This window comes from Bos grunniens, chromosome 1 (assembly GCF_055505025.1).
Source record: "Bos grunniens cultivar Pamir isolate PY7600 chromosome 1, Bosgru_T2T1.0, whole genome shotgun sequence".
In the NCBI taxonomy this organism is placed as follows: domain Eukaryota; kingdom Metazoa; phylum Chordata; class Mammalia; order Artiodactyla; family Bovidae; genus Bos; species Bos grunniens.
In genome coordinates, this window is record NC_141165.1 from 77,661,379 (window position 1) to 77,804,985 (window position 143,607).

Genomic DNA, 143,607 nt, shown 5'->3' on the forward strand with positions numbered 1-143,607 from the left:
TATGTTTTAAATAACCCAAATTATCAGAGTTACCAACTAAAACATAATCTTTATTACCACAGGGAATTTTAAACACTATATCTGTGAGATTTGGAGCATGTATATTAAATAACTTGACTGAAATCACAAATTAAGTCATATATCATTGAACAGAAATATTTAAGTCAATAAGAAACCAAAATCTTATTTTTCATAATTTCACCATAATTTTATTTTGTATTTACAGTCTTCAATTTCTAACACGAGGGTCTTATTGAGGATTGGAGGGATTGGGGAGGTGAGAAGGGGTTTGGAGAAGAGGAATCAGAGGTCTTATATGGGCAACAATCATTAATAAAGTTAACAGGATGTGAAAGTCTTCCAGAAGAAATTCTTGCAGCCAGCTTTGCGTTCTCGGGGTGCCATGGCCGGGTTTGAGTTAGCAGATCTCTGCAGCTCCAGCCTCATTTCATCCTGCTCAGCAGCCTGGGACAAATCTTCAGGCTCCAGGGCATCATTCTCTGTCTGGTTGGGTTCAGACAGCAGCTCTGCCAAGAAGTACTTGGCCAGTTCCTGCATGGGGTGGAAGGAAGACAGAAGGAAAGAGGATGAAAATGAGGATGGTGAAGAAGAAAAACCAGAAGAGCTTGGCTTGAAATACAGGTTTAACCACAACCAAACCCCAGTTTTCCCAGCTGTGGACTTTTTGTAACACTTAAAATCATTTAAGGATGTAAAAAAACAAGGGCTGTTGCTACAGCCACAAAATTACACAAAGAAGCTTTAAAAACTCAAATGTTTCTGCAAGTTTTCTGCTTCTGTAGGTTTAAAACACACAAAGAAGGAAATAGATTGTTAGTTTTGCAAAGGTGAAACATAAGCCAATAGATTAGCTCAATGTCCACATCATGAGCTACAAACTAGAATTGTTCTTACCGTTTTTACTAAGCCACCTTTTAGGGAATGAGACCTTTCGCAACCGTAAACATGTTGTGTTCTGGCTGTACAGTGTCCTTTAGCCCCTAGTCCCGCTGCATGGGAGGGAGGTACTGCCTAGCCGCTTCAGAGGTCCGCGCTTTCAGCACCTGGGTCAGCACCTCCCGCGGTCAGTACCCGGGAGAGATGCCATTATCCCTTCGAGCTCAGTTAACCAAGGTCTTGGAATTGTCTTGAATGCCACAGAACTCACCTGAACTGTGACCTACTGCGCTGATCGGGAAAGAGAAAAAAAAAGGTAAAAAGGTATTCTGGACTTTGAAAGTTTTCCCGAGAGCTTTGGTGGCTAAGGGACCCAAAAAGGCACCGGCACTGTGGGAGCACCTCAAATTCACCCAAGGAAGCAGGGGCAAGGCGAGGGAAAGTTAGGGGATTCGGGTGAGGGGAAAGAAGACGTCAAGGGAGTCTCCTTACCTGCTTGCCAGCGGCAGCAGCCAGGGATTTCTGCAGAAACTGACGGAGCCGGGGATCCGAGGGCGCGCCGGTGACACCGCCAAGAGCCAGGACGATGGAGAGCGCGGCCAGCGCGCACTGGAGGCGGCAGGACAGCATCTCGGCGGCGGCGGCGAAGCCGAGCTAGAGTGCGGTTGGTCAAACTCTAGGAGCTGATCGCAGGCAGCAGCGACGGCTCGAACCTTGCCTCTCCTAAAGCAGCTTGTGTGCTCTCCTCCGTCTCCCCCTTTTTAAACTCTCTCTCTGACGTCAGACGAGGAGGCGCCCCCAGATCTCACCAGCGGTTTTACGCACCATTACCCTCGTGAAATCAATCACAGAAGTGAGAGGAGGCTGCACAATCAAAAGTAGCTTATTAAAAAAAAATAAATCCTGTACATGCACAGGCCCACGCGATGCCACATATGTCACTCCATCTACACAATTTTTTATATTCACTCAGTGCTATGCACATACACATTCCATAGTCTCACTCATACATGTGCACATTCAATGACACACACTCAAACACTCAGCCTCTGCAGAAGCAAATGAGCCAGCACACCTAGCTGCATGCCCATAAATATACCAGACTACTCTATCCAGCATCATACTCAAACATTTTAGGAGAGGCAAATGCAAAAGTATGAGAGTGTAACAAGTGGAGACTGTCACGAGCATTCCTCGTGACAATGCATGTCAGAGCATTCCTCTAAGAACAGATTTGAAAATGGAATGTGGATTTCAGAAAGATTGAATCATCTTTCTCCATTATCTCTGTGAAAAGTCTTGTAGATAAGAAGTCATGGGGCTCTGAAAGAACTTCACTTCTTATAATGGAGAAGAAAGTACCTTAAGTTCACCCACCATCCCTCTTTCTCAGCAGCTGAAACACTTTTAGTCTACCTGCCTTTCCACCGTTACCCTCCCCTGCAAAAAATGCTAAAGGAAAAAAAGAAAAATTAATTTAATTTTTGTCCTTGAAACTTGGAACTAGAAAGAAATCTCAGAAACCATCTACTAAACCCCGGAGTTTGAGTCATTGAGCCTAGAAATGGGCAATGAATTACTCTGACTCACATAGTGCACAGCTGGGGCCAGGACCAGTCCTCCACACTTCAAGGCCAGGGTTCTTTTCACTCAACTTTGAGTTTCCTAATAGGTTCCTGACTAGTAGTAGCAGTTCTGGATCAGGGACTCCCAGTCTGGACATACAGAAGTCCAGGAACCCCCTGAACATGTGTGACCATTATTGTATGTTTCTGTGCAAAACAGCATTGACAGTACTCTCCCACTCCTCTCACAAATAAAAAGAAAGTTTGAGAAATGCTGGTCTAATTCTAGCTGTGGTCTGGTTAGATGTCTGCTATCCTGATCAGAGTTCTGGCAGCTTTTTTCCTTTTTTTTTTTTTCCTCCATGAAATAATTCCTTATCAGGGAAGGGCCAGATGAACCCTGCAGGCTCTTATGAGACTTACAGTTTATAAGCTCCAAGCTCATAAAAGCTGAAAAAAATTACTGATTCTCCAGAAACCAAGTGAAGCAGAGAACATGACTAACCCTGTCTCCAGCCAGGCATCACATATGTATTCTCTATACTAGACCAAGACAGCGTTAAGAGGCAGAAGGGACTGGGAGGTGTACCGAATGGCTTGATTAGTTGTCAGCTTTTCCTTTTGTGTCTGCAAGCTAAGAGAAGGAGTGCCAAAGCTTCCAGGGCTTGGTGAGTCCAGACAAGTCCACGCACAAGTGAGGCATTAAAAACTCACTCACAAAAGGAGATAAGCTTTTGAATGCAGTTTTTGGCCTTCTTACAACCCTGAATATTTATTGGAAGGACTGATACTGAAGCTGAAGCTCCAATACTTTGGCTACCTGATTCAAAGAGCTGACTCATTGGAAAAGACCCTGATGCTGGGAAAGATTGAAGGTAAAAGTAAAAGAGGGCCACAGAGGATGAAATCATTGGTTAGCATCACTGACTCAATGGACATGAGTTTGAGCAAACTCCAGGAGAGAGTGAAAGACAGGGAAGCCTGGCGTGCTGCAGTCCATGGAGTCTCAAAGAGTCAGACATTACTCTAATCTCTTCCTCTCTTAAGGTCCTCTTACCATTTTCCCTCTTTCCTTAGCACTTTCTCATAAAAAATGTTCATGATCTTTCGGATCAGTAAGTCTGGGTTACTTTTCTCATATCCTTGCTGAAGTGTTGAGTCTGTAGATAAGATGACTTCTGGGCTTTTTGTTTTGATTAGTTTTATAATCCTTAAATTATCAAGAGTCTGGAAGCCACTTAAGAAAGAAGAAGAACCAAGACAAAAGGAGATGCAAATTCTTCCTTAAGCCCCCCACTCATGACCAAATTTTGCATAAAGCTTAATTTAGCACAAAGACACTTGAAACTTCCCCAACCTGAGCTCTTTGCAGCCAAATTCCCAAAGGCCTCACTCTCAGGTTCCAAAGGCTGGGAGGGGGAGGCTGTTTGTGTTTGTACTGAGGACCCCACTTCCTTGATCACCAGAAATGATTCTTCTCATCCTTATTCAGCCTTCTGTTGTTCACAAAGTACTTTCTCACTCATTTTTCAGGGCATGCTAGCCCCATCTCACAGAGGAGAAAACTGAGTCCCTGGGAGCACAAGTGCCTCGCAAACAGGCACAGAGGCAGGAAGTGGCAAAATCGAGGGAGGCTGTTGATGGCTCTAAGAGATTCCCTCCTCCCCTGACTCAGAAATGCCAGAGTCACTTGGCTGAGCAGTTTGCAGCCAGGATGCAACTACCTTGAGGGAAGCATCCAGGCCTCTTTCATGTGCTTCTTTCCAGCCAGGATCTGATTTCTCACTTCCCTGTGAAATGTACATTAGGGGGGAGACTACCTGTCAATATGAGAAGCAAAACTCATTTTAATAAGAGACAATACAATCTGTGAGCACTCAGATGTTCATTATTAGGCAGTGCAGAAAGGAAGAGAGTAACTGTACTTGGAGTCCAGAGACCTGGGTTCCGGTTCTGCTGCTGTCCAGCTGTGGGTTTTTTCTCTGGGCCTTAGTTTCCTCATTTGCAAAACAGAAGGGTTGCTAGGCAATTTTTGTGAGTCTTTTCAGCCCTGACCATCAACAAGCTTGAGTCTAGAAAAGTAAGAGGCAAACTAGAGCATACTGTAACATGCTGTTTCTTTCTCAAGTTGAGAACTTCATATTGGAAAAGTAGCCGTCTTTTATGTAATATGAGGGGGGAAGCCAGATGCAGTGGGCATTTCACTGCCTATAAGAAGGAAAATTAGCTCTTGCATCTTGCTTCTGCTATTGACCTGCCCCTTCCCACCTGCACCTCAGTTTCTCCATCTGGAAAATTGATTCAGTCCAATTATTTCTACAAATATGTGCCAAGAATCTGCTCTGCTTGAGAGGTTGTATAGTACTATAGTAGTGAACTATATAGACAAAGTCCTAGTGAGAAAAACAAACAGGAAACTTATCAATTAATTAATATATGTTCAAATTGATTAGAATTAAAACAAGACAGACAGGGGTCAGATCATGTAGAGCCTTGAAGATCATGGTAAGAAAACCATTGGAGGATTTTGAGTAAGGGATTGACCTAATTTGAATTTTTTTTAAGTAATTCCTTCTGCTGAAGTAAATAATTAACTATAGAACAGCAGAGTCGAGGAGATGACTTAGGAGTCTAAGAACCATTTAAGAGAAAAGAGGAGCCAAGATGGAAGGGACACATTCTCCCTTAAATACCCAAGCCAGTTATCCTGGCATAAAGTCATTTCATACCTCCAACATGAACCTTCTGTAGCCAACTCCCAGCGCTTCTTTCCACAGAAGGGGAGATGGTTTGTGCTTGTTTGGGGGACCTTACTCCCCAGACTAGTTCAGACAAGAGGAGATGGTTTATGGGTGAGAATGACAGCTATGAAGGAGCTGAGCACTGGTTAGGTTTGAAGTTTATTTTGAAGTAGAGTTGACAAGACATGCTGATGGTTTGTTTGCATCTCCAGTTAAGGAAATGAGAACAATTGGTAACAAGTGATCCAGACATTCCCTAAAATGTTTTCAAGTTCCACAAATTCCTGAGAGTACAGGAAATGGATTTCGGACAGAATCTCCTCTTGGGCATTTTATAAGTGAAAAATCATTTATTTCTGTCAGAAGAGAATGAGAATTACAGGTGGTGGGGAGAAGCAAGATGGACTAGTGGAAAAGTCCTGGCCTGGATGTCTTAGGTCTGAGACTTAAGTCTTCAGTTTTCTCTTGCTTAAAATGGGCCTGATAATCCTTGCTTTTGCTAAAACATGATTTGAGATCCAGGTCAGACAGTGTAAGTGACAGTGCTTAGTTATCCATAAAACACGATGAAAAAATAAAGTCCTGGTTTTTTTGTTGCTGCCCAGAGGGAAGCCGTCAGCCAGCGCCAAGGGGTGATATTCAATAAGTCGACCTCTGAAAGCTGGAGTGTTCTCACTGATGCTCTGACCTGGCTAGACAGTCAAGCCTTCCTCTGGGGACACCCATTTGACAGTCCAGAAAGATCTCTCAAGAAATGCAACAGACTGGTGCTGAAATCCATCTATTAGAATTAGTCTATGAGTATCAGACTCTGAGAAAATAGTCTCTTCTCTCATGTACTTTTCCTTGAATATATAGCACCATAAAACTTCACAGTTATTAACACTTTAATGTGAATTTATATGTTGAATTATTTTCTTGCTTAGAGCTGCCTAAAGGACAGTGTTGACTTAAAGCTGGGAGATCAACTTGGAGTGGGTGATCCATCTTGTAGAGGGCACTTCCCAACACTTATTAGGAAGTGTTGTTGGGGATGCAGGCAGGCTATAGGGACCACAGAGACTCCTTTTGCCCAAAGGCAAGTGTGCTTGGGTGAGAATACCCTAAGGACCTTTCCTTCTAGACCAATCCCACCACCATGGGGCATGAAAATGAGAACTTGTGATTCTCTAAGGACTTCTGTGAAGCTGGATTTCAGCTGGAAGAGTCCCAGCTCATGCCCTTGAAATTGCTGGTGGTAGAAGTGCCAGATTTTTCTGCCAAGTTGGCTTTCACGAACTTCCACAAGGAGCATCCCTGGTAGCTCATAAGGTAAAGAAAGTGTAATGCAGGAAACCTGGGTTCAATCCCTGGGTCAGGAAGATTCCCTGGAGGAGGGAATGACTACCCACTCCAGTATCTTGCCTGGAGAGGAATCTGGCAGGTTACAGTCCAGGGGGTTGCAAAGACTCTGACATGACTGAGCGACTAACACTTTCACCATCTTGCCTAAAGTGATTGCAGTAGACAAGAAGAGTGAAGGGGTCACTAATTGAAGCCCAAGGGTAAATTTTTTCACACAGGGGTGAAAATAATTTCCCCCAGGGGTGGGTGAGTGGTGACTGCTCAGGTCTGTTCTCCTGCAGTACTCTCCTATCTGGTCTCTATCCCATCACTTTCCAGCTCGGAAGCCCTCAGTGATTCCCCAGTGCCAATTAGTTCCAATGCAAACACATCAGCCTTACGGACATGTTTCCTCAGACCCTAACTGTTCCGGTCAGTCTCCCATTGCCCCCAGCTACCTGCTCTTCCCTGTACACCCCCTGCTGTTGCCTCCACCCACTACTGTGCGCATGCTCCTCCACCACTTGGAATACCTTGGATCCATCTCTGACTGTTAACATCGTGTGGCTTAAGACAAGAATGTCTCACTTAGAATCAACATGGCCCCTTCCTGCACCAAAGGGTGTATCTTTTGTGCCTCTCCTCTAGTACAGACCATGCTAGATCACTGTATTTCTGTTCCCTGAGATACTGTATGTCTCATCCATGAGCCTAGAGATTCACCAGGGGCAGAAATCTGGTTTTGGTCATATTTGCATTTTCCTCAGAGACCATAAAAATGTGAAGCACAGAGTAGTTGCTGAAAAATGTTGATTAAGTGGGAGACAGATTTCTTCTTCTTATATGTGAGGTCTCTGTGAATTTTGTAGCTAGAACGAACCTCAGGTGAACCTCAGGTAACTAAAGACTATCTCACTTGACTCCCAGCCCTAGGTAGCTAATACTTTCAGGAACACATAACCATTGATTTCTTAGTCGTCTTTGAGCTTCAGCAAAGAAAAAACCCCAATTGCTGTTCAATGTAACTTTTCCTATCTACTTAGAACTAACTGAAGTTGTCATATGAATGTGCTAATATACTCATTGGAAAAACATAAGACTTCACTAGAAAGCTTAGAGAGGACTCATCCACTAATCACAGAGGAAATAAGTGCCCAGCACACAATAGAAGAGAGTAGCACAGCTGACTCACCTCTGCTTATTGTTAACCTTTGATTGTGTGTTAATATCAACCAAGCAAGGGCATGGAGGCCTCAGGTTACATAGTCAATGCATAGCTGGGCTGATACGGAGCCGTTTCTGCCACCCCAACATTTCCTCTCAGTTTGAGAGAGAGAAAGAAAGAAGGGTACATTGCCCCTAATTATGCTCCCAGATTCCTTTCTCTTTGTGAGTCCCTAGGGTCCCCAGTCAGAGAAGGCAATGGCACCCCACTCCAGTACTCTTGCCTGGAGAATCCCAGGGACAGGGGAGCCTGGTGGGCTGCCATCTATGGGGTCGCACAGAGTCGGACACGACTGAGCGACTCAGCAGCAGTAGCAGCAGCAGTGTCCCCAGAGGCATCCATCTTGCTCATCTATGACTTCTGCGCAAGGCTCCCCAATGAAATGAAACTGGGCTGTGCTCTGCCCCCAGCCGTGCCACCCAGAGGATGTCTCCCAGTTCTCTTCACCTATCTCCCTCCTAAAAACAAGGTGCTAAATTTCAGATCATCCATGAGCATTCCCAGTGTAGTCATCAGGGGAGGATATGTCTTGACAAGCTGGGTCTGAGAAATGAGAGACCAGAAACCAGTTGCCCTGTCCCTGGAACAGTATACAATAGATGGTGAAGTTCTTCTTCAGTGTGATGCTGAGATAACCCCAATCCCCACCTTGAAACGGCATGACACGGGTATATGAACACAGAAATGCCCCCATGGAATGAGAGCATTCCTACAGACTGGTCCAATTTCCCCCACTCAAGCTATGAGTATTCATCTAGACTAGTGGCTAGTATTCATCTTAACCCTGGCTTCATACCAGGATTGCCTGGAAAACATTTTAAAAGCACAGATAGATGCCTAGGATTCAACTGTAAAATTCTGACCCCTAGGCCTTTATCTTTTAAGAGCTGAGTTGTGGTCTGCAACCAGAATGATGGGGAAAATGATGGAGTCACCAACCACTGCCCCCCACTGCTCCCCTCTCATCTCATTCTGTCCTATTCTTTCTTTCTCCTCTTCCCCACCTTTGACCTGGGGACACACAAGCACAATGGGCTTGGCTTGACCACATCAGGAACAACGCACCTATTTCATTGACTTTCCTGACACAGCCCCAAGAATTGAGGGCAACGGCAGGACTGGAGCCAGAAGTGGACCCGTTCACAGACCAGGACTTCAGAAGCATCTGATGCCTCCGCAGTGTTCACACATTGGAAAACTGAAGTCCAGAGAAAGGAAAGGTCTCTCGCAGAACCACATAACTACTATTAGAGTCAGATCCTCTGATTCTCTTAGTTCTGTGGTTTTTTCTGTGAAGTTTTTTGAATCCCTTCCACCCAAGCAGTCAAAATCGTGCTGCACCGGCAGTTCCTGTCTTGTTATCTATGTAGCTTCCCGACAGCCTGAAGCAAAGCCTTATTTCCTGTCAGGAGTATTATCCTAGAGAGGAAGCTTTGTGGATTAATGCGTTGGGCCTTCATGCTTTGTGTCTCCATCCTTTTCTGATTGTGCATTACCTAATCTCATGATATGATCCAACCTGCTCCTCAAAGCCATGGAAGAGTGTGGCTTCAGCTCTGGCACAGGAAGCTGTTGTTAAACTGAGCTCGCCTGCCCTCTGCTGGCTCAACCGGTAGAAGACAACTTTATCTAAAATTTTATATTCATTCCTTCATTTACTTCCTTCACTAACTTTTTAAAGCATCCACGATTCAGAGAACACTCTGCTTGGTGCTAGGATCGTAAAGAAGCACTCAGAGAAGAATCTCTTTGTTTAAACATTTGATTATTGAACACTCTGTGATAGACACTGTGCTACTGATTCAGATGACTAAAACTCATTGTTTGGCTTTGAAAAGAGGTTGCAATCTTGTAAATTATTCAGATTATTGTCTAAGACCTAGAATCAAACAATTAGCATTAGAGGGAACTTCAGACCCTTTACAACCCATTTTAATCCTGTAGGCTTCCCAAATTCAGTCCAGTTCAGTTCAGTTGCTCAGTCATGTCCGACTCTTTGTGACCCCATGGACTGCAGCAGCCAGGCCTCCCTGTCCATCACCAACTCCTGGTGGTTACTCAAACTCGTGTCCATCGAGTCGGTAATGCCATCCAGCCATCTCATCCTCTGTCATCCCCTTATCCTGCCCCCAATCCCTCCCAGCATCAGGGTCTTTTCCAATGAGTCTTCACATGAGGTGGCCAAAGTACTGGAGTTTCAGCTTCAGCATCATTCCTTCCAATGAACACCCAGGACTGACCTCCTTTAAGATGGACTGGGTGGATCTCCTTGCAGTCCAAGGGACTCTCAAGAGTCTTCTCCAATACCACAATTCAAAAGCATCAGTTCTTCGGCACTCAGCTTTCTTCACATCCATACATGACCACTGGAAAAACCATAGCCTTGACTAGACGGACCTTTGTTGGCAAAGTAATGTCTCTGCTTTTGAATATGCTGTCTAGGTTGGTCATAACTTTCCTTCCAAGGAGTAAGCATCAGGGGCAACCGAGAGTGCCAGGCTGTGATGGCGCAGGAATGGCTGAGAGGAGCTATCTCATATCTGAGGTCAGGGGCTGTGGCTGAGAGGAGCTACCCCACATCTGAGGAGTGGCAGCTGTGCGGGCTCAGGAGGGCCGAGAGAAGCTACTCCACGTTCAAGGTCAGGAGGGGCGACTCATTCAAGGTAAGGAGCAGCCATGAAGAGATACCCCACGTCCAAGGTAAGAGAAACCCAAGTAAGACGGTAGGTGTTGCCAGAGGGCATCAGAGGGCAGACACACTGAAACCATAATCACAGAAAACGCCAATCTGATCACAGGGACCACAGCCTTGTCTAACTCAATGAAACTAAGCCATGCCATGTGAGGCCACCCACGACAGGCGGGTCATGGTGGAGAGGTCTAACAGAATGTGGTCCACTGGAGAAGGGAATGGCAAGCCACTTCCCAAAATAGGTACACCTAATTAGGCTCCCCATACACAGGCACAGGGACTCCGGAAGTATTGGGAGAGGGCATGGGGCAGGAATTTTATTTCATTGAACAGCATTCTGCAACAAAGTTTCATAGAAACAGAAAGTTTAAGGCAGAAGCAAAGTTTGATGTGAAGAAAGCTGAGCGCCGAAGAATTGATGCTTTTGAATGTGGTGTTGGAGAAGACTCTTGAGAGTCCCTTAGACTGCAAGGAGATCCAACCAGTCTATCCTAAAGGAGATCAGCCCTGGGTGTTCTTTGGAAGGAATGATGCTAAAGCTGAAACTCCAGTACTTTGGCCACCTCATGCAAAGAGTTGACTCACTAGAAAAGACTCTAATGCTGGGAGGGATTGGGGGCAGGAGGAGAAGGGGACGACAGAGGATGAGATGGCTGGATGGCATCACTGACTCGATGGACGTGAGTCTGAGTGAACTCCGGGAGATGGTGATGGACAGGGAGGCCTGGCGTGCTACAATTCATGGGGTCGCAAAGAGTTGGACACGACGGAGCAACTGAACTGAACTGAAAGTTTGAAAACTGCAGTTTCTAATACAAACTGTCCTCTTAACATATAACTTGAATGTCCTCCAACCTCATGAACCTACACTCATAATTGATGTCAGTTTACAGATGGTCTCAGGCCTTATCACTTTTTGAATCTTCATAGCAGTGAAATCTCACTCCCTTTGCAAGGTGCCTTCAAGGAGGTCTCACTGGCATTGAAAATTCCCTCCTGTTCACGCTGTTGCTGCTGTGTTTGGACAGAGTTCCCTTGTCCCCAGGTCGCTGGCAACGTTGTGCCCAGAACCAAGGACACATGATTCTTGTGTCCACTGCTCTCCCCATGATGCTGTTAAGTGCCAACTGGCATCTCTTACACCATCTCTTTCCAACTTTTGGCTGCATCTTACACAAGAAATGCATTATACATTACAGTGCAGTAGTACGTGTACATACCTGAACACAGGTTTCTCAAAACAGTACTTTTCACTCCGGTATTTTCTGTTCTTTCCTAATTCTTTTTTTTCTTTAATGCCAGTTATCACCCATTAAATTAACTATGTGACCCAGTACTGAGACATAAACCAGTTTGAAAGGCTCTGCCTTGGGCCATGGCCCACTTGCCTGCCCTCTGCATGGACTTGGAATTCCCAGGCTGCATCTCTCCCTCTACTGTGAGACTCTAGTGGGGCACAAGCCACAGGCCCTGCCACTGGGGTGTTGGTGTTCACTTCTCTCCTCTGCTTTCTATAGTTTTAGAAGGTCTCATTGCTGTTTTAAAGCCAGGGGCCTATACTTGTTAAGCAACTTATAACCCTGCTTTTAAAGAAGCAGCAGTGTTTACTAACTGATGGGTTGAATGGTGGCTCCCCAAAAGTATGTCCACGTCTTAACCCCATACCCTGTGACTGTGACTTTATTTGGGGGAGGAGAAGAGGTCTTTGCTGTTATAAATAAATTTGCTGATGTCAAGATGAGATCATCCTGGATTATCTGTGTGGGCCCCAAATCCAAAGAGTATACTTATTATTAAAACATAATAATTTAAAGATCATTTAATATTCATCTAAATCTATATCAGTTATTTATAACTATCTTGTTCTAAGAGGCTTCGCTGATGGCTAAGTGTAAAGAATCTACCTTCCAATGCAGACACAGGTTCAATCCCTGGATCAGGAAGACCTCCTAGAGAAGAAAATGTCAACCCAATCCAGTATCCCACAGACAGAGGAGCCTGGCAGGCTACAGTCCATGAGGTCACAAAAGAGTCGAACACAACTTCCGTACTAAACAACAATCTTGTTCTGATGAATATTCAAAGTAGTTTACAAGAGTAGACTTTTAAAATGCAACTTAGAAAGTAGAAACTTGAGGTTCAAGATGGTGAACTCAGCCCATGCCCCTATTTTGCAAACCTTCCAAACATTCCAAATTCCTCATTGACATAAATAAATGTGAAATAGGGAGAGAATGGGGTTTGGCTTCAAGCTGATACATGGGGAGATACACGAAAACAGTCCAAAGAATCAGAGTAAATGCCTCTGTCTCTCCTATGGACAAAGTTACTACAGGAAACAATAAAATAAACAGAGCAAAATCTCTTTAACTTACAGTCTCTACAAGATTTGTAAGGCTATTGCATCAATTTTTTATATTATATTATCAGATCAGATCAGATCAGATCAGTCACTCAGTTGTATCTGACTCTTTGCGACCCCATGAATCACAGCACGTCAGGCCTCCCTGTCCATCACCAACTCCCGGAGTTCATTCAGACTCACGTCCATCGAGTCAGTGATGCCATCCAGCCATCTCATCCTCTGTCGTCCCCTTCTCCTCCTGCCCCCAATCCCTCCCAGCATCAGAGTCCTTTCCAATGAGTCAACTCTTCGCGTGAGGTGGCCAAAGTACTGGAGTTTCAGCTTTAGCATCATTCCTTCCAAAGAAATCCCAGGGCTGATCTCCTTCAGAATGAACTGGTTGGATCTCCTTGCAGTCCAAGGGACTCTCAAGAGTCTTCTCCAACACCACAGTTCAAAAGCATCAGTTCTTCAGCACTCAGCCTTCTTCACAGTCCAACTCTCACATCCATACATGACCACTGGAAAAACCACAGCCTTGACTAGACAAACCTTTGTTGGCAAAGTAATGTCTCTGCTTTTCAATATGCTATCTAGATTGGTCATAACTTTCCTTCCAAGGAGTAAGTGTCTTTTAATTTCTTGGCTGCAGTCACCATCTGTAGTGATTTTGGAGCACAGAAAAATAAAGTCTGACACTGTTTCCACTGTTTCCCCATCTATTTGCCATGAAGTGATGGGACCTGATGCCATGATCTTCGTTTTCTGAATGTTGAGCTTTAAGCCAACTTTTTCACTCTCCACTTTCACTTTCATCAAGAGGCTTTTGAGTTCCTCTTCACTTTCTGCCATAAGGGTGGTGTCATCTGCATATCTGAGGTTATTGATATTTCTCCCGGCAATCTTGATTCCAGCTTGTGTTTCTTCCAGTCCAGCATTTCTCATGATGTACTCTGCATATAATTTAAATAAACAGGGTGACAATATACAGCCTTGACGAACTCCTTTTCCTATTTAGAACCAGTCTGTTGTTCCATGTCCAGTTCTAACTGTTGCTTCCTGACCTGCATACAAATTTCTCAAGAGGCAGAGCAGGTGGTCTGGTATTCCCATCTCTTGAAGAATTTTCCACAGTTTATTGTGATCCACACAGTCAAAGGCTTTGATATAACGTAAAAGGAAGGAAAATTAGGTTGATAATGGTTTTTTTTCCTATCTCAGTAAATTCCAGAAGACACTGAAAAAATACACACCAAGTTTTGAGAGAAAAAAAGATAAAAGATTGTGATAATAAAAATTAAAACTTGACCTATATATTTAGAGGGGATAAGAGCAGTACAAGGTCAATCACATACTCTTTCTCTCCCTGAAAATATTACCCACAAACATAAGAAAGGAAGAGAATAAATCAGAATAAAGAATTCAAAAGTACAGTGGGCTAGAATAAAGATGGTGAGGAGGAGTAAATCTATAATATTTAAGAGTTCAGTTCAGTGGCTCCGTCATGTCCGACTCTTTGCCACCCCATGGACTACAGCTCACCAGGCCTCCCTGTCTATCACCAACTCCCGGAGTTTACTCAAACTCATGTTCATTGAGTCAGTGATACCATCCAACCACCTCATCCTCTGTCGTCCCCTTCTCCTCCTGCCCTCAATCTTTCCCAGCATCAAGGTCTTGTCAAGTGAGTCAGCTCTTTGCATCAGGTGGCCAAAGTATTGGAGTTTCAGCTTCAATATCGTCCTTCCAATGAACACCCAGGACTGATTTCCTTTAGGATGGACTGGTTGGAGCTCCCTGCAGTCCAAGGGACTCTCAAGAGTCTTCTCCAACACCACAGTTCAAAAGCATCAATTCTTTGACACTCAACTTTCTTTATAGTCCAACTCTCACATCCATACATGACTACTGGAAAAACCATAGCCTTGACTAGATGGACCTTTGTTGACAAAGTAATGTCTCTGCTTTTGAATATGGTATCTAGGTTGGTCATAACTTTTCTTCCAAGGAGTAAGCATCTTTTTATTTCATGGCTGCAGTCACCATCTGCAGTGACTTTGGAGCCCAAAAAACTAAAGTCTGCCACTATTTCCACTGTTTCCCCATCTATTTGCCATGAAGAGATGGGACCAGATGCCATGACCTTTGTTTTTTGAATGTTGAGTTTTAAGCCAACTTTTGCACTCTCCTCTTTCACTTTCATCAAGAGGCTCTTTAGTTCTTCATCACTTTCTGCCATAAGGGTGGTGTCATCTGCATATCTGAGGTTATTGATATTTTTCCCAGCAATCTTGTTTCCAGTTTGTGCTTCATCTAGCCCAGCATTTCTCATGATGTACTCTGCATATATTCCAGAGTAGATTCTTCAGTTAATATTATGAAACATAATGCATTTGTCTGACATAATTCTTGAAAGAAAATGTATGAGCTATAAACTATTTTATTAATTTAGTTATAGAATACTAGACTATTCTAATAAAACTGGAAATCCAAGTTAACAGGAAAGAAGGTATGTGAAATTCTTCCCCACCAACCAAAAGAAATAAGAGCTTATGAATCTTTCTTGAAATAGATATAAGAATGTGGATGAAAATATAGTAATATTTCCTAAAAATATAAATATACTCAGAAGAATAGACATCCGTTGTATAACTTTCTAGGGGAAAATGATTTTTTAAAGTTGAACAGTACTGTAAAATAAGTTTTTAAAGAATTAAGAAGTGGGAGGGAGGCTCAAAAGGAGGGGATATATATGACTTATAGCTGATTCATGTTGTACAGCAGAAACTAACACAACATTGTAAAGCAATTGCTGTTGTTCTTGTTTAGTCACTAAGTCATGTCTGACTCTTTTGCAATCCCATGGACTGTATCCCACCAAGTTCCTCTGTCCATGGGACTTCCTAGGCAACAATACTGGAGTGGGTTGCCATTTCCTCCTCCAGAGGATTTTCCTGACCCAAGAACTTAACCTTCATCTACTGCATTGGCAGGTGGATTCCGTATTGCTGAGCCACAAAGGAAGCCCCTGCAAAACAACTATCCCCCAAATAAGAAAATCTTCTAAATGCCAAAAAAAGAATTAAGAGGTGATAAAACAAATAATTTTATATGTGATGCTTTTCTCCCTAAACTACAAATGCTTTTTGTAGTTTTGCTTTTCTAACTAAACAAGTATATTCTATTTCATTTTTATTCTAAGACTTAGAAACACCCATTTTCAATTTCCAAATTCTTAAATTTTATGTGGTCCACTGGAGAAGGGAATGGCAAACCACTTGAGTATTCTTGCCTTGAGAACCCCATGAACATTATGAAAAGGCAAAAAGAAGACACTGAAAGATGAATTCCCTGAGTCGGTAGGTGCCCAATATGCTACTGGAGATCAGCAGAGAAATAACTCCAGAAAGAATGAGGAGACAAAGCCAAAGCAAAAACAATACCCAGTTGTGGATGTGACTGCTGATGGAAGTAAAGTCCAATGCTGTAAGAGCAATATTGCATAGGAACCTGGAATGCTAGGTCCATAAATCAAGGCAAATTGAAAGTGGTCAAACAGGAGATGGCAAGAGTGAACAATGACATTTTAGGAATCAGCAAACTAAAATGGACTGGAATGGGTGAATTTAACTCAGATACCATTATGTCTACTACTGTGGGCAAGAATCCCTTAGAAGAAATGGAGTAGCCATCATAGTCAACAAAAGAGTCCAGAATGCAGTACTTGGATGCAATCTCAAAAATGACAGAATTAGCTCTGTTCATTTCCAAGGCAAACCATTCAATATCACAGTAATCCAAGTCTATGCCCCAACCAGTAATGCTGAAGCTGAAGTTGAACGGTTCTGTGAAGACCTACAAGACCTTTTAGAACTAACACCCAAAAAAGATGTCCTTTTCATTATAGGGGACTAGAATGCAAAAGTAGGAAGTCAACAAATACCTGGAGTAACAGGCAAATTTGGCCTTGGAGTATAGAATGAAACAGGGCAAAGGCTAATAGAGTTTTGCCAAGAGAACGCACTGGTCATAGCAAACACCCTCTTCCAACAACACAAGAGAAGACTCTACACATGGACATCACCAAATGGCCAACACCAAAATCAGATTGATTATATTCTTTGCAGCCAAAGATGGAGAAGCTCTATACAGTCAGCAAAAACAAGACCAGGAGCTGACTGTGGCTCAAATCATGAACTCCTTATTGCAAAATTCAGACTTAAATTGAAGAAAGTAGGGAAAACCACTAGGTCACTAAGGTAAGACCTAAATCAAATCCCTTATGATTATACAGTGGAAGTAACAAATAGATTCAAGGGATTAGATCTGATAGAGTGCCTGAAGAACTATGGACAGAGGTTCGTGACATTGTACAGGAGGCAGAAATCAAGACCATCCCCAAGAAAAAGATGTGCAAAATGGTTGCAGAGGAGTCCTTACAAACAGCTGTGAAAAGAAGAGAGACAAAAGGCAAAGGAGAAAAGGAAAGATATACCCATTTGAATGCAGAGTTCCAAAGAATAGCAAGGAGAGATAAGAAAGCCTTCCTCAGTGATCACTGCAAAGAAATAGAGGAAAACAATAGAATAAGAAAGACTAGAGATCTCTTCAAGAAAATTAGAGATACCGAGGGAACATTTCATGCAAAGATGGGCTCAATAAAGGACAGAAATGGTATGGACCTAACAGAAGCAGAAGATATTAACATGAGGTAGCAAAAATACACAGAAAAACTATACAAAAAAGATCTTCAAGACCCAGATTATCATGATGGTCACTACCTAGAGCCAGACACCCTGGAATATGAAGTCAAGTGGGCCTTAGAAAGCATCACTACAAACAAAGCTAGTGGAGGTGATGGAATTCCAGTTGAGCTATTTCAAATCCTAAAAGATGATGCTATGAAAGTGTTGTGCTCAATATGCCAGCAAATTTGGAAAACCCAGCAGTGGCCACAGGACTGGAAAAGGTCAGTTTTCATTCCAATCCCAAAGAAAGGCAATGCCAAAGAATGCTCAAATTACCGCATAGTTGCACTCATCTCACATGCTAGTAAAGTAATGCTCAAAATTCTCCAAGCCAGGCTTCAGCAATATGTGAACCGTGAACTTCCAAATGTTCAAGATGGATTTAGAAAATGCAGAGGAACCAGAGATCAAGTTTCCAATATTTGTTGGATCATTGTAAAAGCAGAGAGTTTCAGAAATACATCTACTTCTGTTTTATTGTCTGTGCCAAAGTCTTTGACTGTGTGGATCACAACAAACTGTGGAAAATTCTTCAAGAGATGGGAATATCAGACCACCTGACCTGCCTCCTGAAAAATCTGTATAAAGGTCAAGAGGCAACAGTTAAAACTGGACATGGAACAACAGACTGGTTTCAAATCAGGAAAGGAGTACGTCAAGGCTGTATGTGGTCACCCTGCTTGTTTAACTTATATGCAGAGTACATCATGAGAAATGTTGGACTCGATGAAGCACAAGCTGGAATCAAGATTGCTGGGAGAAATATCAATAACCTCAGATATGTAGATGACACCACCCTTATGGCAGAAAGTGAAGAAGAACTAAAGAGCCTCTTGATGAAAATGAAAGAGGAGAGTGAAAAAATTGGGTTAAAATTCAACATTCAGAAAACTAAGATCATGACATCTGCTTCCATCACCTCATGGCAAATAGATGGGGAAACAGTGGAAATAGTGGCAGACTTTAGTTTTTTGGGCGCCAAAATCACTGCAGATGGCGACTGCAGCCATGAAATTGAAAGACGCTTAGTCCTTGGAAGAAAAGCTATGACCAACCTAGACAGCATATTCAAAAGCAGAGATATTACTTTGCTAACAAAGTCCATCTAGTCAAGGCTATGGTTTTTCCAGTAGTCATGTATGAATGTAAGAGTTGGACTATAAAGAAAGTTGAGTGTCAAAGAATTGATGCTTTTGAACTGTGGTGTTGGAGTGCTAGGAGATCCAACCAGTTCATTCTAAAGGAGATCAGTCCTGAATGTTCATTGGAAAGATTGATGCTGAAGCTGAAACTCCAATACTTTGGCCACCTGATGCGAAGAGCTAACTCATCTGAAAAGACCCTGATGCTGGCAAAGATTGAAGGCAGGAGGAGAATGGGATGACAGAGGATGAGGCAGTTCAATGGCATCACTGACTCAATACACATGAGTTTGAGCAAGCTCTGGGAGTTGGTGATGGCCAGGGAGGCCTGGCGTGCTGTGGTCCATGGGGTCGCAAAAAGTGGGACACCACAGAGAGACTGGACTGACAGAACTGAGCTGTTTAATTTTCTCAGTTAAGTTTCTCACAGGAAAAAATCTTTTTCTGCACATTTTTGTCTTATTTTTTGTTAATTGAGATATCTGTGTACCCCATGGATAAAGAAGAGATATATCATGTCTTTGCTGATGTTCCTCAGCCAAAAGACCATCAGAAACACATGTGTCACTGAACAAAGTTGAATTGCAAAGAGTGAGAATGCCCTTGGCAACCATGAAGCATCTCAGCAAGACGGTTTACAAAGGACACACTCTAGCACTGGGGCTGGAGTCAGGTTGGGGGAGGATCACGTAAAAGACTTTGCTCTGGTTTAGATGTTGGTAGAAAGTGGAGAAAATTTTATGATTAGAAATCTCAATGGTTCCTATCTAGACAGTGAGAAGACAGACAGGAGCAAGGCTGAAGTTGTGACTGGTAAGATAGCAGCCAATATCATATTGGCCAGAATAGGAGGTTGTTAGTCATTTTTGTGTTTTAGACCATGTTTGTGCTCTTATTCATATTCAAATGAGACGACAGAGCGGTCTTCTTTTTTTGTTGTTTTAATTTATTTGACCATGCTGAGTCTTAGTTGTAGCATCTTTATTGTAGAATCTTTGCTGCCATGTTCAGGCTCTTAGTTGTGGCATGCAAGATCTAGTTTTCTGACCAGGGATCGAACCCAGGCTCCCTGCATTGGAAGCATGAAGTCTTGGCCACTGGACCATCAGGGCAGTCCCCTTATGCTTGCCTTGATCTAGCAAGGCATACCAGAGTAGTCTAGTCTGAAACTGCTGCTCTGTGGAGTTATGCTCAACAGGAGAGCACTCGGGCCATCTGTGAATGCCAGGCTGGCTCCCAGGGGTGTTTTTCTCTTTCTCATCTTTTATGCAAACACTTTGATATATGAACACACACATATGCACACATAATCCAAAGTTTTATATATTTTATTTTTTCAGGGACATTTATTTTTATTTAATGAATCTATTAAATGTATATAAAGAATGTGGATATATGCATATTTAAATCATAAGAAGGTAATTCACCTTCAATGTAGAAACAAACAGAAAGGAATAAAAAAGCAAAATGGAAAATCAGCTGTACTCCAATTGTTCGCAACTGAATTGAAAAAACATGAACAATTAGGACCAGAAACAAACTGCTATTTTCACTGATTATTAAATTAGTTAATTGACTTTATTTTCAGCATTGAATAAATAAAGGTTTCTGTGTTGTTTGAGCAAAGTTGTTACTTTTATGACTTGCAGCCCAGATTCTCATGACCTACGGTACACCTGAAGAGATCATTTATTGCTGTATCTAAAGATAAGAAATGAGGCTATTCTAGCTCCTTGAGTGAGAAGAAAACATGGACGGAGAAAGATCAGAATGAGGAGGAAAACTGAATGCTACTTTAATACATAAAGGCACCTAAGATAAAATATGTAGGCATTCAAATGTTTCTAGAAGACACAAGGGTAGGATTACGGTTCAGCACTATTTTTTTTTTTTTATATTTGCTTTTAAAGACAAGTTCTAAAAATGGTCATAAAATGTGTCTTATGCTCCTTGCTCTCACTCCTTACTTGAGCCAAAAGAGCTGTCTTTACCCAACTCCAACCCTCCTTGCTTTTCTGTCTCTTTCTAGCCAGGGTGCCTAGCTTCCTCTTGGGCTCCATCCTGCCCTCTTCTGGTAGCTGGTTGCTTATTCTTCCTGAGCGTAAAATAAGCTCTGTCTTTGCTGCTGCTGCTGCTAAGTCGCTTCATTTGTGTCCAACTCTGTGCGACCTCAGAGATGGCAGCCCACCAGGCTCCCCCGTCCCTGGGATTCTCCAGGCAAGAACACTGGAGTGGGTTGCCATTTCCTTCCCCAATGCATGAAAGTGAAAAGTGAAAGTGAAGCCTCTCAGTCGTGTCTGACTCTTAGCGACCCCATGGACTGCAGCCCACCAGGCTCCTCCATCCATGGGATTTTCCAGGCTAGAGTACTGGAGTGGGTGCCATTGCCTTCTCCAAGCTCTGTCTCTAGGTCTCCCTTTTGCTTTTTCTAATTTATTTACTTATTTTTGGCTGTGCTGGGTCTTTGTTGCTTCGCTCGGGCTTTTCTCTAGCTGCGGCAAGTGGCGGCTACTCTTCAGCTGCAGTGTGCAGGCTTCTCACTGAGGTGGCTTCTCTTGTTAGGGAGCATGAGCTCTACAGCATTTAGGCTTCAGTAGCTGTGGCTCACAGGCTCTAGAGTTCAGGCTTTGTAGTTGTGATGCATGGGCTTAGTTGCCCAAAGGCATGTGGAATCTTCCTGGAGCAGGGATTGAACTTGTGTCCCCTGCATTGGCAGGTGGATTCTCAACCACTGAATAACCAAGGAAGTCCATGGGTGTTCTTTTTTGTTCACTCAGCATGGGATGCCCTTAGCTCCCTCTGAGACCCACCCTTGACTCCCTGACCACTTCTACAAAATATACCCCTGCATGACTGGTCTAAGAAACCATCCCTAACTCCTTATCCCCAGGTATGACTAAAATTGTCCCTTTCCTAGCACTGACTAGCACACGTTGTGAGCCCTCCAAGTTAGCGACTATGTCTAATTATCTTTGTGACCCAAGAACTTAGGACTACCAGGAATGAAACAGACCAGAGCAGACAGATGTTGACTTATGGATGAAAATGGAAGGATAACAGTTGTATAACCATAGGATATACTCCATGTAGTTTTTCCTGGGTTGGTAATGGGTCTGCACTGACTCACTCCACTGTGCTGTTAGACTAGTGCCTAGAGATCCTGAGTCTTAGCACAAATTTTTTTCCACGCCTCACTGTCCTCTTCATCAGATACTCTGCAAACAACTGCCAACCAGCAATTAATGAAAGCCAGGTATACTGACTTCGTGGTGTGAAAATAGCAGAAAGAGACACACAGGGGTTACAGTGCACTGACTTCTTGCAACACCTATAACACAGATGCTGTTACAGGGTATAAAAGAATTAATAAAGAAAACAAGAATAAGAAGACAGCCTCTTTTGACAGGCCACATGGGCTTCATGAGAGATGAGGAACAAATATCCACTCCCCATCACAGGGACAAACGTCTGTGCCCACAGGGTTAATTTCACACCAAGTATCTGAGAAAGTTCTCTCCTAAACCTCTTGTCAGCCAAACTAGCAGGCAATTTTTGCACATTTTTCAGACATTTCTGCTTCCAGGTTTTAGAACTCGGACTCTGACTCCCCACCCACCCTACCCCCGCTCCACCACCTTCAGGTCCAGCTGTCATCTGAATGTTCGTGAGTGCCTCTGCCCTCTGGCAAAGTGCTGTGGTCTTTGTCCAGGATCTGAGCTGAGTCTCAATATATATAATAAATATAATATATTGAGCCCAAATGGGCTTATTTAGCTCTTTATTTCTTGGAATCCTGGGTTCTGTAACAAACTAACCAGCTCACAAACTGGACATCTCACTAAGCCTGTTTTCCCCCTGGAAGTGTGGATAATCATAGTGCCTAGTTCACGGGCTGTTACTAAGGGGAGATTAGAAATACTAGCTGACATGAAGTCTGCATTCCCTTTACTTCCAGCTGGGGTATCACAATACATGAGACGCACAGGATTGCTCTCGGTGGGAACAAAGGTGTGGTAGAGAATACTGCAGCAACAAGACAGGAATTTAGTCAGTCAACCATCCTGATTAAGCAGTGACTTTGTGTCAGGTCCTGGGGATGAAAAGCAAGAGACAGTGGGGGACAGGCACACATGCAAATGGTGACAATATGCAAAATTCAGTAGCAGAGGTGGCTTCAAGGGGTGAGGTCCTGGCCTCTCCCGGGGCTTAGCACAGCACCTCACACACAGAAAATGATTATAACAGCAAGTGTTTCTTGAGTCCTCCTCAGTAAATGATATGTATTATGAGTATCTGGAAATGAGGTGCGGCTGGCTAATGAGAGTTTCATCCATTAGCAGGAAAGAGGGTAAGCAAGAGAATGACTCAACCATGTAGATTATTAGAAAGTTACCCCGGGATAGTGGTAGTGTGGAGGGTGGGCTATGGGCTGTGGGGGAGGCTACAGCCATGATAATAATGAAGGAGACTACAGAGGCAAGGCATACAAATGATGAGTTTAGGTAGCAGTAAACAGGAATAAAAGCAAGAAGATCAACCCTGGAAGTACTTGGGAAGAGCAATCAACAGGGCATGGTGACCAATTTGTCCAGGGTGGGGAAGAGTGGTACAAGAGGTTAGGAGATAAATACCAGATTTCTAAAACAGGAGGAGCAAATTTGGATGGCAGAATGATGAGATCAGCTTTGGTCATGCTGAGGCAACTCCTGGTGGAAAGGTCAATTGATCTGGAGATCTGGATTTCAGTAGAAATTGTTAGAGAATCGGTAAGAGCCAGAAGTTCATATGTAGTGAAAACCTAAAGCATGGGGGGTGTATATAATAGAAAATCAGCAGAGCGAGAGAATCCCGGGGAATGTAAGGGATGCTGAGAGAAAGAATGCCATAGCAGCAGAGAGGAAACAGAGATAGGAGACTAAGGAGCAAATGCTGACCTGGAACCTTCAAGGAGGGAGAGCAAAAGGCAGCAGTGAGACAGAGATGGTTTGGCAATGGGGTGCAGGGTGACAGTTTTAAGGACATGGAAATGAGACTCCCAAGAATTAAGCAGGACAAATATAACCTACTCTTTGAGAAACATGTCTTTGAGGGAATTTTTTAAAATACCTGGTAGTAGTTAGAGGGGATGTGAAGTTGGGGAAGTTTCATTTGAGTTAAATATGAAGAAGATACAGGTGTACTTATAATACTGAAAAGAAGAGATTGCTAAAGGAGAAGACGTTCATCTCAAATTTTCCCCAGATCTCGTCTCATTCCATCTGCTCTATTCCCCTCACCCACTCCATTTTTAGTGGCTCTTCAACCCCCAGGCCCACCTCAGAGGCTCTACCTTTGTTGATCCACCTGAGGCCTGAGTCTCCCCCTGACGCAATCTCAGCAGTCTAGCCCTAACCTCACACACCACACCTCACACACCACAGTTTCAGTAATAGATGCTGCTGGTGCTGCTTTATCGAGCTGGGAACAGTTGGAGACCTCAGGAAACCTCATGATTCCTGGACTGCCATGTTCATCTTCCCAGGAGCCACCTCATGTCTGCGATTGAGCAACACCCCTGAGGCACATGCTCTGCAGAGGCCCAGGCCCAGCTGAGCCTCCTCTGTGACTGGAAGAGGTAAATACAACCCCACATGCCCGCTAGTTTACAAATGCACCAGCCTGAACTTTTCCTGTGCCTCTACTGCACCCAGTCGAAGAAATGTCGATTTCCCCAGACAGCCTAGCTTTCTGCTCCTGCAGGTCCATGGAGGAATCTGGACAAGTCACCGGAAGCCCTCTGCCAAAGCCAGAGAAGGGTAAAGCCAGCCTGCACATAAGTGTACAGGTGACAGCAGTGTCCACAGCAGCCCATCTCTGGAATCACGTCCAGACAAACACACTACCTTGAACTCCCATCTTCAGTTTGCAGGCCCCACTTGGGGCAGAAGCTCTAAAGGTGAGCTATAGAAAGGTGTGAATGTCACGAAACTACTCAGAGTGTGAATGGCAGAGTTTCTTCTCCTATTCCAGATAATAATAAGCAGAGGGTTATCTGATACCAGATCATGAATCAAATCATCCAAGTCACAGCTATGCCTGAGAGGACAGATAAAGCAAATGCGTTCTCTCTCGGGGGCAATCTCGTGGACTGGGCAGGGGGGAGAGGCCGGCAGACAGGCGCTGTCTCCACTGTTCGTGTGTCCCCCTGGTCATTGCCTGCCCTAAACGGAGGTACACAGCCCCACTGTCACCTGGAGGATTCACGTCCCCAGATCTGCCTCACCTGCCCTTTCCCTCAGCATCCCCGGCATTTAGAACAGCTATAGACTCTTCTACAAGGTATTTCCATACAAGATGGCAATATCACACATCATACTGCATCACATGTAAACAGTGGTGCCACAGCTCACATACTTCTACAGAGCACAGGAATACATTCTCCCAAGTCCCAAACCAACACACACACACACAAACACACACACACACATACACACACACAAACACACACACACATACACAGAGCCATCACTTGCGGTGAACGTTTACAAGGCCTCCTTCCCAGGAAATAAATTTAGGTAACACTGGGATTCAAGAATTCCAGTCAACTGACAGAGCACAGAGGATACATATTTATTTGTGTATCTGTACCCCACCACCTGTCCCTGTCCCCAGAAGGCTTCAGACTGCAGATACTTTAAACCTGTACCCACCTCTTATTTTATGAGACCACATACACTGACATGCGAAGTCCAAATTCTAGACAAATACTATTCAGTAGAAGTTTCTGTGAACATGTTCTATATCTGCACAGTACCACTAGCCACTAAGTCCTTGATATTTGGCTGGTACAACTGAGGAACTGAATTTTTCATTTTATTTTAATTAATTTAAACTTAGCCACGTATGGCTAATGACTAACAGTATTGGACAGTGCAGTTCTAAATAATTCCAGCCAAGCAGGCTCTAGCATCAGAGTTAAAAAAAAAAAAAATGGTGTCTTTCAGAATGGTGGGAGCTGGCTCTCCAGGAGAGGGACAGGGTGAAGACACATTGAATATTGATTGAAGATGCCTTGAGTGGAGCCACAGCCCGCCCCAAAGGGAACCATGGTGGGATGCTCAGAAGCAACTGAAGATGACCTTGAGAATCAAGCAGGGACAAGACGACCTAAGGGGGTCCTAAGGGGATATGGCATATGGAAATGAAGCAGAATAAGGGGTAGAGGTGGAGGTGGAGGGAGGGGCTGCCCACTGTGAGATAAGTACTAACACCGACGTGGAGAGAGTTCTAAATCCACCTTAGACCCTTCTCCCCATGCCCCCATCACTGTGAGTTTTAATGGAAGGATTATTAAATACCTCCTGGAGCAACTTTCATTCTGCAGGGTAATAAACTGAGGTCCAGAGAGGTAACTGGGCTGTCCAGCGTCATAAACTGAATCTGTAGCAGAAGCAGGACCAGAACTGCACTCCCTGCATCCCCACTCTCATCCCCACGAGCCCTCCCCCACCCTCAACCAGCTGCACTAAAGGAAGGTCGACCTTCGGAAGGAGAACTGCAGATAGACAATGAGCAGACAGAGGGAGGCCCAGAAGAGGCACCAGCGAAGGGAGAAGAAGTTGTAGCCGGATCCCTCCTGGGCCCTTGACTTGGAGGCACCGGAGAAGGTCGCCTCCTCCTCTAGCAGCTTCTCGCTGGGCTTCCAGTGCACAATGCCCTCCTGGCAGGCCTCGCAGAACTCGCTGCGGTGCGGCCCGCTATCCGGGCGGCTGGCCACGTGGATGCGGTACTGGCCGCCGTCCTCGTCGTAGCACTGCTCGCGCAGGCTGGTGATGAGGTTGTCCACCAGGTTCTCGATATTCTCCTCCAGCATGCTCGACTCGTCCAGCCGCGCCGTGCCGCACTCATAGCACAGCTGCTTGAAGACGCGCATGCGCACCGAGCCCGCCCGCTGGGCGCGGTCCAGGTACATGTGGTAGAGGATAACCACGTTGGCTGACTGCCAGGTATGCCAGCACCAGGTGCAGTGGAACCTGCGGGGAAGAGAGACAGGGATGGACAAGGTGGGCCTCCCTTCCAGACAGCCCTCCTGGAGGAGACTGGAAAGGAAGGGCACTGGGTGCCTGGGCCTGGAAGTCAAGGTGGAGTATTTACTGCCCCCTGGGTACATTAGTGCCTGAGCCTGCGTCTCCGCCTCCTCTTGGAGAACTCCCCTGGGCCTAGGACAGCATCCTCATAAGCCAGACACCGGAGCCATCTGGCCTCCAGCATTGCTCTCCAGCCTACCTCCTGTGTACCCTCCCTTGGTCTGACATGGGTCTGGATGCTGCCCAGGGTCACTCTCGCCAGTGTGGACCTTATTTTTCACCTGTGAAATGCAGGATAATTGTGCCCAATAAGAATCCTCCTGCTCATCCCTCTCATGACTCTGATAAAGGGGATGACCACACATCTCACTCATGCATCCTGTCTGCTCTGGGGCAAAGACTTGCCTCTAGCTGTCTCAAACACAGAACACAGAGAATTCACAGGACAGGCAGGCAGATGGGTGAGATGGGCCAGCAGGCGGAAGACTATAGAGTTTGGTCCATGCACTTTCACAAAGGGCACTCTCCTGTCCCTTGACAGATCATCCTTAGATCCCAATCCAGGGCTGCAGCAGAGGTTGGGAAGGTGTATCCTGGTTTGCAAACCCCTCCACACACATATACACACATGCACATTTATGTACACACAGGCCCTCCACACACATATACACATCACATTTATATACACACTGGCTGCTTTGTCTAACCAGGCCCCTTTGGGTTTTGGCCTCAGGAAATACAAGGGAAGTGGCCTGGGACTCATATGGCTTAGGCTTCATCTCAGCTCTCCCCAGTGCTTGCACATCTTCAATGACAGAGAACTCATTACTGCCAATGGCAATTCCTTCCATCCCTGAGATAGAGCTCTTCCAGGGCCCTGTCCTTGAGGCTGTATGGCAGTATTGGGTCCACTGAGTTGCATCTGCCTTCACTGCTGACCCTCTCCAAGACCCCTGTAAATAGCCCTGAAGGACCTCTGATGAAGAACTCAGTTCAGTCCAACAGGTCCTGCACAGCACCTACTGTGATGCCAAGCACCACGCAGCCCAGACTGTGGAATGGAAATGAAGCCAAGCATGGCCCCAAACCCTAGGGCCCACAGACAGCACAAGCGCAGCACAGGATCCAGTGCAGCCTGAGGCAGGGTTGTCAGGCCAGAGCGTCTTCATTGGCCCTGAGCCAGCAGGGAGTGTCCGCCTCCATCCTGCCTCCCCGTGCTAGGCCAGAGCTGCTTGGCAGCAGGGTTACTGAGTCCCAACACTTATAGGTAGGGCAAGTCTCTGTGCAGAATATGCACAAGGGTGATGCTTCTCCAACACCGCCTGAGGCCAACTGGAAGCCAGGAGTAGGATCAGCTGAGCCCTGAGGCGAGAGGAGCCACGAGCCTGTGGGGCTCAGCCTCCAACCTGCTGGGCCCCTGCACCTGAGTTTCCAGCCCTTCCACCCCTCCCACTTGCCAACTCAGAGCTTCACATTGTCAGTCTCCTCCTTCTGCACCTTTTAAAATCAAGCCAATCCGGAGATCTTTCCCCTCCCTCAAGCCAGACCTCAGGTCTTATATCTTAAAGTACTGGAGCCAGGAGGAGGGAAACTTTGGATCATCTAGTCAGCCTTTCATTTCACGGAAAGAGAGCCCTCTGCACACACGCAGCTAGTCAGAGACGGAGCTGGGGCCCAGCTGATAACAGGTGCCCATCAGATGTGTCTTGCGGGGGTTTAAGCTGAAATGAGCCAATTAACCCCTGCCTCTCTGTCTTTGGTCCTAGTCGGGATCATGCTAACATTTGCAGGTTTGGGGGAAGGAGTTCAAGTGTAAGCTCTCCACCCACAGCCTGCCTCCTTCTGTCCCACCCCCAGTGCCACAAGGAACTCCACAGGCAAGCAAGCATGTGTGAACAGCCCAAGCTGTGTGTCCAGGTTCTGTTTACACCCCCAGAACACAGCCACCACCCAGGGAAGAGTCCCACATCAACCCTGGAGATGAGCTTGAGGCAGTTTGGGCAGGGCATTCTGTTGGCCCCAACCCCAACCGTGATCTAGAAGAGGGAGAGGCAAGTGGACTTCAGATGCATGTGTCCTCTTGACCCAGGGACCCCTTGCTGTATGAAAGACATGGAGCTCCTATACCGTATGCGATGCTGTGCCCTGAGGACCTACTGAAGTGAAGTGAAGTCACTCAGTCGTGTCCAACTCTTTGCGACCCCATGGACTGTAGCCTACCAGGCTCCTCTGTCCATGGGATTTTCCAGGCAATAGTACTGGAGTGGATTGCCATTTCCTTCTCCAGCATATCTTCCCAACCCCGGGATGGAACCTGGGTCTCCCGCATTGTAGACAGACGCTTTACCATCTGAGCCACCAGGGAAGTCACTGAGGATCTACTGAACTCCTGCCCAAAGATCTTTTTGTCACAGACCTGTAGGTAAAAGAGCTGGAAGAGGTTTGATTGATCACTTCAGGCCCACTCTCTGGTTTTGCAAATGTGAAAACGAAAACTACACAGGGAAAAGGATTTGCCCAAATTCACAGTTGTTAGCTTCAAAGCCAGTTTCTAGAGCTTAGCAGGTGAACAATAAATGCTTTTGTATTCAAATCTGATTTCATTGAGTTGACTGCACAGACCTAGGACCAGAAAGAGCTAAGGCTTTCCCCAATGGACCACATGGCTGCCTCCACTTTGTTCCTACCAATCTTTAAGAAATCAGGAACATGTGAAAACATTTAAAATGTCAGAGACTGCAGGAGCATTGAAGAATCACAGCTCTTTACTATGGAAAATGCAGACCTAGAGACAGAATACAACTTGCTAGGAGCATTCAGGGAGTTAGTGGTATAGCTGGGATTAGAATCAAAGCTGGTTCGACCCACCTGGCAGTTCCTTCTCTGGCCTCTAACCTCTAACCTGAGTTGACCCTAGAATTGGGCTCCATGCATCTCTGCCTCCTCTTGGAAGGTGCCCCCGGGCTGTGCCACAGGGCTCCCCACAGCCCTTCACACCCCACCTCTTACCTGCCTGAGGCATGCTGCTCCAGGTACTGCTTCCAGCCAGGAGCCAGCTCGTTGGGCTTGAGGTTGGGGTCTATGATGAGCTCCCAGCTGTCAGCTGGTTTGGCCACCTCCATCTTCTCATAGAAGACTTTCTTCCATTCACAAGTGGTCAGGCTGGTGCACATGGTCCTGTTGGCAGAGCTGGGAGTTTGAGCTCAACCTGAGCGAGAACACAGAAAACAGCCAGGTGGTGCAGAGCAGTGCAATCTCTGAGGCCTGGAAAGCTTCCTTGTCAGGACCAGAAGGAAACAGGACCCAGCAACCTCCTTTGTCACCCTGGTACCTGTTGCCATGGCAGCTGAGGCCGGGGCTGGGGAAGAGGGAAGTCCCAAAGGGGAGTCCCAGGGCCCTGAGCTAGGCTGGGGATGCAGGGCTGGGCAGTGATGCAAGGGCAGTGAGCAGGGTAGGGGCTGAGCCCCGGACCACACTCACCCAGGCTTCCCAGGTCTCCAGGAGGCAAGGATGATTTGGTGATTCTGTTTCACCCAGACCAGTCTTCCAGGCATTCTCCGCTTCATGTAGTATGGTGACTGGGACACCCTAGGGGACCACAGAGAAACGAGGGACTGGGAAATGCAGCGCCTACGGCACCCACATCCCCTGATGTGCTGGAACCATCATTTACCACGTACCAAGCACTAGCTGCTTGACCTGTGCTCTGGCCAAGGCAGGGATTACCCCCGCTGCTTCACCCAGATCAGGAGGCTGAGGTTTATACACCTCCAAGTGTCTCATCCATGAGCCAGATTCAGCTCCACCAAACCCAAACCTATATGTTCATTTTGTTGCTGTTTGGTCACTAAGTCATGTCCGACTCTGTTACCTCGTGAACTGCAGCACACCAGGCTTCCCTGTCCTTAACTGTCTCCCAGAGTTTGCTCAAACTCATGTCCATTGAATCGGTGATGCGATCCAACCATCTGATCCTCTGTTGCCCCCTTCTCCTCCTGCTCTCAATCTTTCTCAGCATCAGGGTCTTTATTGCAGTACTATTGCACTCCTGACACATAAGGGAAGTGACACATTGAGAAAGAGGTGACATGTGGTTCCTTTGCTTGGGGAGTTCACAGACCAGTTGGTGAGATAGAATATAACTTCATATGCTGTGAGAAGCATGGTAATAACATTGTACATTCAGAAATTCATAGAATTGTTGAGCTTGTATTCGGTTCCTAATCCCAGGCAGCTGCTAGGGGAGCAAGCTGGTTCTGTGCTGATGGCTACTGCTGCCTCTGCTGCTGCTGAAAGAGGCAGGCAATAGAGTACCCACAGCTCCCTGATGCCCAATTTAAATACTTTTGAGACTAGCAGGGAACTTGGCCCCATATTTGCATAATCCAAACGAAGGCACCGTCGCTGGAGAGAGGCAGCCTCAGCAGGGAAAAGATAAGGCGACTTGGCAGCTGACTCCAGCTCTGCCCCAAGGTCTGCATGGTCTTAGAATTCTGTCATTTCCCACAGTGGAGCTCAGTCTTCTCACCTCACAGGGCAGGCTGTTATAGAAGGGCTTTTCCAGCTATAGTCTGGGCTTCCCAAGTGGAACTAGTGGTAAAGAACCCACCTGTCAATGCAGGAGACATAAGAGATGCAGGTTCGATCCCTGGGTCAGGAAGATCCCTTGGAGGAGGGCATGGCAACCCACTCCAGTATTCTTGTCTGGAGAATCCCATGGACAGCGGAGCCTGGTGGGCTACAGTTCATAGGGTTGCAAAGAGTGAGACACAACTGAAGCGACTTAGCACACATGTACACTGGCTGTAGTCATCCTTCAGTTCTTCAACCAGGAAATTGGATCACAGAGTGAAGAGCATGCAGAACTAAAAGGAGCCAGAAAGAAAGCTTTCAGTGTTGAACTCCAGACTTGGGTCTTTGCCCTGAGTGCTGTTCACCTCAGGTAGGGTCATGGGAAACACCATTGGAACGCCTCTCAGAGAGGGACGTGTCCTCTACCAGCTGTGTGCTGAAGACCTCAGAAAGACAAAACTGTGACTTAGAGACCTTGACTGAGAGCACTAGAGAGACCCTTTATTTTTTTGTGGGGGGGTAGGGGGTGGGGAGCTACTCTTTATTTTTAAATATCTGATTTCCTCATTGAGCTCCTCATCTCTTACCTGAAATCTTGTGACGCTGAATTAAAACAGCTTCTGCCCAGAAATGGAAATGATTTGGCCAAGGAAATTCCTGGGCTCAGGACTGGGCGGCTCGCTCCTCCAAGGAGGTGCTCTTAACAGTCAGTTACCAGGCAGGCAGGCTGGGAGTTCCCAGGAATCCTGGGCACTGAATGAGTTGAGGAGCCCATGGCCCAGCCCAGAGCCATGTGCCAGGAGTTACTCTCTTGAATATACTATGTCATTGTTCTCAGAACAAATGACAATGAATAAAAAACAAAAAGATAGACGGCAGGATTGTCAGGGTTCACTTGCTTGCTTTTACTCAAATGATGCAATCCCCTGAGACTTAATTTGAGTGGGAGCACTCTAAGCAGAAGTCAATATAAGTCATCCTTCTGTATCACAGTCCTGTTTTCTCTCAAGAAGAAATAGCTTGTGATACAACCAAATTACACCTCACAATTGCAACCTCACTTGTCTGCAAAGAGCACAGGGTTGCAGCCAGTGTAAGAGCTCACTAATGCAGCTGTGGCCACATCACACACTGGCAGTTTCACTCTGCAGGGTGGCCATATTTTAAAAAAAATGTTTATTGGAGTAGAGTTGATCTACAATATTATGTTAGTTTCAGGTGTACAGCAAAGTGAATCTGTTACACATTTACATATATCCACTCTCTTTTAGAGTCCTTTCTCTTCTAGGCCATTACAGAGTATTGAGTAGAGTTCCCTGTGCTACGCCATAGATTCTTACTAGTTGTCATTTTAGACATAGTAGTATGTATATGTCAATCTGATTCTTCCAACTTATCCCTCCTGCCTTACCCACTGTTAATTGTAAGTTTATTTTCTTTTTTTTCACTTTGACTTCAGTTTTATTCCAACTGTAACCTCTAGAGGGGGGAAAATGACAATTTTTAAATTTTCTATCTCTTACATGTAAACTGAACAGCATGAAACACATCAGGATCTTTTGTGGGGGAGGTAAACTTATACTTCCTTATTAACATAACATAACTAATAAAGTTGACAATAGGTTTAGAAAGAAATACCTCTTTTAGTAGCATTTCCAAAGACTGCCATTACTGATCTGAACCAACTATTGAGACTTACAGGGTTCATTAGGTTATTTTTTACATCTGTAACTCTATTTCTTTTTTTAGATTCTGCATATAAGCAATATCATGATATTTCTCTTTCTCTGTATGACTTACTTCATTCAGTATTTAGGTCTTTAGGTCCATCCATGTTGCTGTAAATGGCAAAATTTCATTCTTTTTTATGGCTGAATAGTATTTCATTGTATATACATCTTCTTTATTCATTCCTCTGCCACGATGGACATCTAGACTATTTCCATGTCTTGGTGTGCATGTATCTTTTCAAATTATGGCTTTCTTCTGATATATGCCTAGGAGTGGGATTGCTGGATCATATGGTAGTTCTATTTTTAGTTTTTTAAGGAACCTCTATATTGTTCTCCATAGTGGCTGTATTAGTTTACATTCCCACCAACAGTGTAGGAGGGTTCCCTTCTCTGCACATCCTCTGCACCATTTATTGTTTGTAGAGTTTTTGATGATGGCCATTCTGATCGGTGTGCAGTGATACCTTATTATAGTTCTGATTTGCATTTTCCTAATAATTAGTGATGGTGTACTTTTTAACCATCATATGTTATTTTTGGAGAAATGACATATGATGTCTATTTAGATATTCTGAACATTTTCTGATTGTTCTTTTATATTGAGCTGCATGAGCTGTTTGTGTATTTTGGAGATTAATCCCTTGTTAGTTACTTCATTTGCAAATATTTTCTCTTATTCTGGAGGGTTGTGTTTTCATTTTGTTTATGGTTTCCTTTGCTGTGTGAAAGGTTTTAAGTTTAATTAGGGCCCATTTGTTTTCTTTTTTTTTTTTCATTACTTCAGGAGGTAGATTTAAAAGTCTTATTGCGATTTATGTCAGAGTGCTCTGCCTGTTTTCTTCTAAGAGTTTTACAGTGTTTGGCCTTACATTTGGATCTTTAATCCATTTTGAGCTTATTTTTGTGTGGTGTTAGGGTGTGTGGTCTCAGGACTTTATGAAGCTCAGGTTCTTGATGTCTCATCACAGAAAAAATTCAGTGAGAGACAAAGTGATAGGTAAGGAGTAGATTTATTTAGAAAGAAACACACTCCACAGACACAGTGTGGGCCATGTCAGAAGGAGAGAAATGTCCACTACTTAGTTTTTAAAAGATAATATAGAAGGACAGGAAAGCTTCCCAGGTGGCTCAATGGTAAAAATGCACGTGCCAAAGCAGGAGTCTCAGGAGATGTGGATTTGATTCCTGGATCAGGAAGATCCCCTGGATAAGGAAATGGCAACTCACTCAAGTATTCTTGCTGGGGAAATCCCATGGACAGAAGAGCCTGGTGGGTTACAGTTTTGGGGGTTGCAAAGAATCAGACATGATTGAGCACACATCACGCATAGAAGGACAGGAAAATCTTAATGTGAACTGATGCCAGTAAGGATGGGGAAAAAAGAGTTTGAAAAATAATTTATACTGGAGAGTAAGTTCTGTGATGATAAAGTAGCCAAAGGTGCAAAATACATTATAATTATTTAATCTGTGTTGCTCTCTGCACAATTAAGTCAAATCCAAGAGGGTGAGGGAACTCTAAGCTTCAATCCAGAATGGCTTCAATGTCCAAGGGAACCTATTGATGTAAACTGGTCAGAGTACAACACCAAACTCATGGGTAGCTTCAGTTTTCATATGGGAGTCCAAGTCATTCTTCCAAGAGACTTTATATGATATAAGAAACAGCAGAAGTCATAAACCAGTTCTTGAGACATCAGGAAACAGCTAAGGACACAATGAAACAAGAAAACAAGCAGATTATTTCTTCACCTTAAAATCTAGTTGGAAGGAAAATCCTGATTAGCCTTAATTATAGTAAAAGTTAATAGTGACAGAGTGCTTACTTTGCATCATGAGTTTTTCTTAGTACTTTACATATGTTAATTAATTTAAACACACAAGAATTCTATGAGGTTGATAATCTAATTATTATCCCCATATTACGTATGAGGAAATTGAAGTATCAGAAGTCTAGGTTATATACTGGAAGTCACTTAGTTAATGGGCTTCCCCAGTGGCTCAACTGTAAAGAATCAGCCTGGAATGCAGGAGACGCAGGAGACTCAGGTTCGATCCCTAGGTTAGGAAGATCCCCTGGAGGAGGACATGGCAACCCACTCCAGTATTCTTGCTTGGAGAATCCCATGGGCAGAGGAGCCTGGTGGGCTTTACTCCATAGGCTCACAAGAGCTGGACACGACAGTAGCGACTGAGCTTGCACTCATGCACTTATTTAATCAGTGACAGTTCCAAGATTTGGACCCAAACAATCTGGCTTACCAATATGTACATTTTATCCTTTAAGCTTGTCCCTAGGTCCAGATTTATTAAAAGTAATAACCTCACTATAAAATGTCAAGCAGTACAACAATGTATTAAAGAATAGGCCAAAGTTCTACATTCTCTTGTCCCTACCTCTCCCTGCCCTTCACTATTTTGTCCAGTTATTATTGGTAAAAATTTTACTTTATTTGACTATAAAACGTGTTTAAATTAAAAAGGGAGTGTAACGGTTTTAAGTGTTGTATAGCACTGACATATTTCTAGTTTGGTATATAATGACTGATTAAACACAGAGCCTTATTCCCGAGCCTGTGTTCAGGCACCCCATCTGGCTCCAGCCATCAACCCCTCAGCTGCAGCGTTCCCTTGAGCCTCGCACGTGCTGCTGCCCACACCGTACCTTGTGACATCATTACGATACTGCCTCTGTGTAAAAATAGACTATCAAAAGCTGAAAAAAAGTGGTTAATTTGTGACATGAGGTCAGGCTTTGGCAATCTGTGATTCCAGTAAAAGGCAGTAAGCTTTTGTATACATTTCTTGAGTTTTCGACTTCGGGATTCTTAAAAGTTCAGGCAAATAGTCTCTGGCAATGTGAAGGGTCTACTCTTGGCATAAACCTTTCCATGGGGAGACAGAGACCTGTATACTTATCTCAAATTGGTGATAACCTCAGATCAATCACTTTCATTCTTATCTTCTATTTCCAAATGTCAGAAGTGCTCACCTCCCCCAGCTCTGTTCACTGACGAGATTTTAGTGTCTAGAGGCACCATGAAAAGCAAAGTGCTCTCACAAACCCTAATACAGATGTCCGGTCCTTAATTTTACTGTTCCTACCGACATCTATCTGTGTTTCAGTGTGATTTTGCTTCTAGTAGCGTAGCTTCCTCCAGCTTTGTCTTATGGATTCAAGGGACTATAGATATTGTCCACCGTGAGATCTATTTTTTAATTCATAAATAGACAGTTATTAATTGACTCCTTGTCAATGCAGAGTGAAGCTCTGAGGCTACTGGGGTAAACAAAACACAGTCCCTGCCCTTCCAGACTCAGCCTGAGGCAGCACAGAGTTGCCTTTGTGGTCTGGAAACAATCGTACCTTCACTGCAATGACATTCTATCCATGAACCTGTGGCCCTCTTGCTAGAATAAGCGCCATCTCTTCTTCTCTGCCCCATGAATTGTTTTAGGGTTTTGTTGATTTTTTTTTTTTCCGATAAATGGGATTTTTCCAGTTCTCATTTTGTTATTGATTTTTAACTCAATTGCATTGTTCTGAGAGAATGCAGTCTGTAATGGTACCAAACCTTTGACATTTTCTGAGGCTGCTGTTGCCCTTTCTTTATTGTACTTTTCTGTATTTAGGCTTTTAAATTTTGTATTGAATATATTTTGAGAGATGGTGTAATATTACAGTTAAAACCTCAAATTCTAGAGCCATATCTGTATTTAATTTCAGTTCTGCCTGTTACTGGCAGCATAAAATTGGGTGATTATCTGTTTCCATGTCCATAAAGTAGGGATAGTAATGGACACTTTGCAATGGTATTGAGAGGATCAATGAGTTCATACTTATACAAAGCTAAAAGCACATAGTGAATGCCCCTGGCACATAGTGAATGCTCCACAATTGGCATTTATTATTACTATTTCACTGTATTTTATTACTATTAGTATGTTCCATTTATGAAACATCCTGAAAATGATGAATTTATACAGATGGAGAACAGATAGTAGTTGTCAGGGATTAGGGATGAAGAGAGAAAGAGGATAACTGAAGGAGTAGCACGAGGGAGCTTTGTGGTGATGGCACAGTTGTGTGTCTTGATTGTGGTGGCCATAAATCTATACAGGAGATAAAATTGCACAGGGCTATCCACACACACACACACATGTGCATGCACCAATTCATGTAAAACTGGCAAGATATGAATAAGATCTATGGTTACACCAACTGAATCACCGTCCTGACTTTGATATTAGGCCTGGTGGCTCAGACAGTAAAGAATCTGCCTGCAATTCAGGAGACCCAGATTCAGCCCCTAGGTCAGAAAGATCCCCTGGAGAAGGGAATGGCTACCCACTCCAGTATTCTTGCCCAGAGAATCCCATGGACAGAGGAGGCTGGTGGGCTACAGTCCATGTGGTCACAACACAACTGAGAGACAAACACCTTTATAGAAACATAATACTTTACCACTGGGGGAAACTGGAAGACGGGTACACAGGACCTCTATGTACGACTTTTGTGACTTCCTATGAATCTATAATTATTTAAAAATTAAAAAAAAATTTTTTTTAAAGATCCTAGAAGTGAAAGTGAAAGTCACTCAGTCATGTCCGACTCTGAGACCCCATGGACTGTAGCCCACCAGGCTCCTCTGTCCATGGAGTTCTCCAGGCAAGAATACTGGAGTGGGTAGCCATTCCCTTCTCCAGGGGATCTTCCCAATCCAGGGATCAAACCCAGGTTTTCCAAATTGCAGGCAGATTCTTCACCATTAATCTATAATCATTTAAAAGTAAAAAAAAAAATTTTAATGATCCTAGAACATTGTGAATATTCATTAAATGTTATTTAGTATCATTATTATTGTCATCACTGTTTTCCAAATTTTGCTGCACTTCACTGGTATTAATTTCAAAATTAAACACATAGGAATAAGTTATTTTTAAAAGAAAGATTATGCCTTAGCAATTATGAATTATAATTATGTATGAACTTGAAGCCCCATGGGAACTGTTAAGTAGAGTTTTTGTAAGCCCCTCTTGAACTGTGACAGTAAAAGAAGGCTTGAGCAGGGAAGCCCCAAAGCCTGGGTGTGTAAGTGTTGGTCTCCTGGATGCAGAAAATACTGGGAACAGCAGATGAGAAGGGGCCAGCCTCCAGCAATTAGAACTCTGGGGTCTGGATGCCTGAATTCTAGTCCCAGGTTACCCCCAGCGAGAGAAATTACCCACCGCTGTCTCCCATCTCCCAGTTACATAGGCTGGAAAAGCCAGAGTCATGGTTTCTTGAAGAGGCTTGGGAGACAATCCTGGACTGTCTTTGCATTTAGAGCCAGAACCTGAAGACCAGAAGAAGCTTCCTGACCAAGAACAAAGACCTTGAGTAAAGGCCAAGGATAGCGCTTGTTTGCCTGGGATAGCACTGTGTGAAGTCCACATCAGCAGGGATTGGCTGATGTCACACCCACACCAACACACACACACCCCTACCCGGGGTCACTGAATATGACTAGGAGAGCACAGTTTATGGTGCCTCACCAGGCCCTCCGCATGGAAAGCGAGCAGTAAGGCAGCCAGTCCACCCCTGACGCCAGGCCCTGGAGTTCAGGGCCACACTCTGACATGAGGCTGCTGTTGCCGTGTCATGCCGTGTTCCATGCCATGCCTCTCCGTTTCCTCTCCGTCTTCCTTAAAAATTTTTATTTTAAATGGAAAAGAATTCTAGTTCTGAGATCCTGAACTCTCTTCCGAGCCTGTGTTGTACCGAGAAGCCATGCACTAGGGCACATGAAGATAGCACGATGATGCAGAATGTATCTTTACCTCACCACCCAGCACAAAGGTACTGTCTACGTGAGCAACCACCAACCGCAAGCTGGAAGGCAAAGTTTCCACTCCCAGCCCACCGCTTATTCTTCATGTGTTTTCCTTTCTGAGCCTCAGATTCTTCATCTGCCAAGTGGATTCTTTCTTGACTGGCAAGATGGCATTGAAGATTAAGTGAGCTCTTGGAAATGAGAGCTCCTGGTGATCTCTAAAGTTAGTTATTCTTATTAGTGTCATCTCCTATGACCCGCCCCCCTCCTTTCCAAGAAGAACTGCAAAAGCTAAACTCAAAGGAACGACTTCCTGAGTGGAAATTTACACTCCCAAGTAGGTCTCCGAAGGAGCGATTTGAGGGCCAAAGGACCTCGAGTCACATCCCACAGGCCACCAGCCAATTCTGTTGCATAACTTTGCTGAGGAAGGAGGGTCATAGAAAGGGAAGAAGCACAAAGCATAAGAGGCCAATTAGAAAAACACTGCACAGACTCATTTACATCTTGGGGCTTCCCAGGTAGCACAGTGGTAAAGAATCCACCAGCCAAAGCAGGAGATCCAAGAGACATGGTTGTCTCTGGGAAGATCTCTTGATCTCTGGGAAGATCCCCTGGAGTAGGAAATGGCAACCCGCTCCAGTATTCCTGCCTGAAAAATTCCATGGACACAGGCACCTGGCAGGCTACAGTCCATGAGGTCGCAGAGAGGTGAACAAGACTTGCCACTGAGATACTCATTTACACTGTCTTTCTCTGGAACCAGTGGCCCCTGTGGCCTTCACGGCTTGGTCTACCCTGCCATCTTGTGGCTATTTGCTAGACTGCACTAATAGAACTGCCTCGTAATCTGGGTGCCAGAAGAGCTAAAAAACCAACTGCAACACTTAATCACATACTCACTCTTTCAGTCTGCCATTCAAGAAAGCTATACAGATGCTCACGGTTTTCCAGGCTGAGAAAATTCATGAATGTATGGTCTTTAAAGAGTTCCCAGGGTGAGGGAAAGTAGAAGAAGAAAAAAAGACATGCTAAGCAGAGGCTGTGATATATACAAGGACACTGAAGACTGATATGTTGGGAAAACGATGCATTTCTCCATGAGACTAAAAGATAGGGAGCTCCAGGTAGGAATAGCGGGAGATGAGGTATAGTCCCACTCTCAAGAAATGCTGTGTGTGAACCCCCAAGAAAAAAGGAGGGACACAGGCCACCCCTAGAATGCAGCTCAGTTTAGGGGTACAGAAGCTGTTCATCCTACACAAAATAGCCCCAGACTCATGTGGTCATGCTCTTTTCTCTTTTGAGATTCATAAACAGACCCATGCTCTTGACTTTTTCCGTGATCAGAACCAGTTTCTCAATGGGATGGGATCTTAGAAAAATCTCAAGCTTGAACGGGATCTTAGAGTGATTTAGTTCAACTCTCCACGCAAGTCAAAGTTACTGCCACCTCACTGTGCATTTTCTGCTTCGTCACCTCAGAAGTGAGTCCAGAAGCCACCTCGAAGCCCATCCCATCCTTAAACATCTATGTGAAAATCCTTCATTCAATCCAATTGAGTTCCTCCTCTTTATAAATCTTGGCTCAAGTTTCACTCCCCTCAGGCCACACTGAAGAAGTGATGCCATATAGGAAGACATAGGAAGAAGACAATCATTTAGTGGCTGCACTCAGGTTTAGAAATAGAAAATCATGGCAGTGATTTTACTGAAAAGAATACTGGTGTAGGTACTGGGAAAGGTGTGTCTGAGTCCTCCTAGAATCTTTGCTTAGTGTCACTTGGCGTCCTTCTATGTACGGTGAAGATGCTGGATGAGAGTCGAGATTCTCACCTCTCACCAGGCAGCGGGCAGCAGTATCTTTACATGCTCACTGTGGCAGAGGTCTGGATTAGGTCACCACCAGGGTCAGCACAAACTCTCCAGGACTTTTCAAAATACCACTAACTATAATAGTCTCCTGTTCCTGTTAGGGGACTTTTATCAAACCTGTAACAATCTGAATACATATTCTCAGAGATCCCTATTCTGCAGAGATTCCCGTGACTCCTAGAGCTTTCTCCGCTCTGCATACTGGAAGTGTCCTTACTCACTGAGCTTAGTGACTTTGTTTCCTTGTGCTCTTCTGAGATGAGACACACTTCCTTCCCTCCCCTACAGCCGCCATTGATAAGAGAGACAGGTGGTGAGAAGGAAAAGAGAAGAGGTACTGCCTGACTCCTAACAAGTGAGCTCTTGTCTGGGAGAGGTCAAGTAAACGCCCCTCCCCACCCTCTGCAGTGCTTTGCTGTGACGTGACTGAGGCCACCGTGCAAAGCCCTGTGCCCAGAGTCAAGAAGTCCCTCAAAACCTTAGTTCCCTTCACCTCAGACAGTAAAGAGAAAGTGTAAAGAAGACGTGTGGGGGCTGCCGCTTCTGAGAGCGTCTCACCATCCCCTCCCACAGATAATTCCTGTCATGTGCTGAATTGCTGCCACTGTGCTGTGTTCGCTCAGTCTTGCCTGACACTTGAGACCCCATGCACTGTAGCCCACCAGGCTCTTCTGTCCGTGGGATTTCCCAGGCAAGAATAGTGCTGTGGGTTGCCATTTCCTTCTCCAGGGGATCTTCCCAACCCAGGGATTAAACCCATGTCTCTTGCATCTCCTGCTTTGGCAGATGGGTTCTTTACCACCACCACCACTTGGGAGGCCCATGGACTGAAGTATGCACGCCCATTCTTGTGTTGAAATCCTAACCCCCAGTACCTCAAAATGTGACCTGATTTGGAAATAGGATCTTGGCAGATATAATTAGTGAAGATGAAGTCTGTATGGTGGGTGCTACTCCCATTTGATTGGTGTCTGTATTAAAAAGGGAAATATGGACACAGATACACACACATACACACGGGGAGAATGCCAAGTGAAGATGAAGACAGAGATCAAGGTGACGCTTCTACAAGCCAAGGAGTCACAAGGGTTTCCAGTAAACTAATGGAAGCAGAAGGAGAGGACTGGAATAAGATCCTGCTTCACTGAGCTGCAGGAGACCCTGGTTCCATTTCTGGGTCAGGAAGATCCCCTGGAGAGAGATAGGCTACCCACTGCAGTATTCTTGGGCTTCCCTGGTGGCTCAGCTGGTAAAGAATCTGCCTGCAATGCGGGAGATCTGGGTTCAATCCCTGAGTTGGGAAGATCCCCTGGAGAAGGGAACAGCTACGCACTCCAGTGTCCCAGCCTGGAGAATTCCATGGACCATATAGTCCACAGTGTTGCAAAGAATAGGACACAACTAAGTGACTTTCACTTTCTTTTCACTGAGCTCAAAAGGAAGCAAGCCTGCCAACTCCTCGCTCTCAGAGTTGTAGAACAACCCACTCCTGAGTCCAAGCCACTTAGTTTTTGGTGCTTTATTAAGGCAGCCCTAGGAAACCAACCACCTCCAGAGATGGCTGCTACGGGTGATACCAGGGAGGAGAGATCTTCGCAGACGGAAGGAGGCACTGCAGTCCCACAGAAAAGAGGAGGACTGCACCAGCCCCGGGAGTGCTTCCACCCAGCCCCAGCTCCACAGGCCTGCTACCCTGTGCTGCCCTAAAGAGCAGCTTGCCATTTCTAGCATTTTGGAATCCTCAAAGCCACACCCCTCCCCCCTCCCAATAGTCAGGAACATCATTTTTTTAGCCACAATGGCATGTCTCGTGTTTCTTTGTGATTTTACTTCCATGTTTGTCCATGTTTTGTCTTTCCAAGTGACCGCACACTCCCTGGAGGCTGGGACCATGTTACAAACCACCTGGCTGTCAGGAGACAGACCTCTTTGTTAAAAATTCTGGGTGTGACATTAAGCTTGTTGCCTTTCCCCTGGTTTCGGCACCCATAGACTAAAATCTGGGCTTCCCAGGTGGTGATAGTGGTAAAGAACCTACCTGTCAATGCAGGAGACACAGGTTCAATCCCTGGCCTGAGAAGGTCCCCTGGAGGAGGACATGGCAACCCACTCCAGTATTCTTGCCTGGAACATCCCATGGACAGAGGAGCCTGAAGGGCTTCAGTCAATAGGGTCTCAAAGAGTTGGGCATGACTGAAGTGGCTTAGCATGCACACAGCCCAGAATCCCAAGCTTCCCTGGTGGCTCAGACAGTAGAGAATCTGCCTGCAATGCAGAAGTCCTGGGTTCATTTCCCAGGTTGGAAAGATCCCCTGGAGAAGGGAATGGCAATCCACTCGTGTCCTTGCCTGGAAAATTCCAGACAGAGAAGCCTGGTGGGTTGCAGTCCTTGGGGTCACAAAGAGTCAGACACAACTGAGTGACTAACATTTTTACTTCTTTCTTCAGACTAAGATCCTAATTGCTAAGGCCCGTACAGGCGTGCTATTCTGTGATTCTGATTCTAAGCATGCTTGTTATTTAATCAACCTGCCTGTTGCAAGTACTAAAGGAGGAAGGACCCAGGAAACTCATCTCTTAGAGGTACAGAGAAGTTAGTCCCTTGCGATTACGAGTCAGAATCATTTAATAATGGGGCAAGACTCCAGGGGCTTCAGTTCAGTTCAGTCTCTCAGTCATGTCCAACTCTTTGTGACCCCATGGACTGTAGCAAGCCACGCCTCCCTGTCCATTGCCAACTCCCAGAATTTACTCAAATTCATGCATCCATCGAGTCGATGATGCCATCCAGCCGTCTCATCCTCTGTTGTCCCCTTCTCCTCCTGCCTTCAATCTTTTCCAGCAGCAGGGTCTTTTCCAAGGAGTCAGTTCTTTGTATCAGGTAGCCAAAGTATTGGAGTTTCAGCTTCAGCATCAGTCCTTCCAGTGAATATTCAGGACTGATTTCCTTTAGGATGGACTGGTTGGATCTCCTTGCAGTCCAAGGGACCCTCAAGAGTCTTCTCCAACACCACAGTTCAAAAGCATCAATTCTTTTGTGCTCAGTTTTCTTTATAGTCCAACTCTCATATCCATACATGACTATTGGAAAAACCATAGCCTTGACTAGACGGACCTTTGTTGGCAAAGTAATGTCTCTGCTTTTTAATATGCTATCTAGGTTGGTCATAACTTTCCTTCCAAGGAGCAAGTGTCTTTTAATTTCATGGCTACAGTCACCTTCCACAGTGATTTGGAGTTCATAAAGCCTGTCACTGTTTCCATTGTCCAGGGGCTTAGGGTTAAGATAGTTCTCTGTGGGTTCCAAACCCCATTGAGTGCTCTTCCTAGACTCCAAGACCCTCCTGCTTCAGCTCCTGCCTTTCTAGAAGGCCATTTCCTTAGTGATGCTAAAGCCTTTCCTCCTTCAGTGAAGGTGCCTGACCCTGGAGACTGTGTTGCCGGTACCCACCAGGGCTTGGCAGCTGCATGCCTTTGAGAAGCCTCCTGCCACTGCTTTGAGGGATTGGAGGAACATGGTCTTTCCATGTGTTTACAGTACATTGGGTAGACCATGCTTTGTGTCTTACATGGGAGGGATTACAGCATTCCTTAGCCTCTTATTGAGAACCCTGAACCCAATCTGAGAGTACTGAATGGTCTCCCTGATGGCACACACCTCAAACCTGGGTACATGTGTAAACTGTGCTCTTTTGGTTCCAGGAAACAGGGACTCACTCAAACCAGGCCAAGTGTGATGGGTGATATAGGAGTAAAGGCAGAGACCTTATTATGAAGTGGTTATAAAAGAGATGGAATCTTCTAGAAATCAACCTGGTGGTGGCAGGGCATTCCAGTTAAAATCCTTGTCCAGGGATCTCATTGTGGCGCCATTAATGACACCCAGCTTCTCCCCAGGGGATCAGCTTCTCTCTGCATCGCTTTCCTTTTCTTTCCGTATCCCAATTCTCTTAGAGTTTTCCAAACATACCTCTGATAGAACGTATAGTTTCTAGGACTTCCCTGGTGGCTCAGATGGTAAAGTGTCTGTCTACAATGCAGGAGACCCTGGTTCAAGCCCTGGGTTGGGAAGATCCCCTGGAGAAGGAAATGGCAACCCACTCCAGTACTATTGCCTGGAAAATCCCATGGACAGAGGAGCCTGGTAGGCTACAGTCTATGGGGTTGAAAAGAGTCGGACACGACTGAATGACGTCACTTTCACTTTCTAGAAGGCACAGAGTGGACATTTTTATTATGAATGATGACTCTTTATTTTCATTTATGTTGGAAAAACTGTATCTTGAAAGTGAGTTGATTTAAAGAAAGATCAGATTAGATCAGTAGCTCAGTCATGTCCAACTCTTTGCGACCCCATGAATCACAGCACGCCAGGCCTCCCTGTCCATCACCAACTCCCGGACTTCACTCAGACTCACGTCCATCGAGTCAGTGATGCCATCCAGCCATCTCATCCTCTGTTGTCCCCTTCTCCTCTTGCCCCCAGTCCCTCCCATCATCAGAGTCTTTTCCAATGAGTAAACTCTTCGCATGAGGTGGCCAAAGTACTGGAGTTTCAGCTTTAGCATCATTCCTTCCAAAGAAATCCCAGGGCTGATCTCCTTCAGAATGGACTGGTTGGATCTCCTTGCAGTCCAAAGGACTCTCAAGAGTCTTCTCCAACACCACAGTTCAAAAGCATCAATTCTTCAGCTCTCAGCTTTCTTCACAGTCCAACTCTCACATCCATACATGACCACAGGAAAAACCATAGCCTTGACTAGACGAACCTTTGTTGGCAAAGTAATGTCTCTGCTTTTGAATATGCTACTAGTACATAAATGTTGGAGAAGGCAATGGCACCCCACTCCAGTACTCTTGCCTGGAAAATCCCATGGATGGAGGAGCCTGGTAGGCTGCAGTCCACGGGGTCGTGAAGAGTCGGACATGACTGAGCAACTTCACTCTCACTTTTCACTTTCATGCATTGGAGAAGGAAATGGCAACCCACTCCAGTGTTCTTGCCTGGAGAATCCCAGGGACGGGGGAGCCTGGTGGGCTGCCATCTCTGAGGTCACACAGAGTCGGACACAAATGAAGCGACTTAGCAGCAGCAGCAGCAGTACGTAAATGTTCAAGGTATGATGAGATAGCAAAATCATGAAAGTGAATTACAAATCACCGAAACTGGAGAAACACTGGACTGACTGGTTGTCTCCAAATATCACTGTAAATCCCCAGAACTCAAGATTCTAGGGCCCAACTCATCATTGCCTCTCTCAGGTAGCACTTTGCCCTGGGGTCCCGTGTCCGTCGTTAGACAAATCAGGGAGGTGGGTCACGTGGTATGAGATGTGGCTACCCAAGGTCTGACTCCTCCATCAGGGCTGGGACAAAGCAGTTTCTTTTTTTTTTTTTTTAAATTCTGTGTGCAGGTGCAGTTTGATGTGTTATTATGGCCCCTGGTTTTCCACTGTAACTTCTCGAACTGCTGCTACACCTCTGCTCTGAGGAGTAGTTATGAGATAGAATGTGATTGCTGACACCAACGTGCTTTGAAAATCCTAAGCGCCTCACAAATGCCAGATGTTATTACCATGTTTAATAGATATACTACTCTGAGTGACACAGAGAGGCAAATGAACCCATATTCCAAAGGAAATAGCTCATTTTTCCCCAAAAAAGAGGTGATTGAACTTCCACCAACAAGCAGTTGTATGAACTCAGTTTAGTTGGCCACATCTTAGCTGTGTGACCCTGGACAAGTCCCTGCATCAGCTTTCTCATTTCTGCAATGGGAACATTTGTGACTGATCTTCTTTCCCTCCGGGCGGGGTCAGAGGCAGGAGCCTGCCCTCCACTCTCTGCTCCAGTGCCCTGGGTGACGGTAGCCTAGTTTCTTCACCTCAGTCCCTTCCTGGGTCAAGGACAGATTTCAGCGAGGTGATCCTTACCATCCTCCATCCTTCCGGCTCCTAAGTTTATTCTAACCACTACGCTTGTCCTTAGCAACTTTTCCTCTCAAAACCCTACAACCGAGAGAAAAGCATCAGACACCCTGTTTTAAAAGTTATGCATTTGTGGAAAGTTGTGCTCCAGTCACACTTTGGTAATAAAAATTCTGTATTCCCTCTGCCCCAGCTTAACTGTTTGCCTTTTACCTGTTATTGATTGTCAATTGGCTGCAGTTACTCTTTGATCTTCTCTTTTGTTTGAACTTGAATGCCACCCACACTGTCTGCCCCAGCCTCCTCTCTCTCTATTAAACAGTAATGATATGTAAACAAACTCGGAGGCCCCTGGGGAGCCAAGCAGCCCTGGGGCCAGCCTCCCTTGGGCCTGTGAATTGTCATTCCTGAAGCTGTCTGTTTTGTAAGTTCTTCTGCCAAGTGTCTATGGGAGCAGAGGGATCATTTTCCCCCCTTTCAAAGAGCAGGGTGAGCCGAGGCCTTGAGCTGGCGAGTCCTTTAAAGTCATCTTCAAAGGAAACCTGAGCTGCAAGGCCGGCCATGTGGCTGGCAGGGGGGCAATGTGACTTTCTGAGGTTCTCTCAGGGGCTTTGGGGGGTGAGCTCCCGCAGGCTTCCCAGCACGTGTGTGGAGCCTGCTGCAGAGGCACTGCCAAGGGACACCACCGTCCAGACAGTGGCCTGAGGGCCCAGGGAAGGCCCTGCCTTGCGTCCCCGCCCCACTACCGCCACCGCCACCCAGGAACGGGACGGGGCGGTGAGGACTTTCTCCTCTGGGCAGGCGGCTGTGACCACACTTGTCCTCACCATTCTTAGTTCCTGTCAGTCAAACTTGGTTTCTGAGGGGGTCTGAGGTAAAATAAAACCGGGTGCCAAAGCAAGCCAGGGTGAATCATGGAATCGTAAACAATCTAGTTAATCCGATTCCCTCAGGGGTGGGTCGGAAAGGGACTCAGAGGGGTAGTGGTTGTCACTCAGGAAGAGGCGGCTGACTTCCACCACAGAGTTCTTGGTGCAAAGAACGCTTCTGCAGGGATGGGGTTTGGCTTGGCTCATAGGGATTCATAAAGCTTCTGAGTCTATAGATGTCTATCCATCACCTAGGAGACAGCAAAAATCCTCCAAAGGCACCAAGGGTAAGGAAGGCAAGAGTTGAAGCTGAGGCTTCCCATACTGTCCTTGGACCCCAGGAAAGAGAAACTGTTTATGAAGCCAGAAGGCAAGACGAGCCTTCTCACTTCACAGAATGAGCAAACTCTCTAAGACCCAGAGGAGGAAAGGACCCACACATTGGTGTCAGAAGGGCTAGAACTGAGGTCATTCATTTGAAGTTCAGCCTAGAGCTCTGAATGAAAAATAAAGTGAGTGAAGACAGTTAAAAAAAAAAAAAAACAGAAAGAGGAGGGAACCAGCCAGAGATAAGAAGCAAGAGGTCCATTCAAAATCCCCGACCTGGGCGCCACATGAGCAGAATTTGGCATCTGCGGTCCATCCTTCTTCCAAGAGCTGAAGGTGGGCCCTGCCCAGCAACCAGATGCAAACCCCAGCCTCAGTCTTTCCCTGCCCTCCATGAGCACTGCCCACCCAGGTGAAGAGCTGGGGAACCAGACCCATTCAAGTCCTGACTCCAGCACAAGGAAAAAAAATCCAGAACAAACCGATTTGACTTTTCATTTTATTCTTGTATTTGTACAGCTATATTTTACAACGCGGTAATGCAGTTTAGACACAGCCAAACCCTGTCTCCGGAGTAGTTATAACACAAGCATGACGCAGAATGTGATGAGACAAACATTCCCAAAGAGAGCTTAGTTAGTGACAACTCCAAGTCCCTGTGTCTGCCTACACGTCCAAAAGGGATGGCGCAGTCGTCCCCTGTTGAAAACTTCCATGAAAAAAGGCACCGTAGGACACGTTGTACGGGTATATACAAACCGAAAACTAGAACAAAACTACACGTTTTCTCCTTCCGCAGCTTTTTTTGTTCTTTTTGTTTGTTTGTTTTAATACACACTTTGTAAATTGTAAACCTTCACTTGCAAAAAAATACAAATACACTGAGGCATTTTAGACAAAATATTTTCTTACTTATACAGATGCAATACTTAAAATAGTCTCTTAAGTGCTCTTTCTCAATAAAGATTCTCAGATCCGTGTCTGCCTGCAGATACAAAATCGAGCCTTTAACGCAGTTTTATATTTTTAATATATCTTTTTTAGGTTTATATATATTTATTTTATATATATATATTTATATATTTACAACTCTGCCATATATTCCTTCACCTTTGGTTAAAAAAATTAAAGCCCTCTCTTTGATAACATACCGAAGTCTCTTCTTTTAAAAGAATGCACATTTACATACAAAAGAAACATCTGATCCCACAAAACATATACATTCCTCATTTTGCAGACTAAGTCAAGTCAGAACTTTTGCGTACTTCCCCCGCTTTGATATATAAAATGATTTTGCTTTTTGCTGACATGGTTCGCCGTACACATAGGAGAAGAAGCAATATTATTTTCTTAAAGTTTTACGGCAGTGGGGGAAGGGGAGCTGCCCTGGCGCCCCGTCCCCCGCCCCTCCCCCCACCCCGCCCCCGCCAGCTAGGATTTGCGCTAGTGGATGAAAGAGGCACTACATCATGGGATGAACATTGTAAAGTGTTACAGTATCCTTTGGGTAGATTCCGAAAAGGGGCTCGAATGGAAAGCATCAACACTCCATGCTTCAGCAGGCTTTGGGGAGCTCCGGGGGCAGGTCAGTGGCGGACACGCGATATTGCACCTTGGTGTTGGTGATGGCGCCGTGCTTCTGGCGCAAGTGAAGACGGAGCTGACTTTTGTGACGGAAATGCAGGTTACACTTCTCACACTGGGGGAGAACCAGAGGCAAACTGTTAAGTCATCCACTCAGGAAACGTGTCATTACTCAAGGACCTTGAGAAGGAGATTCTCCCTTCCAGGGATGGGGCAGTTCTTCCCTTCCCTCCTGTGGGCAGGTGAGAGCCCACAGGAATGCTGGCTTCTGCTAAGGGACAAGTACACTTTGTGCAAATGTCTCTTCCCTGCTTTCCAAAGTCTTGGTCATGTTCTTCCCCTGCTTGAGATTCATTTCCCTGCTCTAACTCAACAAATTCAAGTCTAAACCAAAAATGCAGTTCAGATGCAAACTCTTCTAATTTTTAAAGTTTTCCTGAATCTTTCTAAGGTGAAAATAATTCCTTTCCTTTAACCTCTGTAAGATTTCCAGCCTTGCCACTTAATGCCAAAAAGCCTTGGCATCCCCAAAATTAACATCCTTCTCAGATGCAGAATGCTTTGACACTGGTGACTACTTCTCACTAAACTTTGTAATCTTCCCAGTACCTGTGAATATACCTCTTAGGCAATTATGCAATACATCTGAATATATTTGGACAAATGGATTAGAACAGTCTGAATTTTGCAAATGGAAATTCCGGAAATCTCAGATATGCTTTTAAAAGGCAGTTATATTCCTTTAACTTAGTGTACGCATCTTAGAGGCCTTCCCAGGTGGCACTAGTGGTAAAGAATCCACCTGCCAATGGAAGAGACTTGGGTTCAACCCTGGGTCAGGAAGATCCCCTGGAGGTGGGCATGGCAACCCACTCCAGTTTTCTTGTCTGGAAAATCCCAAGGACAGAGAAGCCTAGCAGGCTACAGTTCACAGGGTCACAAGGAGTGGGACACAACTGAAGTGACTGAGCACATATGCACACATAGATCTCAGATCAGCTAACTAGGCATTAGCAAGTAAAGCTGTTTCTTGTTTTGATTCCAAAAATGGGTGATAATCATTTTAGTGGAAAAGTTCTTTAAAAATAAAGTGGATGACTAAATGTAATGTGGGACCCTGATGTAATCCTGAGACAGAAAAATGTTTTAGGCAAAAACCGATGCTGCTGCTAAGTTGTTTGTCGTGTCTGACTCTTTGTGACCCCCGTGGACTATAGTCCACCAGGCTCCTCTGTCCATGGGATTCTCCAGCCAAGAATACTGGAGTGGGTTGCCATGCCCTCCTCCAGGGGATCTTCCCGACCCAGGGATTGAACTTGCCTTTCCTGCATCGGCAGGAGGATTCTTTACCACTAGCACCACCTGGGGAGCCCAAGTAGAAACTAAGAAAGTAAAGTATGGATTCTAGTTAATAATAACATACCCAGTATGGATTCATTAGTTGTGGTTAATGTACCCTAGTTATAAGACTTAATAACAGGGGAAATTGTGTACATATGGTATCTCAGTGCTATCTTTGCAACTTTTCTACCAATCTAAAACTATTCTCTAATAAAACTGTAATAAAATATATTCATATAGAGAATATGTCTTAAAGTAAAAATGGAAATAAACTTAGAAAAAAATAAAGCAGGTGTGCAGTGAGTATAAAGAGCCCCAGTCTTGGGAGACAAGGGCCCCTCATACCTGTGCTACCCACTCCCATGTGCCCTGAGCATGGCATGTCTCTCCGAGCCTCGGCTTTCCTTTCTGCAAGGGACTGAGTCTACACTCTGAAGGTCGCTCAACTCTGGTATCCTGTGTATCTACATGTCCAGCAAATAATTATAACAGCAAATACGTTCTGGACTCTTACTATGCGGCAAGCACTGTTCTGAACACTTCCGGGAATCCATTAATTTAACATAACTGTGTGAAGTAAGCACTATTATCAGGCTCAGATGAGGAAATTAAGGTACTGAGAAGATAATTAATTCGCCCAAGAACAAAATCAGGTGAGAAGATATTCACTCAAGGAGCGATAAACAAGTAAATGTAAATAACCACCTTCTCAGGTTAACATTTTGATATGGGTTAACCATTCCTTTATTTGTCCTTGTGTCCATCACTACCTACAGAGATGTCATAAATTCAGCAAAGCCAGCCTCATCTATAACAGTAGTTTCTACACTTGTAGGACATGGGACTCTTTTCTTCAAATTAAATGGAAACTGGAAAGGGAAAAAGGCTGCTATATCATTCCAGTCCTGCCCTGCAGGGTTTCAGAACCTCAGTGATTGAAAGAGCACAGTTGGAAACCTGCTCATCTACCTCATTCTCACCATTTCATAGACAAAGAAGACTATGGCCCAGTGAGAGGGTTAGGGTTTGCCCACAGCCTTAAAAAGGGTCATTGCCAAAGTCCAAATAAGAATGCAGATATCTCAGCTCCCTGGCCAGTATCTTTCCACTTTACAGCAGAGATCAGCAAGCTGTTTCTGTAAAGAGCCAGACAGTAAATATTTCACACTTGGTGGGCCTGACATTCTCTGACATAACTACTCAGCTCTGCATTGTAGCGTGAACGCAGCCGGAGACATACGTCAACAAGTGAGCCTGGCTGTGTGCCAACAAAACCTTATTTATGGACGTTGAAATTTAAATTTTATATAACTTGCATGTCATAACATATTATTGTTATTTTTAGCTATGTAAAAGTATAAAAACCATTACTAGCTTGTGGGATTTCAAAAATTAACCCATAAGCCATAGTTAGTCAAGACTCCACTCTAGAACACTGTGATTCCAGTGGCCTGATCATGGCCTCTTACTTCTGGTCATTTGCAACTGTCTTTTCTCTAGTTTTTTTCTCCCTTGTATCACCACATTTCTCTGGTTCCCCTCCTAGTCTGTGACTGCTCCTTTTCAAACACTTTAGCTCGTCTGAAGTAGACATCTAGCCCAGTTTAGGGACAGCTGGAGGCACTCAGTAAGTGTTTGTAGAAGGAATGAATGACTCTGATGTCTATGTAACCACAGTCCAGACTTCTTTCTTAAGGCCTGGATTACCTAGCCCAATACCCTCACTTTAAAGATGAGCAAACTAAGACTGATGCTGAAGCTGAAGTTCTGATACTTTGGCTGATTGGTGTGAAGAGCTTACTCACTGCAAAAGACCCTGATGCTGGGAAAGACTGAAAGCAAAAGGAGAAGGGGGCGTCAGAGGACGATATGGTTAGATAGCATCACTGACTCAATGAACATGAGTTGAGCTAACTCTGGGATATAGTGAAGAACAAGGAAGCCTGGCACGCCTCAGTCTATGGGGTCACAAAGAGCTGGACATGACTCAGCAACAGCACAACAACAACAAACTAAGACTCAGGCCAACCTCAAGCTGGCTGTCTTTGAAAATCAGAGTGAAATCTGGTCTTAGGACCATGCGAGTTCAGTGGTCCTCCCACTGCATGCCTGAGATTGACGCGAACAGCCTGTGGCCCCAACCCCACCTCCCCGCCCCTCCCAGGCCAGCCAGTGGCCACAAGGGGCTCACGCACATGGTAAGGTTTCTCTCCTGTGTGGATTCGCAGGTGGCTCTTCAGAGTCTGAAGGTGCCGGAATCGGGTGCCACAGATTTCACAGGGATAGGGCTTCTCGCCAGTGTGGATGAGCACATGGGCACGGAGGTGGGCCACCTGCACGGAAGAGCGAAGAGCAAACAAACTAAGAGGCTCGGTCGAGGTGGGCTCAGACCCCCTGGAGCCTCTTATCAGCACACTGGCTGGGGGTCCGTGGCCCACGCCCCCTGCTCACCTGGACAAATCTGGCTCCGCACGTTTCGCATTTGTAGGGCTTCTCTCCAGAGTGAATTCGGGTGTGGGTTTTCAGGTTGGCCGGTCGGTTGAACTGGGCCCCGCAAATGTTACAACGATAGGGTTTCTCACCTGTTGCAGAGAGAAGAACAGGAAAGCCATAATTAAAGAAAGTTTCCACAGTCCCTGAGCCCTGGTTTGCAAAGCAATTAACCCTTATGCCACTTCGGCTTTCCTTCCCTTGGAAGGGGTCAGAGAGAGGTGTCAGGGGCCTGCCACCCCTCTCTCACACACACATCAGCACACCTCACCCATGACCAGGGTCAAGAAGCAGGTGGTGATGTGGAGGAGGAGAGACAATGTCAGGCATGGGTCAGGGAGGGACTAAGGTCCCAGGAACCAGCTTTGTCATCAGGATGATCTAACTTCAGGATGTGGACATGTTACTCGCCTTTTCTGGGCCTCAGTTTCCCTCTCTGGCACCCGAGGGGTGAGTTGAGATGACTCAGGAAGGCTCTGCTAGGGTAAGGCTGATTCAGTCAACCCATTCCTCAGAGAGGTAACACTCAGGCTGCTCTAATTTCTGTCTCTGAGAAAAAACATGCTTTTCCTTTCTGCTAGCGGCAACTACAGCTGCATTCTATTTGCAAGAGAGGTGGGGCCTGAGTTGGAGTAGATGCTCAGACAGAGGAAACCAATAGAAGGGCCACGTCTTCCTTCATGGAAAGTTTCTGGGATAATGGGCCCATTTAAAATTCCAGGAGAGAGGCAACTTTGGACAACAATCAGGTTATGAGATGCTACCCGGTGTGAGCTGATAAGGAACCAGCCCTGGGAGAGACCGAAGAGGCTTTAGCGTTTTTCTGGTTTATAAAAACCAACCTGTCTCTGCCTCTCTCAGCCAAGGTTCATCCCCTGTACAGTAAGATGAACACTTTTGACCCCAGTGAAGGTGGAGAAGCAACACAGAGCATCTCAAAGGAAAGACAAAGGGAACACAGAGTGGCTGGGTCACTAAGCCAAGACGTGACAGGCCAGGCCTACACTCAGGCCAGGAAAATCCCTGCTCCCTACCTCACCTCACCAGGCCCCAAAGCCCCACGCTGCTTTCCCTAGAATCCTTGCCCCGTTCTGCCCCGGGGAACCTGGCGAGCTTGGGGATGGGTTACAGAGCCATACCCGTGTGGACGGTCTTGTGGCTGGCGAGGTTGCCCTTGTAGCGGAAGGAGGCCTGGCAGCGGTCACACTTGTAGGGTTTGTCACTGTGGGTCTGCAGCGTGTGCCTCTTGAGGGAAGCCTCCTCAGAAAAGCGGCAGTCACACTCATTGCAGAAGAAGGCCCCATTCTCTGTTGGAGGGTGAGGGGAACACCAGGGTCAGCACATCAAGAAAGTGAGGTGGGCCTCCATGGCCTGTCCTCTGGAGCCACCCCCAGGGCCAAACTGAGCCCCCAGTGCCCCATCTGCCCATTGTTCATGGGAGCCCAGAGCAAAGGCCCTGTGAGAATTCCCTCTTTCTTAGTGTTTAGGGTCTCAGTCATGGAACCAAGAAAGGAGACAGATTCAAATATTAAGGTAGAAAAGGGAAACTCACACCCAAGGTACCCACATGGCCTGTACCAGCTTACATTCATGCATAGAAGCCCTCGGGTAAGACTGCCTCTGTCTGTGTCTCTATCTTCAAAATCAGGATAATAAACTCCTGTCCTGCCTACCTCACAGGAGCATGTTGTATAACATCAAGCATCACAGGAATGTAAGATACGAATCAGAGTCAAAAATACTTTGAGTTCATCGAAGGAGGAATTAACAATGACTGTGGTCACCCTTGCACCCATCTAGACTTCATGTCTCCCAAGCACTTCTGAGACAGGGAGACAAAAGATGATGGTGGAAGTAGAAACAGAGGCCCAGAGAAAAAGAACTGGAGTATAGAGCGAACAGCCAGGGAGCCAGGATGGGACAGTCCCTCCCTGCTCTCCCAACTATTGGCCCATGGCCCTGTGCCAAGCCTCTCAGTGTAAGGAACTCATCTTTTTCTTTTGTCTTAACAATATGGAAATGACATATCATGGTGACTTACCCCTAAAAGAAGTATTACTGGGCTACCCTACTGGAGCCAGAGCTGGGGGAAGAGGGGAAAACTGGGGGTGCCAATCACAAACTATCCAAAAATGTCAATTAACAATCTGTTCAGTGAATCAAATTCAGCTAATATTAACTGAGTGCCTACTCCATGCTAGACTCATTAGGCCCTGTGGAAAACACAAGCATGAATAAGGCAGATGCTTCTCCTTCTAGAATGTACAGTCTAGCAAGGTGAACTAACATGCATACAATCAGTTTGGGTCCAGAGGGCCTGAGAAGGCTCTGGAAGCTAGTGGTAGCCAGCTCCATCGCTAGTTTTGCTGGAAGGAAGCTGAGAGAGCTGTGTGATCCTTCTCTATTCCCCAAGAATAACTCAGATTCTTCACCCCTTGCTTTGGTCAGTCTCATTCCCTACATAAGGTCTCCAAGAGTGGGAATCTGGGCTGGTGATTTAAATGCCAATGGACTTCCAATGAGGGGCTCCTTCCAATCACTGAATAGACACACAAACCTCTGGAGCAGAGGCCAGGGCAGGGAAGGGACTCACCGCAGCTGGAATCTGAGTACTCAGACTGGGTCTCTCCCAGCTCCTCGGGGAACGTGGGGCCAGCAGCATGCAGGCACATCTCTGCGTGCTGCGGGGACTGCGAGCCGCAGGATGTGCACTTGGGGGGGTGCAGGTAGAGCGGCGAGTGGCTCTCGCTGCTGCTTCTGGGGGAGCCAGTCAGGGACCTGTGGGCAGGAGGAAAGGGCCTCAGCAGATAGAGCAGGGCAGAGCCTCCTCTTGGCCTCCATGCATCCCTCTTCCCTGTGCTCAGGGCAGTCCAGGGGCCACTTGAGATGAGGAACCACAAAGTTACTTATCCCCAAGCCTCCCTTCAAACAGTGGACATACTGAGATCACTGATGGGGTCACATGGAGCCCAAACCTCACTCCCAGGCTCAGCTCCCTCCCTTTGGTGCTGCAGTCCACGGCCATCCTCCGTCCAAGACAGCAGGAGGATGCCCCATGCCATACCGAAACCAAGACCTCAGGAGCTTGGGATTCTTGGAATGCTCATCTACCACAGAGGGGAAATTCTCTCTCTATGAAAATACACTGAAGCTTAAGGACCTTCCTTACTTAGGCTAATTTAGTCAATAGGCTTTAGCCCACACCTCCAGTACACTCAGCATTTCAGGCAAGAGAACACAGCCTCTGCATCCATCAGAAGTGAGTCCAGAATCCTGCTCAGATAAGCCCTGGCCCCAAGTCCCGACTGCCTCTGATCACCTGTTGACAATGTTGTTGAGCCGACTGGCCTGTGGGATGGTGGAGTCCTCCGCACTGGTGCTGAGCTTAGTTGGGGACTGGAGGTCAAGGCTATCAGGCTCCATGGGTGGCTGGCAGGCTGGTGGGGCAGCATAGGCTCGGGGGGAAAGGCGGCCCAGCTCTGCCTGCTCAGGCCCCTCCGGTTTGGCGTTCTGGTTGAGACTGTTGAGCACGATGAACTTGTACTTCTTCCAGTTGCAGGCTTTGGGGTCAGTGGGGCTCTTGGCCGGCGGGGACCCAGAGGTCTGGAGGATGCAGGCGTTCTTGCTGCTACAGGACTCCGTGGGGGAGTTGGGCTGGCAGTCAGACTTCTGGGGACTTTGTGGGCTAACCAGACCCTTCCTGTTCAGGGGTGCATTGGGGGGCTCGAAATGCAGGGCAATCTCATCTTCCGAGGAGGGCCGCTCTTCCTCCTTGCCGGCCTTATCACAGGGGAAGTATGGGGCGCTCCGGGCTGAGGGCGCAGCAGGCTTGGGGCCCTCGGCTACACTGTAGTGCATGTCACTCCGCGCCTCCTCAGGAGCCGCCTCCTTGGGCGAGTAGATGGTGCTGTGGCACACGCTGGGGGAGATCTCCATGGCCGGCCGACTGTACTCACTGGGCACTGGCCTGGCACTGTCGCAGGGGAGGGCCCGATCCTTGGGGAAGGGGTTGGCTATAGGCATCCGGGCATCCCGGAGCTCCTCATCAGAGAAAAGGAAGCTGCTGACCGGAAGGTGGCCGTACACAGGGTATGAGGCTGGCGGTGTGGACAGGCCATTGTACAAGCTGGGGGCAAAAGCTCTGCTCTCACATCCGGGGGCATTCCTCAGTGGCAGGCTGTTCTCCACCACCTCCCGGCCCCGATAGGCCATGATGTCCTGGGGCATCAGCATGCGGCTGTTGAGGAAGTCTTCACGGGGAGGCTTGATGGCAGGAACCATCTCTGCTTCACTGCAGGAGGGAAACAGAGAGAAGACCCCGGCCTCCTAATCAGAACCTTCCAAGTGACACTGGCCTATGAAACCCACACAGGCGTGGGGGTCAGCTAGACACAGGCAACGTGGCCCTGGACTAGGGAAACACTTGCAGTTACAAGGCAGTTCTGCTAAAAGTCTAGCAATCTAGCCCAGAGAAGCTAAGTGAGTTAGCCACACCATCAGTGCCTGTTCAGGTGTGATTTTGTGTAAGTCCCATATGTTCATATATGTGTGAATCTCTAATTATTCTGCTATTATAAAACGGAAAGCTTTTGGAGCCCTTATCTCATTTCATCCCTACAGAATCCTGCAAGGAAGGTTGAGAAGGCATTATTGTTTCCATTTTATACATGTGAAACCTGAGCTTCAGGGAGGGAAGTGTTTATTTGATGCTGGTGTCACATGTTTGGAAGGTCACTGTCAAACTGGTGTTTGTGAAGAAGGAACTCACTGCCTGGAGTCATAGGGAAGTTTCCTTTTGGAGAAGAGGCAGCAGGTGCCAGGGTGGGAAGCCCTGGCTCTGCAGCAACAGGACCTGGTTTCTAGTCCCCGTGGTGCCACTTATCAGCTCTGTGACCTGGAGCTAGTTACTGAACGCTCCCAGCACAAGGCTGGACCCAGGGAAAGCACTTATAAATGATCTTGCCACCATTATCACCCACAGGAGACAAAGAGCTCAAGCTGCCTGTACTTGAAGGGACATTACGTGGGCGAAAAGTGGGCCAGCTCCGTGTGATTGCAGTTAACAGAGCTAGAACCAAGGAATGAAGGTGAAAGGAGCCAGATTTCAACTTTCAAACTGTCCAAGGTAGAACTGCGTGGTTCTGGGAACAACGAGTTCCTTGCTCCTGGAGATGTTCAAACAGAGGCTGGAAACTTTTCTGTTGGAGAAGGGCTGCGATCACCCTAGAGAAGCTGAATCAAATGATTCTACAGAAGTCAAGGCCTAAGTGTTCTACTTAGCAAAGCTCTTCACTTTTTTGGCTCTCAGGTTTCTCATCTTTCAATGACCGTCCTATCTCACCAGATCCCAGGTAGGGGGTTAGACCCAGTGAACCCAATGTAATTCAGTAAACGTTCTCTCGTTTAGGAGCAGAGTGACATAAGAGATGAGTACAGCAGCCCACAGTCTGGTGGGGGAACTAAGTATGTAAATAGTTACAATGGAAGCCTAAAGGAGAACTAAAACACACATGCAAATAGTGAAAGAGAAGCAAAGTCTAACAGGAATACAAAGGGCTTTGGGAAACAACTGAACAGCTGCGGAAAGAGCAAAGTGATAACTGCACAATGAAGAAGTCGGCATCCGGGCGTGGTCAACAGGATGGGTGGGAGGAAAGGGTCAATCAAGTGAATGGAAGGAAGCAAGAAGTGGGGATACACGTGGCATATCTGAATAGCAGGAGTGTGCAAAAGCAATGGAAAGTAGGCTGTGGCGTATCACAGAGGATTATTTTTTCTACGTGCATGCATTATCAAGGGTCACTGATCTTTTGTGGTCCCTTCCATCTCCAAGGCCTCCATCCAGGTGGCAGCTCACCTGGCCTTGATGAACTTCCGGCAAGTGTCCACAACATGCTCCATCTGAAGGTACATAGCTGTGGCCATCACGGCCATGATGTTGCCCTCCCGCAGATTGAGCCGAGATGTGTACATGAAGTCCAGGAGGATGCAGAACCCCTCCGGGTTGATCTCAGGATCCAGATTGATCACACTGAGGTTGCATTTCAACTGGTCTGTGAAGATGCTGTAGAACAGGCCACTGTAAAACAAAGGAATGTCTCACTATAGCAGACATCAATTACAGAAACGGCCATCAATTACAGTTAGCAGGGGCCCTAAGCCCCTTTTCCCTGGACCAAGCTCTGGACCTTCCATGCCAATTAACAATAGCTGCCATTTATGGAGAGTTTACTCAATGTCAGAGAGTCATTAAGCACTTTACATCTACTCTCCTGTGTTTCTCACAACCTTATAAGATAGATTCTATCCTTCTCTCCCTTTTCAAATGGGGGAACTAAGATCAAAGAGGTCAAGTAATTTTCTCAAAGTCACAGAACCTGTATTCCTTTTGGTCTTCACTGCACAGATTACCAGAGTTAAATTTAGCACTCATTTGCAGTAACTATTTTTAGTTTACATCTTTGGGATAAGCATTTCCTTTCTTGCTCCACCACATTATCCTCATTCTAAAAATCTTATTGTATTTTTTAGAAGCAAATTGGGTATTGATGACAAACAAATAAAATGATACCTATATCTGTAGTTTACTGATTTTCTAAAAGTCCATAGATTGTTTTCTAAAAGCCCATCACAAGGTCAATACTCCCAGGAGAGCTAAGTCAGTGTCAAGCTATACCTCCTGGTACCATGATGTCAGATTCAGGAAAGAGCATGCAGGGAGAGGCCAGAATTCTGGACTGTCATCTGGATTCTACTCTTCCTGAGCATGCTGCCAGAAATGAGCTAGACTTACTAGACTTTAGTAAGTAGCTATGAAACCTTGGGTAAGGGACTTCACTTCTCTGCGCCTTGGTTTCCTTATCTACAAAGCAGGAATGACAATGTCTCCCTTACACAGTTGTGGCAAGAATGAAAATGTAAAGGGGACAAATTGATGCCTGAACACAGTAAGCATTTGGTTAGTGTCATCTATTATCTTAACTCTCTATAAACCTTTCCACTATTTTTTTTTAAAGGTGCTTGTTGTAGATGTTCTGTATGTCCTCTACTTGCAATCCAGATTCCTGACTCCACGTCAGCTCACCTATAAATGTTTTCATCTTATCATCTATAAAATAGAGCTAATCATGCCATCCATAATACAGGCCACTTTGAAAATCCAGGGAGATGATGGAATGTAAAACTGCTCTGAACATTTGAAATACTTGACAAATATAAAGAATTAGCCAGCTCACTTTCACCAGCTTAGATATTCTCTGAAACACCCACGGAAATATAATCATAGTATAAATAAATACAATCAGAAAAAAAGAGCAAAAGATCTCAACTTAACTTGCTAGAAATATTTAAAAACTCGCTTTCACTTTTCATTTTTTCCCCACTGGTTCACTAAAGTCATTCCGTTTGCCCTGAACACATCTCTTCTGGAGACAGGATCTGATTTCTTCTCCCTCTATTCCCACAGAATGGAAACGCTTTCTTTTCTAAAAGTGTATTTATTCATTTGCTGCCTGGGAACCCACTCTGCCAGGCCATGTGCTGGGGACCTAGAGACAATGAGATGTGGCCCCAAACACTGCAAGAGGCCTCCACCCTCCACCCTGGCAGCCAGCACCTTCGCTCCCCTTATATCCATCATCTGCCTTCTACTTCCAGACCCCTTACCTGCAGGCCATGAGGACTGTCTTATGGGCTCTAAACTGCTCCCGGCTCACCACTATGACAACATCAGTCAAGATGTCACGGCTCCGGAGTCGATTAAGGTTGAGAAGAACGTCACTGGCATGGCGGGTGAACTGGATACAGCTGTCAGCCGGCGAGGCCATTTTTCTTCACCTGAAAGAAAAGGTCAAAATCCTGTTAGTCCTCCAGAACCTGTTTCCTTCTCACCAGGAGTGTGAGAGCAGGTGGCTCAGCCTGCTCCCTTGTGTTTGCTTTTGAACAATTCATCGGCCACCTCTGGGCATTTCTCTTCATGTCTGTACTAGGAGATAATCATCTTTACCTGACTTGTTAATAGAAAACCCTATAGGGGAAAGAGGAAGGGAATGAGTATTTGTTGAACGTTTTTTCCACATACCAAACACGCCACCAGCATTGAGAGGCAGTGAGTGAGTGACAGGGGAGAGAAAGCATGCTTTGAAGGTTAGCACGTGGGCCATACCTTTTGCAGGCTGTATAACTTGGAACAGGTTGTTTTACGATGTCTGGGCTTCAGTTTCCCCAAATGGGGAGTACTAATTCCTCTGCGGTAGTAAAACTTAGAGATATGTGCCTGGTCCACACTAGATTCTCAAAAATCATAGCTATTCTCATCAGTATCTCATCTCATCATCCTAGCCACCATCTGTCTCTCCCCTGCTAAGCTTCAGAATTGTCAGAATGCAACTGTCAGAACTGCTGGTGCATAGTAGGCAGCAAAATTACTGTGAACCAAGCAACAAGTAAGGGAAGCCCTGGTCACATGAGTGTTAAGACAGTCAAATGCAGGGGCAAAAGAGTAGGGGTGGGGTGGGGGGGTGTGAAGGAGAGGCAATCAGCTGTCCTTTCTCTCATCTAAAGAAAGGTGGCACCGTTCACACAGAGACACATGCACTGGCAAATTCAAAAGAAACAGTTTGTCCACAAAACTGTAAAGCGTATAATTCAATTTACTTACCCAGTGCCTTGATTCACAGTCCAAAATTTTGCTTAAAACCTGCAGGGAAGAGAAAAACCAAGCAGAAATTGATTTAATGAATGTAAGATTGTCCACTATAGTCTTATTTTAGGACACACATATTTAGTTTTACTCTGATAGCTGCAGCCTGCCAGCTGGTGCGGTTTTACCACAAGTGAGCAAACACTTTATCCAGCTCGGCTCTTACAGAAACAACAGGCACCCGAAGCTACAGGATAATAATGTTTTTACCTTGAGTACTCAGAATACAATTTCATACGTTAATTACATACACATATACACATTTAATTCCTTTTTCAAAGTAAAAAATGTATGCCATCCAAATGTAATAGAGTTTATGGGAAAGAAAAAAAAATAAGAAAAGTGATTCTTTCAATATTAATGAAATGATCCTTCAGGGGCCTAAAAACTGGATGCTTATCAAAACCTGCTAAAATACTATCTTCCAAACTTAGAATGATTCCACAAGACCAACAAGGTCAATATCTTTATCCTTAGTTCACAGAGGACAAAATTGAGTTACCAGGCAGTATTTCCTGACTGTCTGAAGCACTTAAGACTAAATAAGGAATGTGCAGAATCCAACCTGAGATGGTTTATCTACTCTTTTGTTCATTTTCAAAGTTTCCAATCCCATCTCTCCTGGGTCTAAGATCAGATATAGTGCCACAAACTTCCAAGTTTGTGCTTCCCCCTGCTGGTGAGAGATTTAACTGTGTGGTTTAGCTGAGAACTGGCCAGGGAGCACTCAAGAAACACGGACCCTCTCCAAATTGATTTCTCTAAAACAAAATCATTTAAAGTCTAGGTGAAAGACTCATTTATGATCACATGTGGGCTGCAGAAACAAAACAATATCTGAACCCTACCCCAACTCGTCTTTTTTAACATGTAGCTTTTCAGAGCTATTTTCCGGGTAAAGGGGCCCGAGGCCAAGGAGGTCATATTGGGCCACATAAATGGTGAGTGACCCAGCCCTAGGTCTTCTGGCTCAAATTCTTGTCCCCTTTCCAAATCAGCCTACGTGCTGTAGAACAGGCAAGACAGCACCCTGATGTGGGTGAATCTCATTTTTAAGTTCCTTCCCCCACACAGACACTTTGCCCCCATTCCAGGCTGCTGAGTCTTACCAAATGAGCACTCTAAAATGAGAGGTTTCCTTGAGTCTGTAACCAAACACTCTGACATTTCTCTGTGGTCCCAAGTGCCAGTCACTCAATCTCATAGGCTTCAAGGTTAATGTGTGCATGTGAGTGAGTGGAGGCGAGAAGGAAATGGGGGAAGGGAGAGGATAGAAAAAGACAAAAGAACCTATTTCCTCCTCTCCCCATCCGAACTTGGATTGGCAAAAAAAGATACACGGAATGGGTCCTAACCAAAGTTCAATGATTGTGTCCTTGGAAAAGGAATACTGCAGACACATGTGAGGTTTATTTATAAACCTTCTCCTCCTCCCCTACGGAAGAGATCCCTCAACAACTCTGGAATACTTAAGGCTGTCCTTTAACCAGCTTCAACCACCCTCTCGCTTGTGGATTTCCAGTCACACAGACTCTAGGAACCACAGGAAGTGCAGATTTGCCATTTCACCTTGACAAGTGGCAATGACTCACTCCTGATGCGGAATGAAACAAACAAACAATCCCCCTGGGTCCACTGTCTGTCAGGCTGTTGGCTGGGCACTTTCCGCTGTAAACCTCTCGGCCTGGCTTGACCAAATAATGCACATACACTAAGGCCCCTGCCCTTATTAAGTCCACTCCTTTCCAAGCTAGCTTTATCTTAGGAACCCCCCAAACTAGTGAGTATGTTAGTCATGGTGGGTGTGGGCAATGATGCCACCCTCTATATGCTGCAGGTGTGGGAGCACCACTAGAATTTGGTTTGCTTTTCACAGACCACTCAGCTGTTTCTCATCCATTTTTGTGTCTGATCCTTATAATAGCCACCATTAACTGGGAGGAGAGTGAGGCTCCATGAGATAAGTCTTATCCAGGATCTCAGAACTAATTCCAAGCAAAGCCCGGAAGAAACCCTGCCTACTAGCTTCAGCCATCCCACCAATGTCAGCACAAGACTCCTTCCACAGAAGCAACCAAGACAGCAGAGGTGTCAAGAAGAAACTGACATCTGCAAGAGCCCAGACCTTTCCCGACTCCATCCCAGCACCAGCCGCAGTAACCACCAAGTGAAAGTTAGACTGGTCTTTTCCACCCCCATACACTTTCTCTCCTTTGGCGCTTTCCCTGTGTAAACGAGGCACCTTGAGAAGGCAGATAGATCCTTTAAAGAGCTTGATGAAAAACGAGGGAATTCCCCTTTTTTAAAAAAAAAAGGGGGGGGGGGGGCAAAGGTAAAGAAGACAACAGAAAGGCAAAGAGAGACAAGGGATGGGAAGGGCTAAGCCAGCCTATATGAAAAGATCCCATCCTTTTCCTCCCACCTCCAGAGGTGGCCCTCTTCTCTTGCTCACACACAAGGGCACAAACTCGAGCCCTGCAGCCGGGCAAGCCGGCGCAGATCCGCAGATTGGCCCACCCCCATCACACCGTACCTGTCTGCTAGGGACCGCCCACCCCCGGGCGTGTTGCCTGCACCGCGGCGCGTCCACCTCGAAGCCCCCCACGGGCGCGGCGGAGCCCCGGCGATAGCCGTGAATTTGGTTACATTCAAGTAAAACTTTTCGTGCACCTCGGTAGCTAACATTATGTGTGCCTTTTTTTTTTTTTTTTTTCCTGTTACGCCGTCAAGGCAGGGGGCAGTGAGGGGAATGGCACAGCCCTCTCATTCCCGGAACACAGTCGATCTCAACTCAGCGGATTTCACAGAACACTCTCTGCCTATCGCCGGCTCCAACGAGAAGTAACTTTCCAGGAAGCTGCCGGCCCCGACGGCAGCCAGGATCGCTGCCTGCGCCGCTCGGGCCGCCGGGGATTCACCCGGCGAGGGGGGGCCGCCCGGGGAGGCTCGCGGGGAATACGGCGCACTTTCCCCTAAATCCCTCGTCCGCGCCAGGTCTAGGAGTCTATTAGAGTTCACCTAGTCCAACCCTTCCCCCACAACAGTTTTTTAAACAGGCGAAGTCAGGCAAGTTAGTAGCACAGCCGGATCTGAAAGCCAGGATTTCACGTTCTATCCCAGGCTTGACTTCAAGTTGCCCCATTACGGCGTTTGTTTGCCTGGTGCATCTTTTTCTTTCTCTTTGCTTGCCCCTCCGACCCCGTCCCCTCGTTTGAATGGGAGTGGGCGGTCGAGGCCCCCCAAGTCAAAAAGATGGGAGTCCTAGAGCTAAGGGTCTCCATCCAGCGCGCCCCACCCGAGCTGAAGGAAAACTAAACCGAAAGCCCCTTCCGCCTACGTTGGCAAGAAGGAGAACCCAGCTCAGCTCGATTTCCGCCCAGAATAGAAGCTGCCAGGCCGAACCTGGCTAGATTTCGAAATTTCCGAATCCGATTTCTCTGAAACCATAGATTAAAAAGGTCAGGATTGGCACAAGCCTTGGGCTCAAACTCTAGCGCGTTCATGGGCGCGCCAAGGTTGCCTTGCCCTCCCCAGGCCTTCCTCGGAGTTAGAACCCCCGGGCGCCATCTCCTAATCGGTCTCAGCATCGGACTCCAAGAGGCACCTGCGGGACCCGGTGGTAGGGAGGTGAAATATGCAGCCTCTTAGGCCGCAGCGCAGTCCTAAAACTGGCGGGTAGCGTCACACTGCACCGCGCAGCACCTCAGCAGCGGGGGCGGGGTCAGTAAAGACGGGGCCTCTTTGGCCTCATAAAATCCCACTTTCTCATCCCTTCGCCGGGTAGAATAAAGGTGAAAGCGAAGGCTGCAATTTAACACGGGATGGGATGAGAATCTAGGAAGGGAAGCTAAAATTAAATGCATTTATTGGAAATTAGGAGTCCCCGTGGTTCCGGGAGCTCAAACCTAATCCTGTTTTACCGCTGCCTGACACTAGAGAGAGCCCTCCATCAAGGCTTAAAACCGACTCCTCCTTGTCGCCCCGCCCCTCCTTCTATTGACCTAGTTTAGATCGAGTCTCCGGATTTGGAGAAAGCCTTTCCCCCTCCCCCTTTCTCTATCCCGGTCGGGTTTTGGATTATTGGTAATCTAATAACTCCAATAACTCGTTGAGAAATCCAGAGGAGAATCTGGAAGTGCAAAGCACTCTTGAGAGGCAGGGACGAGACATTTTAATAAGGCCGGAGCCGCCGCAGTGGAACCCGCATCAGGGCTCTGGCCGCAGCGTTCCCTTTCTCCGCAGCGTCTCAGCTAAGGAGCCGCCTGGGTCTAGTCTCGGGGGTCTGGCGGTTGGGACGGGGGTGGGGGTAGGGTCAAACCGCCGAGTTGTTTTTGTTCTGGGGGAGAAACACCCCCTCACGCTTTTGTCTGGGGGGCGGGAGGATTTGAACACCGTAGATGAAAGTGAATTTCGTAACGTGGTGGCCTCTGCAGTCGCTTTGGGTGACCGAGGAGGAGTTCAGGGACATGATGTCCTGACTTTCATTTCTATCACACTTCCTGCCAACAGCGCTCTTGCAAGCCTGCAAGCTTCTAGGAAATGCAATAAAATAGAGGGATGTGTTTTATCATCAAGATCTGAAGAGGAGCTGCAGAAGGGACACTCCCCGGGCGCCCAGCTCGCGACTGCCTTCCAGAAAGGGCCGGCAGTCAATGCCAACAGACACGAGCAAAGATATTTTGGCCATCCTGCCTGGAGCGGGCTCGGCCTTTGCAAAAAGGCTGACGGGGGAGGGCAGAAGCATGATCTCCCCAAGCAAACAATGCCTTTAAAAATCCGATCTGGACAGAAGTCAGCCAAGGTCTTTATTCACGTTAATGAAGATGGAAGGCACTAACTGTCCTTGGAAAACGATGAGTCAAACTTGACCGCTCTTCAAACACGTCCCCAGATTCGTTTCCAACCCGAACAGAGGCGCGTTTCTCCAACGCGGCCTGCAACAGCTCCCGAAGTGGGAGAGGCAGAACTTGATTCCTGCTGACCAGGGCGGTGGAATCAACGGCTTCTCTCGCGGGTGTGCGCGCCAGTGGTCGCTAGGGGCCGCCAGCACGCGGACGCGCGTTTGCCATCTTAAGTTTTGAACTCCAAGCGAGAAAACTTTACTGAGAAGCTATTGTGGATTACACTCTGCCTGTCCATAGGACCCACGCACACAACTGATTTCTCACCAATCCACTAAGCAAAGTTTGTAAGTGGGGGGTGGGGTGGTCCGAGCTATTTCAGGATCCAAATGTGAGCCTCCGACACAGTGAGGTGCAATCTCTGCAAGTTTAGGGACGGGGCTTTAATCACGCCCTGACACACGCACACCCCCCTCCCCAAGATCTGATGCTCCCACCCCTCAGCGCTTCAGTGGGCTTTTCAAAGTCTGTTACGGAAAATCTTGGGCCATACTTTGTAAACAAGTTGCTCGGAGAAATATGGGGAAAGAACTCTTTCCCATTATGGTTACCTAAGAGGTTAAAATTATGGCTCCCTCTGCCTTCAGCTGCTTTTTCTCAGCTACCTCGAAGGGGCGGAGACAAACTCGCCTTTGACTTTAAGTCACTGACCTGGAATTCAGAAGCTTAAAATCTGGTTCCGGTTAGGTCACTAACTCCCCATTAACCCTCACATCAAGCCAGTTTCCTCACTGTAAAGAGCTGTATGTCCTAGAGCCCTTGTGGTATCCCTCCACTGTAGACTTTGCCCCGGGAAAGGCCACAGCAACTGGGAGGCAGTGTTTTCAAAAGGGGGTGCTTTTTGGTTCTCTAAGCAGATGCAGATATCTGCCCGTCGCTGAGCGACATGAATGGGTAAGCATCCGCAGGCCTTGTAATTTTCCTCCGCCTTACCAAAACGTTGGAGGTTGGGTGTCATCCTCATTGGAAGGTGCCCTGCATCAGTCCTAGCACCTGGTTGAGATACTTGGGGACCCGAAGGTGACGCGGTCTAATGCCCAAAGTGGGGAACTCCGCCAAGACCTACCACTAGGTGGCGGACTCGGTCCGTACGAAAACCGCCGCGCGACCACAGCCTTCCACCCTCGACTGCCCCCCACCTTTCTGCTGTTGTGGTGTATTAGGGGGAGGGGATTGCCTCCATAGGGCAAAGCAGGAAAACATTTTAATTTACAGAAGGTAATTCGTTTTTCCCCATGCTCACACCTCTAGCAACCACAACGCAATATCTGAAGCTGCGTGCGTGTATTATACGTAGATTTTTCCAGCCCTAAATGTATTGGGAACAGAAAGAAAGAACGCACTTGTCTTCAAAAAGCAGGATGGCACTCGGCAGTATTGGCAGAGGTTCCTGCCAAACCCTGTCGACCACCAAAAAAGTCGGGTACAAACTGATTCCCACGGAGAAAAGAGACCCTGGAGGCCAAGGGCAGAAGAAGGGTCCCACCCAGTCTTATAGCGCTTGGCTAAATCGCGGATGGGGGAGTGGGGACGAGTTGGTCTTTTGGTGGGGCTGTGGTCTCGGAGTGGGAGGCGGGCAGGGTAGGGAGGAGCCGTTCTGGCTTCTAGTGGGGCGAGGAGAAACCGGCCAGCTTTCCCACAACCCAGCACTCTCGCTCCGATCACTGCGGCAGCTTTCCCACTTGTTGCGCAGTGCAGGAAACTGGCACGCGCCACACTACTTTAACTCCCAGAGGTCTCCAGACCGGCTACAGATCAGCCTGCCACTGCCCCTGGCAATCCACAACCCTCCCTCCCCAACCAACCCCCTACAGACACCATCTCCACCGCCAGCAAAAACTACAGGACTTCCAGTCAGTATTTTTTTTTTTTTACACCAAAACATTCCTTCTTATCTCAATATCAGACAGGCAGCAGAATTCGGGTGCCCAGAGAAGTCAAGTCCAAGGCGGCGGGAGTGGGGGGCGGCGCGCTACTTCCGCCTGTAAAACTCGCCTACTTAAAGCCAACCAGGCAACCCTCCCCCCATCACACACACACACACTCGAACTACTTCGCCTATTTTGACACCATCCTAGCTCGAAAACCGTTTTTCTCCCTCCTTTTGAGAAATCAAGTTTTTTAAAAAGCTAGCTTTATCTCTCCTTCCTAAAGAAAAAAAAAATCCTCATAAGGTCATTTCACAATATTTTTCAAATATTTGACTTTTGCAAATAGATAAGTTTCATCCACCGAGGGGTGGCGCTGCCGCACCACCTCCTGTGAATCTGAATTTTTCACAACAAAGTGGGTTGTGAGTGTGGCTACCCAGCAAAGGAGAGAGGGAAGGAAGAATTTTGACATCTAGTTATGGCTACCATTTACTCAACCAATAACTGGAACTCTTTAAGGCTCAGCTAACGATAGCTGAAGAGTTTACTGTCCCATTCCTGTCCCAAACCCAGAATAAAAATGGAACATTTGTTTTTCATGAAAGCAAGGGGTAGAACCCTTAGAAACTGAGCATAGAGGAAATAACCAGTTGGAGAATTCCCACTTCTATCTGCTTTCTCCTTCAAGTTGCTCTGTTTTTACAAATAGATAGCCTTATCGTCACTATCAACAGACCCTTAAAATCAGTCAATGCTTGGGCCTGCAGTATTGGAAAGTCTTCCAAGTAGGATATTGGAAACTTCTATTTATAAATGGAGAGAGGGGGGACTATTTCCCATCCGCAGGCTTCTATTTTGGCCTGAAAACTCAACTACAGTCATTTAAGGCAGGGAATGCCCATCTCCTGGTACTCCCTTTCCATTTCCTCCTCCCCCAGAGACACATTATCTTTTCTCCTTTAAAAAAAAAAAAAAAAGCATATATTTTAAAGCGAGAATGTGATTTCACCTCGTTCCTTTGAGCTCATGTTTGCTACCTCCAGGAATAGCGTGTGGACTAGGGCCAGATGAACTTCAACTTGGGCTGCAGATTTACGAGGTTCTGTTCAAGTGCCAAAGGCTCTTGGTAGTAAATAGCGAGCAAAATAGATACCTGTCTCCTGACGGATCTTGCCGGCCCCCCTCTTAATTTTTTTCTTAAGTTATTTATCAAAACCACACACACCTTGCAAAGAAAAAGGGAAACTGGCAGTCTCTGTAGAGGAAGCCAGTGGCATCGCTCTGAGCCACAAACTGTATTTCTAAACAGCCCTTTCCCTGGTTCCTTCTCTCCTGCCCCATTTTCTTTTTCCTTTTTGACAAAAAAAAAAAAAAAAGCATCTACTGACACTCACTTTACTTTAAGGTGGGGGTGGAGGGGACGCATTACAAGATATTCCTCCTGGAAACTATAAACTGATGGAACAAAAAAATCCGAAAGGATTAAATCAGTTTCCTGGAGGGGATGGCGAGCTCACAGAAGAGGTCAGGGACCCAGTAACAGTTCTCGATTTGGAGCGCCCAGTCTGGGGCCATTCCTTCGGCTCAGCTGTCAGGACCCCCACCACCAAGACAAACATTTCGAGAAGGGGCACAACATAAACAGGATCTTTTTCAAGCTTTTTTTTTTTTTTTAATCTGTAGGATTGTGTACTTGTTTTTCATGGGATAGCTTTAAAAACTCAATTATTGCAACACGAGTTCCATTTTTGGCCAGAGTTCCAATAACACGGCATCATAACGGCAACGCAATCTACAGCTCTCAAGACATTTACCACGGTCACTACATCCGGCAGCGGAGTGGCCCCCTCGCTCCCGCGGCTCCCCAGCGCAGCCGATTTCCGAGGCTCCGACTCCCTACCGGCTCCCGCCCCCGGCCGCCGCCGCCGCCGCCTTCCCCCATTCCTACTCCCTCGATGAGAGCTACAGGTTGCAAATCCAACCAACCTCGCAATCCATTTCTGCAAAATCACTCACAAAGATCTCCCGTTTGCGCCCGCGCCCCCTCCTCCCGCGCCAAGTCCCCCAGCCAGGGCCACAAAGTGCCCTTCTCTCCTCCCGGGTCTTGCACGTAGGAACGCGGGCTGGGGCTGTTTGTGTTTTCCCTCGCCCTGTGCAAGGACCTCGGGAATCTGAAGCCTGACGCCGCTACTCTCCGACCCGCAGTTTTTGTTTTGTTTGTTTTCACAAAGCTTGCACCATGGGAAAAATAAAAATTTAGGAAAGCGGGGAAACAGCCATTGGGAGCTAACACCGAGTCACGCAGCGCCCAAAATACAAACACCGCGACCGCCAGAAATCCCGCCACCTTCCCGCTTGGCTGGGCCGTCCTGAGAAGGTTCCCGGAGTCCCCGCACTCTGAACAGCACCGCAGGTGCAAACGCGCACCCCTTTCCCACCCCCACCCCCAAATCCCCATCCCGCCACAAGCCTCTCTCCCCAGGACCGGGAGAGAGAGCGCGCGGGGGTTCCCGACTCCCTAGACTGCAACCAAGAAAGAATGATTTCCAAACTATTCAACATCCCCGCCCCCAGGCAAGCTAAACCTCCCCCAAAACGCAGGGGAAGGGGACACCAAAACGCTCGGATCTCGTTAGGAAGATCGCGGCTCAGAAAGGAACACTTCATCTGGGTTTATGAAGGGAAAAAAATAAATAAATAACCACGAGGAGTTCGCTTGCATTTCTCCTCCAAAATCTCGGCTCGGAGGTGGGGAATCTAGAGGACCGAGGCCGGTGGAAGGGAGCCAGCGGGGCGAGCGAAAGGGCAGCCTCCCTCCTCGCCTCCCGGAGTGACCAAGAAGGACGGGAGAAGGGAAGGAAGGAGAGGCGAGGGAAGGGAGAGGGAAGGAAGAAAGGCGAGGCTGGAGCGAGGGAGCAAGGAAGGCAGTTTGCAAGCGAGAAAAGAGGGGAAAAAAAAAAAAAAAAACACAGCCGCACGAATCCAGCGAGATCACAAGCCGTACGCAAGCAGCAGCAGAAAGAGCGAGAGCGCGAGCGCGCGTCCTCTCCGCCGTCTGGGGCCAGACAGCCCCCAGACTTGCCCGAATCACCCCCCAAGCACTGTCTCGTCCTTTCTGCTCCGGCCGCCCCCTAATTCCCCTCCTTCCTCTCCTCCACCTCCTCTTCAAAAACCAAAACAACACAAGGGAGGGTGGCAAAAGCCTCCCCAAACCGGCCAATTCACTCAAAGACAACAAGAATAAAATAATAAAAATATAAAAATCTACATCCTAGAGTGGGAGAGACGTGGGACTAATCTTCGGCATTTATTTTAACACCTGACAGCTACAATAAATAAATATATACATTTACATCAATAGATACACATAGGAAACTTGGAGCCAAAGCATTTGGCAAGAGCAGAAAAAAAGAATTAAAAGGTAAAATAATGATCATGAGCAGCGGCGGCGGCAGCGGCACCAGCGGCAACAGCGGCGGCGGCAGCAGCAGCGGCGGCAGCAACAGCAATAATCACCTGGTGTCCGGCCTTTCCTAGAAACTTCTTGCATCACCACTTCTAAGAACCCCAGTTCTAAGAATCAACAGAGCTCAATTCTCGGAATTTGAGCTGGGGACTTTACCACTGCTACGTAGCAGGGGAGGACTCGGTGTCAGCTCTTCACGACTTATGCCTCCTCCGGGCCATAAAAAGCCCTCCAGGCCAAAATATTTTCCCGCTGTCAGGCAGATTTCGGGGTCCTCACAGGCTAGACGTCTCGGGTTTGGAGGTTTCGGCGCGAGGGTCGAGGGGCCGGACGGTGGCTCTCCCTACCCGGCCCCCGGTCGGTGGTACAGCCTGCTCCGCCACCGTCACGTGGGCGCCCCCTCTGTGACGTCGGCGTCTTCGCTGTAGCAAAGCTCGGCCTCTGGAATTCTGAGAACTAATTTGCTATTCGGTGACATAAGAGGGGGAGTGCGCTTTGCTTCCCCGGGGTCTGGGGCTCATTTCTCCTCTCTTCCCCATAAACTCAGCTCCTCCGAGCTCAAAACACAAAAGGAAGCGAGAGGTTGGAACCTTTGGGAAAAGTCTGTTATATATAGTAGGTTTCGGGGCGAGTAAGAGAGAGAGAAAAAAAAAAAACCAATAAACACCACAGCTCTTTCCAGCTAGAATATTAGGCACCACGAGAAAAATATTTGCCAAGCAGTTTTCGGTGGGTTCATTTGCTTTATTTTTATTTGGGACAGTTTGGGATTTTTTTTTTTCCTTGTTGGTGTGGTGGTTTGGGATTTGGGGTGGTTGTATTATGATGGTTTTCGGATTTTTGCTTCTGATTTTTGCCTTTTGCAACTTTGTGATGTTACGTAAATCGTAGGATCCCGCATCGGTTGGATTTTGTTTTGTTTTACCCCTATGAAATCTCTCAAGCGATATAAGGAAGACGTGTTGTTTTAATACTGATAGTGTTGAAAGAAGCTTGAATTTTTTGTCGTATGTAACAATTCCAACCCCCACTTTTTTCAGGGGGGCGGGGAAGGGTATTCAATTTTCCTTTTCCTCTTGGACTTTTACTGAGAGGACGCTCTCCTGCACTTGAGAGACATGTTCAAAGGATTTGTTTTGGTTTGTTTCTTTCCAGGACAGCAAGTGGTGGGTTTACTCTGTTATTGTTGACTCTTAGGAAAATTCTTGCTGCAAGAAACGTGTGTGTATGTGTACGCGTACGCTTGTGTTCTACAAAATTCTGTGAGCCAAATACATGTTTGTGTTCTGCTTTTTCTTTAGGTCTTGGTTCCCCCCGCTCCCTCCCAGCTCGTTTCAAGGTCGTTGTTAAAAATCTCTCCTGTCTGTGTTTAAAGAGACCAGCCGGAGGGAATTCTAAAGGCCTGCGGTGCCAGTATCACAGATACTGCGTGGATTTAGAACAGACTGTGCTACAACTACAACGCGCTTCACGCAGCACAGTCCTCTTAGTTTTAGAGCTGAGTTAGGAGGAGGAGGAAAAGGGGGGAAATCTTTCTTTCTTCCTCCCTTTCTTTTTAAAGGCAAATGCAGTGCAGAATCATTTCACTGTGGGCCTTGGTTTGTTTATTCAGAACTGCCAGTTTCCCTATTTAAATGTTGGTTGGGGTTTTTTCCCCTCCTACTCATCCCTGAATGAGGGAGACTCTTGTTTCTTTTATGTCTCTCTCTTAAAAGAAGGGTGTGAGGGGAAAATAATATTTCAGATTCCTCAAGTATTAACCCAAAATGTTTGGACCAGAAGCAGCTTTCAAAGGTCAGGCTGTTCTGAGCCTTGGCTATGAAAGTCCTTCAGGCGGACTCATTAAATTACAGACGAGTTCTTAAAGGTTCCACAAAATTTCTGCACATGTTAATTTCCAATAACGATATCTCCCCAAATAATCTACCTCTCCAAATTTGGATTTATAGTGGAGAAGTGAGCAGAGAGATTACTGGCTGTTTCCTGGGATATGTGGGGATCTCTTTCCCAGAAGTCTGTAAGAAGTTCAGATCTGTTGCTGAAAATGTCAGTGCAGCCCCCCTTTTGAAAAGGCCGTGTTGGAGTTTTTACAACCAGGAGAGATCCAAAGGGGTCGATTATTTTCCACAAGGGCTGGAGCTTAGGAAAAATGCCTAAAGTGTGTCTGTCCCTATGAAATCTGAATATTTTAATACTTATTGACAGATGGATTACTGCAGCTTCTGCAGAAAAGCCTGTCTTGTGAAGGATTTTTGAAAAATATACATAGGCCTAATCCTGTCACCCTTGTGGAAATGAACATTTTACCCCCGAAGACACACGTTATCGTTAAATGCAGATTCATTTTGCCAGAAGGCAGACTGTTTTTTAAATTGTCCCCTTCCTCCTGATTTCGAAAGAGTTTTAAAGGAATCCCACCGGATTCTAAATGACACCCGATTTTGCTGAAGCGATCGTCTTTGTGTATTTCTATGGGTGATTATTTTTCTATTTTTTATGAGTATGTTCCTCAGGTGTATCTGGGTGGTTTGGAATGTGAATTGTGTGGTTCTGCCCTGCTACTGATTCTGCAATGTGATAACTTTTGTGATGTGGGGTCCCTTTTCTTGTCAAAGTTGACATCCAGCCTCACTGGGTCCTCCCCACCACCACTTGAAACACACTGCTTGTCCCTCTCGCGTTCTCTTTGCCATTCCAATCTTAGCCCCGTGGGGGCGCTGCAGAGCAAAGGGAAATCTGCTCTCTCTAGCAGTAGAACCAACCAGAGTGGGGGCTGGGAATGAATTCACCCTTCTAGTACCTCAGCCCTCTAATTCTCTGCGAGAAGTCTGTAAAGGAAGACCCCACTAGGCCTGGTTTATAAATAATTAATCCCATCACCAGGGTCCTCAGACCCTTTCTGGGGCCAAATGCCAGAGTCCCACATTTCTAATACTCCCCCAGCCCCCAAATTGAAAGAAATTAACCAGAACAGGAGATGTTAAAAGAAAAAAAATTATTGAAAATATTTTAAAGGTAAGGATTTACATTTTTGTAGGTCCCCTTCTCTTTTCCAGATGAATGGTGAGGAAAATTGTGCACCCACCTCTCAATCTCTTCAATTATTAGGAAAGTAACTTTATCAAATTTTTTATACCCATTGAATTTCTTCCATAATGTCCTGCCTTCTCTCATTTCTTGATTTCTCACCATTAGTAATCAGTTGGCATCACTCTGTGAACCTCCCTCACCCCAGCAGTGATAGGATTAAAGAAAGGATTGACTTGAATATATTCAAATTCTTTCAAATCATCCATAAGAAGCCCTGAAGAGAGATTTCATGTCTGGGGTCTTATGTGTGATTCTTGTGAACTTGGAGGGTTATGTATCAAACCAGTCCTGTGATTTAATGGCTTCTGGCTATTAATACTCAGAGTAGAGGATCCAGTCAGCCTGTTTACCTGGTGGTTTGGGCATGGTGATAGGTTCTTAATCACAGGTTCTGGATGAATATAAGCTTTGTTGCAAAATAAAATAGCTTGGTCTTAATATTACATCTGTTTAAGGAAAGGAACAGATTTTGCATCCAGTTCCCTCACAAACTTCCCCACAATACAGCCACAGCTGAAAAGGAACTATCCTTGGAGTAAACACTGTCTTGTCCTCTTTCTAAGGGAACTCCCAAGAGGAAATAGGTTTCACCTGTCAGGAATTTCTGGCACCTTGGTAGATCTTGAAACTGTCACATAAGAGAATTATAGATTTTAGGACTGGAAAGAACTTTGCAGATCAATCAACTCCTCGAGGCTTCCTTCTTTCAAGAGGACAGGAGGGCCATCACTGGAGGCCTGCGGGACCCCGAGACACAACTGAGAACAGGTCTTTGTGGTTCTCTGGTCCTGTGTTAGAGAATCAGGAAGATCTGACTGCCTGGGCTTTGAGGTGGGTGTCTCATTTTCTGACAGAATTGAGGAAAGAGAGGCTGCTTTGGGCTCTGTGTGAATTGTAAACTGGTTCTCAGAACAAACTCCAGGTCACAATGAGTATTGAGTTTTGACAGTCATTTGGACTTGGTGGTGCCTGTCACCTATACTGTGGTACTCAACAACTACTTTTGATGGGTCTGGGAGATTTTTTTAATGTACCCATTCATTTTATTTCAAATCCTTCATTTAGAGCTATTGTAAACAAGCCCCTTATATTATCCTTGGAGAGAAAAAAGCATTTTGTTGGTATGATTTAGAGAAATTGAGCAGAAAGTTTTGAGACATTTTTTTTAAAAGATGATTTCCAATCACTACCTTCAGAAAAAAGAAGTGTCAACGTTTAATTTTGATCCATATGCTGCCTGCTTTCAGCCTGTATTATTCTGAGACTTTTTTTTTTCTTTAGAAACCTTTTCAGCCTAGCTCAGAGTTTACCCCCAAAACACTGATTTTTTCCATACTTTTCTCACTAATTTAAAATGGAAATAAATATCAGGAGCTTAAAATAGAGAAGTGATTGGGGGTGCATAATCATTTGTTTATTGCATTCAATCACTGTTTTGAATAACAGGGTTTTCACTTCCTTTGAAACCTTAGCATGAGGGAAAGCAACAGCTGGACCAGGAGGGGGTTGGAGGGAGGAAGGCACTGGAGTGTTTGTAAACTCAGAGTGGCTGGCCCACCCTGCCACTGGCTGCCAGCTGCAGTACTTAGCTGTCTTTACTACCTAAGGCTAGAAGTGGAGAAACTTGATTTGCGTGTTGTGCCTGCATGTTTTTTTTTTCTTCTCCACACCGCCCTCTGCACACCTGACCATGCCAAAGCCTATTTGAAGCCGGCCTGATGGCAGGGAGAGCTGGAGAGCAGAAGAATGTGCGGAGGGGGAGGGAGGGAGTACTCGGTACTTTTCCATTCACATCTCCACAGTGGCTTTTCTTGTTTATTTCAGCCTCCACCCGCAGAACCCTTTGAGCTGCCTGAAATCCGAGTCATTAAACTGTTCCCTGAGGTCAGACCACAGATGCCGGGTGCATGTTTCTTCCATGTCAATGTCTATGTAACACATGTACATACAGAGACACACGCAAAAAACTGTGTAACTCTGCGGGGGCACAGTGTGAGGTAGGGGAAGAAACAAAACAAAACTGAATTTGTTGCCAGAAGACCTTGGTGTCTAATTACAGTTCTGCCGGGAACTCCTTATCTGATGTGGAACAAAACCACTTGTCAGGACTCAGTCTCCTTAACTGTGTGAAGGTATAACCCCAGTGTTTGCAGGATGTCTATCAGTTCTAAATTTGATACCTTTATGTCTAAATATATATGTATCTGTAACTTTAAGACGGAGAGGGGAATGGAAAGTATATATGTGTCCCTGGGGTGGGAGAAGGAGTTAAAATGTAAACTTCTAAGTAAAGAAGGCAGTCCCAGAATCCTCACCTCTATCAATTTTTAACCAATTGTAGACCAAAGTCTGAGATTATGCTGAATAGGTCCAAAAGCCAATTGAAGATTTCAAATGTTAAGAGCTGGAAGTGCCAGTTCTAAGACCTTGTACCTTTGATCTGCATTCCTAATCAGATGTGACAGTTCCCAAGTGTCTTTTCTGCACCATAGCTCTGTCCCGCCCCACCACTTCTGCTTGTTTTTGGAATCGGTCCTAGTCAATGACAGGAAGGAGTTGACACTTGTAAACCGAGCATGCTCTAAGCCACTGGGTCCCATGTGGATGTAAAAAAAAATGTCATAATATTCATACAGAAGGAGAAGAAAAAAAAAAAAACCTAGATAGAAATTCCTGGTAAGAAACTGAGAGGTAGCTCAGCCATCACTGCATTAAAAGTAATTATTTGAAGTCAGAGGAAATAACAGATGAGGAGTTTGACCTTACCAAAAAAAAAAAAAAGCCTTCCTCTACCAAGACAAACTTAAAGGCAATGATAGAGATCCTTTCTACCAATATTTCCTATACTTCTATGATCTCCATTCTTTAAAAAGAAAGGTCTAAAGTTTCTCAGGCCTGATTGTCTTAAGCAAAAGGCCTTTAACAGACCTTGATATCTTCAGGAAATAATTTTAAAAGCAACTCCTATTTATTAACAGCGACCTCCCCACCACCACCATCCCTCCATTTAAACCTTCTGGAATATTGATGCCTGTTTACAAGGAGAGATGGAGCCAGTTACATTCTCTCAATGAAAAACTATTGAGAGTTATAATAGGCTAGTACTGGGAAGTGAAAGTGAGTCACTCAGTGGTGTCTTGACTTTGCAACCCTGTGGATTATGTAGTCTATGGAATTCTGCAGGCCAGAGTACTGGAGTGGGTAGCCTTTCCCTTCTCCAGGGGATCGTCCCAACCCAGGGATTGAGCCCAGGTCTCCTGCATTGCAGGCAGATTCTTCACCAGCTGAGCCACCAGGGAAGCCAAAGAACACTGGAATGCATAGCCTATCCCTTCTCCGGCGGATCTTCCCAACGCAGGAATTGAACCGGGGTCTCCTGCATTGCAGGTGGATTCTTTACCAGCTGAGCTACCAGGGAAGCCCTCTGTCCTCAGCAATTGTCTGATCCCACGCAACTGATTTTGTATCACTGGAAACAGGCCCACACAGAATGTATTTGCTGCACACACTGGACCAGGCTGAGTCAGATCCAGAACTTTGATGTCCTGGTTCTAAATCCACTGTGTTTTTCCATAGCTTATCATTAGAAGAGGATACGGGGTGGGCAGACCTGCCAAAGAGCCATTTTCTGTGGCCTTACATTTTCTGTGACCTTCAGAGAAGTCTCCACTTTTGGACTCCTGAGATCATCTCCACTGAGGTTCTACATCAGTCTTAACAGTACAATGACAGTATGGAAAGGAGCAGACTGTCATTCACAAGTTCTGCATGTTGGTCCCAGTGTAGGACGCCGTATAGGAGTCCTCACAGGTTCCTATGGTACTGTGACTTATTACTGTTAATAAACCTATAATTATCTTAGGAGTAGTGTGATTGCATTGTAATTGTGTGTACATTGGTGTTAAAAATGTAAAATTTAATGTATTTTTGGCCTAGAAATAATGATGCTACAATAGCCAAGAGCCCACCTGCTGCCAGTTCTTGATTTCTGATCCCTTTCTGAAGTAACAGAAAGCAAGGCTCCTTGGATAAATGGCTGGTTCTAGGCTAGGACTGGGGCAAGAAGTATATATGACATTAGAATGGAACATTATATAGCACTGTAAATAAGGAATTGCTGAAAAACAAACAAAAACTGCATTCACAGGGGTATTTCAAAGAGACTGGAGAACTCCCAATGGCCAAAGCTGGAAAATCTGAAGCAAGAAAAAGAAATCGAATAATATTGGATCACAACCCAAAGTATAAAAGAAATATCCATGAGGAGTAAGCAGTTATATACCCACCTATTCCCATCCTTGACAGCAGTCACTCCTCAAGTGTGAGCTATGGGTAATGACTTCCTTCTAAAGAGTACAGTTTAGGAAGGGATGGGGGAGGGAATAATTTTACATGGAGAAATCCAGCAAACACTACTCCAGCCACTTCATCAAGAGCAATATCAGCAATTATAAACTGTGTTGACTGTGTGTACCTTTGATATGAGGAATATGAACATGGCTCTTTAACTCTGTGGTCTTTCTCCCATACCCCAGACTATTTATGAGAAAGGTATCAGACAGACTTCGACAGAAGGGCATCCTACAAAAGACATCACCAGTACTCCTCAAAACTATCGAGGGGAGTCTGAGAAATTGCTACAGCCAAGAGTAACCTCACACAATATGACAATATAATGTAGTGTCCTTGGTGGGGTCATAGAAAAAGATAAGGTAAAAAGACTCTGATGCTGGGAGGGATTGGGGGCAGGAGGAAAAGGGGACGACAGAGGATGAGATGGCTGGATGGCATCACTGACTCGATGGACGTGAGTCTGAGTGAGCTCCGGGAGTTGGTGATGGACAGGGAGGCCTGGCGTGCTGTGATTCATGAGGTCGCAAAGAGCTGGACAGGACTGAGCGACTGAACTGAACTGAAACCCAGACAAATCTGAATAATTGACAGAATTTAGTTAATAATATTTTATCAGTGTTGTTTCATTAGTTGTTACAAATGTTCCATTGTAAGATAAAATGTTAATGAGAGAATGGCTACAGGGTTGTTCTATCTTCTCAATATTTCTGTTTAAAAAATATTTAGGAGGCATATCTTTTTTTTTTTTTTTCCTTCAATATGAGAAACTTCTGAAAATGAGCTGCTGCTGCTAAGTCACTTCAGTCGTGTCCGACTCAGTGCGACCCTGGAGACAGCAGCCTACCAGGCTCCCCCGTCCCTGGGATTTTCCAGGCAAGAACACTGGAGTGGGTTGCCATTTCCTTCTCCAATGCATGAAAGTGAAAAGTGAAAGTGAAGTTGCTCAGTCATGTCCGACTCCCAGCGACCCCATGGACTGCAGCCTACCAGGCTCCTCCGTCCATGGGATTTGCCAGGCAAGAGTATTGGAGTGGTAAAAAATATTTAGGAGGCATATCTTCTTTTTTCTTTTTTCTTTCAATATGAGAAACTTCCGAAAATGAGCTAGGTCTCTTGAAATCTAGGAGATTTTCTTCTCACTGAGTCATGTCCCCCAAATACAGTCAGGAAAATGAGGGAACCTGCATGTATTCTTCAGTTTACTAAATTGAAAGCAATTTAACTAATTTCTGTATGTCACCATCTGGACACAGAACTGTCAGAACACTAGAGAAGCACCAAAGACCAAGTGTTGTCATGGTGGTGGATGACTCAAGCCACCTCATTAATCTACTTATTCTACATTTCTTTCAGAAAACCCTCCATGGAAACAAGATCCTCAAAGATCTAGCCTTCAGTCCATACAGGACACACAATACTTAGGGATTCACCACTGAGGTTGGGGGAGCTCCAGGACCTTCCAGAATGTCTGGTATCTCATTGTACAACTCCAAAAGATCTGTGAATCTCATCATAGGTTAACTCTGGGTCTAGAGAAGAATGCTGGCTGGACCCCATAACTCTTGAGTTTGTCTTCATTCTGACTATGACCCCCTTACCTAAACTAGAAAAATCCAGAGAGAGAAATGGTTTGCCAAGACTACCCCACAAATTAGTGGTAGAGTTGATTCCCATCAACCAACCTACCCTGAATAAAGTTTTTTTGCTGCAGTATTCTCTTTAGTAAACTGAGGACTACTATTGCATTAGTATATTAATACATTATTTCAGAAATGCCACATTTATTTCTAATTGTCAGTTACCAGTGGTGTCCAATTCCGATGCTGCACTGCGTTTTAAGCGTCTCTTCCTTCTTTCCCAGTTTTCTCACCTTCTCCCACTTGCATCAACCTCTCTGCCACATGGTTTAAGATCCTTGGATCAACACCTATGCTCACGATGGAGGCTGATATTTAAATACTTCTTGGTGAAATGAGGTGAGACTAAATGCTATCACAGTCCAATTTGGGTAGCATGACTCTCAGCAACCTATTTGGTCACATGTCTCAAGTATCATAAATGTAGTCATGCCCTTTGACCCAGTAATTCTTCTAGGAATCTATTTTCAAGGCACAATTCAACATATAGGGGGAAAAGACATCTTTGAATGAATATATGCATCCAAGCATTATATCTAGCAACAAAAAGGTTGAACAATCTACATGTCCCATTATGATGCATTGGAGGAAAGGGATTGAACACAGAATGGTTAAATATAAATGCAACTAATTTAAAAAAACCAGGATTGGAAAATACTTGTGGTAACAAATAAAGTGAAAAGAGGTAGAATGTATATGTAGTGTATTTATGTGTGGGTGCATGCTAAGTCACTTTGGTCATGTCCAACTCTTTGTGACTCTATGAACTGTAGCTCTCCAGGCTCCTCTGTCCATGGCATTCTCCAGGCAAGAGTGGATTGCCATGCCTTCCTCCAGGGGATCTTTTTGACCCAGAAGTAGAATCTGAGTCTCTTATGTATCCTACATTGGCAGGCAGTTTCTTTACCACTAGTACCATCCGGGAAGCCCAGTGTATTTATAACTCTGTTTAAAAATACTATACATAAAAAATAAACTAGATATAAATAAAAGTATACAATTACCTCCCCCCCCCCAAAAAAAAAACCCAAAAAACAAAAAAACTATTTACATTGTCTCTCTCTTAAGGTGGTAGGATCATGGATACTTTTTTCTCCTTTATTTTTTGTCTTCCAAATTGTATAATGTTTATATATCATTTTGATAGCTATCTATCTCATAAGCACATACTCAAGACCATGAAAAGCCCTGAGTGAAGTCTTTTAAATGCAAGCAGTTAGCCCTGTAATTCACAGTTTTGAACGTTTGACCTAAAGTTGAATCCTCCCACATCTTTGAGGCCTAGAGCAAAAGTGAGAACTGCCCACTCAGTCCTGGAGAAGACCTTTTACTCTGGGAGACACTTGTCTCCACACCAACAAAACCTTTCTGAGCACATTGACCATAAAGAGGTTGAATGGATCCTGTAAATCTTTGATCTATCTCCGCCCCCTGGGTCTTGGTGTGCTTATCTGGTTTGTTGGTGTTTCACAGTATTTGCAAATGTCAAAGGGTTTCCCGGTTGCTTTACTGTCTCTATGAGGCCACCCAGGAGATCTCCTGGTAAAGAGACCGTCTTTGAGACCCTCCTGGGACTATGGGAGATTTGTTTTTAATTCTTATAACCTGTTTGACTAGTGAATTCTAAGGAAAACAATTTAAAAACAAACTATCAATTTTTTTTCCCTTCAGAGAATCACAGGGTTGTTAGGAACTTCTTGGGGATGAGTGGTTACCATCCTTTGAATCTCTGGTTCTCAGAAAAGGGCATGGCAGGGGAGATGGCAGGATCTAGGAGGTGAGGCAAGGACCATGGTTCTGTTAAGCCCTCTTCTCTTAGACCACTGATCTAATTCCTCATACTCAAGCTCATTCATTCACTCATTCACACAACACACAGTTCATTGGGGGCCTTTTGTGGGATAGACGCTATTTTCACTGTATACTGGGAAAATAAATATGAATACAACAGGGGACTTTGGCTCTAGGGGACACACAGTCTACTGAGAGAGCAAAGGCCAAGAAAGGTGCAAAAGCTGCTCTAGGTCATGCAAAAGATAGTCCCCTTGCCAGGCAGGGCCCCAGTATCCTGATTCTGAGCCAAATAAAACTCTCTGGCTTCTTCTCAGATGCTGTGTTTACCTCCCACTCCAAACCAGTACCAGGCACTGACTGCCTCCTTGGGCAGCTTCAGCCTCTGAGTTTTTCATTCAGTATTGATGAGAACAGAATATAACTCAGCTGCCTCAATGTACCATCCAGCAATGGTGGATGCACTATGCAATGCACCCAATACCCAATGCAGAGAAATCCATGAGAGCCTGAAGCACATGCAGCTTCACCACCCCCAACACCAGGTCAGCTCAGCCTACAGGCCAGAGCTTTGCCTGGACTGTGATTTTTACATCTGCATGCCTGACAGGTTCTACAATGAACACAGCCTCATGCTATTCCAAAACACACAGCCTCAAGTAATGTCCACAGCCTGGAATCCAGAACCCAATACCATATCTAACAGGATCTAAACACCTAATAGATCCTGATGCCTTCTCAACTAAATCAAAGCTTACCCCAACCCTCTGGGCATCCTGGACTTTTGGGTAATACACTAACAAGTGGTAAAACCCGGTACCAGTCCTGCACCCAGACCATTTTGTATAGTACACTAGTTGCCAAGGCCCAGCCTGCCTGAGGGTTGGACCCATGTGCCAGGAATCGTAACCATTTCCTTTCTATGGCCAGGCAAGGACGAGTTGGTTATAAAGACGGCATAAGAATTCCTGATACAATGTCAACAATCTTCAATTAGTTGGAAGGCGCATGAAGCAGCAGCTTGCAGCTCACCCTTTGGTGGCACTGGCACTGAAATGCTGGCAGAATGCTCAAAAGAAAATGGGACAGGAAAAGATTAATAATGACATTAATAAAGGTCATAACTTGAAAATATATATTGAGAAGACTCGACGATGGTGATGGTAAATCAATAACCAAGCACTTTAGGCCCTCAAACTTCTTCCCAGTCTTGTCTCCTGTAACAGTTTTCTACCCCAGACCCTTAGCATTCTCCAAGGACCCGGCCACTTACCTCCACTCCACACCCAGGGCTTGGTCATTGCCTTTGATAGGCTAGAAGCTCCTCAAAGACAAGAACACCTCATTTTTGTTGAATTGTACTTATGTCCAACACATGGTACTCACTTAGGAAATGTTGATTGAATTCAAGTAGGTAGAACTGAAAGAGAATTTGATGTGAAATCTGATGACCTGGGTTCCAGTTAAAGTTCCACAACTGACTAACTTCTGTGAGTCTCAGTTTCTTGTTCTCTAAAATGGTAATTTCTGTTCAGGGACGACATCACAGGATTCCCGTGAGAGTCAAGTACCATGGAGGGGAAAGTACTTTGGAAATTATAATGCATAATTCAAAGTAGTTGTTGACTGTTGAGTGAATGGACAAACTAACGGGTGAATCATCACAGTGAAGTGAAGCCATCAGGTTATTCCATAACCAATTTTGTGATTCAGATTATATCTGGGGAACAATGTGTTTGCAATGTCCTGCCTTGACTTTTAACCATCCTTAAATATGGTTATTTCACTTCCCAAAATAATTTAACTCTTTCCGTACAGGAAGACATAAATTACTGCAGAGGATTCATACTCATCCATAGAGAATAAAAAAGATCATCAGAAAGTCTTTATGTTCTTGAAATGCAGAATTGGAAATGACCCATTTCCCAGTAATGGGAACTGAAATCCAGTATTAGATCCTCCTTTTCGGTACCTTCTTCCTCTTCCTCCTCTTTCTACCTTGGCCCCTCCCTACCCCTCCCTTGCACCCAAATGGAATAAGTCTTTTGTTTTGAGCTAACTTTAGTCTTAGAAAAAGGTATTAACAAAGCACAAATCCATCAGGGCTGTTTTCTAGGAGCAACAAGTTAAGTTCTTGAGTTGATGGGTGAGTTACTAAAACAAGGAGGTAGGATAACTTTCTACCAAAGGTCCAGTGCAGATGGCAGAGAGAACCTTGGACCAGTTTTGTCCTGTAAGAGAATCCATGCATCTCTCCATCCCTTCTGCCTCCACGACAAATGGAGAACAGAGTTCATGCATGTGTCAGTGAATATAAAAAAGAGTTAGGAACAAGCTGATCTTGATAAGGAAGAGGAAACAAAATATGAACATGGGTGCTGGAGAGAAGGTAAGGGCTTCACTCCAGTAACAAAACAAGGCAATGTGTAAGATGAAGCAACAGACCTTTGTTAGAATTAAAAACAAAAAAACAAAAACTACTCAAAAGTCTAGATCCTACTTCTTATAATCTATGACAATAGGTACCTAAAAGGAACGAAATAGCAGGTGCACTCAGGGGAAATAAAATGACAAATCTTCAAAAGGGCCAGGACGGGTGGCAAGAGAAAGTTCCTAGAACTGGGACGTCATCTGCCCATATTTGCCAGTTTTGCCAGCACCAAACCCACGATGAACAGCTAACTTATTTTTGGATTCCTAGAGGTGGGAAGAAGAGAATACTGGATGTATATGGCATTAAAAAAAACAAAACCTCCAACGCGGGAGGGCTGAGTCAATGTCCAAGCAGTGCAAGGGCAGCCACCTTCCCCATATGGTTCCTTTTTGTTTCCTTTCTACCCTTCCCATTCCCAACACCTCTAACCCAAGCATACCTGTGAAGTTGCATTCCTGCACAAAGCTAAATGTGTGTGTGTTGTGGTGGGTGGGGGGTGGGGGAGGGGGATGGCCCTGGGAGAAAGCAAAGTAATATAAAGATACTTCCCTTTTCAACATTGAAAGCTGGGAAGGTTTAGAAGAAAATGAAGGAGTGCTGTAAGATTCTAGGAACTAGAAACTGAGAAGATGGAGAAACAGAAAATATTCAACTGTATTCCCTTATTTTATTATTCATTTGGTTGGACTTTTTTCAGCATGGAATAAATATGTGTTGATATTTTCAGGTCTTATTAGTTTACAGCTACAAAAGTAATAAAGTGAGCACCTATGCTAAGTACTAGGCTACACTTAGCACACACAAAGAAAAATTGCAGACCTGCCGTAACGGAAGCTTGTAATCTAATCAAGGAGATAATCATTATACAAGTAAATCCACAGATGAACATACATTGTAAATTATGATAGCTGAAATACAGGCATAGGTAAGGTGCTCTGGCATGGGAGGATGGAAGTTACCTAATGTACAGGCCTCTCTATTAAGGTCAACTTTAAGCTGAGATCTAGAAAGAGGATAGGTTAGCCAGGTCAAGAATGAAGAGGAAAGTGTACTGGGAAGAGGGAACAGAGATCAACAGTCCTAAAGGGAGTAGAACCATGGCACATTTGGAGAGCTGAAAGCGGCCAGCATGGCACAGAGAGAGTGGTAAAGATGGATTTGGAGGGAGAATCAGGAGCTGCGCTATGTAGGCCTTTGTAGACGATGGTCAGAAATTTAGAGATTAAGTGTGGTGAGAAGTTATTTAATATTTTCAGGCAGGGTGATGCCATGATATGACTTATATTTTAAGAAAAGCAGCCCAGCTCTTGTGTGGAATAGAAAGAAGCACAAGGAGATTCTTGAAGAGGCTATGGTCAGAGTCCCAGTGAGAGATGAAGGTAGCTGGCACTGTAGAAGTAGCAGTGTAGGTGGGTAGGTATGGGAAGGTTTGACACATACTTTGAGGGTAGATTTGACAAGGTTGAAAGAAAGATTGGGTAGAATAGGAGTGGGTATCAAGAATGAATCCCAAGGTTCTGATTTAAGTAATTGGGTGGATATGTTTCTATTTACTGAGTTAAAAATACTGCGAAGGGGGAGCTTGCTGGGAGATAATTGCTGAAAATTGAGAACTCTGTTTCAAATGTGGTATATTTCAGATGTCTCTGGAGTAGATGTCAAAGTAAGCAGTTGGATATTTAAGACCTGATCTCAAAAGAGATGTCTGGTTTAGAGATATCAACTTGGGATCCATCAAAATAGAGCTAGTATTTGAAGCTAGAAGAAAAGATAGGTTTTCATATCAGACCAGGTGTTGAAAAATAGAATAAAAAATAGTAAAGGTGGAACATGTCTTAGAAATACTCCAGTCCAAACTCATTTCTCAGTTGGTAGCAAAATTGGGAACTAAAGTTAAGCCACTGGTGGAAATGGAATTAATAAGAGACTGGGTCTCATTTTTGGAGCAGCACTTTTTTCATTTTACAATGTTCCGTCAACATCTGTGGAGAAGGCAATGGCACCCCACTCCAGTTCTCTTGCCTGGAAAATCCCATGGATGGAGGAGCCTTGTAGGCTGCAGTCCATGGGGTTGCAAAGAGTCGGACACAACTGAGCAACTTCACTTTCACTTTTCACTTTCATGCATTGGAGAAGGAAATGGCAACCCACTCCAGTGTTCTTGCCTGGAGAATCCCAGGGATGGGGGAGCCTGGTGGGCTGCCGTCTCTGGGGTCGCACAGAGTCAGACACGACTGAAGTGACTTAGCAGCAGCAGCAGCAGTCAACATCTGACATCAAAACGGTGTAGACTTGAGATATTGTGCGAGACATAATTCTATAGGTCTGGCTCATGGTGTCATATCTCTGTCTCTGCTGGTTCCCTACTTACTGAAAAGACAGTCATCCCAAATGAACATGCCTGGCAATTTGCTATTGAGAGGGTCCATGCCTTAGAGTGGGCACCAAGCTGCTAAAGCCACGTTCCTGTGTAGCTCCGTCCTACTCAGCTTTGCATCTGTGGTCCCTGCAATTATTTAGGAACTGGACCATCCCTCCTCCCAAATGTGAGTCCCTGAAGGTCAGGAGCTAATTTTAGTTTTCTTGTTATGTATCTTAATCTCACTCTCACACTTGCAATAAGTAACTTACTCATCTAATACATGTTTTGAATCAGAGGAACCCGATAAATGGAAACTTTCCATCAGATTTAATGCACCTTTAGTTATCTTTCCATTCTTCCAAGGAAATACAGAGCACATGCTATACGTCAGGTATGGTGCTAAGGGTTCCAACCGTGTTCAGGCTTTAAATACAGGTATCATGTTATAGTTGTGATTAGCTTTTGTCCAGTATGTTTAGGCTTATTCATCTGTACTCATTTGTGTACCTTCTATCTGATTAATGAATATTGTGCATCAACCGTGTGTACAGAGTTGAAAAGCCCCTGTCACTCAAGGCTATTAGGCCAGTGCAGGAGAGAGACGTACTGGACACTACAATGTCCTCGGCCATCTCTGAGCTACAACCAGTGTCCTTGGTTAAATATACGGGAGCATGATTATTTCAAACTGAGACATCTGAAAATGTTTCTTGGAGGGATGGAGTTTGAACATAGTAATAAAGTAATGTAAAATAATGAACATATCCTTGAAATAAATATCAAAATAATAAATCTCTGAAATAATACGAGTTAACACATATGTGGAACTTAGTACATACTCATGTAAGTACTTTACATTTGTGAGTGTATTTAATCCTCACAGCAATCTTTTTTTTTTAAGATTTTTTAATGTAGACCATTTTTTAAAAGTCTTTATTGGATTTGTTATAATATTTCTGTTGTTTGTGTTCTGATTTTTTGGCCACGAGTCATACAAGATCTTGGCTCCTCGACCAGGGATCAAACCCACACCTCCTGCGTTGGAAAGTGAAATCTTAACACTAGACTGCCAGGGAGGCCTTCAGTCCTCACAATGATCTTACATAATTGGGTGGTGCTATTATTGTCACTTTAGAGACAGGAAACTGAAGCACAGAAAGTAACTTCCCTATGGTCAAATAGCTAACACACAGCAGAGATAGGGATTTGAACGCTAGCGATGGAAGTCTCATGCTCTCCTGCCTTATGAATGAAAGGACTTCAACAGCCAGGTTCAGAAGAAGGGGTGTGGGGAAGGGGGACATTTTAGACAGAGAGGAGAGCTGAAACAAAGGCACAGAGATTAGGTTTAACTTAATGATGCGTTCGGAGAAGGCAATGGCACCCCACTCCAGTACTCTTGCCTGGAAAATCCCATGGATGGAGGAGCCTGGTAGGCTCCAGTCCATGGAATCTCGAAGAATCGGACATGACTGAGCAACTTCACTTTCACTTTTCATTTTCACGCATTGGAGAAGGAAATGGCAACCCACTCCAGTGTTCTTGCCTGGAGAATCCCAGGGACGGGGGAGCCTGGTGGGCTGCCGTCTATGGGGTCGCACAGAGTCAGACATGACTGAAGCGACTTAGCAGCAGCAGCAGCAGCAATGATGCGTTATTTTGCTTAGAAAGCTGTCTAGTTTGCAAAGAACTTTCTCAGTCAGTCTTTAATATGCTTGTCCTTGTGATCCTGTGAAGTATGACGTGATTATTATTTCAATTAGAAAGATGAGGAAATTGGGAGCCAGGACGGGAAGGCACCAGCTGGGCTAGTGAGATGTACAGTGAGAGGCAAAACCCAATCTTTTCTCCTCAAACCAGTGCCTTTTCCCATGTTGTAGCGTAAGCAACTAAATATATTCAATGTTCCCATTTCTAAGCAGGCCCCACGCTAGGCTTTTCTTTTTTGAAAAAAGTTTTTTTATTTTATGTTGGAGTTCAGGTGAGCCTGGCAGGCTGAAGTACATGGGGTCGCAAAGAGTTGGACATGACTTAGTGACTGAGCACACATGCATAGCTGATTAACAAGGTTGTGATAGTTTCAGGTGGATAGCAAAGGGACTCAGCCATACAGATACATGTATCCATTCTTCCCCAAACTCCTGTCCCATCCAGGCTGCCACATAACATTGAGCAGAGTTCCCTGTGCTATACCGCAAAACCTTGTTGGTTATCCATTTAAAATATAGCAGTGTGTACATGTAGATTGCAGGGGTTTCCCAGGTGGCTCTGTGGTAAAGAACCCACCTGCCAAGGGAAATATGGGTTCAATTCCTGGGTCAGGAAGATTCCTTGGAAGAGGAAATGGCAACCTACTCCAGTATTCTTGCTTGGAAAATTCCATGGAGAGAGGACCCTGGCAGGCTACAGTCCTTAAGGTTACAAAGACTTGGACATGACTGAACATGCACACAGACACATGTAGATCCCAAACTCCTTAACTGTCTCTTCCCCCATTCGTCCCCCCTGGCAACTATAAGTTCATTCTCTTTCTGTATACATTCTAATTTCATCTCCACAATGCCCCTGAGAGGTAGGTGTTATTGCATTTTCAAAGAGGAAATATTTCATCTCTGCCCCTACATTTTTTTTTTTTTTTTTGAGACTACTAATGATTCCCTACAAGCATGTTGAGTTTTGGGTTCATGTTTTGTCTACTCTTTGGTCCCTGGGAACCCCTGAGGCTGGAGTATTACTCGTGTGTGAGCCCAAGCAGCATCTCTAAAAATGGAAAAATCCAATTCATCTCTTTGCCAAAATCTTCCAGTCACTCCTTGCATTTGGCCAACCTTTCCTTTGTGGTGAAAGTCAACATTTAAATATGAAACCCGGCCTAGTTTCCAAAACTTTAATTGCATTATTAAGAATTAGTTACACCTGGGCCTTGTGAATCTCTGAGGGGAAAGACTGGGAATGAGGCTGACCAACCCTCAAGGCTGGCCAGCAATTTGGTGCAATTGTTGAAATTCTTGACGTAATCCGGGTCTGCACTGGTTGGTGGTACCATTCCAGCTCAGTGAGTACCCTCTGTGGAGGGCATAGTTCTAGGCCCTCTGGGGAAGTATAAATTAGTGGCTAGAGAAAAAGACTGGCTGTACCGTGGATCCAGTGACAAGTATGTCAAATGCCAAAGAAAGCCGATCAAGCAAGAGCTGGTAAAACTTCACAGCTAGCCCCATGGCCTGAGGCAGCAAGGGCTGGATTCCTGAGCACCAACTTTGTTTGTGCATGTTCAGCTGGAGAATCAGGTAGGGAAGAGGAAAGACTGTGTTCAGTCCTGTTGCCTTCCAGATTTGATGAAGGCTCTAAGACAGTCATGACCTCAACCTCGAAGGGCAACATTGGAAAAAGACCAGAAAAAAGGAGAGATAAAATGGCTAGAGCTTTTAATGCAGGGGTGTGGGGGTGGAGGGGTGTATGGGATAATGGATAGAGTGAAACTTGCAAGTTTTCACTTGATTTTCAAGGCCAACAATATAATGAAGGGGTTCATTTTTTAAAGCTGTTGTCATGCCTTTCAAAAGAGTCTTCCCAGCAAGCCGGATGCCAGACCAGAGGTCTAAGATGTCTCTCCTGATGCCTCTGGCCTTGGTTTGCTGATTTATAAAAGAGGAAAGCAACTGCTACTTCACAGGTATTCTTTTGAGGATTAAATATGGTAAAGCACAGTAAATGACTCATTAACATAAATGTGTAGAAAATAGACTGATATCCTGTCCACCTATCCCATCTGGTAAAAAGTACTAGACAGTTGAGTCTCGTTTAAGAGAAACTTAGAAATCATCTGATCCAATACCTGAATGCAGTAGATGAGGAGGGAGAAGGCAGGAAGTGCCTTGCCTAAGGGTTAGGCGCTTGCCTGAGGAAGTTAGAGGCTGCGGGAGGCGGTGCAGGGAGGAGAGAGCCCCTGTGACATAATCTAATTTTATACTGACAGGAGACATAGGCAGGGGTCTTCATTTCATAAGTCAGACCCAGAGGTTCCAAGTGGAAATAGCCTCCCTGAGATCAAAGAGCTAGTAAGCAGATGAGGGGGTGATTCAAAGCCTGGTTGAGTTCAAACCAAAGCCCGTGGTCTTGACCTTACACCATCTCACCAGCTTTTCTGATTCCTTGCACTGACTGGTTTTTTCAAGGTTTCCATAGAGCCTTTGGAAAGCACTGGTGGCTAGGGAAGGGGTTGTTCTTATTTTTTAGAAGTCCGTCTATGAATCACTGCTTTATGCAGCTCAGTTTGATGGCCTAAAATGTCTAAGTGCACTGGCTGCCCCAGGCCTCTTTCACCCCTAACACTTTAACTGGTGCTTCACACCAATCAGAGAATGGTCCTCCATAGCCTCCAAATTCAAGTAGTTCTTATCTATAAAAATAACTTCTTTAAAATCATCTCTATATGTTTCTTTTTGTTACCTGAGGCCAGCAAAGAGACATGCCTCTCACTTCCTTCCACCAGCACCCAGTAGGTGCTTAATATACTTTTGGATACATACATTGGTAAAGCAGACATTAATTCTAACAGCATCCTATACACTGAAACAGATTTTTTCTTTTTTTTTTTTTGCGTTTCTCTGATCTATGGCCCCAGTATCCATCCATCTGTATGTCCATTATCCATCCACATGAATTTACATAGATAATTACCAAAATCACAGGTGTGCATGGAGATGCCTGCATATACTCACTCAGCATTGATTAAATCCCTTATGTTACCTAGCTTGAAGTGTCACAGGTTAAATCTAGACTGGATTGTTAACTATCTCAAAAGTCTTTTCTTATACTATCACTTTAAAAAAAATTCTGATACTTAGACCAAAAGACATTGCTATGAGCTACATTATCCTATGCTTTACTGAAAAATTAGCTCAAAATCCTGGTCTCTTCTTAATTGTTACCATGTACTGCTGCAATACATAGCACGTTCATAGCACAGAGCAGTGGCCTAGAGAAGGGTTTACATTCACAGGTGGCTTGTGGACCTTCCTTTTCACTTTCTGAATTACATTTAACAGCTTAGTCTATTATCTGCCTGGACCCCTGATGTTAAACTCATATATTATTCATTTGCCCAAATTCTGGAGACTAAGGCAGCGCTGCTGGTTGCTGAATTAGCTGCATCTAGGTCTCTGAAACCGAGAAGGCAATGGCACCCTACTCCGGTACTCTTGCCTGGAAAATCCCATGGACGGAGGAGCCTGGTGGACTGCAGTCCATGGGGTCGCTAAGAGTCGGACACGACTGAGCGACTTCACTTTCGCTTTTCACTTTCATGCATCGGAGAAAGAAATGGCAACCCACTCCAGTGTTCTTGCCTGGAGAATCCCAGGGACGGGGGAGCCTGGTGGGCTGCCGTCTCTGGGGTTGCACAGAGTTGGACACGATTGAAGCGACTTAGCAGCAGCAGCAACAGCAGGTCTTTGAAAAGGCAGCCCGTGGAAAAAGCACAGGCTCTTTAAACAAAGCTAGTTTCTTCTGGCTCTGACACCAGATACCTGTATAACCCTAGGCAAGTTAACTTCTCTGAGTCTCAGTTTTCTTAGCTCTAAAGAAAGGAGGAGTAGTACCCAACTCACAAATGTATGTAAAGGTAAATAGAAAAGTAATTTCCAGAACCTGGTATATAAGGGCTAACAGGGGTCAATCATGGCTCCAAGTCTTTTGGCCTGAGCAAGGGTAACAAATGAAATTGTCATTTAACAGTAGCACAGGGGATAAACAGCACCTCATTTGGGCTCTGTCCTTGTCTTCAGGAAGGTATATCTTCCAATCCCCTTTTCTGTGTCCCTCCCATATCTTAAAGTCTTGATGAAGGACTTGATGAATTCATCACCAGTGTGGAGCCCTTGCCTGCTTTCCTAGCCACTGAGGTAGATAATCTACATGTGAGTCTGAGTGATTATTTCAGCGACAGTCTCATGCATTCCACTAATCCCCTACAATTGTCCTGCTTTAAGAGTGTAAAGCACTTTCCCATCCGTCACCTCATGTGATCTTCACAGCAGCCATATCAGAACCCAAGCCAGTGGTATAATACTTCTTTGACAGGTGAGCAAGCCAAGCAAACCTCTTTAAGGTTAAGTGGCTAGACCAGGGTCACACTTCAAGATACAGGTCTTCTATGGCTCTGAATTCCATCTGTGAGTTTTCTATTATACCAAACAGTTATGGGATTTTTGCTGCACACTAAAAGACAGACAATAGGGGCTTCCTTGGTGGTCCAGTGGTTAAGAACTTGCCTTCCAATGTAGGAGACTCAGGTTTGAACCCTGGTTGGGAAACTAAGATCGTACATGCTTCAGGGCAATTAGAGAAAGCCTGTGTACCACAAGAAGACCCAGTGCAGCCAAAACAATGTTAAAATATTAAAAAAAATTAAAGGACAGACAATAGATCTTCTGGAAGAAATAAAACCAGGAAGGAATAGACTGACAGAGAACAATTGCATTGGACTGTGCTTCCCAAATCTGGCCCTTGCCCAGTGTTCCTCTCTCCCAGTCACTCCTTTCTCAGTCTCTGGTCACTCAGGTCTTCCCTGCGGTTCAGAGCACCACTTAAACCCACACTTCTCCACGAAGTCTTTGGCCAGCCACCCACTCTATTCTCTAAAATATACTGAATGCTGGACGCTGTGCTCTGCTGTCTTCTAGCAGGGAGAAACAGACAGTAAGTTCAAGGTAAAGACATGCATTGTGTTGTTTGTTTTGTTACTAAGTTGTGTCCGACTCTTTGCGACCCTTTGGACTGTAGCCCACCAGACTCCCCAGTCCATGGGATTCTCCAGGCAAAAACACTGGACAGGGTTGCCATTTCCTTCTCCAGAATACATACACTAGCTTGGATGATAATAAAAGTTACAAAGGGAAAAAAGCAGAGAAGAGGGATAGGGCATGTGAGGGAGAAAGATGCAAAGTGAGACAGGCTGCTAGTGTAGATGTTCTGAGCAGGTTAATAGTGGCTGAAAGATGAGGGAACAGACCATTTGGTTATAGGGTAAGAGCAGCAGGGAGAGGGTGCAAGACCTCGGCCCGGAGCCAGCGTGTGTGTGGTGTTGGAGGAACTGCACGGAGGCTGGTGTTATGGGAGCCGAGCAGAGGCCGGAGCAGTGGGAGAGGAGGACGGAGAGGAAAGTGAAGTGCATTTATGTACATCCCATTGGGCACTGGAAGGACTTTCTGTGACTCTGGATGAGATGGAAAGCCATTGAAGAATCCCTCTGGAGGCTCTGTGGAGATGGGCAAGGTGGGAGTATAGACACTATTTAGGAAGCATTATAATAATTCTGGAAAAAGATGATGGTGGCTTGGAGAAGGAAATGGTGAGCAGTGTTAAATTCTGTCTATTTTTTTTTTTTTTTTTTTTTTAAGCAGAGCCAACAGTATTACTGATAGTTTGGCTTAGCGCATGAAGAAATAGGAGTCAAACACAGCTCTAAGTATTTTGACCTGACCCACTGTTATAAGAGGAATTGTAATTTACAAAAAAAATAAAGAAGGGCTGAAGGTGAAGTAGATCTGAAAGAGCTAGGGGCACACAGGAAAGCCCAGCTTGGAGGTGTTCAGCCAGGGAAGCAAAATATACAGGCAAAGGTCAATGACTGACTAGGCAGCTGGATTTTGGAGTCTGGAGTCCCAGAGAGAAATCAGAGTGGAAAATACAAATTTAGGAGTTGTTGTTCAGATTTTATGAAAACTGTGAAACTGAGTAAGAACCTCAGGGAAGTGAGCACAAACAAGAAAATGTGCCTTAGGACATTTTCCGGTCAGGGGTTTGGAAGAAGTTCACCAGCCAAGATGAATGTGGACTGGCCAGGGAGATAGGGGAAAACCTTGATATCCTATCTGTGGAATCCTGACAAAACTTGTCTATCCTTTTTAACTCTTGCTTTATGTTCCTGGGTGGAGGCAGACTCAGGCATCTTTAGAGTAAAAGCCACATCACTTCTCCACATTCCATGATGCTCAGCATCTAGGAGCCCTTCAGTTAAAACTCAGCTGGCTGACTTATAGCTGAATCACAAAATGACTGAGCATAAGGGACCCAAGAAATCATCTGGTTCTATGATTTCCCAACTGTATTCTTTGGAGCAAGTCAGAGAGTTCTTTTCTTTCATCATTGGGAAACCTATAAAGCTGTGGCCTCTCTTTTCCTAGAAGGGCTAATAAAAGAAACAGCATTCTGACAATCAAAGGCCTCACTCTTTTCTTCTAAGAAATATTTGAGATTTCCATCAGATGCTTCAGAAAGTTCCAAGAGCTTGGATCTAGTCAAGAACATCCACTGGTCAGAGGGGCTAAGGAGAAACATACTGTTAGATTCTGGCCTCGTTTCATATTGATCTGAGAAGGAGAGACACCATCTGCCATATTCCTTCCTCTTAAGACCAATTGTAGGCCCAGGATCCTAGACAAGATCATAGAGATCATCTAGTCTAACCACCTCCTCGAAAGATGAGGTCCTTGGGCCTAGAAAGTCCCCAGCATCTTGTTCAAAATCACATACCAAGTGTGTTGGATCCAAGATTAAAAATCAAGTCTAAACTTGAAACTTTCTGATCAGAATCAGATTCAACTAAGCTCTAAGAGCATTTACTATATGCCTGAAAACATGCCAGGAGCTTTTATATGTTATCATTCTTAATCCTTACTGCCACCTCTGAGACAGATCCTATTACCCGCTCTTACAGGTAACAGCTGTGATGCTCAGAATGGAAAGTGACGTGTCCGGGGTTACATGTCCGGAGAGTTGGAAGAGCAGGAATGGAGGTCATGCTCGTTTGACTCGGTGTTCAGTGCTCACCCAGCACACCTGCTACCTTTCCCAGCAAGTCAGTCTCACAAGGTTATATAATCCGACTGTATGACTGACTGCCCCAGACCCTGCCTTCCCATCCATAGGTGACTCCCCCTCCAGCTTGCTGTGTTGGAGAGTGACTTAACTTTGAGTCCAGAGTATGAATTCTGCAACCAAACTGCCTGGACTTGAATTGTGACTCTGCTACTTACGTTAGCTATGCAATGTTGGGCCATAGAACTTCCCTACGCCCCAGTTTCCTCATCTACGAAATGGGAACAGTGGTATATTTACCTGTAGGGAGTTAAGATTAAGCAACAGAATATATGTAAGTCATTTAGCACAGTGTCTGATGTGCATAGCAGATGTTCAATAAATGTTAACTGTATTAGTCAATAGCTGACCTTTTAGAAACAAAAACAGAAAAACCCTGGCGCTGTTGTGAAACATACTGTCTGATGCTTCAAAATTTATTTCTGAAATATTTCCAGGTGGGGAAGCCAATACTAAAATCCAAACCTGACAGGTTTTAGGAGTTTCAACCACATGCTCTGTATCAATCTGGATTCAACTAGGAAAGAAAAGTGATGTGGAATTATAGGAATTAGCTCCTACACAACTGAGAGAAAACCAAAGGTGTGTATTAAGTCTTAAAAACCTCTTTGAGATACCAGTGAAAAGATAAAAATAGAGAGTATGCATGTGTACGTATAGAAGAAACACTGGAAGGAAACTCATAGCAATGCTCATAGTGAATATTTCTGAGTAATGGGAGAATGAGAGGTTTTAACTTTCTTTCATTTACTTACTTTCTAATTTTGTACACCAAACAGGTATTCAGATCAGAAATTATTTAATTGTTAATTATTTATTGTTCACTTCCTTCTCACCTAACATTTTTTTTTCTCTAAAAACTGCAAGATAAATTATTGGAATCACATATGATTATAATGCTAATGATGGGGAAGAGACAAGAAGAAGGAGTTAGAATAGACATAGAATAGAAATGCAGGGCAGATAATTCCTTGGACTTGATTTAAGTTAAGAAGTGTTTCCTCAGGATGCTAAAAGTCATGAACAGAAGATACTATCATATCCAAGTGAGAGTTTTAAAAAGAAAAATACCCAGCGTGATGGTGCCATGAAATAGGCACTCAACTGGGATGTCAGTGTGTATGGGCTGGATCCTAGTCCCCCTGAGGAACTGACTGTCTTCAGCCTCCCTTTCTCCTTTGTAAAGTAAGAGCCCTCGGCATTAAGGGATTCCTGTCATGTCTGTGTGTTTCATTTGCCCAAGCCTAAGGTCACTGGGAAGGCTTCCCCAGTGGCTCAGCAGTAAAGAATCCACCTGCAGTTCAGGAGACAGAGGAGATGCAGGTTTGATCCCTGGGTTGGGAAGATCCCCTGGAGGAGGGCATAGCAACCCACTCCAGTATTCTTTCTGGACAAATCCCATGGACAGAGGAGCCTGATAGGCTATGGTCCATGGGGTTGCAAAGAGTCAGACGAGACTGAAGCAACTGAGTGCATACACACATACCCACAAGGTCACTGGCAGATGGAAGAAGCAGGGAAGTTGGGAGGTGGGTGTTGGGTGATCACAGTAAGACCTCTGACTACTGTCGGGGGAAATGTGTTGCTTCTTCTGTCCACTGTCACCCTGGCAACCCCATGAAGAGAGAGGCAAACCAAAGGCAAGAAGCTTGAGGATCTTTTAACATTCTCTGTGAAGCAGGTCTGGACCAGAATCTGATTTTCTAGATAAAGCCAAAGAATGTCAGGACTGGAAATGTCAAAGGCTATGTAGTCCAATCCCTATCTTTAAGACGAGGACACTGAAACCCATAATGGCAGATCACTTTGTCTAAGACATACAGAGCCTGGAGAGAAACAGGCTCCTAGTTGAGTGCACTGGCCACCATACCTTGACTTTTCCAAGGTCCCACCCATGATTGATTTAATGATGCAGATAGTGACTGAAAGAGAAGACAGCAAGAGCTGTTTAATCTTAGCCTTACTTGGTAGGAACTGGAAACTTTCTCCCATGGTTAGCCACCCTAAATTGGTTAGTTTTCTTCAAGATCCCAGATTGCCCACAGTAGAAGACACTGGGCTCCAGTGAAATGCCTTATCCAGGGGCACACATCTGGCAGATACAGAAGCATTAAAGCTTCTGATTTATAACTGCACTCCTCTCCCCAGTGAGAGGAGTGATCCAGGTGTGATCCAGGTGTGATCCAGGTATGATCAGTCTAGGCTCTGCTAGACAAAGCTCCCGGGCCAATCAGCTGAAAGCGTGCTCTGTATCAGGCCCCTCTCCCTGATGACACAAATGGATCTGCCTAAATTTGCTCCTGAATCTCAACAGAAATCGCATAACCAGTCATTGCTCCCAGAAAACCTCCCTACCTGTATACTCGCACATAGCTGGCCACTCAGCTAAGACAAGCAATGAGCCAAGAAAAACCGAAAAGAGTATGGTTTTGCTATACAGGATTTTGTTATTAGCATTTGTCAAGTAATCGTGGGCCAGCGAATTTTCAAAGCAGTCTTAAAAAATAATCCCTTCCCTTGATTCCCAGACACTGAGCAGAGAAAGAAGGATGACAAGATAACCTTCAGAAAGCTCCTTTTTTTCCTGAGTCCTTTTTCAGTAACTCCGTGGACTCAGCTCTAGAGTCTAAAGACTTAATCTTAAAAGATTATTGTGTAGGGAGAGGCAGAGAGATGTAGTAAAAAAAATCATACTGAGCCTAAAGTCAAAAAAGTAATTTTTTTTTTTTGGTTATGCGATGCAGCATGTGGGACCTTAGTTCCTCATTCAGAGATCAAACCCACACACCCTACACTGGAAGCACACAGTCTTAACCACTGGACCACCAGGGAAGTCCCAAAGTGATTCTGCTTTGATGCTTCTATCCATCAGGTATATGACCCCGGATAAGTCATTTCACTTCGGGGCCCTGCTTTTCTCAGAAACCTGGGGTAATATTCATACTTCTCCCTTCAAACTCTGGTGTGCTGTTCAGAGGACCTACACAGTAGGTTTAAAACTATTTGAAGACTATCGTTTCATTAATTATAGTTTTAGCTCTAGTTTTCAACAGCATCAGGCCTCTGCACAAAATGAAATGGGTCTCCAGGTATCAAATGTATATGTGCGTTTCTGAAGGGATTGAGAGAAGAATGTAGAAGGAGCAATTTTTTCCTTTTTTCCTAGAAAGGTCTGTTGTTTAATTTTCTTCTTGGAATAAAAAACCCCAACCACACTGTAGGGAACAGAGCTCGGCTTCTCTTTGATGTCACCCTCAGCCGTAGCCAGTATCACTTCCCCTTCTCCCCAACAGATTCAAGACCTTTATGTTTGGGCTTCCCTGGTGGCCATGTTCAACGTTTAAATCCCCTGCAAATGTGTATAATAACCTAAACAACTGAAAAGAAGACAGAGGACAAGGAATAGGAGAGAGGAGAAAGAGAGAGGTTGGGTTATATTCTTTGGAAGGAGGGTAGCTAATGAGACCTATATTTTAGTTTTGAGCCAAACAGTTTTTTTTTCTTTTTTTCAAACAGAGAAGGTTAGAGCAACTCCAGACAGGAGCAGGCAGGAGCAGGAACATGAGCCCTGCCTGCTCTCCAGCTAGTGATATTACCACCCATTTGTGATTCCTGAGACAGAACAGAGGAGCAAGCCAAGCCTTAACACCTGCCTTGCATTAACAAGCATGGACCTGGCCTGTCAGGTACAGTCCTTCCAGGGATGGGCCTCTCCCCTTCATCTTAGATCCTGCCTGAGGTCAGGGTGAGTCCTGTAAAGATTCAGAACCCTCTTGATCCATACAGACCAAGCGGCCAGGCCTGCCAGTGTTGGACTGCACACCTCCTTCATCCAGCCAGCAAATCAGTGCAAAGCCAAGGTAAGACATGCAAATCAGAAAATTTTATAGAGGGGTGCACAGGCTGTGTAGAGAGCTCAAGAAGAGAGTTAGGGCAGGAAACCTCTTCAGTGACTCCTTTTCCAAGCCATTCTTTAACTCCTGAGTCACTCTCCACACCCCACAGTGCAAACCAAGACTCAACCGCCTTACCAGTTCAGGATAGCTGCTGCAAACGCTGCCTCCAATGGCTGTGACAATTCGACACGGTCTTCTCCCGGTTGCATTTTAGATCTTCACATGCATCTTTTTTCTCCAGTTGTCAGTTCTCCGCTGGATCAAGGAAGGAACATCCTGGTAGAAAACAAAGCCAATGATTGTGTTGTGCCTTGAGCAATGCGTGTGTAGTTGTACTAATTGGTTGATTGATGCAGATTCGGTTGGGAAATGCTACATTTTAAGGAAGTGCAACTTTTTAACTTCTGAGTTGGAGCAGGCAGCATACCAAGAGAAGGAGGACTGAATTAAACAGGAGAACAATTTTTTGAACCATGGACATAGAGCTGGGCACAAACCAAGCTGGGTCCTGGGATTCTCAGAAGATCCAGGGAGAAGTGGGCTGGCAGGTAATAGTTGAGCATCACAGTGAATACCAGCTAGGTGATCGTGCCCTCTCTTGTACACCAAGTCCAGGTTTGGGCATGTCAGTTTCCTCTACTGAATTTTTTTTGCACAATGCTGCCTTTCATATTTAATCAAAATTTATAATTCATGGCTCAGAAACCTGGAATATTGATGTCTTTAGTGTTAAAAGACTCAGTTATCCCATGTACAGCATTGGCCTCTCTTCTTTAGTAGGGTTAAACAGCCCTGTTCTTTTTTTAATATAAAGATAAAACCATTACCCACATTCCAGGATTAGCCTGATAATATTAGGTAGAACCCCAAAATCATAAAATTGTTGGGTTCAGAAGGACTTCAGAGATCACTCCATACCTGAATCTTCTACATGATACCCCTAATAAAGTGTCCATCATGCTCCTTCTTAGATATCTCCAGGCTGGGAACTTTCTACCTCCCAAGGTGGCCCATTCTATGGTTGATCAGATTTAGAAGTTAGGTGTGTTAAACTTTGACTTATTTATTGACTCAATTATAGGAAGTGACTTATCACAGCAAGATAGCACTCACCAAAGATATTTGGGGCTGTGTGTAGGTTGGTGATCATAATGGATGCAAATAGGATCCGTGATCACAGAATATACCCCACATCCCAACCCATATGTAAGCCTTCAGTCAGCAGAGTGAACAGAAAAATATTGGCCGCTGTACATCAGGGCTAGTGATATACATTCAAATGACAGCCTTAGGTATTTGTGATAAAGCTTGTTTGAAAATTCTTCATTGGTTACAGAGAAGAACTTGATTTAATCACCTTTGAGTTTCAAGAGAACATATGAAATTCAGGTCAATATCATAGTTTTTCAGACACCAATGGACATTTAATCTCTCCCATCAGATTAGTCATTTCCACAGGTTTTCTTCCTCTTGGACCTATACCTAGGTAAGAAAAATTATAGATTTGGGTGCCTAATCCAGTTTTAGGACTGGAAAATTCCCTAAAGAAATCTTATCTGAGTTCTCTATCTTAAAACTAAGAAACAAAGGCCCAGAAAGAGGAGGCATCTGACCCAAGATCACAGAGCCCTTTTGAAATGGAGTCAGAACTAAATCACTGGTCTCCCTACTCCTGGTAGAGTGCTCTGCTCTTCATTATCAGTGGTGATGTGCTGAGTATGTCCAAAGAGCGATGCTGTCTCTAGTGTGCTTTGGGTCAGGCACTATAGAAAGTTTTATGGAGTACAAGAATGAGCCAACTTCCCTCAGATCCCACTGTGGCAACCTCATGGAAGTGGCTAACATGCCTTTGAAAATTATCAGTACACAACAACAACAAAATACACTGTGAACACCATCTCCTTGTATCTGCATGCAAAAATATCAAAGTGATCCTCATCATAAGACCGGCTAGCTATTTGTGTATCTACTATGTTCCCAGGTGGCCCAGTGGTAAAGAATCCACCTGCCAAGGCAGGAGATGTGGGTTCAATCCCTGGGTATGGAAGATCCCCTGGAGGAGGAAATGGCAACATATGCCAGTATTCTTGCCTGGGAAATCCATGGTCAGATAAGCCTGGTGGGCTACAGTCCATGGAGTTGCAAAGAGTCGGACACAACTTGGAGACTGAACATGCACACACGCTCTGTTTCAAGCACTTTAAATAACTTATTAGCTCTAAGCCTCCCAACAATTTTGTGGGGTTGATGTTATTATGATTGTTTTTCATGTGAATAAACTCAGGCTCAGAAGCCACATAGCCAGTGTGGCAGAGTCAAGATTTGGGACCTAGTCCTCTTGGCACCAACGTCTGTGATTTTTACCATAGCCACTACCTTTTCTAGATTATCTCAAACCTACCCCTGTGCCTCACCCACCAATTAGCCCCAAATATTTTCTATGACTGGTGCTAGTGTGTAATGAAGTTGAGATTTTTTTTTAATTCCTTAACTATTCAACTAAGTTATCCCTTCAGGCAATTTGGGAAGTCTCTTCCCCTTTTACTGGTGTGTTGTTTTATTTAAGGAATCTTATAGAAAACAGGGCAAACTAAGACCCTAGCATCTGGTGGTAAGTCGCAATGTTCGATATGTAAACATAAATAAATAGAAACAATAACATTCTGAAAAAAATTATTCATTGGTCATACATTTAAAAAGTGTTGTTTGTATTAAAACATATTTATATGAAAAGACTATGTGAAATATAAAATCAGAATTCTTTTTTCTATAGAGTTAGGTCCAGCATCTGTTTGTAAATTCCTTACATAAATAAAAATTTTTTTCTACAATATATATGTCTTAAGATATATATTTAATATTTTAAATGGAAAAGAAATATAGGGATTACATCAGCACTTGCCTTAATAAAGACATATCTACTTTTTAGGTTAGGGTAACATTTAAATACCAAAAAATAGAACGTGGATTCTGATAGATGCAGCGTTCTGGTAAAGTAAAAGAAAATATAATTGTGTAACTTTGGCAGAATTATCCTATGCTCCTCTTAAAGTCTTGGGTTAAAGTTCACAAACATGAACCATCGACATCTACTTGGAGTCTGCCACATAAGAAACTATATGGCACTTTAGAGAAGCCAGCCCCTGGGCCAATGCGAGTACTGTCATCTTAGGAATGAAGTAGTAATAAGGGATAGGATGTGTGATTTATACTCCTGGTTTACCCAAGTGAAATATAAACATCCTCTCTTCCTTTGAAAATTCACTAGGGGTTCTTTGATTCAAATATATTGTTTGAATTGTTTGTTCAATAAAAACAATTAGAATCAATGATTGAAGTGTAATAAAAATAGCTAACCTTCTTGTAAGGTAGGCTTGTTCTATGTTCTTTTCAGGTATTAGCTCTTCGATCTTCACAACAACTTAGTGAAAAAGGTATTGTGATTATCTGCTTTCCTGAATGCCCGAATTTGCAGAGCTGTTGCATGAAGGAGTCTTTGTTCAGTGTCAGACAATGACTCCAAGAGCCTGGGGTCTCTCACCACAGTGCTGCCCTGCCTCCAGCCCTGGCCAGTGAATGGGTCCTGCACTCCTCAGACACTAGCCCAGGCAGCTAGGATGAAGTCGACTGTGGTATTTGTGTAGGATCCTCATGGCTTCAGCTGCCTGGATGCCACCACCTTCCTTATCAGACAGTTTCCTATTTTGATGGGTGAGTCATCAGGTGCTTCATGATCTTCAGCTGCAGTTCCTCTTTAAGGGGAAGCCCCTGCCCCTTCAGCACCAGGCTTACCTTACTGGTCACCTCTGAATGTTTTGTTGGTCATTCCCTGAGCTTGAGTTACCTTTACTCTGCCAATGTCTGCTCTTTTTCAGACTTGAAAAACACCGGTCAATTCTCATTTACCAAAACATAAGCATCCACAGACCAGGACTCATGTCTGATTTATTCTTTATTCAGTGTCATCTTGGAATGGAAGGATCCCCTGGGGGAGGGCCTGGCAACCCACTCCAATATTCTCGCCTGGAGAATCCCGTGGACAGAGGAGCCTGGTGGGATACAGTCCGTGGGGTAGCAGAGAGTCAGACACAAATGAAGCAACTTAGCAGACAGCAGGCCATGTCATCTTCCCAGTGTTTGGCAGTGATAAATGCTGAAAGAATAAATAGTGGTGAGTAAATGCTGAAAGAAGGAGTGAATGACTCCCCTTTGAGAACCTTCTAGACTAAGCAGTCCCTACATCTGCTCTAGTACTGATTCTTTCAGTTATTACCTCTGCAAATATTCCTTGAGTGTCCATGACCTGAAATAGAACCTGAAGTCCTATACATAGAATGGGAGTATTCATGCTTAAAGACTCACACTTTATTCATCCGTGTGTTCATTCATTCAACAAGCATTTACTGAATACTTCCTATGCTAAGAATTTGCAGTAAGTAGAAGTATGGGTGTTAAAAGCCATAGATTTATACTGGAAATTCCTGGTTTTCAACTTGATTTCACCCCTTAATAACTGTGTCCCTGGGCAACTTTCGTAACCATTGTGTACCCCCTGTTTCCTTATTTACAAAATGAGGAAAATGTAGTATCAGCATCCTCAATTAGCTGTGAGGATTAAAAGAGATCATACATGTTAAGTGCTCAGTAAATCTTAGCCACTAGCTATTATCATTTCCCTGGTAAGTAACAAAAAGAAACAAAGAGGAATTAGACATAATCCTTCTCAAGGAACCAGCATATTCATGGGTATATAAGTTTTTAGTGTATGAGGTACAAATAAAAATGCTAGGGATGCTCAGATTAAGTAGAGATGATTTGCAAACAGGGAAAAATCAGAGATGGTATCCTTCCTCAAGAAGGCTGTGTTTAAACAGGTTTGGATATGCAGATGTGTAGGGGAAAGCATTCCAGGAGGTAGAAGTGGCCCAACAGATAAATGGAGGTATAACAAACGTATTCTGGGCTTCTGAGTTACTGAGCAGTTAATTTGACAAAACTACAAGAGACAAAAGGGGGCTAGAGAAAGAGGCAATGATAGTAAAAAGGAAGTATCTTGGGGAGGATCTTGAAAATCAGTGAGTGAGTTTGAGTTCTGTTCTATGTCAACAGGGTGTGTAGCCATGACTTTTGTGCATCATTCATCAGTTTCATTTTTGTTTTTGACTGTGGATGGGTATGGTCATCTGTATTCAAAGCTTTTTAGATTTTAAATTATTTACATTTTCATGTTTGAGAAATTTGATCACCTCCCAGTGTGCTTATTTATTTGCTAAATTGGAGTATAGTTGCTTTATAAAGTTGTGTTAGTTTCTGCTGTACAACAGCATGAATCAGCTGTATGTGTACATATATCCCTCCCTCTTGCGCTTCCCTCCTGTCTCCCCCATCCCACTCTGCTGCTGCTGCTGCTGCTGCTAAGTTACTTCAAGTCGTGTCCGACTCTGTGCGACCCCATAGACGGCAGCCCACCAGGGCTCCTCCGTCCCTGGGATTCTCCAGGCAAGAACACTGGAGTGGGTTGCCATTTCCTTCTCCAATGCATGAAAGTGAAAAATGAAAGTGAAGTCGCTCAGTCGTGTCCGACTCTTAGTGACCCCATGGACTGCAGCCTACCAGGCTCCTCCGTCCATGGGATTCTCCAGGCAAGAACACTGGAGGGGGTTGCCATTTCCTCCTCCAATGCATGAAATTGTAAAGTGAAAGTGAAGTCGCTCAGTCGTGTCCGACTCTTAGTGACCCCATGGACTGCAGCCTACCAGGCTCCTCCATCCATGGGATTTGCCAGGCAAGAGTACTGGAGTGAGGTGCCATTGCCTTCTCCACCCACTTCTCTAGGTCATCTCAAAGCACAAAACTGAGCTACCTGCGCAAATAGCAGCTTCTCACTGGCTATCTGTTTCACAGTTGGTAGTGTATGTACGTCAATGCTACTCTCTCAATTCGTCCCACCCTCTCCCTCCCCTGCTGTGCGCACAAATCTGCTCTCAATGTCTGCATCTCTATTCCTGGCCTGCACATAGGCTCATCAGTATCATTTTTCTAAATTCCATATATATGTGTTAATATATCATATTTGTTTTTCTCTTTCTGAGTTCCATTTGTATGACAGACTGTAGATGAATGTCCTTCATGTCACCTGAGTGACTCAGTAGCTCTGTGTAGTCAGCCTCATGACGGAGATGAGGAAACTCACAGAGAAAAGTAAGATAACCTGCCTGTAGCAAGAACTGGTACTTAGATGGGCTGGGCTATCAATGTCATGGCCTCTAATTACAAGACCTTCTGTTTTCTGAGATGGGGAAGTGCACGTATACCCCACATGCAAACCAAGCTCATGTTGCCTGCGTAGGGGAAAAGAGACAGTCTGATGGCCAGGCCTCCAGCAGGGGGTTACCTCTGCCACCACTGGCTGCTTTCTTTAGCTGTGATTTGCAGCAGTAAATGCTGTGCAAAGTGAAATCAGCTATAGGTATTCTCTGCTTTCCTGACTCGGCCTACTGGGTACATCCCCTCTGGCCTTATCCCAGGTTTCTTGAAGAGCTTCAGAAGAAATACACATGGATTGCACTCCAGGGTTACTTATAATGGAAATCTAGTCTCTCATCCCTCCCAAACCCCACAGAAGAGGTGGGCCCTTAATCTGAACCTTGGGGAATCAGAGGCCCAGTTTCCTTTATTTAGCTTTCAGGACATTAGATTTTTTTTTTCCCCCAAAAAGCTTGAAGTACTGCTGAAGATAAAAGTATCTTATGTCCCAAAATCTTGACCAATTTAAATAATTCACCTTGTTCTCCAAATCCTATCCCCATATTCTACAAAGTTGGACCTTCTCCCTTATTTCTTTTCTTGAGCAGTTGTGAAAAAGGACAGTTTGGGTAAGAACTAACTTAAGGGCATTACCCACAGAGGAAATTTACGTAGGTAGTACACATATGCATAAGAAATAATCACAGTGCATTTATTTCACAATTTATCCAGGAGTCTGTGTGGTGCAGGGAGGAGGTTCCGTGACTAAGTGTTTTCTGTTCCCTAGACTTGAACACCTATCCTTGCACATAGTAAGTACTCAGTATATTTGTTGATTAACAAATCAGTTAGTAAGCTGGCAAGTGTCTCTCCATGTAAAGAAGTGCAGAGCAACAACTTGTAGGCAACTCCAGTGATTTTCTTTAACCAGAATTTTCTTCTGCTTCTTTGCTTTTTTCCCATCCCTTCTGACAAATATGCGTACATACTCACACAAGTTCACCACTTGTGTATTAACATTTTGCCCATGTTCTTTTGTGCTGGTGACCTCGACTTCACGTCACTCAAGACATTTCAAAAGTTTTATTTTGACAGATTCAGTATAAAGTACGGCTTCCCTGGTGGTTCAGTGGTAAAGAAACCACCTGTCAATGCAGGAGATATGGGTTTAATCCCTGGGTTGGGAAGATCCCCTGGAGAAGGAAAGGGCAAGCCACTCTGGCATTCTTTCCTGGGAAATACCACGGTCAGAGGAAAACGGTAGGCTACAGTCCATGGGGTTGCAAAAGAGTCAGACCTGACTTAACAACTAAACAACAACAGCAGTATAAAGTAATATCAAATACACTGTGTATACATCTAAAAAGTTGTCTTTTTAAATTTAATAATTGTGTGACCTTAGTCAAGTTACTTAGATGCTTTGGGCTTCAGTTTCCTCTATAAAATGGGAATAAAAATAGTACCTTCGGTACTTGGGGCTATAGGTAATTTGGTATAGGTAATTCTTTACCATAGGGGCTTCCCTGGTGGCTCAGAGGTTAAAGCGTCTGCCTCCAATGCAGGAGACCCAGGTTCAGTCCCTAGGTTGGGAAGATTCCCTAAAGAAGGGAATGGCTACCCACTCCAGTATTCTTGCCTGGAGAATTCCATGGAGAGAGGAGCCTGGGGGTCTACAGTCCATGGGGTTGCAAAGAGTTGGACACGACCGAGTGACTAACACTTTCACTTCCTTGATAATTAAATGAGATGATGAAGAATAGAATACTTAGCTCAGTCTTTGGAATAGAGTACTTAGCTTAGTCTTTGTCACATAGCATGTGCTCAATAAATGTTTGTTAATATGACAACAGTGAAACAGTGATATTTTTTGTCTTTATGACCATCTTGGCACAATGATAAGCTATTAGCCAGTTTCCTCTTTTTTGGTAAGATGTCAGATAAAAAAATCCAATAAAAGATTTTAATTATTCATGCACTTATTAGCTATTGACTACCCACTTAATCAACATATTTGAGAAGGCTTAGAGTAAAATAGTGTAAACAGTATCATCATTAACATTTGGATTAGGAAAAGCATGAGTCATTTATTGAAGCAAAATAGTTATATAGTCCTTTATTGACTTCCTAATGCTTTTTCAAACATTGTCTGTTCTAATCCTTAATTTTCATAACCCTTAAAACAGAGGCATTATTACCTAACTGATCTGAGGAGAAGTAAAGTGACTTGCTCTAGTCCTCACTGTTTGGTATCTAGTTAAGGGATTCAGAAATGTTCAAGAATTTAATATCACAGACCCATCTTCCCCAGTAGAAGAGCTAGGAGCCCTTAGTATGAACTTAAAACTCTGATCAGGGCTATGCTCACAAGATGTGTTGTTAGATAAATGAACAGATCCCCAGATACAACTCCTAAATTCAGATTCCATAAAACTGACCTAAAATCCTGGTTGCATTCTCTTGGTGAAAAGCAGGACTCAGATAAGACTGTTTACTTAGACATACCTACTCATCTTTTCAGAAATCAGCCTGAAGAACCCCAGCAATGGCATTTAGTCATTTATTGAGTGGTTTGCATAGAGTCCCAATATTTACTTTGAGAAATTCTCACACTGGCTATTTCATGCCATGAGGCGGTAAGGTAGGAATTGTTTGTGACTAATGTTTTGCAGAAGAGAAGGTTGCGCTCTGGGTGACTGAAGCAGCTTGCTTGAGCTCACCCAGTGTGGAGTAGCTGAAACCAGATTTGAAATCACCTACAGAGGCTCTGGGCCCTGTTCCCAACACCCTTTCCCTGTGTGTATCTCTCCCACATCTTAATGCCTTAGTCAACTGGACAGTAACACACCTGCCCAAGCCCAAGCCATCCAACAATGTTAACACTTGTAGAATCAAGAGAATATGATGTCCTGACAGTCTAAAGGAAGATCTCCACAGCAGTACAGCTACTGACAGGTGACATAGCTACATAGCATCTCTGCTGTAAAATTTAGTTCCCCAGGAGGAAAGGAAAGCACTGTCTACTTGCATATACTCTACAACTTGGTAGAAATGGCCCCACCATGGCTGTTGGAGTCAAACTTCTGCATTTTTCAAGTTTCCTCAACTTTATCTGGTTGACCACCAACTCAGCCATTCTATAGTGCCCTGAAATCTGCCATGCTTGGCAATGATCTCAGAGGGACTTTTGACATTCTTTGTGGTCATTGTTTTATATATCTGAGAAAAAAGTAAAATTTTCCTAATTCAAATTATTCTGTACACATTGCCCAATAAAACAAAATAAATCAATGTACAAAATACACATAAAATGTATTTAAAAAGTACTCATTCTGAGTATTCATTGAATAAATATTTATTGAATGCTGACTATATGCCACATGCACTTCTAAGCCCTAAAGATGTAAGAGTGAATGAACACAACAGATAAGATCTCTGAACTCACAGAGCTTATATTCTAATGGGAAGGAACAGATAGGAAAGACACAGACAGCAAATACAACAAGGGGTACTATGCAGAATACATTAGGGGATGGAAGACAAAGGGCATGAATGTATTATTTAATGGAGGTGAGTTCTGAGTCGAGGTCTGAAGGAAGGAGTGTACCCTGTTACTATCTGGGGAAGAGTGCTCTCAAAGGAGACATCACCAGAAAGGATCTTATGGTGAGAGGTTGCTTGGGTGTCCCAGGAACAGCAAGGAGGCCCCTGTAGCTACAGCAGAGTTTGTGAGGGGGAATGGGTAGGAGTGGAAATCTGATGGGCAGTTGTGTCCGGCAGGGCCTGAATGGAAGTATGGCTCTTACTCTGAGTAAGGCTGGAAGTCACGGGAGCACTTTAAGCAGAGGTGTTACACCATTTGACTTGGCTTTCAAATAGATCACCCTGGCTGCTAGTTGGAAAAGGACTTGAGAGGTGGGTATGGTGGGGAGAAGGGAGATAGATATGTAGGCTATGTCAAGAGATTAAGCCTAAAATGATTGTGCCTTGGACCACAGTAGGCTTTCCTGCTGGCCCCAAATAAAGAGAAATCTCTGGGCCAAACTTAAGGATAATTTATCTTTAAAGACTTGAGCCATGGGAGAGAGTACAGGAAACTTTAAACTCCACTTAAAGTTATGTGACTAATTCTACTTCTCTGCTACTGCTAAGTCGCTTCAGTTGTGTCCAACTCTGTGCGACCCCATAGACGGCAGCCCACAGGCTCCTCCGTCCGTGGGATTCTCCAGGTAAGAATACTGGAATGGGTTTTCATTTCCTTCTCCAATGCATTAAAGTGAAAAGTGAAAGTGAAGTCGCTCAGTCGTGTCCGACTCTTCTCGTCCCCATGGACTGGAGCCTACCAGGCTCCTCTGTCTGTGGGATTTTCCAGGCAGGAGTACTAGAGTGGGGTGCCATTGCCTTTTTCTATTTCTCTAGGGTAATGCAAATAAGCATTATCTTTGGTAAGTATATAGGCAATTTCCCCTTCCAACTTTGGAAAATAAAGTAACATTCCATATCACTTCTCTTGGTTTTTCTATAACTTGAATCACTAAATAGGTTGTGAGCTGAATATCTTAGCCAGTTAAGTGATGACGAAAAAGAAAATAATTCTCAGAGCTCTACAGAAGTTCATGGTAGAGTATATTGCAACCATAAAAGTTGAAGTTCTCTCAGAAATGTAAGTATTAGTACCTTAACATGTGAAAGAGAAACAAGTCACTAGATGTGGAAGAGATCCCAGTTTGTCCATGAAGAAAATGAGACTCAGGGCAGAGAGAAACTGTCCAAGTTACAGAAAAGTTACCAAGTTTGGACCAGAACTTGGTTCTCACTCTAGCATGATGCCTCCTCCATAAAAAGTTTTCCGTATAAATGTATCCTGTTGCTAATATGTAAGAAGGGTTGGAGTGTATCATTTACAGCTGCTCGTATCAGGAACTGCAGTTGTCTCCATTTCTTAGACACCTGACAAGGACCGGCTCCATCCACGTCATCCTAACCACACCAGCATGGTTCCTTCATCTCCCTCCTTGCCTCACTCTCCATCCTCACATAGCCCCATGGAGATAGGTATTTTCCACTCGGTTTTCTTTAAGGAATCTGCCTGCCTGACTTGTACACTCTCACTCCACTGAGAGGGAGAGGCTGAGCAGATAACACCTGGATGTCCTGATGGGTTGGGAGAACGCCCCAATTTTACTGTTTTTGTTCCTTTGCCAAAAGGAGTCACATTTTCAAGCCTTGAAATTTCAATATATGGCTTTGTTCCCACTACTTTATATGTACTCATGCATTCATTTTCTGAGGAAGAAACACAGTGTGAATTTGAATGTCCAAAAATGCATAGGATTCTTTTTGTTATGTTTATGGTGACATGAATTTGGAGAAAAAAAAAAAAAAATCTTGAAAACAAAGATGGGCCAGCCCAGAAAAGCCCTAGAAAGCTAAACCCAGTTCTAGAACTTAGTGGCTTTGTCACCTTTATCAAGGCCATTTTCCTTCAGGGCCTCTACCATCTGATCTATGCAATGAAGAGAAAAGGAGATTGGGGCTTTACTGTTAGCATCTGCTGGGGGACCTCAAAGGCTCATTCCTAAGACTTTACCACACATATGCCAGGCTTTTCTTTACATCCCCAGGCCATTTATGTGGTCCCTTCCTCACTCCATAATCCAATATCTTCCTTCATAATTTCAAATCTGTGACTCACACTTAGAAGAATACATATTTACTGAGAGCTTCTCTTGTGCCCAGGGCTATGCTGGGTGCTGTGAAGCAATGAAAAAGGAACATAAGGCATCATTTCTTCCCTTAAGGAAAATTAAGAGAAAGAGAGGCCTTTTGCATTAGTGAAAAGTTTGCATTATAGATGTTTTTAAGGAATGAAATTTTAGTGTCTCTATACACCTTGCACAGTTAAAAATAAGCCAGAAAGATCTGCTTAGGAAAACACTCAGAGGAATGCTTGAATTAATCCACCAAAATGCTTCAAAATGAACAAATCAAGGGCTCTTTGTAAATGGCGGGATAAGAGACTCAGAAAACAATTGATTCTCTTAAATATCTGAAACATTTTTGTCATAGTTTTGCAATATTAATTTGTTCTATTTTGGAAGAAAAAGTAGTCTAGAGATTTTCTGAGGGATCACATTTTCAGAATGATTGGAATCTAAAATCTGAATGAAAAGTACAATCCCTCCGGCTGAAATGTTTTGTTGCTCCATTCTACTTGTCAAAATTATAACCATCTTTGAAAGTGGGAATCACATACTGCCTCATCATCACCATGACCATCATCATCATCACCACCATCTTCTCCTTTAAATCTGCATGGTTGACCGGTTGCATTACCTTAGAGCACTCATGACCTCTACCTTGCCTCATAGCAATGTGAGTACATGATATTTTTCATCCTGGGATAGGCTCCCTGGAGCAGGGAGCATGTCTAATTCATCTGCTCTCACTGTACCTTTTAAGTAGCAGGATTCTACATGTTATAGCAGTGGTCTCATTGCCATTCTGTAATGGATGACTGTCATTTGGGATACAATTTCACCTGTTCTATGAGCTCAACATTCAAAAAACAAAGATCATGGCATCTGGTCCCATCACTTCATGGCAAATAGATGGGGAAACAAAGGAAACAGTGATAAGCTTTATTTTCTTGGGCTTCAAAATCACTGCAGATAGTGACTGCAGCCACAAAATTAAAAGCACTTGCTCCTTGGAAGAAAAACTATGACAAATCTATGACGTATTAAAAAGCAGAGAAAACTTTGCCAACAAATGTATGTGTAGTCAAAGCTATGGTTTTTCCAGTAGTCATGTATGGATGTGAGAGTTGGACCATAAAGGTCTGAAGGCTGAAAAATTGATACTTTTGAGCTGTGGTATTGGAGAAAGCTCTTGAACGTCCCTTGGACTGCAGGGAGATCAAGCCAGTCAATCCTAAAGGAAATTAATCCTGAATATTCACTGGAAGGATTGATGCTGAAGCTGAAGCTTCAATACTTTGGCCACCTGATGTGAAGAGCTGACTCATTAGAAAAGACTCTCATGCTCGGAAAGGTTGAAGGCAGGAGGAGAAGGGGGTGGCAGAAGATGAGATGGTTGGATGGCATCACTGACTCAATGGACATAAGTTTGAGCAAGCTCCAGGAGATGGTGAAGGACAGGGAAGCCTGGCGTGCTGCAGTCCATGGGGTTGCAAAGAGTTGGACATGACTGAGCGACTGAACAACAAATGAGGGATCCAAGTAAGAAACAAGTTAGAAATTTCTTTTTTACATTAAAAAACTATCCACAAGGAAATTAGGGCTAGTAAGGTAGCTCTAAAATATTTGGAAACCAGGTTCCTCCTATCTTGTTGCTCTGCCATCTCTAGAATGCTGTCCTTTTCTCCATGGTATAGAACAGAGCCTCTACCATGTCTGTATGCCAGACCATTAGAAGGAGGAAAGGGGGAGTTGGAGGTACCCCACTTGCATTTAATGCACATCTTGGCAGTTGCACACACTGCTTCCCTCGCATCCTGTTGGTAACTTCATCTTCTGGTCCATTTAGTCAATGGTGTGCTGGAGTCAGTCCCAGGACAAGTGAAAGCCCATTGTGTGCATTTCCTCCCAATTCCACATTCAGTGAGTCATGCTGACAGCTTTAAATTAGTCTTGGGAGAATTAACACCAGGAAAATTGGCAAATGCTATGAATCAAGGCTTTTTTTCCTTCTAAGAGAGATGACTGCTTAAAATTTGCTTGTAATATAGTGCACCTAGCTGCAAGAGAAGCTTAGAAATGTAGTCTTTTGTTACAACTCTTTGGTCCCATATTTGGGATTATTAGTTGGGCAGCAGGTATCTAGCTAACCATTCTATATAAGGGAGCAAGGAGTTGTAGGTCTATAGAAGAAACTAAGGATGAATATTTGTAAACAGTTAGAAATCTTTTTTAACAAGTCATCATCTGGAAATAAATAAAAGGAAAATTGGAAAACCTGTTTTTAACTGAGAGAACAAATCTGTCTGTAAATATATGCACATGGGCATTTCTGCTGCCACTTTCCAGCTGTGAGAGAGCATGCTAAAAAAAAGTTAAGTTTATTTGTCTGAGCTCAAGGTATAGGTCTTCAGGCAGAGGTGACATGAGCCATATTCTACTCATTTTTGACTATTGGTACCGCCCAAAAATGCAGCAATGCTTTCCGTCACTGCCATTGTCCAGGCAGGAGCTGGACGATCATCACAGGGTTTCCATAGAGGACATTTCATTGTGACTGGAGTTCCCCCGCCTCCCACCATCTCCAAGTCTCTGTTCCTGCTTCAGATACTCTTCCTGACCCCTCAGATTCTGAGGTCTTCCAGTACTTTCCTTTGTTCCACTTACCACAGTTGTAATTATTACTATACTCATTCAGTTGATGTCAATCTTCTCAACCAGACTGCAAGCCACCGAGTTGTTTTATTTACATTGTCTCTGCTACACAGAGCAAAGTGCATGGCCGCCATGGACACAGATTAAATGCGAGTGGAATGGAGGATGAACGCTGTGACTGGTCATGTGTGAAAGGGCCTTGTAAACAGCTCACAATAATTATTCTTCAGAAATAAGATACTGAGATACAAAACAGAACAGAAAGCCAGTGAAGGAAGTGACAGTAAATACTACCAGACATCTAAAAGGAACTGAATTTGACTCTAAGCTTCCTGGAACTAACTACAGAAAGAGAACACACTGGGTTACTGAATTTTCTTTTTCTAATGAGATATGACTTGTGAAGTCATCTGCAGAAGCCAAGTTTCCTTAGTAATTTATTAAAATGAGACCATTGTTTCCTCCCAGCTAATGTTTAAGCATGATCAAATTTCTCCCAACTTAAAAAAAAAAAAAAGACGAAAGAAAGGAAAAGAGACGTCCATCAGCAGCTGTCCTCCCCACCCAAATTCCTTTGTACATGGTCTGTGATGTTTCCATTTCCTGGCCTCCCAGTCATGGTTCAGCTCACTGGAGTCTTGCTTCTGCTCTGACCATCCTACCCAAGCTGCCATCTTGAAGTGCCAGAGTAAATGTGTCTGTATCTCTGTTTCCCTCTTTATTACAGCAGACATTTCTTAATCATTTGAAACTCTCACCACTGCTAGACCATGTCTCTTGACTCTGTGACCCAAAACTGAACTGGTTTTCTTCCTGGATCTTCTCTCTTTCTCGGGCTTTTTCGAGGACTGCTTGAGTTCTGTTCCTCTAGTAAATGTTGGCATTCCTTGGAGTTTTGAGATGTTTCCTTTGACCCTTTTCTTTTCTCACTCTACATACCCTCCCAAGGAAATTTGATTGACTCTAATGATTTTAATTACTCTTTAGATTCTAATGACTCCTAAGTTTTTATCTTTAGAATGGATGACCTACTTGAGTTTCAAATACACATATTTAACTACCTTGTAAATATCACTTCAAATTCAGCATGCCCCAAATAGAACCCATATTTTTCCTTCCTCTTAACATTTTCTTCCTCATGTGCCTCCCGTCTCAGTGAAAGGTCCTACCTTCTACCCAGCATCTATGACAAGATACAGCTCTTGTCATCCTCTTTAAGTCATCCCTCTGACTCTTTATTCCCCAACAATTAACTCTCCTTCCTAAACATCTCTCAAATCAGTCCACTGATTCCTGTCACCAATGTCACTACCTTAGGGCAGGCCCCTGGATATCTGTCACAGCTCTTAACTAGCTGTGCCCCAGGCCTATCATACTTGTAACTGATTTTCCATAAAGCAACCAAAGTGGTCTTTCTGAAGCAGCACTCTGAACTTGTTCTTGCCCTGCTTACAACTTATCAGTGGTTCTCCGTGGCCTCCAGAATAAAGATCTAACTCCATAATGAGGCTTCAGTGGCCTGTGTGGTCTGACTCCTACTTACCTCAGTCTTGTCTCCTTCTGACTTCCAAACCCCACTCCTGGAGAAGGGAATCCTCCTACACTGTTCAGATCAGTTCAGTTCAGTCGCTCAGTCATGTCCGACTCTTTGTGACCCCATGAATCGCAGCACACCAGGCCTCCCTGTCCATCACCAACTCCCAGAGTTCACTCAGACTCACATCCATCGAGTCAGTGATGCCATCCAGCCATCTCATCCTCTGTCGTCCCCTTCTCCTCCTGCCCCTAATCTCTCCCAGCATCAGAGTCTTTTCCAATGAGTCAACTCTTCGCATGAGGTGGCCAAAGTACTGGAGTTTCAGCTTTAACATCATTCCTTCCAAAGAAATCCCAGGGCTGATCTCCTTCAGAATGGACTAGTTGGATCTCCTTGCAGTCCAAGGGACTCTCAAGAGTCTTCTCCAACACCACAGCTCAAAAGCATCAATTCTTTGGTGCTCAGTTTTCTTCACAGTCTAACTCTCACATCCATACACGACCACTGGAAAAACCATAGTCTATGCTGTTGCTGGAATGTAAATTGGTATAGCCACTATGGAGACCGGTATCAGTTCACTTCAATTCAGTTACTCAGTCATGTCCGACTCTTTGTGACCCCATGGACTGCAGCACTCCAGGCCTCCCTGTCCATCACCAACTCCCGGAGTTTACTCAAATTCATGCCCATTGAGTCGGTGACGCCATCCAACCATCTCATCCTCTGTCATCCCCTTCTTCTCCCACCTTCAATCTTTTCCAGCATCAGGGTCTTTTCAAATGAGTCAGCTCTTCACATCAGGTGGCCGCCAGATGCGAAGAGTGGAGAACAGTATGGAGGTTCCTTAAAAGCGAAAAATGGAGCTCCATATGACCCTGAAATCCCACTCCTGGGCATATATCTGGAGGAAAACATGATCCAAAAGGGTGCATGCACCCGAACGTTCATTGCAGCACTGTTTATAATAGCCAAGACATGGAAGAAACCGAAATGTCCATTGACAAATGGAATGTTACTAAGCCATTAAAAAGAATGAAATAGTGTCATTGTCAGTGACATAGATGGATTTAGAGATTGTCATCCTGAGTGAAGTAAGTCAGAGAAGAAGAAATATCATATGACATCCATTATATGTGGAATCTAAAAAGAAATGATACAAATGAACTTATTTACAACACAGAAAGAGATTCACAGACTTAGAGAAGAAACTTGTGGTTGCTGGGGGGAAGATGGGGTAAGGGAGGGATAGTTCGGGAGTTTGGGATGGATATGTACACACTGCTGGAGAAGGCAATGGTCCTGTGGACGGAGGGGCCTGGTGGGCTGCAGTCCATGGGGTTGCTAGGAGTAGGACACGACTGAGCGACTTCACTTTATTTTTCACTTTCATGCACTGGAGAAGGAAATGGCAACCCACTCCAGTGTTCTTGCCTGGAGAATCCCAGGGACGGGGGAGCCTGGTGGGCTGCCGTCTCTGGGGTCGCACAGAGTCGGACACGACTGAAGCGACTTAGCAGCACGTACACACTGCTACGTTTAAGACAGGTAACAGCAAACCCTGCTCCTGAATGCCATACTCCCAACAGTTGAGCCACCTCTGCTCTCCGTGGTATCTGGCTCTCTCTTGCTTCAGCATTCTGCACATGCTATCCTCCTTCTCTGCTGATCACTCCACACTCCTCCTAAATCACTCCAGTCATCCTCTCACTCCCACCTTAAAAGTAACCCCACTCATTCATTTATTTCATAAATATTTACTAAGCAAGTTACTATGTGCCAGACACCACACGGGCACTTGTCATACCACAGCAAGCAAGACCTAAGTGGTCTCTGCTTCCATGGTTCCAGTCCAAGTGGCCTTTCTTGACTTTCCAAGTCTGTTAGGTCTCATATGGAAACCTGTCCTCACTCTACATGGTTCTGTCTCTGGTGTATTTTAAGGACTTTTAAACCTGGGTACAATACCACTCAACAAACTTTTTCTACAAAGGGATAGATTACAGATAATAAATACTTTTGTCTCTGTAGGGCATACAGCCTTGGTCAGAGCTACTCAACTCCATAGTTAGTGAAAGTGGCCACAGACACTACACAAACCAAGTGTATTAGACTTTTTTCACAAATGCAGATGGTGAGCCAGACTTGGCTCATTGGGTATAGTTTGCTGACCCTTGGACTAAAAAGTTAAACTAGTATGTCCTCATTCACCTTTGTATCCACAGTGTAGACACAGTACTTGGCATAGACACTTGCTAAGTAGATCAAGTTTTAAATCCTTTGTCACTATTCTCCAACCATTCCTTACAGCACGGTGTTTTGTTTTTTCCTTGGTATGATAGTTAAAAGTTGGATTCTCCAGCTAAACTTCATATAATCATTATATACTTTAGTTATTTTATTTGTGTGTATATAGATGTAGGTAATCATTTGTCCCATACTTACTTAACCCTACCTTTAACTTTTCTTGAGCAGCCGAAATATTAGAGGAAAAGTACTTCAAATGAATCACTGAATGAAACATGGGGCATGAGGTGAAGTTTCAGTGTGCTGTCAGTGGGGACAAATATAACACAGATAAGGCGTTGTCCCTGGGGGGCTTATAATGCAGAAAAGAGATAACAAGGTGGGCAAATAATTTCAATTCAAAGTAGAAAGTGCTGTGTCCTTTGAGGAAGGAATCAGCCAAATACTCTGGGACTTTGATAAGGAAGTGAAACTTGTCTTTAGCCAAAGAGATCAAAGAAGGCTCTGAGAGAGAAGCATTCAAGCTGGACATGGTATGGTAGGTATTTGGGACACTGATACGTCACTAAATGGTCTTTGAGGCTGAGGAGAGAACAGGCACACCCACAAGTTACTAGAAAGCAAGTTTTCATGAACCTATGTCCAGGGACTGGCTGATAAAAGAACAGCCAAATCCCTTCAAGAAGGTGCCAAGTCCATTCTGGTCTGGAATGCATTGATAATTGGGACATTATGCTCAGAGACTACAAACTGACATTCTGTCGTCATCCCTCTTGGAATACAAACCCTGATCCTTTCAAGTAATTAGCACCAGTTTGGAGCATGTGTGCAAAAATAAATCACAAGTGTCCAAAAACAGATACGTTAAGTTCAATGGTTAGGAAGCCAATGTTATTAGCTCTGCCTATATCAACAAAATCAGAAGCAATTAGCATTTAAAAATAGAAGAGACAAGGAAAGTTTACAGTTCCCACTGGAAAATTATTATTTATATAAACGTCCACAACTGACCTCAACGCATCCTTTCTGACCTCAGTCATGTTATTTCAGTGGCTAAAGGATCTGATTTCTTTCAGGAGGGTAAGGAGGGAGAACCATGGATTCTGTGCCTATTATCCTAGTTAAAACTGAGAGGTGCGTGGCCTCTAACATACGGACAGCTAGGACTCCCTCTCACTGGAGTGAGTCTGGGCCTCAACCAACCATCAGTGTAGATGACAAGAGGATCTGCTTTGTCTCAGGATGCTCAGAAGATCAGCCCCTAGAAGCCCATTGCATGAAGCAGTGTCGACCTTTGTCCACTGGACACCTGCCTCAGTGGTGCATACTGAAAAAGGGTGGCAGCTCTGAAGAACCCAAGAGTGCAGATGTAGCAGTGGCCTGTCACACGCTCTCTAGGACATGTCAAGGATGGAGTCTTATCATTGGCATTTGTGGTCAGACTGCAGAGACAAATGGAGACCTGACGAACTCAGGTGTGATAAAGAGCACCAGCCACTGGCTCCACAGGACTCTGAGTCCAGGCTGTGTCACTAACTTGCACTGTCAACTTGACCAAACCCTTTGCTCTTTCTGGGCCTCATTTTCTCCATCCTTAAGATGAGGGGCTGATCAGGGTTGTCTTCTTGCTTTATTCCAGGTGGTTTTTTACCCTTTGAAAACTCAAGTCTTTTTCTGCTTCGTTTTATCCCCATGCTTGGGAAGATGTGGTGAATGCCGGGCTGGGAAGTAAAACGTAGGACTCAAATATTTTTCTATTCTTCATAAAACATGTGAAAATATACCCCATACTTCTTTCCCCCAAAAGGCTGTGGCTTTAGGAACACAGGACCGACATGAAGGACACAGAAGGTCCACTTGGCAAGGCCATGGAAGAGCCCAGTAGATTTCCATCAACCTGCAAAACAGGCATCACATTTAAAGTTGATTGGACCTTGGAATCATTGAGGGCTGAAGGAGAAGAGATTCACTCAAAGTGGCAAGTTAAAGACAACTATGAGTCAATCTGTTGGTTCCAAATCCTCTTTCCAGCTTGTCTTTCTTCCTCTGGCTTCAGTATATCTAACCAGAGTCAGGGCTTAGGGGTTGATGACATGTGTCCACTTAAAATAAAATGTCAGTAGATTCTTGTATGGGTGGGGAGTGAATTAAATCTTTGACCAGTAGTTTTTAATTAGGGTATCACTAAGTTTTTCATACTTTCCCCATCATTTTTCATTTTTCATTTTTCTCCAGTTCTCTCAACCACCATGCATACACACAAATGTTTTTTCTTTTTTTGGCAAAAATTAAATGCTGAACTCTCTCTTTGCTGTATATCTTCCCATTTGCCAGTCAGTCTCTAGTTCAACATCTTGTCCATACTTTGCTTGAGCTTTTCTAATATCCCTGTGTATGGATCCATTGCCTCTGTTAAGTCACAAGCTCTTTGAGAACTGGGAACATCTTTGTATCACTGTTTACAAGGCCAGAAATGCTACCCTGTCGTCGATTGAATGAATTCATGGAAGAAAGAGGTACTTCATCTGTATCCAGATTGTGCCCTTGAAGCCTCTCAGAGTAATGATAAGCTTAGCAGTGGCCTCTGTTTCATCCTTTATGAGGAATCAGAAAAGGTCAGAAAATGGGCATATCTGGCTTGGCATCATTGGATTTCCTACTTTATGTCTCTGAGTACTCATAGGTGGCCAGGGTACACAGAGGGACCCTGCCCAGGCTTAGGAGATGGGAAAGAAGAGCAAGAAGCCAACTCTTAAACTTCTGGTTGTCAGACTCAGGATGAGTCTCATCCTGAGACTCCTACCAGAGTCAACAACCTACCCCATCCCCCACTGACTTTGGCCAGGGACCTAGGTCTGTTCTCTGTGCATAAGCATTTGTCAACCTGGCCATCAGGAGGGGATCCTGGCAACAGACAGACAACAGGGGTGCTACCTGAAACAATTTTGGATCAAGTGACATTTTCACTCAGAAACTTGGAAAAGGATAAGGAGAGGAAGATAATATAAAAACCTACGGGACTTCTGTCTAGCAGTACAAGCAAGAGAGCAAAGGAAAGGTTTCTCAAGTGGTAGTTCAAGATGAGATGGCAGGAAGATGGGGGAGTGGAGGAAGTCCCTGTGGACAGGAGGTGGGGGAAGAGTCTAGACTGAGGGCAGAGGAATGAGATACAGAGATAAGAAAAACTGAGAACAAAAAACATGGGGAAGAAGGGAATGAGGGAAGGAAGGAAGGATGGTGGAAAGGGAAGAAAGGGAAGAAGGAGGGAAGGAGAGAAAGAAGAAGGAAGGGAAGGAAGGAAAGGAGGGAGGGGAAGGGAAAGGAAATGAAGGAAGGGGCATTAAATGCTAAAAAGAGACAGACAGAGACTCCAGAGAGAAAATCAGAGCTAAGTTGGGAATGAGAGAAAACTCTGAGGAGAGAGAAGAGGGATGCAATGACGGGGTGTGGGTGCCCACACAAGACAGGGACAACTAAACATCTACCTGACCTGCTCAGCTCAGAAAAATTTCTTTTGTAAGTCTGGCACAGGAAAGACCTGGACAGAGAGGAAAATGTGCTGATCCTGCCCAGGGCCTGTCAGAGGACAGAAACAGATCAATTAACCTGGGTGGGGCTCTCCTGTGTTAGGCCTGGCACTGCCAGTTCTCAGCACCGGACCAGGCCAGGCCAAGGACTCTCACATGATCATTAAGCTATTAACAGGCCATCAGCTACAGGGAAGAATCACCCTTTTCAGTGAAAAAAACTCTCTTCCCAGGCTGACGTCCCCTCTGCTGGCCCAGCTACCACCTCTTAGCCAAGTCTAGACCCAGACCCAGTCAGCCTGCACCCCTTGGCCTGGGGATACCAATCACTGGGAATCTGAACAGGTTTCGAGGACCCTCCAGGGGCCAGCACAGCCTGGAATGTCCAGTTGATGGAGCGATATTATTTGCCGGTGGAGCAGGAGGGGTCCAGACCAGAATGTTCCTATAGATCTTGGATCACTGGGTGCTCATCATAGGGACAAAGATTCAGAGCCAGGATGGACTTTGAAATCACAGATAGACAAAGTCAGATTCATTCATTTGCACATTTGTTATTTTTCCAACAATTTTTGAGCATCTGCAATGGATGGGGCCCTGTGCTGGAGGCCAAAGAGACGAGTAAACATACCCTCAGGGATGAGAACAATGGTGACTGCTTCCTTTACTCAACAAAACAGAAGGAAAGTATACATGGAGTGCTTCCCTGATGGCACAGGCAGTCAAGAATCCGCCTGCAATGCAGGAGACTCAGGTTCAATCCCTGGGTTAGGTAGACCCTCTGGAGGAGAGAATGGCTACCCACTCCAGTATTCTTGCCTGGAGAATCCCATGGACAGAGGAGCTTTGTGAGCTATAGTCACAGAGTCAGACATGACTGAATGGCTAACACTTTCACTTTCTTGCACAGAGTGTGTTGGGAGCAAAAAGTGACTGATTCTGTTTCCAGGACAACCAAGGTTTCTAGGAAGGGCATATTGGAGCACTGCTGCCACTGCTAAGTCACTTCAGTCGTGTCTGACTCTGTGTGACCCCATAGATGGTAGCCACCAGGCTCCCCCATCCCTGGGATTCTCCAGGCAAGAACACTGGAGTGGGTTGCCATTTCCTTCTCCAATGCATGAAAGTGAGAAGTGAAAGTGAAGTCGCTCAGTCATGTCCGACTCTAGCGACCCCATGGACTGCAGCCCACCAGGCTCCTCCATCCATGGGATTTTCCAGGCAAGAGTACCGGAGTGGGGTGCCATTGCCTTCTCCGTATTGGAGCACAGCCATAAAGATTAAGTAGGGCTCAGGGGGTAAAGAATCCACTGGCCAATGCCCGAGATGTAGGAGACGTGGGTTCGATCCCTGGTTCAGGAAGATCCCCTAGAGGAGGAAATGGCAACCCACCCCAGTATTCTTGCCTGGAAAATCCTATGGACAGAGGAACTTGGTTGGCTACAGTCTATGGGGACGCAAAGAGTCAGACATGACTGTTGACTAAGCATGCATGCATGCTGGCACTAGCAATAGTAGGACCCTCCAGGCAGAGAAAGCGAAGGGACTCTAGACCAAGAGAAGCACAGGTAGAGGCTGGAAGGTGTGGAAGGGCAGGGGGCTCAGCTAGGGCTTGAACGGGATGAACCTCCTTAGTAGACACATGGGCCTGGCAGGAGATAAGGGTGGGATGGAGGTGGGTCCAGATAAGGAGAGGCAAACATAAAGGCGCAGACACACCCCAGGTTTTAGTCAGGAGGGAGCTTAGGGGTGATGGAAGTCATCTTTGTCCTTGTTACACATATTTTTAATTTTGACATGAGTGTATGTGTGTGAAATAGGCTTCACTGAAGAATATCCAGGGCTGGACACAGAGGAAGGAAGCATGATGGTAACTCAAATAATTTCAAACTGGAGAACTCCCTGGTGGTCCAATGGTTCAGACTTTGTGTTTCCACTGCAGGGGGCACGGGTTCTATCCCTGATTGGGGAACTAGGATCCTGCAAGCCGTGTGGCATGGCCAAAAACTAAAATAAAATAATTTCAAACTGAACATGTGATTCCTCTCCTCAGAACTTGTGAACTTGTAGGCTGTCTTCACTAAATGCTTTACCTTGTGTGGTGAACCCCTAGCTTTCTGCCTTCTCAGGGGCTTTTCTCTGCCATCTTTCCCATCTCAAGTCCTCACCCAGCCCTCCAGACTGCCCCCACCCCCAGCACAGAAACTTCTCTCTGTTGGGTCTCCTTTAGGTAACAGTAAGTAATCAGAGAACAAAAGAGCCTCCTGTCTGCCCAGATTCTCCTTCCGTATAGGCAGGTGTTAGTTTGTATTTGAAAAGTTCTAAAAGCCCCCAAAAGTAAAAATTATCCTATGCTGTTCTTTTAAAAAATTATATAACAAACTTTAAGTTTCCTCCTTCAGTCTGTTAGCATTTATCAGTCAAGATATCTTCCCGAGTTAAAGCAAATATATCTCCCTCTACACATATATATACACACACACACACACATATATATATATATACACACACACACACACACACACACACACATATACATGTACACTCACACACGTATTTATAGAAAAGAAATTATGCCTTACGTATTGATCTGCTTTTTAGTTTAAAAATATGTTGTGAAAAAATCTCCAACTCCATATCTCATAAGCAGTCTAGTCCTCAGACTAGATAGACCAAAAGTTTTCAACTATTTTCCTGTTAATAGACATAGATGATGCTTTAACATGTTTGCTTTTACAAATAACACTACCTAGAGCATCCTTGCCTGTGAATCTTGATGTGCTCTTGCTATGATCTCTAAAGGATGGACTCCTGGAGGTTAGGTTGTTAAATCAAAGACTATGCACATTTAAAACCTTACTAGGAATTACCTCATTCCCTTTGAAAAGAATTGTACTATTAATGGTTTACACTCCTATGGACAGTTGAATGGGGCTGCTTCTTTCACACTTGCTCTCCAGTACTAGAACTGCCTCCTCCTTTGCCAGATGAGGAAATGGCTTAGAGAGAATTAGCAGTTCTAATAACATACACCTAGGTACTGGCAATGCTGGCACCAAGATGTCTGATCTGTTGTCACTACACAATGATATAATGCACACAGAGTATTAAGGAGAAAGCCTGGTGCAGTGTAAATGCTCACTAAATGCTGGTCATAGCTATGATTAAAGCATACTGCCACAATAGGGACCCTTCAGAAGCTTTAACAGCTGGCTCAGCCTGGGCTTCCCTGGTGGCTCAGGTGGTAAAGAATCTGCCTGCAATGCAGGAGACATGAGTTGAATCCCTGGGTTGGGAAGATCCCCGAGAGGAGGAAAAAGTAACCCACTCTGGTTTTTTTTTTTTTTTTTTAAATTGAAGGATAATTGCTTTACGAAATTTTGCTGTTTTCTGTCAAACCTCAACATGAATCAGCCATAGGTATACACATATCCCCTCCCTTTTGAACTGCCCTCCCATCTCCCTCCTCATCCCACCCCTCCAGGTTGATACAGAGCCCCTATTTGAGTTTCCTGAGCCATACAGCGAATTCCCATTGGCTATCTATTTTACATATGGTAATGTAAGTTTCCATGTTACCCTCCTCATACATCTCACCCTCTCCTCCCCTCTCCCCATGTCCATAAGTCTATTCTCTATATCTATTTCTCCACTGCTGCCCTGTAAAAAAATTCTTCAGTACCATTTTTCTAGATTCCGTATATATGTGTTAGAATATGATATTTATCTTTCTCTTTCTGACTTACTTCACTCTGTATAATAGGCTCTAGGTTCATCCACCTCATTAGAACTGACTCAAATGTGTTTCTTTTAATGGCTGAGTAATAATCCATTGTATATATGTACCACAACTTCTTTATCCACTCATCTGTTGATGGACATCTAGGTTGCTTCCATGTTCTAACTATTGTAAATAGTGCTGCAATGAACAGTGGAATATGTGTGTCTTTTTCGATTTTGGTTTCCTCAGGGTATATGCCTAGGAGTGGGATTGCTGGGTCATATGGTAGTTTTATTCTAGTTTTTTTTAGGAATCTCCAGACCATCTTCCACAGTGGCTGTATCAATTTACATTCCCACAAACAGTGCAAGAGCGTTCCTTTTTCTCCGCACCATCTCCAGCATTTATTGCTTGTAGACTTTTTGATGATGGCTGTTCTGACTGGTGTGTATTCTTTCCTGGGAAATCCCATGGACAGAGGAGCCTGGCAGGCTACAGTCTATTGAGTCGCAAGAGAGTGGGACATGACTGAGCGGCTGAACAGCAACAGTCTGGAAGTTGAATTGGAGAGGAGACAGGACAGAAGCATGGAGGCTCAAGTGGCTCCTCCCAGACTGGGTGGAATGCCCTTCTCCTGTTCTCCTAGCACTTCTTCACAACATCCCATTTAATTAACTGATTCTTTGTCCCCCACAGTACTGTTCTAGGAGGACCAGCAAGTGAGAAGGTGCGTTCTCTAACCTCAGAGACTAATGACCTATGGGCTAGGATGCTATCATTATCCTCAAACACCCCAAAGAAATTTGGAGTGATAAACTTCAGAATTTGAGATTCTCTCACTCTGTTAGTTGTTCAATGCTGAAAGTTACCTAAGAGAATGCGCTTTTACATCATAAATTATTGTGTGATTTTTGTGTGTGTGTTTCCTCTCCTCAATTGGGATGTAAACTCTTTAAAGTAGGAATTGTATCTTCAACTTATTATCTTCTCTTCCACCTCGACAGCTAGTGTGCTGAGGAGCAGATAGGAAGCACTGAGTACATACAAAGTAGGGGACAGGTAGGAACCTGGTTTTGGGTTTTGGAGAAGGGGTAGGAAACTAGTCCCTCTGTTTAGAGTCATGCCGCATAAATGTGGATTGACTAAATTGCCAAGTGGCCGTCTATCCAAAAGTCAATTTTGTTTTTGCAAAGTAGTGAACATACTTTCAGAACTACCCTCAGAATGATGCCAGCCAGTCTTCTGCACACATTCACCAAGTCATGTCCCACATTTTTTAGTCACAAGTTGTGCATTTGGGTCGGCCAGAGAGGAATGTCTGGGGAAACAGGATAGTAGAAGGTAACAGCCACTGGAAGAATTTGGCCCCAAAGTCGAGGACTCCTCAATCAATATGCATGACTTTCAGAATTCCTATTTTAATCAGTGAAACGGAAATGAAATTCAATGTAGCTTTTAGTTAAAAAAAAAAAAAAACAAATTGCAAGTGGTATATGATATTCATGCATACCATTTCCTCTGAGATTCTTTTTAAGAATTGAAGAAAATAACCATATAACATACTGGAAAGAACACTAGCCTAGGCATCCAGAGATTTAATTTCATGCCCTAAATTTATCACCTAGTAGCTCTGTGATCAAAAGCAGTCAGTTCCCTCATCTTACCTCATTTCACTCATATATAGAATGAGTGGGTTGATGACACGTAAGCTCCCCTTCAGCCACAATAATAAATGAGTCCCTAATTCCCTGATTAGCATTGAAGTTCAGTCCATCCATCCATCCATCCATTCTTTCCACAAATATTTGCTGAATTCCTACTTGTGCTATGTCTATACGATTTGAGTCCTTGATAGGTTGATGGCCATCATCATCCTTCCAAGCACTCACATTCAACATCTTGAGTAAATTCTGACCCCTCCTCCTCTCTCACCCTGTTTACCTTCAACCAGTCCCTGATGTTTGTTCTTTCTCAGTGTGTATCTCCAGGCCATCTTATCCCTTCCCTGTCTGCTTTACTCTTCTTTCTGCCTCACTAGCTGTCATTTGAATTGTTGCAGAAACTTTCTAAGTGGTCTCCCAGCCTTAATACCCTTCCTTCTCAATTCACTTGCATGCTCTGCCCAGAGTTATCTCCGATCTTTGATTTTAATCAGTATTTTATGAAGATTTGTTATGTATAGTTTCTGTGCCTGAAAGCTTCAAGAATTCACAATCCAGAAAGGCAGAGAAAATTAAAGTATAAAGTACAACCTGATGTGGAACTGTGATGGTGGAGGATCTAACATCGCTCATGTTGTATTTCTTCATCTCCTCTCACAAAACCTTCCTCTTTAGTTGTTCCCTTATCCATGCATCTCACAAGCACTTATTTTCATGCCTCTAGCATCTCACTTATCACATCCTCTTACTGTTTATTCTCCATTTGTCTCTCTCCTTGACCAGACTGTGAGCTGCTTGATAGGAATCTAATCAACTTAAGCCAATGTTCCAAATCAGAAAGTTTCAGTGGCTTCTTTTTGCTCTTGTGTGGAAGTCCAAACCTTCATACTGAGCATTAAAGCCCTTAAGAGGACTTCCCTGGTGGCCCCATGATTAAGAATCCACCTTCCTGTGCAGAGGACATAGATCCCTAGTTCGGGAGGATTCCCACATGCCTTGGGGCAACTAAGCCTGAGTGCCCTAGAGCCTGTGCTCTGTAATAAGAGAAGCCACCACAATGAGAAGCCCTTGTGCTTCAAAGAAGACCCAATGAAGCCATTTTTTTTTTTTTAAGCCTTTGAGACTTTGGGTTTAACTATGTTTCCAACTAAGTCTGTTAATCAGCCCATATCCAATCCCACTTCAATCCCAAACCCTCTTCTTTCCAAGAACTTTTGCAGAGAATCTGATCCACTTGTTTAGAATTAATTTTCACTTGTTCCCAAATACGTCTTATAGCAAATGTCCTAACACACCTATGTCTATGTTTTACAGAGATTTTGTAAACTTTTTGTCTACTTCTTTCATAATGAGCTTTCATGGGGGAGTGCCCGTGTCCCTTGGCTTCTTGGATCCTTCATGGCACAGAGCCTACCTAGTGGCTGTTTCTTGGTCTGACTCTATGCTGAGCAGTTGCCACCTGCCAGGTGCAACTGCCACAAGCTTTGTGATGTTTTCTCCTTACAGCAGACCAGGAAACTAAGCTCACAAAGAGGCTAAGTAACCTGCTCAAGGCAACAACAGGTAAATGATACAATTCAAATTTGAACACAGGTGCCACTTAACAACCAGGCTCCACTGCTTGCCTACAAAGGGACATGATAAATGTGAAATAGTTTTGTAGCCACTTGGAGAAGTTGAATATATACTCAACCAGCATTTCCTGGTCAGCTAGGGAGATTTCTAATGGTTTTTTTTTTTTTTTGAACGAGTTGGCTCTGATTTTGCTCTTGTAGATTAAGTAGGAATTTGACAAAGAAAAAAAACATAGAAGTGTTCTTGTAAGAGAATAAAATGTAAGCTAAGACCCTGATACAGTGGATAAAGGGTGTTTGGCAGGAGAAGAGCAGGGCTATTTACTGATTCACTTCCCACTCAGACAGTAAGCAGTTGAGGGAAGGAAACGTCTCTGTCTGGCTCAGGGCTGTTTGTCTGTTGCCCACAGCAGAGTCTAATATAGATAGAGCACATGTCAAATAAATATTTCGTATGAATGAACCTACTCAATAAATACTATCTAGGTGTTTTTTGTGTGTGTTCATGTAATTTTAAACTCACTCTGAACCTAAGAGTGTTGATTGCCTTTATCGAGGCTTTAAAAGCCCAAACCCAAACTTTCAGTCCCTGAAAGTGAAACCTGCAGTCCCTAGAAAGTTTCACTGACCAACCCAGTTTCACCAACTGACTGAGTAAAAAACAAACATTAAACCAACAGAAAAAGCTACGAAAACTCAAATAAGAAAAAAAATCTTTCGGTTCCAAGAAACTTAGGTATTTTCAGTAATGTGCCTCCTGCAAGGAAGCCTGAGGGCTTAGATGGTGTCAGTTTCATTTCCAGTAGAGAGTTTTGACTTTCTGTCTCCTCAGGAGAGAGGGAAAGAGTCGCCCACCCCCCGAACCCCTGTCCAGCAGCTGTACCAGGGAATTGGGTCTGGAAACATGCAGAGAACCGACACACAGAGAACCGAGGCAAAATCAAAAAAGTTCTTCTCATGTTGCATTAGGTTGCTTCGTGTCTCCTTGTTCTGTGTTAGAGTAAGCTATAAGCATGTCTGTGTCAGGGAGCATATTCAGATCACAACATTAGTTGAATCAGTGAGTCAGAAAATGTCTCAAAGCAGAGCTGGTGAGTGGGGAATTTAGCATGAGAAGTAGAAAATGCATTCAACTCAGGTCAGGAGGACTGGCCTGTTTCTTCTCCAACACGTATGAGCTTGTGATCCTGAGCACTCACTTCTTTTCTCTGGGCTTATTTTTCCCTTTCATTTTTGACGTATTTGGCAGATCCTCATTATGGTAGGAGGGGAAAAGTCTGTGAAAACAGCTATGGAGTTTTTTCTTTTTTTAAAGGAGACATACATGAAAACTCTCTATGTGCATGGGATCTGGGAATTGGAGGGTTTTCCTTTTACTCTGACTTAGGGCTTCCCAACCTTAGCACAGTTAACATTTGAGGCCAGACAACTGTTTGCTATAGAGGGCTGTTCTTTCCATTGTAGGATGTCTTTCAACATGTCTGATCTCTACCCACTAGATGCCAGTAGCATCCTCTTCCCTCTCCCCAGTTGTAAAAACCCAACCAGACATTGCCAATTGTTCCCTGGGGGCAAAATTGCCCCTAGTTGAGAACCATAGGCCATGAGTTGCATTCCCAACTGAAAATAAAAGACTCCTTAGATTAGTGTAGCTGAGGATGGGCTTGGGAGGGTGTGGAAACCAGGTACAGCCTCCCTTCACGCCTAAGGATCTGGAAATGGGGCTTCCCACAGAGCTCAGGAAAGGTAGAAGTGCATGGAGTCTGGAGGCAGGAAATTAGCATTTGAGCCCTACATTATCACTGACTGGCTTTTTGACGTTCATGTTGCTGACGTTTCTGAGCCTGAGTCCCTGTGAATCCAATGGAAATGGTACCTCGTCTCCATGCATCTCCTTTCCGTTTTCCCAGCCTCCATGCACACCACCAAAATATTGGCAGAAGGACCAAAAGTTATGTATGTGAAAGACACTGTGGGCTAAAATGTCAAATATTTGTTATCACTCTAAAGGCTCATGTCTGGGGAGAATTCCCTGGGGGTCCAGTGGTTAAGACTCTGCGCATTCAGTGCAGGGGGCATGGGTTCAACCCCCAACTGGCAAACTAGGATCCAACAGGCCAAGCGGTGCAGCCAAAGAAAAAGGTTTGATTTTTCTGAGAGAGCATAGAAAAGGAACTTTATTACTGAATGATTTTCCTATCAAAAGTGGTAATGGTGCCATTGCAGGTGGCCTCACAGCAATATGAGAACAAATAATAGAGAACACCTAGGGAATACTGCCCAGCACCATCAAGACTGGATTTCCACTGGGTTTGAGTTTGTTAGCATTTGTCCAGTAAAAATGAAAAGCCTCCTCCTAGAGGGTGTCATGGTGTTTATCAGGCAAAGGCAAGGAGGAACAGATAGTTGTTCACATCCCTGGAAGTAACTTGGTGCTGGGTTGACTCTTCAATGGGGCTTTCAGCCTGAAAGAGGCCTCAGGGACTCCTGTCTTTGACGACAGAAAATTTCAGGACTAAGAAAGTCTTCTGATGGCTGCTGGTTCCTCCTAGTGGGAGTCAAGGGGCTCTGGTCACAGTCAGGCCTAGAATGGGTGACCCTTCTAACACCTCAGGCCAAAAGCCAAATCAGGCCAGACCCAGGGCCACTCTCCAGGAAGCTCAGTTAGCTCAGAAACAATCTAGAGTTTCAAAGCAGAAACCTCTCAGGTCCAAGGGACAGGTTCAAGTCAGAAGGGGTAGTATAACACACACTTGTGAATTCTTTGGTGCATGGACTGCTCTTTCATCTTTTGAGGGTGGTATAGAATAGTGGCTAAGGGCACTTGCTTCTGAGCCACAAGTGTGTATCCGGGCTCTGCTTCTTGTCAGCTGTGTGACCCTGGACCTGCAGTGTGTGCTTTGTAAATGTTAGCTGTGCTGTTTGATGTGCTACTTGATGCTCACAGCAACCTCTGAGGTCAGTGGTGTGATCATCTTCACTTTGCAGAAGTGGAGTCTAAAGTTCAGACAAGCACGTCCCGGCGCAGCACCCCCTCCCTCAGAGCACCCCCACATATCTGTGCCCTCCTCTTCTTCTGAAGCCACTCTTTCCTCTGCCTCCGCTATCTAAATGCCATCTGTCCCCCAAGCCTGTTCACATGCTAGCTCCTCTATGCGTTCTGCCTCCAGGGTTAATCTCAGCTTCCTCCAAGCTCCATAGTATTTTGCTGGTATTTCCGTTACACTAAGACACTTGGGCTGTGGTAGGCAAGAAAAAGGATCAAGATAAGGACATGACACATGGCAGACTGTGATAAAGCCTGGAGAGAAAAGCTCAGATGAAGAACTCAGGAGGATCAAAGGAAAGAAGGTTTCCTCCCTGAAGCATACCTTCCCGCTTCTCCTATCTGCCAGTCGCAATACGTCATGGTACCTTTTAAAGTCCTCATCACTTTCTAGTTCCAATGGAAGCTGACTCCGTAAATGGTCTCTCGCTTCTGCTATGGAGTATCTTAGGGGGTGGAATGGATTCACCTCCGCATCCCTCACAGCACATGGCTCAAGGTTGCAAGCACTTAAAAATGCACACAGCTCTGAACTGAGAAAAGCTTGCTGACAGTGGGTGATGGTGCTGGATTGACGGTGGAGATGATAGTGATAAGAGGAAGGTTAACTGAACCGAAACCCAGCCGTCACGAAGGGTGATGTACGCACGACGTTTCACTATGACTGAGTGAACAACAGGAGATCCACGAATCAGACCTAGAAACACAGCCCACTCATTGGCAAACTAAGAAACTGGAAAATGGAAAAGGCATTTGGGCGGGGACTATCTTATCAGATTCGGTCTGATCTATAGATTAAGGTAGCCCTGGCCTATGGAAATGTTGCTTCCTCTGATTGTTTCAAAAATATAACTTTCACAATCATTTCAAAAACTCTATTTATTATGATTGTTCATTGAGGAAGATACAGAAAATATCCAAAGGTAGATATAAAAAAAGCAATCTCATCATGGCAAGTGGGGTACTATTAAATTTCACTATAGTTCCCTTGTTCTATCTGTTTGACTTTATGGAGATGATATTGATTCTGTAGATAACAAAGTATTCTAAGTTTATTTTTAGAACAAATAACACATGCATAACATCCACAATTTAAAAGGCACAAAAGGGGGCAGGGAGAAGACAGTCTCTCTCTTGCTCCTGTTTCTCATCATCCAAATTTCTCCCAAGTCTCCTACATCTCCTTTGAGACGAGTCTGATGCTTATGTGTGCTCAGTCACTAAGTCGTGTCTGTCTCTTTGCAACCCCATAGACTGTAGCCTGCAAGGCTCCTCTGTCCATGGGATTCTCCAGGCAAGAATACTGGAATGGGTAGCCATCTCCTCCTCCAGGGGATCTTCCCAACCTAAGGCTAGAAACTGTATCTCCTGTGTCTCCTGCATTGTAGGCATATTCTTTAACCACTGAGCCATTGGGGGAATCCCTGATGCTTATATCTGTCCATTTTTAAAGTTAATCCTTAAAAAGTCCCTTAGTCCTTCAAGGTTTTCAAGAACCAAAAACTATCTATCAGATAAAAGCATCACTAATGTAATGTTATCTGTGCTGAGAAAGATGCGATTATACCACCTGGATGCCAGTTACATAACCAGAATTGCATCCTGCATCTCTTCCTAAAGATCATTCTCAACCCACAAAGACAGTTAGTTGGAGGTTCTCAACCATGATACGTTCCCTTAGAAACAGCTCTTTGCTCCAAAGATTTATCTGAATCTTCACAAAGCTCAGAACTTGAAATCAGAGTCTCTGTGTGTCTGGATTGCAGTGACTAAGACATTAACCCCAGGCCCACGTCCCAGGCCCCTCCTACTCCCAGGCTCAGACCTGGCAGGGCCATCCTCATGGTGTTCTGCCCTCGTGTGCTTGCTGGGCTGGGAGGCGGAGGAAGAGTGGGTGGGGGAATTCCAGCTCCAATGAAGCGGTTTTTAAAAAATCATTTCCATAAAATCTAGCTCAAAATAGAGAAAGCCATTCTATACTTACCCAAATTCTGTCCTCTTCAAACTCGCCTCCCTGCCCTAAACATGATGAAGTGGTGGAGGGGCCCAGGATTCTTTCCTGGAGATCTGGTGCCACATGCTGCCCCATGGGCTTATGTGGTCAGAAATCCTCCCACTCCGAGTGTATGCCGGCCACCACAGCTTGCAGATTTTCTCCCCTGTAGGCAGTTTTCAGAGTTTTTCAGGAATCGGCTGCGATTTTGAAGTTTCTTTGCCAGTACAGTGAATTTCCCTCCTCGCCTCCGAAGATCCATCTGATAAAGATACAGAGGCATCTTGAATTCACAACAAACCTCCCCACCCCGCCCCCCCACCCCACCAGCCCCTCTCTGAACAACACATCGTCTGGCAGCAGGAGGCGTTTGATTACATTTGGCTGGAGTGCCCGCATCAACTCCAGTTGTCCCTGAATTGGAACTGATGGGCCTCACGTGCTTCAGCCAACAGTTTGCCTTCACCCACTCCCCTCTCTGAAATGAACCTTCCTCTGGGAAAACAAGAAACCTACATGCCATCCTGGGTGAGAGAGGGACAGGAGCTGGGTCCCAGCATCGCATCCCTGGAGTGACAGGCAAGAGAAGATTCAGAGGGGCTCCTGACAGCAAGCCTAGCCTCAAGGGTATCTGGAGAGACCCTCTGAACCACAGGACACAAATGCTCTCTCCGCAGGACTTGATGTTCTGTGTTCCTTTCAGCTCGCGGGCATCAATTGTCCCTGTGTGCAGGGTAAGGCACCAAGCAACTGTCCCCTTCGGCAAGCCTCCATGACCTCTCTCCTTCTATTCTGACTTATTTGCTTGGTGAGTCACTGCGGCAGGCAGAATAATGGCCCCCAAAGATGCCCATGTCCTAATCCCCAGAACCCATGAATATGTTATATTAAATGGTGAGGGCTAATTAAGGCTGCAGATGGAATTAAGCTTGCTCATCAGCCTTAAAAACAAAACAAAACAAAAAAAAAAAACCCTTAAAAACTAGGAATATTATCCAGGACTAATCATGTGCCCACAATGTAATTGCAAAAGTCCTTAAATACGGAAGAGCCAGGCACAAGAGTCAGAAACAGAGTGATGGCTTGGTAAGAAAGACTTGACCTGCTGTGGCTGCCTTGGAAGATGTAGGAAGGAACCATGGACCAAGAAAGAATGAGTTGTCTCTTTAATCTGGAAAAGACAAGGAAACAGATTTTCCCCTAAAGCCTCCTTGATTTTAACCCAGTGAGACAGACCTATTCAGACTTCTGACCTCCAGAGCTATAATAGTTGTGCTGTGACAGTAGTCATCGGAAACTAAGACTGTCACCATGGACTTGCCATGTACCCAGCCTGGTACCAGGTGGTGAGCTGAAGGAACTTTCCCCAAGCATGTGATTTCTACCTTGTATCAGTCATCAGGGTCCAATCAGGGAAACTGAAGCCACTCTAAGTGTCTAAAAGTGGGAAATCTAAGGCCAGTCAATGGCTAAACAGGTGATAGGAAGAAGCCACAAAGCCAATCCAGCCATTAGCCGTAATAGTGGTTGCTAGTAGGATTCTACTAGGCTGGCCTAGAGAGGGACATAGAGAGGAGGTCATACACTGAGTCCAGAGGATCACCTGGCAGAAGCTGGACCAAAGTGGGCCTGTCTATGGAGGGGACAGAGCCCTGCTGTAGAAGCTTCCTGAGACAGAAAGGGGAGAGAGGTATGTATCCAGTTTCACCTTTTCTCCTACCCTCCAATCTGCTGCCAACACCCTCCACTGACTCTTACCAGTTGGAAGGCGAGTGACATGGAAGCCTGGGTACACAGCCCTTCTGCAGGTCAGAAAAGAGCTGGGAAACAACTCCGAATGGATAAAAGAATTTGTTGATGAATAGGTCCCAGACTGGTACACAACTCTTTTCTACTTTGATCGCCTTGAATCTTCGACAGTTTATTGTTTAAAAATCCAAATTCTTCACTGTGGCTTCTAAGACCTGACCTAAGCTAGCCCTTCTCTAACTTCTGTGCTCTCATCCTATGAAGTTCTCCCTTCACTCACAGCACCCCAACCATGCTGGCCTTTGTTCCGTCCTCAGCATCCGAGGCAAGTCCCATCTTGCCACCTTGTACTTGTTTGCCGTAGGCCTCTGCTCCTCCTCTTGTCTCTTCCCTAACTGATTACTTTTTATCATTGGAGTCTCCACTTATAAAATACCCTCTCCCATCTAAAATAAGCCCCCTCACCTAAACTCACCATCATATTCCCCTATTTATTTTCTTCAGAGTAGCTATTAAAATATTATGTGAAATTATGTTGGTTATATGTGTACCTATTTATCATAACCTTCCCCAAACTGTAAGCTCCTTGAGGGTAGGGATCTGTCTTGATACTTGCTGCGTCCTTGTATCAGCATTGGCTAGGTGTTCACCAAAATCTCTTCTTCTTCCTGGAAACAAAGTAAGGCTCATGTCATATTCCTTTGTTGTTAGGTGGGCCAGAGTTGGAGCTAATGAAACAGGAGTGGAAACAGTCAGGGCTGCTTCCCCGGCCTGGCCCATGAAAGCCTCTCATGCACACTCCTGCATGTTTCCCCCTTTCTGCCACATGATGACAAGGCCCTTTGGGATGGTGGAGGCACAAGATGAAAGGAACTGGGCTGTCGAATGACTAAATGAAGAAGGGTTGCCCCAGCAACCTACATACCCATCCAGGACTGTTATGTGAATAAGAAATAAATGTGTTTTGTATTGAATCATTACCTTAGCCTATCCTAACCAAAACAACTCCCACTGCCAAGAATTCCCAGAGTTTTGTCCATAATTGGCTCTCAACAGCTACTGAATAACTGATGGCTAAACACTCAGTAATTATATGTTCAGTGATGGAGTGTCTTTTCCTTATGCTCATGCCTTACCTGCCAAACTCCCTGTATATTCATCTCTGGACTCTTGATGGCTTCCATGGAGCCTCAACCTTCAAAGATGCTTGATGGGTGTGTGTTGCATTGGTTTCTAGGCAGCACGAGGGAGACAGTGACAAGGCAGGGTCTGTCTTGACCTTGTGAGTTTAAGAAGGTGTTCTGTGTTGCTATGACTACCAATGTTTGTGTAGTTCTTTAGAGTTATCAAAGGGTTACTCACTTGATACAATTACTCTGAAAGGAAATGGCTATTACGACCCCCACTTTACAGATGATGAATCCGAGCTCATAGAGCTTATCTCATTCAAGATCTTGCTTTTTCAAGGAATGAAGTTGGTGTTATTTCATGGCTCAAAATCATTTATGGAGTACCTAAAAATGTGCTAGGGGATTTCCCAGATGGCTCAGTGGTGAAGAATCTGCCTCCCAAGCAGGAGACATGGGTTTGATCCCTGGGTCAGGAAGATCCCTTGGAGAAGGAAATAGCAACCCACTCTAGTATTCTTGCCTGGGAAATCTATAGACAGAGGATCCTGGTGGGCTGCAGTCCTTAGGGTCTCCAAGGAGTAAGACACAACTTAGTGACTAAACAACCACCATAACACAGTGTGCTAGGCCCTGGTTAAAGCTCCTATACCTAGTGGGGGCTTAGGAAACATGGGAACCCAAAGTTCTAAAGAAGTTGGAATAACCTCCCAGAAAATAAGAGAGGCCCCAGTTCCAGCCCAGGACTGAGAGCTTTGCTTGTGTCTTGCAGCTTATGTGTTTAGCTGAGACGCTGCCACAGCTGTGTGCCTTAGTATAAGTTTCTGGGTGGTCTCTCAGACCTGCCTGGAGGCCACAGCGCGGCTGGAACCCCTCAGTGACTCTCACACTTGCCCAGGCTAACGGCCCTGGCAGTCTGAGTCTGCCCTTTTCCATACATTCTTTCCTCCTTCCCGTGCCAAGATTGCAGCAGACAGTTGAGAGTGGGTTCCAGGCCATTTAGCTTAGTCAGAAATTTGGGTGAAAGTTTCCTCCCGCCCACCCCAGGCCTCAGATAACCCATCAGGGTGTGACAACCTGCAAGAATGAGGAGGAAGGAACACCGTGGAGACTTTCGGGCCCGGGATTGGAGCAAAAGTTTCGGCAGCTACTGCTTTTCTCCACCCTCTCCTGGCTGTACAAAGTGTGTCAGGAATGGGTCGGCTGGAAAGCTTAGGACAAAAAGCCCAAGAGGATGTATTAATAACTTGTCTAAACAGAGATGTCAAAGGCCCTGGAGGGTCACCTGTAGGCTGGGTTATTTGCCAAAGCAGAGGAGGCAAATGCTGGAGACTGAGGGGCCTGTGAAGTGGAAGAGGTGAGTGCGGTGGCCCCTCTCTGCCAGGGCCCAGCCTTTCCCAGCCTGACGACACCTGTACCTGCTTGGGTGCCTCTGTCTGTAAATAAATCCCGGCTGCTCTTACAGTGCGGGACGTTCCACATACCGTACATCTGAGGTGGGGTGAAATACAAATAGGCCTTTTCATAATAGCTTTACACCTGGAGCAGCAGAGGACTGGTTTACTGCCTTGGTAAACAAAAGTCTGAATTCAAAGCAGAGTACAAACTTTGCCCAAGGCACTTCTGACAGTGCACCTCGTGTTTGCAATGTGAACTCGATACATATGTGTACACGATGTGAAGCGATGGAAGCCTGGCCCCTCTCTCTTTCTCTCTCTCATCTGATTTCCAGGGTTTAAAAGTTCATGTGTGTGTGCGTGTCTGTGGTGGGGAGTACAGAGAGGGAATTTGCTTTGGCTCTGACTTTTTGAGCATTTTGAAATCATGCAGTTTGGTGTGTAAAAAAAAAAAAACAAACCCAAACCTGTGAGCCAATTTATATTGTATTTCAGGGAGAGTGTACTCCTTGCTACTTTCAAGGTGACAATTAGGATTTGAGGGTGGGAGACAGGGTAAACCAGTTTGGGGAACACACACAGGAATCAGGATTTGCCTTGAACGTAAATGAAATATTAAAAACATAATAAATATTTATTCAGTGCCTATTATGTGACAGGCATAGAACAATGAATTTTAATAAACATTATTATATCTTCACAACTACATGGAAAAGGAATTGTTGATGAAAATAGCCATTTTATAGATGAGGAAACTAAGGCTAACTTTGCTAAAGAAATTTAAGCCACAGTTTTCTAAATCCAACTTCAGAGTTCTCTGTACGATCCTCCAACTTCTATGTGGGGTCACAGACTCAGCTGTGTTCTGCCACTTGGTCTGTATCCACTATTTTTTCTTTCTCATTCTCTGCTGCACTTGGGGAAATGACTCTTCTCCATTCTTTGATGCATTTCTGCTTAGAGAGTTTCCCTACTAATTTAGCAGTCACCTAGCCATCTAAGTTGCTCTCTCACCAACTAGCATTTCCATGCATTCAAATGCAAAGGACTTGAAATATGTGGATTAGATTTCCCCTCAAAATACTCATAAGCTTAAAAGCAAAGGTAGGGTTTCTCCAAAAAAGACAGACAGATGCTAATAAATACATGAAAAGATGCTCAACATCACCCTTTATTAGAGAAATATAAATCAAAATGACAATGAGGTATCACCTCACACCAGTCAAAATGGCAATCATCGAAAAATCTACAAATGATAAATGCTGGAGAGAGTGTGGAGAAAAGGGAACCCTCTTGCATTGTTGGTGAAAATGTAAATTCATATAGCCACTATGGAGAACAGTGTGGAGATTCCTTAAAAAAAAAACCTAGGAATAAAACTATATGACCCAAGAATCCCACTACTGGGAGTATACCCTAAGGAAAATATAATTGAAAGAGACACACGTACCCCACTGTTCACTGCAGCACTGTTTACAATAGTTAGGACATGGAAGTGACCTAGATGCCCATTAACAGATGAATGAATAAAGAAGTGGTGGTACATATATACAACGGAATATTACTCAGCTATAAAAAAAGAACACGTTTGAGTCAATTCTGATGAGGTGGATGACCCTAGAGCCTATTTTATACAGAGTGAAGTAAATAAAAAAGAGAAAAACAAATATCGTATATTAATACTTGCAGAAAGAATGACGAGATGGAGCCAAAGCAAAAACAACACCCAGTTGTGGATGTGACTAGTGATGGAAGCAAGGTCCGATGCTGTAAAGAGCAATATTGCATAGGAACCTGTAATGTTAGGTCCATGAATCAAGGCAAATTGGAAGTGGTCAAACAGGAGATGGCAAGAGTGAATGCTGACATTTTAGGAATCAGCAAACTAAAATGGACTGGAATGGGTGAATTTAACTCAGATCACCATCGTATCTACTATTGTGGGCAAGAATCCCTTAGAAAAAATGGAGTAACCATCATAGTCAACCAAAGAGTCTGAAATGCAGTACTTGGATGCAATCTCAAAAATGACAGAATGATCTCTGTTTGTTTCCAAGGCAAACCATTCAATATCACGGTAATCCAAGTCTATGGCCCGACCAGTAATGCTGAAGAAGCTGAAGTTGAATGGTTCTATGAAGACCTACAAGACCTTCTAGAACTAACACCCCCAAAAGATGTCCTTTCATTATAGGAGACTGGAATGCACAAGTAGGAAGTCCAGAAACACCTGGAATAACAGGCAAATTTGGCCTTGGAATATGGAATGAAGCAGGGCAAAGGCTAACAGAGTTTTGCCAAGAGAACGCACTGGTCATAGCAAATACCCTCTTCCAACAACACAAGAGAAGACTCTACACATGGACATCACCAGATGGTCAACACTGAAATCAGATTGATTATATTTTTTGCAGTCAAAGGTGGAGAAGCTATATACAGTCAGCAAAAACAAGACCAGGAGCTGAATGTGGCTAAGATCAGGAATTCCTTATTGCCAAATTCAAACTTAAATTGAAGAATGTAGGGAAAATCACTAGACCATTCAGGTATGACCTAAATCAAATCCCTTACAATTATACAGTGGAAGTGAGAAATAGATTTCAGGGAATAAATCTAATAGACAGAGTGCCTGATGAACTATGGACGGAGGTTCATGACATTGTATAGGAGACAGGGAGCAAGACCATCCCCAAGGAAAAAAAAATGCAAACAAGCAAAATGATTGTCTGAGGAGGCCTTACAAATGGCTGTGAAAAAAAGAGAAGTGAAAAGCAAAGGAGAAAAGGAGAGATAGAAGCATCTGAATGCAGTGTTCCAAACAATAGCAAGAAGAGATAAGAAAGCCTTCCTCAGTGATCAGTGCAAAGAAACAGAGGAAAACAATAGTATGGGAAAGACTAGAGATCTCTTCAAGAAAATTAGAGATACCAAGAGACTATTTCATGCAAAGATGAGCTCAATAAAGGACAGAAATGATATGGACCTAACAGAAGCAGAAGATATTAAGAGGAGGTGGCAAGAATACACAGAAGAACTGTACAAAAAAGATCTTCATGACCCCATATAATCACGATGGTGTGATCACTTACCTAGAGCCAGACATCTTGGAATGTGAAGTCAAGTGGGCCTTAGGAAGCATCACTATGAACAAAGCTAGTGGAGGTGATGGAATTCCAGTTGAGCTATTTCAAATCCTGAATGATGATGCTGTGAAAGTGTTGCACTCAATATGCCAGCAAATTTGAAGAACTCAACAGTGGCCACAGGACTGGAAAAGGTCAGTTTTCATTCCAATCCCAAAGAAAGGCAATGCCAAAGAATGCTCAAGCTACTACACAATTGCACTCATCTCACACGCTAGTAAAGTAATGCTCAAAATTCTCCAAGCCAGGCTTCAGCAATATGTGAACCATAAACTTCTAGATGTTCAAGCTGGATTTAGAAAAGGGAGAGGAACCAGAAATCAAATTGCTAACATCTGCTGGATCATCGAAAAAGCAAGAGAGTTCCAGAAAAACATCTATTTCTGCTTTATTGACTATGCCAAAGCCTTTGACTGTGTGTATCACAATAAACTGTGGAAAATTCTAAAAGAGATGGGAATACTGGACCACCTGATCTGCCTCTTGGAAAATCTGTATGCAGGACAGGAAGCAACAATTAGAACTGGACATGAAACAACAGACTGGTTCCAAACAGGAAAAGGAGTACTTCAAGGCTGTATATTGTCACCCTGATTATTTAACTTATATGCAGAGTACATCATGAGAAATGCTGGGCTGGATGTAGCATAAGCTGGAATCAAGATTGCTGGGAGAAATATCTATAACCTCAGATATGCAGATGACACTGCCCTTATGGCAGAAAGTGAAGAACTAAAGAGCCTCTTGATGAAAGTGAAAGAGGAGAGTGAAAAAGTTGGCTTAAATCTCAACATTCAGAAAATGAAGATCATGGCATCCGGTCCCATCACTTCATGGCAAATAGATGGGGAAACAGTGGAAACAGTGTCAGACTTTATATTTGGGAGGCTCCAAAATCACTGCAGATGGTGATTGCAGCCATGAAATTAAAAGACACTAGCTCCTTGAAAGAAAAATTATGACCAACCTAGACAGCATATTAAAAAGCAGAGGCATTACTTTGCCAACAAAGGTCCATCTAGTCAAGGCTGTGGTTTCTCCAGTAGTCATGTATGGATGTGAGAGTTGGACTATAAAGAAAGCTGAGTGCCAAAAAATTAATGCTTTTGAACTGTGGTGTTGGAGAAGACTCTTGAGAGTCCCTTGGACTGCAAGGAGATCCAACCAGTCCATTCTAAAGGAGATCGGTCCTGAATGTTCATTGGAAAGACTGATGCTGAAGCTGAAACTCCAGTACTTTGGCCACCTGATGCAAAGAACTAACTCATTTGAAAAGACCCTGATGCTGGGAAAGATTGAGGGCAGGAGGAGAAGGGGACGACAGAGGATGAGATGGTTGGATGGCATCACTGGCTTGATGGACATGAGTTTGAGTAAACTGTGGGAGTTGGTGTTGGACAAGGAAGCCTGGTGTGCTGCAGTCCATGGGGTCCCAAAGAGTCAGACACGACTGAGCGACTGAAGTGAACTGAACTGAAGGAATGGAGAAAGATGGTACCAATGAACCTATTTGCAGAGCAGTAAGGGACATGAAGACATAGGGAACAGACTTGTGGACACAGTGGGGGAAGGAGAGGGTGGGATGAACAGAGAGACCAGCACTGAAACATATGCATCACCATATGTGAAATAGAT

General features: G+C 44.7%; 3 protein-coding genes and 4 long non-coding RNA genes across 14 annotated transcripts; 3 read left to right on the forward strand and 4 right to left on the reverse strand.

The window, feature by feature from the left end:
* Window positions 1–183: 183 nt before the first annotated feature.
* Window positions 184–1,642, reverse strand: SST (somatostatin). Its single transcript, XM_086319079.1, has 2 exons — window positions 1,390–1,642; window positions 184–552 (listed from the first exon to the last, which is right to left on the reverse strand). Exons 1-2 carry the CDS (start codon window positions 1,525–1,527, stop codon window positions 340–342), a joined length of 351 nt encoding a protein of 116 aa, XP_086175205.1. The 5' UTR covers window positions 1,528–1,642; the 3' UTR covers window positions 184–339.
* A 24,418-nt stretch (window positions 1,643–26,060) lies between these two features.
* On the reverse strand, window positions 26,061–29,916 carry RTP2 (receptor transporter protein 2). Its single transcript, XM_086319093.1, has 2 exons — window positions 29,753–29,916; window positions 26,061–26,689 (listed from the first exon to the last, which is right to left on the reverse strand). The coding sequence occupies exons 1-2, from the start codon at window positions 29,914–29,916 to the stop codon at window positions 26,182–26,184; spliced, it is 672 nt and encodes a 223-aa protein (XP_086175219.1). The 3' UTR covers window positions 26,061–26,181.
* An 18,428-nt stretch (window positions 29,917–48,344) lies between these two features.
* On the reverse strand, window positions 48,345–72,646 carry BCL6 (BCL6 transcription repressor). Of its 4 annotated transcripts, none has more exons than XM_086319099.1 (10): window positions 72,264–72,646; window positions 61,934–61,972; window positions 60,940–61,110; window positions 59,132–59,353; window positions 56,594–57,565; window positions 55,868–56,052; window positions 54,414–54,581; window positions 53,236–53,366; window positions 52,980–53,117; window positions 48,345–49,558 (listed from the first exon to the last, which is right to left on the reverse strand). In XM_086319099.1, exons 3-10 carry the CDS (start codon window positions 61,098–61,100, stop codon window positions 49,415–49,417), a joined length of 2,121 nt encoding a protein of 706 aa, XP_086175225.1. In that variant the 5' UTR covers window positions 61,101–61,110; window positions 61,934–61,972; window positions 72,264–72,646; the 3' UTR covers window positions 48,345–49,414. The 4 variants fall into 4 exon arrangements, with proteins under 4 accessions (XP_086175225.1, XP_086175248.1, XP_086175232.1 ...); XM_086319122.1 differs by lacking the exon at window positions 72,264–72,646 and adding an exon at window positions 70,562–70,785; XM_086319106.1 differs by lacking the exon at window positions 72,264–72,646 and adding an exon at window positions 63,085–64,712.
* Window positions 64,011–65,310, forward strand: LOC147379723 (uncharacterized). Its single transcript, XR_015133853.1, has 2 exons — window positions 64,011–64,148; window positions 64,706–65,310. It is a non-coding gene; the product is annotated as an uncharacterized LOC147379723 (long non-coding RNA).
* On the forward strand, window positions 72,630–79,164 carry LOC147379724 (uncharacterized). 5 transcript variants are annotated; one of them, XR_015133833.1, is made up of 5 exons: window positions 72,787–72,942; window positions 73,515–74,688; window positions 75,867–76,134; window positions 77,128–77,435; window positions 78,572–79,164. It is a non-coding gene; the product is annotated as an uncharacterized LOC147379724 (long non-coding RNA). The 5 variants fall into 5 exon arrangements; XR_015133834.1 differs by having other exon boundaries at window positions 77,128–77,300; XR_015133837.1 differs by having other exon boundaries at window positions 77,128–77,187.
* Window positions 79,165–100,519: 21,355 nt separating this feature from the next.
* Window positions 100,520–100,953, forward strand: LOC147379725 (uncharacterized). Its single transcript, XR_015133856.1, has 2 exons — window positions 100,520–100,620; window positions 100,766–100,953. It is a non-coding gene; the product is annotated as an uncharacterized LOC147379725 (long non-coding RNA).
* Window positions 100,954–104,590: 3,637 nt separating this feature from the next.
* On the reverse strand, window positions 104,591–135,370 carry LOC147379726 (uncharacterized). The gene is made up of 3 exons (XR_015169032.1): window positions 135,073–135,370; window positions 134,548–134,818; window positions 104,591–104,809 (listed from the first exon to the last, which is right to left on the reverse strand). It is a non-coding gene; the product is annotated as an uncharacterized LOC147379726 (long non-coding RNA).
* Window positions 135,371–143,607: the final 8,237 nt, after the last annotated feature.

Excerpts from the sequence above, each read along its gene's own strand:
- SST (XM_086319079.1), bottom strand. The coding sequence starts at position 1,527 with ATGCTGTCCTGCCGCCTCCAGTGCGCGCTGGCCGCGCTCTCCATCGTC. Across the intron at positions 553-1,389 it reads CTGCTGCCGCTGGCAAGCAG|GAACTGGCCAAGTACTTCTT; the intron begins GTAAGGAGACTC and ends CACCCCATGCAG.
- RTP2 (XM_086319093.1), bottom strand. The coding sequence starts at position 29,916 with ATGTGCACCAGCCTGACCACTTGTGAATGGAAGAAAGTCTTCTATGAG. Across the intron at positions 26,690-29,752 it reads GAGCAGCATGCCTCAGGCAG|GTTCCACTGCACCTGGTGCT; the intron begins GTAAGAGGTGGG and ends TCTTCCCCGCAG.
- BCL6 (XM_086319099.1), bottom strand. The coding sequence starts at position 61,100 with ATGGCCTCGCCGGCTGACAGCTGTATCCAGTTCACCCGCCATGCCAGT. Across the intron at positions 57,566-59,131 it reads CGGAAGTTCATCAAGGCCAG|TGAAGCAGAGATGGTTCCTG; the intron begins GTGAGCTGCCAC and ends TCCCTCCTGCAG. Across the intron at positions 53,118-53,235 it reads GCGGAGCCAGATTTGTCCAG|GTGGCCCACCTCCGTGCCCA; the intron begins GTGAGCAGGGGG and ends TCTTCCGTGCAG.